Source organism: Monodon monoceros, unplaced genomic scaffold (assembly GCF_005190385.1).
Source record: "Monodon monoceros isolate NGI ecotype Baffin Bay Population unplaced genomic scaffold, NGI_Narwhal_1 Super_Scaffold_5, whole genome shotgun sequence".
Lineage (NCBI taxonomy): Eukaryota > Metazoa > Chordata > Mammalia > Artiodactyla > Monodontidae > Monodon > Monodon monoceros.
The window spans coordinates 13,464,241-13,608,419 of NW_021703782.1; the positions used below are offsets into that span (position 1 = coordinate 13,464,241).

Sequence of the window (144,179 nt, forward strand, 5' to 3'; positions counted from 1 at the left end):
CTGATGCGGGAGAAAAGGGGACTAGACTGAGATGCAAAGATGGGGAAAGGCAAGAAGTCCTTGCTCCTGGGAGGTCCTGAAGATCAGCCGGCCTCGGAGAGCCCCTCCCACCCTGCTCTGTGTCGCTGAGGCCGCTGGGATGAGCAAATCTGCTGTCTGTTCCCTGTCACCGGAACTTGGCTCCTTGTCCAAAGCCTTCCTGGAAGAGAGTCTCCTGCGGGGAAGTAAGCAGCTTTCCTGGAAACTTACAGGGAGGGTGTTGCAGATGGTTCTTAAGTGGGATTTTTAGGGATGAATAAGGATCAGAAATTCAGGACGAAAAGTTAATAGATAATAAAATGGAATCCCTCCCGTGGAAATAAAGAGGAGGAGGAAGGGCCCTGGGCAAAGTACATGAAGATGTACAGTCCTTTGGACTGGCGCTTGTCAGAAAAGCCACACCGTGGGAAGACGGCTCTCTTTTATGTTTCCTTTTTATGCTGCTATTTATTTCTTCCTATTATTAAGTCTATAGTAAAGTTAGTTTTTTCAAAAAGCACTTTAGTTAGATCTGCTAAGAGAAACAAGAAAGAAGTCATTATTTTTCATTATTTAAGATTGGCTTGTGTCGATAACAGTTGAGGAAGAGCTATATCAGGAATTTTCGTGGTGCATCAGCAGAAGGAAAATGAGTGAGCCCAGTCCAGGAGGACAGTCAGGGGCTCCAGAATATTGGAAGAGTTATACATGTTTTCTGTATGATGGATTAGATTCCTTGTAAGCAACCTCTATATAGCTGATCTCACTGTGTAGTTCTAATTTGATTCCACAGCACTGACCTTTCAAACCTTGATTCTCCCTCTCAGCTTCTTCCTGTCTGTCCACAGAAACATTATTACCTACTCTTGACCCTGATTTCTCACTGCTTTCTTGTATCCCATGGACCTTATTATACCTGAGAAAACAGCACTTCTCTTTTTACCCCTAAGATATGTAGGGGCACTCTCTCCCTCTTACAGGTTTACCTTTTCTTGATGATTGTCATTTGTCTATGAAGATGCCAAAAATCCCGATTAATTTGATTTCAGAAATTAAAAGCTCTGTCAATTTTGGGCTGTCCCTAGGTGGTGGTAGACTTGGGGATAGGCAAAGCTGAATAGCTGTGAATAACTATCTAACGTTCTGATGTATTGATATTTGATGGTCAAGATGAAGAATGATTTTTCCAGTCACCTGGTACCGAGTGGTAGCCACCTAGAAAGGGTATTTTCTAATATATCCATTGAGGAGAGTAGATTTCTTTTCCTTCTACTCCCTCTCTCTTACTTTTTCTCTTCTGGTGAGCTTCTTCTATTTTTTAAAAATTTATTTATTTGGCTGCGCCGGGTCTTAGTTGCGGTACGTGGGACCTTTATTGCGGCATGCAGGATATAGTTCCCTGACCAGGGATCGAACCCGGGCCCCTTGCATTGGGAGCGTGGGGTTTTAACCGCTGGACCACCCAGGAAGTCCCTGGTGAGCTTTTACTGATCCTCTGTTTCTATGCCTTCAGTTTTCTCTTAGAATTTGTTGACTACGTGATCACAAGGAAGACAGAGAAAGGCAATGTAAAAACTGATTCCAATATTTCAAGACTTCCTGAAACATGTATTTGAAAAGGAAGCTCTTTGGAGGAAACAGAAGTAACATCTGCAGTGTCTGTAGAAAGCAGATTACTGAGCACTATCTGTAGACATTAGGCCTTTGAGCTCAAATTAATTTTCCAACATCCTAGGCTCTCTTAGCATTTATGACACACTCTAAGGTTTAATATATAAATGCCATCTGAATGCTTTAAGATGTGAGGTTCATCCATTCCAGAGATAATCCCATCAGAAAGGAGGATAAAATGGTAAACATCTAAATTATTTGTAAGTGATCTGACATTGGGACTCAAGGCACTTGAGTTTGAGTTCTGTCAAACTTTCCTATAGAAGTCTAGATAAATCACTAAACAACCGCTTTGGCCACAGGTTATTTCCTCATGAAATAAAAATAATAATATTTTTCATGCATATCTCTTATTGATTTCATTAAGAATCAAACTAAGTAAAAGATATAAAAATACTTTGAAAAACTTACAGCGTCGAACAGATGTATGGTGGTGTTTTGGTTTTGCTTTGGTTGGAAACAAAATTATGCCTTTGAAAAGTAGTTTCTAAATGTTAAAAACACATCACGTTTAACTGTTGGACTGTCTGCATATTACCAAATGTCAAAAGCAAACTATCCAGATGTTTGGTCTACCAACATGCCAATCATCTGAAGGTTTCCAAAAACAGTATTTAAGTCTTTATCACAGCAATTTTTTCCCCAAATAGTTTGATGACTCCTGATAAATTCAATGGGAAAACTTTTATTTAAATTGCTTATTTGGTAATATGCCAATTATACCCAGCCTTTAAAAATTGTCCAGATCTCTAAGCCACTTTTCTGAAGATGCTATGTTTTCATGACAAATAGAAACGGAGCAGGACCCTATGGTCCTTGTCCCCCAAGTCCTCTGCCTGTCTTTCATCTGTGGAAAAACTTTAGCCAAAGAATAAGTTTAATCAGAGAAGTGAGAAAATGCAGAAACGAAGGAAAATGGTCAAAGGAGACCAAATAATAATAGTTTAGTCATTAAACATTAGTCAAGGACCCTTAGTTCCTACTCAAGGGCTATAGGTAATATTATGAGCCATATCCTGTGAGCTGTCTTATAGGTACTGAAACGCTCACCAGGTGGAAGAAGCTAACTACATGATGATCAGACTGTAGCCATGACATAAGCTGCCACAATTCCAAGAATTGGCCTCAAGGAAATGGGAACAAACCAACCCTAGAACTGAAGATTAACTGTTCTTAAAACAATCAAGATGGCAGTGGTCAGACTACCTCATGACCAATTTCAAGATGACGGTCAGAGCTGACTATGCTGTTTCTGCATGTAGTCTCCTCCTTCAGCCTATAAAAGCTCTGTCAGTGTCGGGGGGTCAGCCTTTGGACAGGTGTCCGCCCTGGTTGCTGGCATCCAAAATAAAGCAAACTTTCCTTTCCACCAACCTTGCCTCTTTATTGGCTTTTGAGCAGCAAGCGCTAGACCCCACTTTTGGTTACAAAATGAGGAGTTGTTTAGAAATTTAAAATTATGTAATAGGACATTTTAGCTGGGCAAGGGCTTGGGACTTACAGCCTGAAGCCACTTGGAGTTAGGTGTTGCCCCTCCCCCTCAATATACATCAGCTTTTGGAGCTTAGATGCTATTAAGTAGAATTGGAAGGGGTCCTCCCTATTTCAACTCTAGTCCATGTATTTATATACTGTCTCAATAACTGAGGGAGAATAATCTTTTAAGGTGGAAATAAAATCAAAATCCCGACTCTTGCCCTTGAGGTTTATAGATATAAACCCATGTTCAATAGACTGGAGCAGCCCTAACCAAGGCAAATTTCAGAAAAACACTAGGGATCTTTTAGGGGAAAAAAAAAACGACACTGAAAGGAAGAGGAAAGGACTAGACTATGTATATGGACTTAGTAAGTGAGAAGAGAGTGGAAAAGGGATGGAGATCATATTTCTGGGCTATTAGAATCCATTCCCATGACCTGGGCATTCTGATAACCCTGATATACCCTGGACAAAGTGATTTTAAGTCACATGAGTATGACTTAAAAATTTTAGATATAAAATGCTCTAATCAGTGGTACATTGGTAAATTTTTAACAACTGGCTCTCGGGGAAAAAAAGGCATGTTTGCACATAAGTACATGGGCTTATTATAAATTTTACTGATATAAAGGATGTGTGTCATATAATTTTTAAATAATAATAAAGCATACAATATTCTTTATTGTACATTTCATACAGCCTTTGGACTCTCACAGGATGCTTTCTTTGATTTCTGTTGAACAATTGTGTCTGTAGCCACGCTAGCTGCTGCAAATGGTGAGTGAGGGTAGTTCTGATATGGATATCAGAACTTGTATCTCTGTTTATGCAAATGGACAGAAATGCAACAACAAAAATATATATTGGAATTTCTCTCATTTGTCAAAGATGTGAGTGACTTTAAGTGGATAATAGTTTTCCAATACGGAAAGAATAGTCTCTCAATTTTTTTGTGTGCTATTCACATTGTAATTGCTATAAAGACTCTTTTTTTCTTTTTTCTTTTTGCGGTACGCGGGCCTCTCACTTCTGTGGCTTCTCCCGCCGCGGAGCACAGGCTCCGGACGCGCAGGCCCAGCGGCCATGGCCAATGGGCCCAGCCGCTCTGCGGCACGCGGGATCCCCCCCGGACTGGGGCACGAACCCGTGTCCCCTGCATCGGCAGGCGGACCCTCAACCACTGCGCCACCAGGGAAGCCCTAAAGACTCATTTTTAAGTTGAATCTGCATTATAAAAAACTTCTCCATCACTTTCTGAAATATAGACAATGCACAAAACAATCAGTGATTTATAGCACTTGCCTATTTCTGTAATAAAATTCTCCCACCAGGGTCCATTTCAAAGCTACTAATGTGACGTCACTGAACACAGAGTAGAGGTGTACACAGTACACAGAGTAGCACACGGGTATACAGACAGTCCCAGACTTATGATGGTTCAACTTACAATTTTTTGACTTTATGATGGTGCAAAAGCGATACCCATTCAGTAGAAACTGTCCTTCGAATTTTGAAATTTGATCTTTTCCCGGGCTAGTGATACGCGGTATGATCCTCTCTCAAGATGCTGGGCAGTGGCAGGGAAGCAAAGACCCCGGCCAGCCATGCAATCATGACGGGAAACAACCCATACACTTACAACCATTCTGTACCCAGACAGTCATTCTGTTTTTCACTTTCAGTACAGTATTCAATAAACTACTTGCAAGATTGAACACTTTGGTGTAAAACAGACTTTTTATTAGATGATTTTGCCCAACTGTGTGCTAATGGAAGTGTTCTGAGCACGTTTAAGGTAGGCGAGGCTAAGCTACGATGCTAGTTGTATTAACTGCTAAACGATGGCTTTGTTGGGACATAATCCCATCATAAATCAAGGAAGATCTGTATGAGATTTCCATCACATGATTATGGTAGACCTAGACAACAAGAAGAGCACAGGTTAGTAAAATGTAGTATAATAGGAAGTGATAAGTTTTCAGTGTGTCCTTTGCTTCTGTGACTGCTAATTTTATGGGTCAACTTGACTGCACCACGGGGTGTCGTAAGGCTCAGTGAAGCAGATTCCTCCTCAAGGTTGGTGGGCATCATCCAATCTGTTGAGGATCTGAACAGAACAAAAGGTGGAGAAAAAAGAATTGTCCTGTTTTTTCTTCCTGCCTGCCTGCTCGAGCTGGGACACCTCATCCCAACTTCTCCTGCCCTTGGACTGAATTACAGCACCAGCTCTCCTGGTTCTTCAGATGGTAGATCTGGGGACTTCTCAGCCTTCATAATTGTGTGAGCGAATTCCTCACCACAAAATTCAATTTCTCTCTCTCTTACATAGGTAGGTAGATAGATAGACATCTATAAATATAGATGTAGATATGTATTTATCATATGTATATGATATATATCTATTTATCATAAAGAGTGAATAAATGTAAATATAGTATGTATGGTGTTTCTCTGGGGAGCTCTAATATAGGTTTTAATATAATGTATTTAATTATACATTTTTTATGGGTTGCTTTTTTAGTAATGGCTGTGTTTTACAACCAATGCTAGCTGTCTCCAGCATGCCACTGGTTATAATCCTTGTAGGTCAAGCAGTTTTACTATAAGAAGCCTCTATCTGAGCATGAGGTAGGGGAGAAATAAACCTAAGGAAACCCTTTTTCCTTGGAAGATTTGGGTGGGAGTTTGTATCAGACCAGTGGACAGTTGGGGATATTGACAAGTCCTGGCTGCAGCAGGGCTACCAGCAACATCAGATGTGCAGCTTCATTGTAACACTTGTAGTTACAAACCCACCAATAATAGGGAAGCAAGGAAGGGGAAGACAGCCGACAGGAGCAAGCAGGGTTTTCTGGAAGGTTTGCTTGTTTCAAAACCTAATCTTTAGAAGTAGGTTTAAGTTCCTGTTCTCCCGGCCCAGGCATCAGTGGAAATGTGGGCAATTATTTTAATTGTTAAAAAGGGTTTAGAGAAACTTCAAAAAGAAGTCTAGTCTTGTGTGACTGGACTCAAGTCATTTCATTTTGGGCATTAAAATATGATGTGACCTTTTCCATCTCCATCACGATGCCCAGCTCTCTGTGGCAATGCTGTCAAATGACCAGAGGGAAAACTGTCTAATTATGTGAGGCTTTAACGTCTAACACAGACCTATGGCAAAGCTAGAAAATATTCATTTTTGAAAATGACCACACAGAAAACCCTCCAAAAGTTGCGCTTTTATTCATTGACATTGTGGTTCATTAAGCCAATAGATGAATGAAGCATTCCTTGGTGGCTAAATTCCAGTGTAAGCAATGCAGACTTCTTCAAATTAATATTAAATGTGATGGTGAAAGGATTACACATGACAAAATTAAAAATGCTTAATAAGGGGCTTCCCTGGTGGCGCAGTGGTTGAGAGTCCGCCTGCCGATGCAGGGGACACGGGTTCGTGCCCCGGTCCGGGGAAGATCCCACATGCTGCAGAGCGACTGGGCCCGTGAGCCATGGCCGCTGAGCCTGCGCGTCCAGAGCCTGTGCTCCGCAACGGGAGAGGCCACAACAGTGAGAGGCCCGCGTACCGCAAAAAAAAAAAAAAAAAGTGGGGTTAAAACACATGTCACTTAACATTTTACAATTCTGAATTGAGCCTGCATAATTCAGCAGAACATTTTGAGGTGTTTTAGTCAAAGGCTAATTTCTTTTGTTCTCCAAAGAACAGAGCTAAACAACAGCTTCATGGTCCTTAAAAATACACTAAAGATCAGGCTTAGAAAACATGCAGCTTCTCTAAATACATTTATTGACCTGTTGGCTGGAGTGGTAAAAATATAGGAAGCATAATGACAAGTGAAAAGCAAAATATATCTCAGGGCAACAGTGAGAATATGCAAGATTCCTGGCATGTTTAGATTTCTTGGTTCTTGTCCTGGCAAGTAGCATCTCAATGAAGTGGATTTTTGGATTCATTCTCTGATCAAAAGAAAAAAGTTTGGAAGCCATGGTTATTATAAATTATAAAATATTATGTAATAATAATAAATATTTATAGAATTTTAAAAATGCTAACAACCCTACTGAAAGGCAATATCATTAGCTTCATTTTACAGGTGAGAAAACTAATTAAATAACTTAGCTTAAAGTCCCTAGTTTGGGGAAGAACTAAGAAAAGAATTGAAGTTTCCTGAGTCCAAGTCCAATTTTCTTTCCATGATACTAAATTGCCAATCTTGCCCAGTAATAGGGCATGCCCACCTATCATTCCAAGCCCCTAAAGAGTTGAATGGATGTTTTCTGTGATGCTATGCTTCTGGTCTCTGTGACAGAGGAAGAAAATGGGCCTAATGTCTAGCATTCCCTGCAGAGTGGATCACACCAGGGGTTCAGCTGAGTGCAATGATGCTTGGTGAGAGAATGAATTATGTTCCTCATCTTATGACCCCTCTGATCCTTTCCTTGAGGAAGTTATAGTCAATGGTTTTTGAGTCGATTATTCACTTTATAATCTCTCTGCAGTTTCCGTCCCAGAAAAGATTCAGGAAATTCAGGAAAGGGTGGGGATTTGTAAGAACAACTCCTTTAATATAATTTATCCTGAACCTTTCCCCTATTTATAACTTTTTGTTCTTGTTGCCATTTTTAGATTTGGAGACTCTTTTTCACTGAAAGGAATATATTCAAAACAATTAGGTTTCCTAGTATAACTTATGTAGGAGTGTGTAAAACACAAAAATAATAAGTGAATTATGAATTATTGAGGCATTTTGAAAGGAATAAAATTGCTAAATCTTGTAGTGTGTTCTTAAATGTTATTTTCTGACTACGCTGCAAGTTTCAATGATCAACACTTAACAAAATTTGCTCTTCAATTGAGACCTTTTTAAATAAAATTTTCTGTTATATTACTTTATATTAAACTTATAACTATCTAATAGAAACTTATACAAATTTTAGCACAGATTACAGCAGTCCTGATCTAGTAGATGATAAAGTAGCCACTTTTCTCATTTCTATATTAGTATACACACAACTCTGAGTTATTTATGTTCATATTGATGGCTTTTTTCATTCCTGAAACTGAGTCATTTAAAAAATGTAAAATAAATTGTGTTTTACTGTATTGTAGAACTCAGTGTCACATCTTTCTTAAATCACATAGAAGTATGAAAATATTTGGAAACGAAGAAAAAAAAGTCTTACGTGTTATGGTTTACTGGTTTTTCCACAGTCAGCTTCAGGTTTTAACATACAGGTCATGGCGTCACAGCAAGGATTGGCACATTCCTTTAAAGCACACACACAATGCGAAAGTGGGTTCAAGTATTTTTTTTCCTGTAGACTATGTGCACATAATTCTGGTACAAGATGACAGTGAAATTTTACTTTCTAAACTAAATTACTCTGCTATACAAATTCCAATGGAAATGACCAAGGAAATTTAATAATAGAAAAAATGCTGAGTAGTGAAAACTACCTCCTAAAAGGACAAAAATAGAATTATCCAAGAATTATCCCAAATAAATTTGCCCACGTGGTATTACATGTAAGTTAATTTAAAAGCTCAAAGGACAATATTTCTATACTATTCAAACAGCTTGAAGATAGAGAAAAAAATTTTCTTAATCCTCAATTCATTTTACCAAGCCTGCATAATTTCGATCATGAGACTTGGTAATGAATATACACATACATACTATTCTCATTTATGAATATAAATGCAAAAACTTGAATAAAATATTAGTAAAACACTAGCTTATTAATATAACAACTCTCTATTACAAACTATGCAGGGTTTTTTTGTCACCAAAAATGCAAGAGTGACTCAGCTCTACAGAATAAAGTAATATAATCCATCATATTAAAAGGCTGAGGGGAGAAAACAACTAATATTAAGTGATAGATGGCAAAAATTAGTACAAATTAGGTAGCCATTATTTACTTATTTAAGCGTATATTAGTAAACTATGAACAGATTATGCATCATTATGATAAAATCTATCTGATGAATAGCAAAAATATATTCAATAATATAAACTATAAGACAAGAATTATTTATAAGCTATGTAAAGCAACTATACTCCAATAAAAAGTAATTTAAAACAATTACTCATAGCAAGAATGAGATAAACATAAGTCTAACTTATTGTAAGGTATCACGTCATTTGTAAAATTTCATATCTCATTATAATTAAGAGAATATTTGCAATATTCTTTACAAATGATTGTTGCACCATGTAAACTTTTAATATAATTCAATAGCTTAAAATTTCTGAATAAATAAACTCAGGCATAGAGAGATTACATGCCTTCCCCATTGTCATAGAGCCTCTTAAAGTAATGGATAAGTCTTGGGTTGCAGTAGGCTTCACCAATTACTAGCTTTGTATCCTTGGATCTAGTTACTTAAATTTTCTGCGTCTCACTTCTTTTCTAAATTGGGAAAATAACAAACCTATTTTGTAGATTTGTTGTGAGTAATAAGGAGATTGTGATTATAAAAGCATTTTGTAGATTGACACATAAAAATTCTCTTCAAATAGTAACTCATTTTCTCAATCTTAAAAGTAAAAGAAGATTGCTAAGAAAATAGAATGCTTTCTTTTAGAAACCTAATCTGGGATTGCTAGTAAACATTCTATCAGAGACATTCTTTAGAGTACACTGATGCCTTGAAGGGGTCAGATTTTTATGAAGATTAGCAGAAGTATAGTAATTATCTTAGACGTTCTATGTTAACCCATTTTCTACAGGTTTGTGTGATTTTTCTTTTTTCTCCTTCTGTTTTAATTTCTCCTCATTTACACACTGGTTTGATGAGAGAAGGCCAGCTCTTTTTCTATGGAGAGAACTTACTTCTAGACTTTTAATTGTTATTGCTCAACAAATGATCAGCTGTGACTTTATGTGATTTAGGAATTTCTGACTAATATATTTAGGAAAGATCATAAGTGACATGTTATAGTTAATGATTTACTTCTTTACACTGAACTTCATACAATCATGTCATAAGTGTATCCTGGCTTTGAAATGCTTTTCAAAAGATTACTAAAAGCAGTACTGAAAACAAGTGCAAGCCTACTTTTTACTAAGATGTCAAGTTTGTCTTTAAAAAGAATTTCCAAAAAAACATTTTAAAGGAAAAAAAAGAAAAAGAAAACAGTATAATTCTTATGCAACAATAACTCTTTAGTAAATTTTTTAAACCGTGGATATTTTCATACCTCAGGAGAGCCACAATCACAGACTTCTCCTACTTCCAGAAGTTGGTTCCCACACACTGGTTTTATCATCATATTTTTAGGAACCAGTGTTTTCAGCAAGCATCTTGGTTTTTGAGATAAAATATATTTTTTATAATGTGAGAGACTGACTGTACTGAAATCCTTTGGGAATTTTGAACTGTAACCAGAAGAAAAATGAGATATATCATGACACACAGTGATAAGTGAACATGAGAATCTGACTTGTCTAACGATATTACGTAGTTCAATGAAAATTCCAAATTTAGTATAAATGGACCATGTTATATGTGGAGCTTCATAGAGCAGGCATACTATGCTGGTTGAAAAATTCTTTTCCTAGACACCCAGTTGTAGAGTTGGAAGAATTTAAATTCCCATGTGGATTCACTTCTGTCCTAAAGGGCAGCAGTGATGAGCCTCGCCATTTGTTATCATTCACTCATCTCACCGAGGGCTAAGAGGTAGGCGATAATAACAATGAATAGTGAAAAGAAATAATTGTAGAATTAGAGGTTCTATGGACATATTTATCTTTCTATTTATGAACACTTCAAAAGCAAGGTATGTTTTTTCATTTTTCTATCCCAGGTCCTTGCAAAGTGCCTGGAATTAAAAGGCAACTATTAATAACATAAAAATGAATTGATTGGTGATGGGGATTTATAAGGATGTTGTCATCATCTTAATTAGATAAATATTTTTAGAAAATATATTATTTTAAGCTAAAATTATTTTAAGTTAAAATAACATGATCACTATACTTATAAGCTCTATCTTGGCATATTTGGAGATCTTAAATAATGAACTCTGCTAGCTGGTAAATCCTATACATCAAGAAGCTGGAGGGTGGGGATTTCCCTGGCAGTCCAGTGGTTAAGGCTCTGCACTTCCAATGCAGGGGGCACGGGTTTGATCCCTGGTTGGGGAGCTAAGATCCCACATGCTGTGCGGTGTGGCCAAAAAAAAAAAAAAGAAAGAAAAAGAAAAGAAAAAAGAAGCTGGAGGGTGAATTAGCAGGAAACAGCGCTACATAAAAAAAAAAAATTCCATCCAACTATATAGGCTGCATCTGAATTCTTTAAGATTTAAGAAATATTTTTTCTCTAGGGTGACAAGGGCTCACCTCAGATATTCATTCATCACACAACTCCCAGAGAGACACTTGGTGTTATATGGAACATCAGGCATACCGAGGACATGACCCAACTCATGTGCCATCACTCCTGCAAGAGAGACACTATTCTTTCTCTTACCCTGGAAAAAGAATAGAAATATCTATTACTTCTGATTTTATTCAGTTATTTGTTAATTTTTGCCAATGTTCAGTGTTACAAAAAAATAATTTGACAGATGAAAATTATTGAATCATTGAGCTTCTTGCCCTGTCATTGGTTATTGAAAATTGTTGCATAAACATTTGAAATGATTGCCTCCTGGGAATCTAACCATTGAGCCAGTGCTCAATCAATATTTGCTGAATTAATGATGAATTCTTGATAAACCATGGTTAAATTATGGTAATTCCATTCTTTATAAGAAGTACTAAAATACACCATAGTATGTACTCAAAGACCTCCAAAAACTATTGCCGTGATGCCTATGACATTGGTAGTGTTTGGCCATATGACACCAGCATGCACTTTGTCTGACCTTCCTGGCCATAGATACTAGGGATGATTAATTTGAAGTTGCCTTGGGCCCCAGAGGGCACCTGGATTCCCTTTATGTCCCAGTCTTCCTGTTCTCATTCCCTAACACAAACTAAAGAATGAAACCTCTGGGATAGTCAATGTAAAGAGATATTCTGTTTCATAATCCAAGGAATCTTCAGTGTAGTGATCTAGCAGGAGGTTCATTTCTACTTTTATTTACTGACTCAGCAAATGTACATTGTGCTAACTCTGAATAAGACATTGTGCTTGTCTTCCTGGAGGTTATAGAACCTCATGGAGCTATATTTTTACAAACCTCAATAACGGCAACAGACGATGGGGAACACAAGGAATTCAAGGCTGCCAGTGCTGTAATTCGATTTTTGAAGCCAACTCCACTGTGTGAAAGTTACAGGTACATTGTCACAATTTGAATCTTTGGAACCATCAGCTTTTTTCAACTATGTTTGAGATTTCCCTAGTTCCCCTATCCTTTTCATATTCATGAGGCCCCCGAAAAGCTTCTGCTGTTCTATAGCATTATAATGACCACAGCTGGCTATCCCACATCCAAGAGTCGATTTTAGTGTTCTGACATGGGTCTCCAATAATCTCACAGGTGAACTGCTATTAGTAGAACCTTAGGCTCTCTGACAACTGATCAGGGAGGTAGAATTGAACAGGAATGTCTGCCAAGAAATATTTGGGATAACTATCTTCTCTGCCAAAATAGGCCTGGCCCTGTCCAGCATGTGCTCACCTGAGTAGCTGAGCATGGTCATGGATCTTCACCTTCCCCAGGTTAGAACGATGCCAATTCAGAAAGTTTTTAAAGGTGACAGCTGTGTTGGGTACCACGTTTATCTTATCACCATCAGACCAGACTTCCATACCTATCAAGACCACTTGAACATCTATGGTATTATAAATCTGTGGAAAGAACATTTTTCTTCATGAAAATGTTTGAGATTTCTTTTTTTAAAAGTTTTGATTGAAGTATAGTTGATTTACAATATGTTAATTTCTGCTGTACAGCAAAGTGACTCAGTTATATATATATATATATTCTTTTTCATATTCTTTTCCATTATGGTTTATCCCAGGATATTGAATATAGTTTCCTGTGCTATATAGTAGGAGAGATTTATTTAGTATTTTAGATATTTTACTGACCACAAGTGATGCATAAATGTATCCGAATTTTGAAAATAGAAAACCTAGAAGTTGCCTTTGCTACAGTATAAGTGATTTTACCTTGATGTTGATCATTATCTGCTAAATTTCCCAAAACTGCTGGCCTTAAGCCATTGTGACTCTCCCAGCTCCTTATTTGGTGAACACATAGGGAAGCCCTAAGCTCCTGTGTGGAAATATATGTTTAGAGAACAAATATCTTACCACATTGACTAGGTTTATCACGTCAAACACAAAGCTTCTTATCAAAGTTACATTCCTATTATACATGTTATACTGTAAAACACAAAATGCAAAGAGTAATTAAAACCACAAATTAAAGTGAGAAAGCTGATGGGGTACAGGATTTTACATTCTAAGAAAAATTACACGTTTCAATGTAAATAAATGTCTATTCATTCCACGTCTATCTGATATAAGAATCTATTTCAACAAATTCTAATTCAAATGTAAGAAGTTTTTGGCAGGAGAACAATTTGGCATTCATATAAAATTTCAATTCAGACTAAGTTAAATAAATCAAATTAATTTCAATGTTTTTAAACCAATTTAATATTATTAAAATTTGGTTATAAAGCAGTATTTGAGAGTTAGAAGCACAGATTCTAGTATTTTTGAGCATATGAACATAATTTGTAAAGTACATATAGTTTTATGTCTATATTTATGTATTATAGTGAGAACTTTAAAAAGATATTAATAACCCATTCTTTTATGTTTCTAGTTATTTTGGTTGTTTTACTGTTGCTATCTGGCATTAAGTATATTTCCAATATCTGAATATTTTGGCAGAAGATTTTAAAGGGGGGGATGAATGAAAACTATTTTTGACAAAGCAGGTAGAACAGACAAGACAGTCAGGTGGACAGGCTTTGTATTTTCAGCTAGAATAGTTTATTGCTTGTGTCCACTTGATAAGAAAACTTAAAAGTTGACTTAACTGGCCAAAAAGTACTTATATTTCATACTCACAAAGGCATTATCCAGCACCAAAAAGAGATAGATGTATTTCTCAGCCTGAAGAAAGTCTTTCTTTACAAAGAGTGAAAGAACATTGTTAATATCTTCAACCTAAGACATTAAAAAGCTTACAAAGAGATTTAAATAAGTAAAGAAGGGTTGGGCTTTACTCATACGAGTCATTGCTGGGTGCACCAGTATTTCATACATCATTGCTGAAATGAATGTTGGTCAGAAAGCTTCACTCACCTCTGGCCTTTTGAGTGACCTTGAAGTTCGAATAAGGCCCTGTTTCCTGCCAACATTTCTTACACCACAGGTGTGATTAGCTGGGTCTAGCTCCTCCTGGTTGTATATGAGGACAGCATGTTCTTCTTGGTCTGTGCTTTTCAGAGGCTTTATCATGTATCTCTGATTGTGACGTGTGAAGTATCCCCTGCGAGATACAGAGGCTCATATTTCAAGATTGTCTTCCAGAGTCACATCCACTGACCAGAGTGGAGGGATACCTCTTCCTCAATCCCAAACTCACACATAGAGTTTTCATTTGTAGGCCTTGCAGCTAACTTTTGCTAACTTAAGTTGTACTCAGTATTTGTCAGTACTAAAATAGAGCCTATTTTAGTTACCTAGAGAATTCTGAACAAGAAGTACTAAGATGAAGCTATCCCAAAGAATTTGGAATTTACACCATAGTTTATTTTCACATTTAGCAAATATTTCTTGGCAGTTCCCAGACATATAATGGAAGATGCAGTAAAGGCATGTTTAGATACCAAGAACCCCAGAACAGAGAAAGAATGATGAGCAGATCAGCCAGAGGAACAGTTTATAATTAGTATTAACTTAAAGATTTTTCTCTTCTTAGAAGGAAAATTAGTTCAGAAATACAAAGTAAATCCATATGATGGAATATTAGAAAGCCAACACAGCTGTTAAAAATTACATCTATGAAGGTATTTTATGATCTGGGAAAAGGCTTATGATGTCATGTGGTATGTCCCAGGTTGGCAGAAGAATCATGTATATTTTATTTCATATTTCAGTCATGTAAAAGATATATTTGTCTATATGCATAAAAGGCAGCAACCATGACAAAATGTTAATAATAGCGATACACAGAGGTAAAATTTTATGGTGGATATTTTTGTATTTGTGCTTTCTCACACGTTAAAAATTTTCCCTAATTGGCAAGAATTATTTTAGTAAACAGAAATACCACACAGACAGACACACACACATACCCATGCACACAAACTTCTAAAAATTATGTTCAACCATGACAATTGCAGGGTAGAATCTTTAAGAAAATGAAACAGGTGGTTTTGGGGAGTGAGTGGTAGAGTGGGTGATAAACATGAAAATGGATCCAGATATCATCAAGCTGCAGAATGTAGTACTTGTTTAAAAATTGCTAACTTTAACTTTTACTAGAACCGCAGATAATGAGTGCAAGGATGATACATTATTCTTCACTTTAACCACATATATTCAACATTTTATCAATGGAGACAATTTTACCAAGATAGTAAGAAGATACGGTGTTCAGAAAGACTCAATCTTGTGTAACAAAATGGTGCTTGATGTTTAACATTTTTGCAAGTGGCACTCACCTCAGCCCATCACAAGTACAAATGCTGGCAACAGAATCCTTTTCATTTAGGACGTGTCCTTTATAGTAGCAGTGTTCCTAAGGTTGGAAAAAAATGTGTTTGTTTTTTTTAACTACAAAAATAAACATATCACAGTTGTGTTGAAAGCTCTTATCTTGAATATGTAGGAAAGTTCTTCAAGTAGTGGCTGTGGCCAGACCAGCTCCCAGAAACAAAAACATGGAGAACCTCAGTGGTTTCATGAACTACTCCATGGGGAATTTGAATCTAAATGGACTCATGGCAAGAGTGGATGCTGCATTTGAGAAGTAGCCAGTTCCCCCATGGGATCTATAGCACTCCCCAAGAGCTCTCAGGTTTGAGTGTCAACTTTTGAGAATATAGTTCCCTTATGCAAGCTCCACTGTGCATCACATGTCAATAAAATGAGGTATTCATTTTTCCAGATTCTAGAGTCCTCAGGGGGCCACATCACTACTCCTGAGCCCCTCAGACTAACTGGTCCAACTCATTATTTTAACTAGTGTGTTAGTGGCATCCCTTTACCAGCATCCGAAGCCCAGAGAATTTATCTACAACTAGAGATTCACACATGGTTGGCACTTCGTAGAAGCAAAGTAATGGGTCACTTATGTAGAATGATCCAAGAAAGCTAATGAATAAACTCTTGCTCAAAATAAACTGACTTGCCTCAGGGTCTGAAAATCCATCTGTGTCTTTCTTTCCTTTGTAAGAAACTTTATCATCATAAACATTTTCTTATAGACGACTTGGAAAAGGTACCACATTAAGATATCACTGGCCATTCACACTTGAGCATGAATAAATTTATCAGATATTTTCCCCAGAGGTCAATGTTAGCAACAATCCAGACATCCATGAAATGAGAGTCTTGACTTGAGAAGGGAATGGAGAGTCATTTTGTGGCATAAGTCTTGTCTGTTTTTTTATAGAAACATAGATATTTGGGGCACCATGGAGGGTGGCTCTGAGAAACTCACTTAGCTTGGTAATACTCTATGAATGAGTCTTTTTATATTCTCTTCCTGTTTTTCCCTTGGCCTTGATTCTCTATGTCTGATATCTATACCTTGGCATTATTCATATGATGGTAGTTTAACCAGATAAAAAATTATATTAATTAAATAATTGATATACCTTTTCTGATCTCAGGATAAATGCATATATCATTAGAAAACAGTAAACAGTGACATGACCTTTCAAGAACCTAGGGGACAATATTTCTAACCTATTGATAAGATGGTTTAAGGGAAAGCAGACTTTTGGTTGCTTCTAAAAATGCAACACTTGGAAGCCTCCTACTACTCCTTATCTTTTAAAAAAGATACAATTTTTTTCATCTGTTATCTCATTGGTCTTAGATGAGCATCCTGTTTTCAAGTCCTTTAATTTTTTTTAAGTTGCCCTTGAACTTATGAATCTTATGATGTAAGCAGCAGATCCAAGTAAGAGTCCCAGAAAGCATTCCGAACCTACCATGTTCTGAGGGCTTGTTGTGATTTTCTCTCCTCTGGGTGAGTAATATGTTTCAAGGTAGTCTGGCCCCAGGAGATGCCTGTAGAGAGCAGAAAGCTGCATGATACTCTCATGGTGGTAATAAAGGCTAATATTCCTGTAAGATCATCAGTGCTAAAGGAATGATAATGTCTACAGTGAGAAAGAGCTGGCATTCTGACCACTGGTCCTTTTCCAACATCAGAAGTCTGCTCCTGAAGCAAACCAAAGCATTAGTTATACCTCTTAGATCTGAGGAAAGAAATACCCTGAAATACTTTTCTGATAGAAAAATCACATAGGAATTTTTCTACCTTCAAATGGATTATTTTGGGATTCTTTGAACCAAGGATATAGCCTCCAAAGGATCTCTGTAGGGTGTTGGGTCGTAAATACACATGAAGGACCATTGCATTCAGGGAGAAGTTTACTGACTATTATAGAACTTGGTGGAGCCCCATACCCTGGGATCTATCTCAAACTTGTGTGCCCTGAATGAGCATTAGATATATGTTATTATAAAAGTAATGGAGAAGAGGACCTTCAAGATGGCAGAGGAGCAAGATGGGGAGATCACCTTCCTCCCCCAAAATACATCAAAAATACATCTACATGTGGAACAACTCCTACAGAACACCTACTGAATGCTGGCAGAAGACCACAGACTCCCCAAAAGGAAAGAAACTCCCCACGTACCTGGGTAGGGCTAAAGAAAAAACTGACACAAAAGAATAGGGACAGGACCTGCACTTCTGGGAGGGAGCTGTGAAGGAGGAAAAATTTCCACATACTAGGAAGTCCCTTTGCAGGCAGAGACTGTGGGTGGCAGAGGGGGGAAGCTTCAGAGCCACAGAGGAGAGTGCAGGAACAAGGGTGCAGAGGGCAAAGTGGAGAGATTCCCCCACAGAGGATCGGCGCCGACCAGCACTCACCAGCCTGAGAGGCTTCTCTGCTCACCCGCCGGGGTGGGTGAGGGCTGGGAGCTGAGGCTCCAGCTTCAGAGTTCAGACCCAAGGGAGAGGACTGGGGTTGGCTGCGTGAACACAGCCTGAAGGGGGCTAGTGTGCCACAGCTGTCCGGGAAAAAGTCTGGAGCTGCCTAAGAGTCAAGAGACCACTGTTTTGGGGTGCACGAGGAGAGGAAATTCAGAACACCGCCTAAATGACCTTCAGAGATGGGCGCAAGCCACAGCTATCAGCGCAGACCCCAGAGATGGGCATGAGATGCTAAGGCTGCTGCTGCTGCCACCAAGAAGCCTGTGTGCAAGTATAGGTCACTATCCACACCTCCCCTCCTCGGAGCCTGTGCAACCCGCCACTGCCAGGGTCCCGTGATCCAGAGACAATTTCCCCGAGAGAACATATGACTCACCTCAGGCTGGTACAAGGTCACACTGGACTCTGCCACTGCAAGCTTGCCCTGCATTCCATACCTCTCCCTCCCCCTGACCTAAGCGATCCAGAGCCCCCAAATCAGCTGCTCTTTAACCCCCTCCTGTCTGGACGAAGAAGAGTTGCCAGAGGGCGACCTACATGCAGAGGCGGAAACAAATCCAAAGCTGAACCCCAGGAGCTGTGCGAACAAAGAAGAGAAAGGGAAATTTCTCTGTGCAGCCTCAGGGACAGCGTATTAAGTCTCCGCAATCAACTTGATGTACCCTGCATCTGTGGAATACCTGAATACACAACTAATCATTCCAAAATTGAGGTGGTGGTCTTTAAGAGCAACTGTAGACTTGGGGTTTGCTGTATGCGACTGACTAGTTTCTGATTTTTATGTTTATCTTAGTATAGTTTTTAGTGCTTCTTATCATTGGTGGATTTGTTTATTGGTTTGGTTGCTCTCGTCTTTTTCTTTCTTAATTAGAAAAATTTTAAATTTAATACTATCTTTTTATTTTAATAACTTTATTTTACTTATTCTTTTCTTTCTTTCTTTCTTTTCTCCCTTTTCTTCTGAGCCATGTAGCTGAGAGGGTCTTGGTGCTCCAGCCAGGTCTCAGACCTGACGGGGGGGGGACATGAGTTCAAGACATTGGACCACCAGAGACCTCCTGGCCCCTCATAATATCAATTGGTGAGAGCTCCCCCAGAGATCTCCATCTCAACACTAAGACCCAGCTCCACTCAACGACCAACAAGGCCCAGCACTGGACACCCCATGCCAAACAACTGGCAAGTCAGGAACACAACACCACCCATTAGCAGAGAGGCTGCCTAAAATAATAATAAATTCACAGACACCCCAAAACACAACACTGGATGCGGTCCTGCCCACCAGAAAGATAAGATCCAGCCTTATCCACCAGAGCACAGGCACCAGTCCCCTCCACCAGGAGCCTACACAAACCACTGAAACAACCTTACCCACTGGGGACAGACACCAAAAACAACGGGAACTACGAACCTGAAGACTGTGAAAAGGAGACCCCAAACACAGTAAGTTAAGCAAAATGAGAAGACAGAGAAATACACAGCAGATGAAGGAGCAAGGTAAAAACCCACCAGACCTAACAAATGAAGAGGAAATAGGCAGTCTACCTGAAAAAGAATTCAGAGTAATGATAGTAAAGATGATCCAAAATATTGGAAATAGAATGGAGAAATACAAGAAACGTTTAACAAGGGCCTAAAAGAACTAAAGAGCAAACAAACAATGATGAACAACAGAATAAATGGAATTAAAAATTCTCTAGAGGGAATCAATAGCAGAATAACTAAAGCAGAAGAACGAATAAGTGAGCTGGAAGTAAAATAGTGGAAATAACTGCTACAGAGCAGAATAAAGAAAAAAGAATGAAAAGAATTGAGGACAGTCTCAGAGACCTCTGGGACAGCATTAAACACAACATTCAAATTATAGGGGTCCCAGAAGAAAAAGAGAAAAAGAAAGAGACTGAGAAAATATTTGAAGAGATTATAGTTGAAAATTTCCCTAATATGGGAAAGGAAATAGTTTATCAAGTCCAGGAAGTGCAGAGACTCATACAGGATAAATGCAAGGAGAAACACACCAAGACACATATTAATCAAACTATCAAAAATTAAATACAGGGCTTCACTGGTGGCGCAGTGGTTGAGAGTTCACCTGCCGATCCAGGGGACACGGGTTCGTGCCCTGGTCCAGGAAGATCCTACATGCCGCGGAGTGGCTGGGCCCATGAGCCATGGCCGCTGAGCCTATGCGTCTGCAGCCTGTGCTCTGCAACGGGAGAGGCCACAACAGTGAGAGGCCCGTGTACCGCAAAAAAAAAAAAAAATTAAATACAAAGAAAAAATGTTAAAAGCAGCAAGGGAGAAGCAACAAATAACATAGGCGAGAATACCCATAAGGTTAACAGCTGACCTTTCAACAGAAACTCTGCAAGCCAGAAGGGAATGGCAGGAGATATTTGAAGTGATGAAAGGGAAAAACCTATAACCAAGATTACTCTATCCAGAAAGGATCTCATTCAGATTCGATGGAGAAATTAAAATCTTTACAGGCAAGCAAAAGCTAAGAGAATTCAGCACCACCAAACCAGCTTTACAACAAATGCTAAAGGAATTCTCTAGGCAGGAAACACAAGCGAATGAAAAGACCTACAAAAACAAACCCAAAAACAATTAAGAAAATGGTAAATGGAATATACATATCTATAATTACCTTAAATGTAAATGGATTAAATGCTCCAACCAAAAGACATCGACTGGCTGAATGGATACAAAAACAAGATTTGTATATATGCTGTCTGCAGGAGACCCACTTCAGACCTAGGGACACATACTGACTGAAAGTGAAGGGATGGAAAAAGATATTCCATGTAAATGGAAATCAAAAGAAAGCTGGAGTAGCAATTCTCATATCAGACAAAATAGACTTTAAAATAAAGACTATTAGAAGAGACAAAGAAGGACACTACATAACAATCAAGAGATCAATCCAAGAAGGAAGACATAACAATTGTACATATTTTTGCACCCAACATAGGAGCATCTCAACATAAGGCAAATGCTAAGAGCCAGAAAAGAGGAAATCGACAGTAACACAATCATAGTAGGGGACTTTAACACCCCACTTTCACCAATGGACAGATCATCCAAAATGAAAATAAATAAGGAAACCAAGCTTTAAATGATACATTAAGCAAGATGGACTTAACTGATATTTATAGGACATTCCATCCAAAAACAACAGAATACACATTTTTCTCAAGTGCTCATGGAACATTCTCCAGGATAGATCATATCTTGGGCCACAAATCAAGCCTTGATAAATTTAAGAAAATTGAAATCGTATCAAGTATGTTTTCCAACCACATGCTATGAGACCAGATACCAATTACAGGAAAAAAACTGTAAAAAGTACAAACACATGGAGGCTAAGCAATGCACTACTAAATATCCAACAGATCACTGAAGAAATCAAAAGGAAATCAAAGAACACCTAGAAACAAATGACAATGAAGACACGACCACCCAAAACCTATGGGATGCAGCAAAAGCAGTTCTAAGAGGGAAATTTATAGCAATACAATCCTACTTCAAGAAATAAGAAAAATCTCAAACAACCTAACGTTACACCTAAAGCAATTAGAGAAAGAAGAACAAAATCCCCCCAAAGTTAGCAGAAGGAAAGAAATCATAAAGATCAGATGAGAAATAAATGAAAAAGAAAGAAGGAAACAACAGCAGACTTCAATAAAATTAAAAGCTGGTTCTTTGAAAAGATAAACAAAATTGATAAAACACTAGCCAGACTCATCAAGAAAAAAAGGGAGAAGACTCAAATCAGAATTAGAAATGAAAAAGGAGAAGTAACAACTGATCCTGCAGAAATACAATGAATCATGAAGGATTACTATAAGCAACTGTATGCCAGTAAAATGGACAACCTGGAAGAAATGGACAAATTCTTAGAAAAGCACAACCTTCTGAGACTGAACCAGGAAGAAATAGAAAATATAAACACCAATCACAAGCATAGAAATTGAAACTGTGATGAAAAATCTTCCAACAAACAAAAGCCCAGGACCAGATGGCTTCACAGGTGAATTCTATCAAACATTTAGAGAAGAGCTAACTCCCATCCTTCTCAAACTCTTCCAAAAAACTGCAGAGGAACTAACAATCCCAAACTCATTCTACGAGGCCACCATCACCCTGATACCCAAACCAGACAAAGATATCACAAAAAAAGAAAACTAGAGGCCAATATCACTGATGAACGTAGATGCAAAAATCCTCAACAAAATACTAGCAAACAGAATCCAACAGCACATTAAAAGGATCATACACCATGATCAAGTGTGGTTTATCCCAGGAATGCAAGGATTCAATATATGCAAATCAATCAATGTGATAAACCATATCAACAAATTGAAGGAGAAAAACCATATGATTTTCTTAATAGATGGAGAAACAGCTTTTGACAAAATTCAACACCTATTTGTGGTAACCCTCCAGAAAGTAGGCATAGAGGGAACTTACCTCAACAAAGTAAAGGCCATATATGACAAACCCACAGCCAACATCATTCTCTATGGTGAAAAACTGAAGCCATTTCCACTAAGATCAGGAACAAGACAAGGTTGCCCACTCCCACCGCTATTATTCAACATAGTTTTGGAAGTTTTAGCCACAGCAATCAGAGAAGAAAAAGAAATAAAAGGAATCCAAATCGGAAAAGAAGTAAAACTGTCACTGTTTGTAGATGACATGATACTATACAATGAGAATCGTAAAGATGCCACCAGAAAACTGCTAGAGCTAATCAATGAATTTGGTAAAGTTGCAGGATCCAAAATTAATGCACAGAAATCTCTTGCTTTCCTATACACTAGTTATGAAAAATCTGAAAGAGAAATTAAGGAAACACGCCCATTTACCATTGCAACAAAAAGAATAAAATACCTAGGAATAAAACTATCTAAGGAGACCTGTATGCAGAAAACTATAAGACACTGATAAAACATATTAAAGATGTTACAAACAGATGGAGAGATATACTATGTTCTTGGATTGGAAGAATCAACATTGTGAAAATGACTCTACTACCCAAAGCAATCTACAGATTCAGTGCAATCCCTATCAGATTACCAATGGCATTTTTCACAGAGCTAGACCAAAATATTTCACAATTAGTGTTGAAACACAAAAGTCCCTGAGTAGCCAAAGCAATCTTAAGAAAGAAAAATGGAGCTGGAGGAATCAGGCTCCCTAACTTCAGACTATACTACAAAGCTACAATAATCAAGGCAGTATGGGACTGGCACAAAAAAGAAATATAGATCAATGTAACAGGATAGAAAACCCAGAGGTAAACTCATGCACATATGGTCACCTTATCTTTGGTAAAGGAGGCAAGAATATACAATGGAGAAAAGACAGCCCCTTCAATAAGTGGTGCTGGGAAAACTGGACAGCTACATGTAAAAGAATGAAATTAGAACACTCCCTAACACCACACACAAAAATAAACTCAAATTGGATTAAAGACCTAAATGTAAGGCCAGACACCATCAAACTCTTAGAGGAAAACGTAGGCAGAACACTCTATGACATAAATCAGAGCAAGATCCTTTTGACCCACCTCCTAGAGAAACGGAAATAAAAACAAAAATAAACAAATGGGACCTAATGAAACTTAAAAGCTTTTGCACAGTGAGGGAAACCATAAACAAGATGAAAAGACAACGCTCAGAATGGGAGAAAATATTTAGAAACGAAGCAACTGACAAAGAGTTAATCTCCAAAATATACAAGCAGCTCATGCAACTCAATATCAAAAAAACAGACAACCCAATCCAAAAATGGGCAGAAGACCTAAATAGATATTTGTCCAATGAAGATATACAGATTTCCAACAACATATGAAAGGATGCTCAACATCACTAATGATTAGAGAAATGCAAATCAAAACTACAATGAGATATCACCTCACACTGGTCAGAATGGCCATCATAAAAAAATCTACAAACAATAAATTCTGGAGAGGGTGTGGAGAAAAGGGAACCCTCTTGCACTGTTGGTGGGAATGGAAATTGGTACAGCCACTATGGAGAGCAGTATGGAGTTTCCTTAAAAAACTAAAAGTAGTACTACTATACGACCCCACAATCCCACTACTGGGCATACACCCTAGAAAATCATAATTCAAAAGTGTCATGTACCACAATACTCATTGCAGCAGTATTTGTAATAACCAGGACACGGAAGCAACCTAAGTGTCCATCAACAGATGAATGGATAAAGAAGATGTGGCACATATATACAATGGAATATTACTCAGCCATGAAAAGAATTGAAATTGAGTTATTTGTAGTGAGGTGGATGGACATAGAGTCTGTCATACAGAGTGAAGTAAGTCAGAAAGAGAAAAACAAATACCATATGCTAACACACGTATATGGAATCTAAAAATAAATAAATAAATAATGGTTCTGAAGATCCTAGGGGCAGGACAAGAGTAAAGATGCAGACGTAGAGAATGGACTTGAGGACATGGGGAGGGGGAAGGGTAAGCTGGGACGAAGTGAGAGAGTGGTATGGACATATATACTCTACCAAATGTAAAATAGATAGCTAGTGGGAAGCAGCCGCATAGCACAGGGAGATCAGCTCGGTGCTTTTGACCACCTAGATGAATGGGATAGGGAGGTTGGGAGGCAGACACAAGAGGGAGGGTATATGGGGATATATGTATACATGTAGCTGATTCACTTTGTTATACAGCTGAAACTATCACACCATTGTAAGGCAATTATACTCCAATAAAGATGTTTAAAAAAATAAAAATGCTTTACAGAACAACAGCAACAAAAAGTAATGGAAAGTCACATCAAAGGTTTCAGTTTATCTGGGTGAAAAATATTTTCAGTAAATTCCAAAAGCAGCAGGGCATCAAGTCATTCGTGCAGCTCTCTTTGTTTTACTCTTTGCATATAATTTCCTAGGGAAACATCAAACTTCTTAGATAATATTAACACCAATATTAGCATCTAATGTTCAATATGCTTCATGTCTTCTATGTCAAATTACAGTATATAGAGTCTAAAGAAGATTTATTTTTCCACATTCTCTTAGGTATAATCCAGTGATTAGACTGTCAGGAAAAACAACTTACTTGGCTTTTTGTAGGCAAAGAATGACTTCTTCTCCGTTTAATATCATCTGATACTGAAGTTCAGGTTCATATCTTTCCTAAAAATATGTAATAATGATAATTTATGTTTATGAGTCTATCTAAAATAATTATAATGATATAGGTAGCTGTATAGAATAATAATTACAAATGTAATAGGAAGTTAATATCTATAATACATTTTTAAAATGTTAATGAGATAATATGATTTCTCTATTATAGAAAAAAGGCAATTCAGGGGGGTCAGGGGGTGAGGGTAGGGAGAAGACATGGGTTTGGTGGACTTGGCAAGGAATGTCTTCTCCTAGAAATACTGCCGTTCTGTCCTCTTTTTTTTTGTTGTTCCCCCCACAGACTTGGAGAAACACCCAAACTGTTTTATTTTTTCTGATCCAGTGTGGGAGTTAACTCCCTTCCTGCTGCTTAACTGTGAAAGCATTTAGGAAAATCCTATGCCCTCTCCTGGCAAAGGGGAGCATTCGTGTAAATGGGCTTCAAGACTGAACTACTAGATGTTGACTGTGACATCACTTCTACTAGTGAAAAGGTCCTTTACTGTCTCTTTAGATGACAGCAAAATCCCACGGTCATCCCATTGCTTACCTCTTTGCCATGCTTCTCTGTCTGGTTGTTCTGTATCTCTCTTTTGTGTAAAATGTGTAGTTTTTTAGGATGAACTACTTCATAGGGCTGTAGTTCAGGAGTCTGCTTTATGGCTATTGCTAGAAAAAGAGAGGTAATACTGACAAAATATTTAAAGGTTTTTGTTGGTTGGTTTCTTGAAACTGAGTGGAAGACAATTTCCATTGAGAAGGGAAACATTGAGAAGAACAAGTTACTCCTCCAGTTCAGCTTTGATAACAAAGAATTTTTCTTTAGTTTTCTCTCCCTATTCTGGAAAGATGTGACAATGATGAAACAATTCTTTGGAACTGTCAATATATTAGTACTTACCTTGAGCTTGAACGATGAGCCAGAGGGTGGAAAGCAGGACCAAAGACATGCTGGCTACTGTAGGTAGCTGAGACGTCCCACACAACATGAAGATTTGGTCTCCCCAGCTGTCCAGTTTTATCTTCCCCTACTTCTCTTTACAAATTGAAAAAAAATAATAAGGATAAAAACCTAAAACCTTCTTTGGGAGATTGAGTAATGTTTCCTAATGACACTGGGAAGTTGCTAAGAAATTGCAGTGTCAAGATTGTGAGAATGTTCCTCATTTAAGAGAAGTGTTTATGTCTGTGGTTACAGCTTAAGGAGTCACATCTGGACAGCTGCTTGGCCCTGATGCTCCTATAGTAGTGGGAAAGTACCAACTGAGGCTGAGATGTGTGTGCATATGTTTACATATTCATTAAATTCAGCCATTGGTCATGCCATGTGGTAATGTTATAGAAATTGATCCACACTTTTAGAAAATATTTCAGTAGTCTGTACATATTTTGAAAAATTGGCACAGAGAAAACAATCTGTAAAACAAGCACCAGGCAAAGTTTTATAAGCTAGGATATTATAATTTCTCTGACCCTCACTTTCCTTATCTGTGAAAAGGGGATGATGATAATGATACCTACTCTAAGTTTCTTATAAAATTCATACAAGGTAACACACACACATGCACGCACACACGTAAAACTATAAGGAAATGTGCAAATGTAAATTCTCTTGACAGTGCTAGCCTCAAATTATACTGCATATAAAGTATTTTTGAAATGCACTATGAGTTCTACTGAAGGAAAATAACTTTTTCTGATTACAAAAATAATACATTTTCATGGTCATAAGCATCAAATCAGTATACTGAGGGAAAGAAGTTGGTCACCCAGCAGCCCAACATCAAGAAGTGACTTCTGTTAACGTTTTGACAACTTATTTTCATCTCTCTTCCATGCACTGGTAAAAGAAAGGAAAGAAAAGAAAAGAAAATTAAACTTTATAAACTATAGTTCTTACTGTAGAAAAGGTTTGGGGAACCTGTTATTTTTTGCATAGCATTATAGCATAAACATTGTCATCCTATTGTATATTAATATGTTATTTTAATGACTTTAGAATATTGCCTTGCGTGTAATGTTTTATATGTCGTTATTTGTGTATATTTCTATGATTGATTTTCTGATTCTTTTGGATAACTTACTAGAAATGGTATTATTTAGTTAAAAAGGTAGAACAATTTGAGCTTCTTGGTATACATTGATCTGGTAATTCTCAGATAATTAGCTCCAAATTACACCCCCATTTGCAGAGTTTTCCCAATCTAAAAATCTATGCTCTTTAACTACTGAGTTTAGTTTTTACTGATATATTTGGGAGTTTGCTAGCATTGGACTGTAAGTTTTATAGTTACCTCTCCATGTTTATGCTTCTTTTTGTTCTTCTGCGTTCTGTTGTGTCATTTAAGCTTTCCCTATAACTTTATATATATATATATATATATATATATATTTTTTTTTTTTTGCTGGTGCAGAAGATCAACAATATATACTATAGTAGTTACCATTAAAATTTCACAAAATATAATCTTAACATCTCTACCATCAAATAGTACAAGACCTTGGAATGGTGTAACTCTTATCAACATCTCACCCCTTGCCATCTTACATGTTGTTGTCAGGCATTTTAGCTCTACCATGATTTTCACCCCTAAGTTAGTCATTATCATTAGTTTGTGTTTTATACAGATAATACTATTTGAAATTACTCACAATCATACCACCTTCTTTGCTTGTAGATCCTTTTAGCATTAGTATTTTTTTAAATGTCTTTATAAAACATATTCTCTGACAAATCATTTATTAGAGTAAACACTACTGTTTTTTAAAAATTTTTTTTCTGAGAGTATTTATTTCACCCTATTCTTTAATGGTGGTTTAGCTGGGAATACAGTTTTAGAATGACAATTAATATCTCAGCATTTGTTTTAAAAGCTATTTTACTGGGTTTTTTTTTTTTTTTTTGACAACTAGTGTTGCTGTTGAAAAGTCTGCTTTCAGACTATTAAACACCACATTAATATTTGGTTACTTATACAGCTAGTATTTCAAGATAAGTTAAATATTTATTGAGATCATGTTAAATTTGAGTTTATATTAAATTAATGCTACTATTCTGGGCATTTCAAGATAACCCTGATACCATCCTTAGTATTGTGATAGTCCCGTAACAAAGTCTATTAATAATAATTAATTTACAAATAGGTCAGTTTATACAAATGGTAAACATTATGATTGAGGCTTGTGCACTACATTCAGGTAGATTTTAGAATACATCATTTGGTGCGCAGAGAGAGTCAGATAATATTAGCTGGACAAGAAATAGGGGAATGAGCATTCTGTGAGAGAAAACTATGTGAGAAAAGCCATGGATATGTAGAAAATCATAGTATGTGTGTAGAACTACAATATGTTCTCCATGACTTGAACATAACATAAAAAGTAATAGGTATATGGCATAAAGCTTTTGAGATATTCAGGGGGCCAAGTTATGGAGAGACAAATGTTAAAGGGTTTAAAAAAAATGGTACCTATCTGAGAAATATTTAGCTCATAAAATTGTCACACTTGCTAATTGATTGGATGTAACAACTAAGGAAGATAGAAAAATCTGGAATGAGTTCTAAGGGGCAGCTTGAGCAACTGTGTGAATCTTATAGATGACATCTTCCCATTTGGTCAGTTGATCAGACTGTTTACTTATAACCATTAAAGGCAGGATATATATCTCCTGGTGTATCTTTCAAGAGCACAGCACCTTGAAGATAATAGATGTTCAAAAATATTCACATTCAATGAAAAGAAGTTTGTAAACTGAACTGTCTGCCTGAGATACTAATGCTGTTTGTTAAATAGTTGAATGTCAGTCTATAAATTAAAACTGTGGAAATAATAGTGAAGAGATTGTTTACTTGATGCATCTGGAGGGAATGAGGAATGACATATCATGTACCCTTATGAACACAATATCCAAGGATTTACTAAACATAGGACTTAATTTATGATCACAAAACTAAGAAATCATGACCAACGTCTTGACCACAGAGAATTTTGTTCCAATAAAAGTTAACAACATTCTGAAGTGTTTCATAATAAAGTATACTTGATGACTGGGGAAGATGTTTAAACAGTGTCTAACTAGAAATGAAAATAGAACAGCAACATGGATGAAAATTACAATAATCCCTTAAAATGTGAATATTTTACATACATTCTTTTATTTGGTAATCGTAATAGATCTAAGTAGTCAGTTCAAAGATTGTGATTCCCATTTTATAGATGACTCAAAGAGACTTACTTCAGATCATCCAGAAGGTCTGTAATATATGTCTCCTAAGTCACTGACATAGGAGAAGAGTTGCTTGATATGAGAACTAAAGTATTTCAAACATCTTATTGTGGGAGGGATCCATGATGGCTTCAATTGCTTCAAGGAAGAAGCCTATTCTAAGAATATGAGAGGATAGGAATTAGTGGGTTGGGTGAGAGGTTTGAGATGAGAAGAGAGGGTTTAGAATAATTAAATGTATATATATGTATAAAGGAATCACTTTGCTGTACAGCAGAAATTAACACAACATTGTAAATCAACTATACTTTAATAAGAATAAATAAATAAGTACTCAGAATAATTATTCAAAACAATGGAAGGGGAACTGACTAAGGAAAGGTAAAAAGATTGTTTAGTTAGTATTAATGAAACAACTAAGGTTATAAATCACAGAAAGAGTTAGATGTACAAGAGTTTCATATTAGACAATAGATTAGGTACCTAAGTTATCTGAAATGATAGTAAGGCTTGATACCACTAGAGTTAAAGTTTTGCCTTGCAGTAAGATCCAAGAACTATAATGTTAGTATGCTTATGGGTCTTTAAATATTAAAAGTTCTAAAGTTATAGCAGACTTTATTGATACAGAGAAGTACCACATGCACTACTAAAGGTCATTCTAAGGGTAGTAACATGTAAATCTTAAATCTCAGTGGCTATACACAACATATAGTTCACTTAAAATCCAATCAGCAGCAAGGGGCTCTGCTCCACACAGTCATTCGGAGACACTGGATGATGGAGGCCCTGCCATTTTCAACACGTAACTTTCAGTGTTACCATGGACATCAACATCCATCTGAAAGATGGAGGAAGAGAAAGAGTGGAGCATTTATGGAGCTAGGCTTGGAAATAACATCGCATCTTTGGAACTCCATTGGCCAGAACTTACAGGGTCACATTTAATTGTAAGGGAGGCTGGGACAATAGTCCAGCTACACGATTCCAGAGGAAAGGGAAATGGGTTTGGTGAACAGCTACATCACACAGCTTTAATGTGTATTTGTTAGCTATCACCAAGTTGTTAGATGTCAAAGATAAGTAAAAATAGAAGGTGACAGCTGAGCAACATGAAACTTAATGGAAGTAAAAGTGAAAGTGCAATCGTTTAAAAGCCATCTTTGGTGAACTAGCAGTTTTCCCAATTAATGTGGGAAATATGTTGGAAATATCCCTAAAATGCATGCAAGGTAACAAGGTCATTGAATGGAGAGTGGGATTTCAGTTATGACAGATAGTAAAGAGATTGAAGATAAGGGGTATGTATATTTTCAGGTGAATAAAGTAAAAGGAATGAGAGAGGGTTCAGTTGGGTTTGCTCATTCATTCAACAAATATTTAGAATTGCTTATGTTCCAGGCTTTGTATAAGGGTTTTGGGAGGTGAGATTCAACAGTATAATTGTGAGGAAAATTACACTGAACAGTAAGTGGAATGGTGCATGAGGGAAAAGAAAATACAGAATTGGGTAAGAGAAGAGTATTTTGGGTATCAACCAAAGAAAACTGCCAACTGTTGCAGACTAGGTTATATCAGATCAGTCCTCCACTAGTAATATGTTCATGAGCTAGAGAAAAAAATGTATAACACCTATTAAAACGAGTTTGAGAATAGCCAAATAATAAGTCTTGGAATTAGGTAAATTGATCTTTTCACTTCTTCCTTTTCAATATTGTTTTAGCTGTACTAATTTCTGTGCCTTTCCCTATAAATTTTAGAGTTATCTTGTCTGTATATAGAAAAAATCCTCATGATATTTTGATAGGAATTGTGTTGAACCCATGTATCAGTTTGCAAAGAATTGACATGTTACTATACTAAGCCTCCCTAACCATGAATATGGAAGGTCTCCCCATTTATTTAAATCTTCTTTGATGTACTTCATCAGCATATAAATCCTATATATGTTTGTTAGACTTACACACGTTTAATTTTTTAAGAAACTGCAAATGGATTGTAGTTTTAGTTTAAGCTTCCTTGTTTTCATTAGTAATATAGAGAAATAAAACTTATTTTTATCTGTTGTTTCCTGCAACCTCGTGGAACTTACTTATTCTAGGATTGTTTTGTAGATTCCTTGAGATTTTCTGTCTAGACCATCATGTCATCTGCAAATAAAGTTTTATTTTATCTTTTCTGATCTGATTCTTTCCCCCTTACTTGCCTTGTAGCACTGGCTAGCACTTCTATTACACTGATGAATAAGAGTGACAAGAGCAGATAGCCTCACCTTGTTCCCAGTTTTAGGAGAAAACACTGAGTTTTTCATCATTAAATATAATTAAATATAATATTATATAATTAAATATTAAAAATTGTTAGAAGTTCTTTAGCAAATTAAGGAAATTCCCTTCTATTCCTTTTTACTGAGGGTTTAATCATGCACTACAGTTGAATTTTGTTAAATTTTTCCTTCATTGATTGATATCATCATTTGATGTTTCTTATTTAGTCTATTAATGTGATTTTTAAATACTGGTTTTTGTTTCCAGCATGTTAATAGTTGCTCTTTCATGCATCTTTTTAATGACTGGTTTAAAATCTTTGTCAGATGATTCTATAATCTCTGTCATCTCAGTGTTTTCATCTATACTGGCTGATTTTTGTTTTTGTTTTTTAATCACTTAATTTGAGATACCCACTGTTCTTGGTATAATGAGTAATTTCTTATTAAAACTTGGGCTTTGGAGATATTATGCTTTGAAACTCTAAATATTACTTAAACTTTCTGTTTTAGCTGACTTCTTCTAACACCTCTCTGGCAGGAGAAGGGGGACCCTGCCTCATTACTACCTACTGCAGGTAGAAATCCACATTCTCCACTCTAACTCAACTGACACCTGAAGGTGGGAATGCTTCTTATCATTCCTGGGTAGGAGAGGGGGTTCTGGCTCCCCACTAGGTTTCCACTGACACTACCCTCTCTGGAGAGGTAGGAGCACCTTGTTACTGCTCCCCACATGGTCTCCATTGACACCTCGGTTAGGGAAGGTGGCCTTGTTACACCCGGGAGGTGATGAAAATCTTGACTCTCCATTAAGCTTCCTCTGACAACCCTGCAGCAGTGAGTGGGGAGGGAGCCCTTCATTTTCCCCAGGTAGGGGTAGAAATCAAGGCTCTCTACCTCATTTCCACTGAGACCAAGGGGAGTGGGCTGTCATGATCATTACCGCCTGGTGAGAATGAAAAAAGCGCAGGCCTCCACTTAGCCTTGTCTGACATCACCCCAGTATGGTGGTCAAAGGGTTCATTCAGCTTTTGCTGATGTAGTTGGAGTGTAGCCATAAATATTTGTGTAGTGTTTGGCCGGAGTAGAGCATTTAAAATTTTCTGTGTTGCTAACCTGTCTTATTCCTGGTTGTTTGACTAAAATGAACAGACTTCTGTTGAGGATTTTCTTGTCTGTGTCCATTGACATTTCCAAGTTGATGGCTTCTTCAGATACAGTCTGGGTGAAAGAAAACCCAGGGAACTCACCATTATGTCCTTACTTGCAGCCCAAGGTCCTAGGTGTTCTGTCTTCTCTCCACCTTTGAGTCTTATTATGTTTATTTTATATATATTCCACATACGGTTTTTAGTTGTACTTCATGTGAGAAATAGGGAAAAGTACACCTACTCTGTCTTCCAAATTAAATTGTTTTTAAAGGAATTTTTCCGTTTTATCTAAGCTGCTGAATTTTTACTGTAAAGTTTTCATACTACTTTGTTATTATCCTTTTAACATCTAAAGGGTCTGTTGTGATGGAATCACTCTGATTCTTGATATTAGTAATTTCTGCTTTCCCTTTATACTTGATATGTTTGGTAAAAGTTTATCAAACCTTTATCAAATTTCTCTTTTCAAATCAAATTATTCCTTTGTTCATTTCTTTATTATTTTTTGTGTGCCATTTCGTTTTTTCTTATTTTTTTAAAGATTTTTTTGATGTGGACTATTTTGAAAGTCTTTATTGAATTTGTTACAATATTGCTTCTGTTCTATGTTTTGATTTTTTGGCCATGAGGCATGTGGGATCTTAGCTCCCCGACCAGGGATTGAACCCACACTGCCTACATTGGAAGGCAAAGTCTTAACCATTGGACCACCAGGGAAGTCCCTCATTTTTTCTTAATTTATATAAGTTTAATTTTAATTAATTTATTTTCTTTTTAATTTTTTATTATTTGAATCATTGATTTTAAATTTCTAACATAAGCATTGGGAAGCTATACATTTCTCAGCACTATCCACTATTTCTTTTATTTGAAAGAGATAAAAATATCAGTTAAAAATATCTCCTAATTTTGTTTTTGTTATTAATTTATGAGATTTTGAAGCATGCTGCCTAATTGCAAAATATTTGGAGCTTTCCAATATATCTCATTTTAATGAAATTCTAATATATTACTGTTGTGTTCTGAGAAAATTTTTGTAACATTACAGTCTTTTGAAATATATGAGACATTCATCAACATATTAGTGAAAAATCCATGTTCTCTTAAAAATCATGTATTTTCTGTGGTTATGAATATAATACTATACTCATTATTAATTAGGTCATACTAGTTGTCTACTTGGTAGTGTTGTTCGAGTCTTCTATAACTGTACTGTTAAAATTTTCCAGGTTGTTCCATCAATGCCTGAAAGAGGTATTTTAAATCACCTACCATAATTGTGGATTTACCTATTTCTACCTTAATGCTCTTTAGTTTGTGTTTTGTGTATTTTTGTTTGTTTGTTTGTTTTGTGGTACGCGGGCCTCTCACTGTTGTGGCCTCTCCCGTTGCAGAGCACAGGCTCCGGACATGCAGGCTCGGCGGCCATGGCTCATGGGCCCAGCCGCTCCGCGGCATGTGCGATCTTCCCAGACCGGGGCATGAACCCATGTCCCCTGCATCGGCAGGCAGACTCTCAACCACTGTGCCACCAGGGAAGCCCCATGTTTCGTGTATTTTTAAGCTTTATTACTTGGTGCACAACATTTGAGATTATTATATGTTCATGATGAATGTCCCTTTTTATTTCCAGCTCTATTTCTTGTATAAAATCTATTTTTTCTGATATTTATATAGCCACACTGCCTTTCTTAAAGAGTGTTTACATGATATGTGTTTTTACAGTCAATTCTACTTTACAGTACTATTGAGTATATGTCTCTCTGGATGTAAATCAAATTTTAAACTTTTTCTGGAAATATTTTCTCTACTTCATTTCTTTAATTTACTGATTTGTTCTTCAATTCCATACATTCCACAATTTATTCTATTTTATTCTGTATTTCAAGTATGAAGTTTTTCATGCCTAATATTTCTCCTTATTTTTTTAAAATCTTTTCTTGTTTTATATTTGGAGTAACTTATGCCTATTAATATGTTTATTGTTATTTTTGGACCCTCTCTTCTAATATATCTGCTTAGGCTGCTTTATTTTAGGTGTTTTGCCCATTTTCATTTTAGGTATTGTTATTTTTGGGGGGAGAATATGCTATTTTCCTGTTTCCTTTCTCTTTTTTTTTAATTTTTTAATTTAATTTAATTTATTTTTTTATACAGCAGTTTATTAGTCATCAATTTTATACACATCAGTGTATCTATGTCAATCCTAATCACCCAGTTCATCACACCACTATCCCCATCCCCCCGCGGCTTTCCCCTCTTGGTGTCCATACGTTTGTTCTCTATGTCTGTGTCTCAACTTCTGCCCTGCAAAGCGGATCATCTGTACCATTTTTCTAGGTTCCACATACATGCGTTAATATATGATATTTGTTTTTCTCTTTCTGACATACTTCACTCTGTATGACAGTCTCTAGATCCATCCACATCTCAACATATGACCCAATTTCGTTCCTTTTTATGGCTGAGTAATATTCCATTGTATGTATGTACCACATCTTCTTTATCCATTCATCTGTCGATGGGCATTGAGGTTGCTACCAGGACCTGGCTATTGTAAATAGTGCTGCAATGAACATTGGGGTGCATGTGTCTTTTTGAATTATGGTTTTCTGTGTGTATATGCCTAGTAGTGGGATTGCTAGATCATATGGAAATTCTATTTTTCGTTTTTTAAAGAACCTCCATTCTGTTCTCCATAGTGGCTGTATCAATTTACACTCCCACCCACAGTGCAGGAGGGTTCCCTTTTCTCCACACCCTCTCCAGCATTTGTTGTTTGTACATTTTCTTATGATGCCCATTCTAACTGGTGTGAGGTGATACCTCCTTGTAGTTTTGATTTGCATTTCTCTAATAATTAGTGATGTTGAGCAGCTTTTCATGTGCTTCTTGGACATCTGTAAGTCTTCTTTGGAGAAATGTCTATTTAGGTCTTCTGCCCATCTTTGGATTGGATTGTTTGTTTCTTTAATATTGAGCTGCATGAGCTGTTTATATATTTTGGAGATTAATCTTTTGTCCATTGATTTATTTGCAAACATTTTCTCCCATTCTGAGGGTTGTCTTTTCATCTTGTTTATGCTTTCCTTTGCTGTGCAAAAGCTTTTAAGTTTCATTAGGTCCCATTTGCTTATTTTTGTTTTTATTTCCATTACTCTAGGAGGTGGATCAAAAAAGATCTTGCTGTGATTTATGTCAAATAATGTTCTTCCTATGTTTTCCTCTAAGAGTTTTATAGTGCCCAGTATAAAATTTAGGTCTCGAATCCATTTTGAGTTTATTTTTGTGTATGGGGTTAGGGAGGGTTCTAATTTCATTCTTTTATATGTAGCTGTCCAGTTTTCCCAGCACCACTTATTGAAGAGACTGTATTTTCTCCATTGTATATCCTTGACTCCTTTGTCACATTAGTTGACCATAGGTGCGTGGGTTTATCTCTGGGCTTTCTATCTTGTTCCATTGATCTATGTTTCTGTTTTTGTGCCAGTAGCATATTGTCTTGATTACTGTAGCTTTGTAGTATAGTCTGAAATCACGGAGTCTGATTCCTCCAGCTCCATTTTTTTCCCTCAAAACGGCTTTGGCTATTTGGGGTCTTTTATGTCTCCATACAAATTTTAAGAGTTTTTGTTCTAGTTCTGTAAAAAGTGCCATTGGTAACTTGATAGGGATTGCATTGAATCTGTAGATTGCTTTGGGTAGTATAATCATTTTTCACAATATTGATTCTTCCAATCCAAGAACATGGTATATCTCTCCATCTGTTGGTATCATCTTTTAATTTCTTTCATCAGTCTTATAGTTTTCTGCATACAGGTCTTTTGTCTCCCTAGGTAGGTTTATTCCTAGGTATTTTATTCTTTCTGTTGCTATGGTAAATGGGAGTGTTCCCTTAATTTCTCTTTCAGATTTTTCATCATTAGTATATAGGAATGCAAGAGATTTCTGTGCATTAATTTTGTATCCTGAAACTTTACCAGATTCATTGATTAGCTCTAGTAGTTTTCTGGTGGCATTTTTAGGATTCTCTATGTATAGTACCATGTCATCTGCAAACAGTGACAGTTTTACTTCTTCTTTTCCAATTTGTATTCCTTTTATTTCTTTTTCTTCTCTGATTGCCATGGCTAGGACTTCCAAAACTATTTTGAATAATAGTGGTGAGAGTGGACATCCTTTTCTTTTTCCTGATCTTAGAGGAAATGCTTTCAGTTTTTCACCATTGAGAATGATGTTTGCTGTTGGTTTGTCACATATGGCCTTTATTATGTTGAGGTAGGTTCCCTCTATGCCCACTTTCTGTAGAGTTTTTATCGTAAATGCGTGTTGAATTTTGTCGAAGCTTTTTCTGCATCTATTGAGGTCATCATATGGTATTTATTCTTCAATTTGTTAATATGGTGTATCACATCGATTGATTTGTGTATATTGAAGAATCCTTGCATCCCTGGGATAAATCCCACTTGATCATGGAGTATGATCCTTTTAATATGTTGCTGGATTCTGTTTGCTAGTATTTTGTTGAGGATTTTTGCATCTATATTCATCAGTGATATTGGTCTGTAATTTTCTGTTTTTGTAGTATCTTCGTCTGGTTTTGCATGTTGGTGGCCTCATAGAATGAGTTTGGGAGTGTTCCTTCCTCTGCAATTTTTTGGAAGAGTTTGAGAAGGATGGGTGTTAGCTCTTCTCTAAATGTTTGATAGAATTCAACTGTGAAGCCATCTGGTCCTGGACTTTTGTTTTTTGGAAGATTTTTAATCACAGTTTCAATTTCAGTGCTTGTGATTGGTCTGTTCATATTTTCTATTTCTTCCTGGTTCAGTCTTGGAGGGTTATAACTTTCTAAGAATTTGTCTGTTTCTTCCAGGTTGTCTATTTTATTGGCATAGAGTTGCTTGTAGTAGTCTCTTAGGATGCTTTGTATTTCTGTGGTGTCTGTTGTAACTTCTCCTTTTTCAATTCTAATTTTATTGATTTGAGTCCACTCCCTCTTTTTCCTGATGAGTCTAGCTAATGCTTTATCAACTTTGTTTATCTTCTCAAAGAACCAGCTTTTAGTTTTATTGATCTTTGCTATTGTTTTCTTTGTTTCTACTCCATTTATTTCTGCTCTGATCTTTATGATTTCTTTCCTTCTGGTAACATTGGGTTTTGTTTGTTTTTCTTTCTCTAGTTACTTTAAGTGTAAGGTTAGATTGTTTATTTGAGATTTTTCTTGTTTCTTTAGGTAGGCTTGTATTGCTATAAACTTCCCTCTTAGAACTGTTTTTGCTGCATCTCATAGGTTTTGGATCATTGTGTTTTCATTGTCATTTGTCTCTAGGTATTTTTTGATTTCCTCTTTGATTTCTTCAGTGATCTCTTGGTTATTTAGTAACGTATTGTTTAGCCTCCATGTGTTTGTGTTTTTTACGTTTTTTTCCCCTTTAATTCATTTCTGATCTCATAGTGTTGTTGTCAGAAAAGATGCTTGATATGATTTCAGTTTTCTTAAATTTACTGAGGCTAGATTTGTGAACCAAGGTGTGATCTCTCCTGGAGAATGTTCCATGCACACTTGAGAAGAAAGTGTAATCTGCTGTTTTTGGATGGAATGTCCTATAAATATCAGTTAAATCTGTCTATTGTGTCATTTAAAGCTTCTGTTTCCTTACTTATTTTCATTTTGGATGATCTGTCCATTGGTGTAAGTGAGGTGTTAAAGTCCCCTACTATTACTGTGTTACTGTCGATTTCCTCTTTTATAGCTGTTAGCAGTTGTCTCATGTATTGAGGGGCTCCTTGTTGGGTGCATATATTTTCAATTATTATATCTTCTTCTTGGACTGAACCCTTGATCATAATGTAGTGTCCTTCCTTGTCTCTTGTAACATTCTTTATTTTAAAGTCTATTTTATCTGATTTGAGTATTGCTACTCCAGCTTTCTTTTGATTTCCATTTGCATGGAATATCTTTTTCCATCCCCTCACTTTCAGTCTGTATGTGTCCCTAGGTCTGAAGTGGGTCTCTTGTAGACAACATATAGATGGGTCTTGTTTTTGTATCCATTCAGCAACCCTGTGTCTTTTGGTTGGAGCATTTAATCCATTCACGTTTAAGGTAATTATCTGTATGTTCCTATGACCATTTTCTTAATTGTTTTGGGTTTGTTTTCATAGGTCCTTTTCTTCTCTTGTGTTTCCCACTTAGAGAATTTCCTTTAGCATTTATTGTAGAGCTGGTTTGGTGGTGCTGAATTCTCTTAGCTTTTGCTGGTCTGTAAAGCTTTTGATTTCTCCATCGAATCTGAATGAGATCCTTGCCGGTAGAGTAATCTTGGTTGTAGGTTCTACCCTTTCATCCCTTTAAGTATATCATGCCACTCCCTTCTTGCTTGTAGAGTTTCTGCTGAGAAATCAGCTGTCAACCTTATGGGAGTTCCCTTGTATGTTATTTGTCTTTTTTCCCTTGCTGCTTTCAATAATTTTTCTTTGTGTTTAATTTTTGCTAATTTGATTACTATACGTCTCGGCATGTTTCTCCTTGGGTTTATCCTGTATGGGACTCGCTGCGCTTCCTGGACTTTGGTGGCTGTTTCCTTTCCCATGTTAGGGAAGTTTTCGACTATAATGTCTTCAAATATTTTCTCTGGTCCTTTCTCTCTCTCTTCTCCTTCTGGGACCCCTATAATGTGAATGTTGCTGCGTTTAATGTCCCAGAAATGAATGTTGTTTTCATTTCTATTCATTCTTTTTTCTTTATTCTGTCCCACAACAGTGAATTCCACCATTCTGTCTTCCAGTTCCCTTATCCGTTCTTCTGCCTCAGTTATTCTGCTATTGATTCCTTCTAGTGTATTTTTCATTTCCGTTATTGTATTGTTCATCTCTGTTTGTTTGTTCTTTAATTCTTCTATGTCTTTGTTAAACGTTTCTTGCATCTTCTCGATCTTTGCCTCCATTCTTTTTCTGAGGTCCTGGATCCTCTTCGCTATCATTTTTCTGAATTCTTTTTCTGGAAGGTTGCCTATCTCCACTTCATTTAGTTGTTCTTCTGGGGTTATATCTTGCTCACTCATCTGGTACATAGTCCTCTGCCTTTTCATCTTGTCTAACTTTCTGTGAATGTGGTTTTTGTTCCTCAGGCTGCAGGATTGTAGTTCTTGCTTCTGCTCTCTACCCTCTGGTGGATGAGGCTATCTAAGAGCCTTTTGCAAGTTTCCTGATGGGAGGGACTGGTGGTGGGTAGAGCTGTGTGTTGCTCTGGTGGGCAGAGCTCAGTAAAACTTTAATCCACTTGACTGCTGATGGGTGAGGCTGGGTTCCCTCCCTGTTGGTGGTTTGGCCTGAGGTAACCCAACACTGGATCCTACCTGGGCTCTTTGGTGGGGCTAATGACAGACTCTGGGAGGGCTCACGCCTAGAAGCCCTTCCCAGAACCTCCGCCGCCAGTGCCCCCATCCCCACGGCGAGCCACAGCCACCCCCCGCCTCCGCAGGAGACCCTCCAACACCAGCAGGTGGGTCTGGTACAGTCTCCCCTGGGGTCACTGCTCCTTCCCCTGGGTCCTGATGTGCACACTACTTTGTGTGCCCTCCAAGAGTGGAGTCTCTGTAAGTCTGATTCTCTAGGAATTCCTCCTCCCATTGCCGGACCCCCAAGTTGGGAAGCCTGACATGGGGCTCAGAACCTTCACTCCAGTGGGTGGACTTCTGTGGTATAAGTGTTCTCCAGTTTGTGAGTCACCCACCCAGCAGTTACGGGATTTGATTTTACTGTGATTGCGCCCCTCCTGCCATCTCATTGTGGCTTCTCCTTTGTCTTTGGATGTGGGGTATCTTTTTTGGTGAGTTCCAGTGTCTTCCTGTCGATGATTGTCCAGCAGCTAGTTGTGATTCTGGTGTTCTCACAGGAGGAAGTGAGAGCACGTCCTTCTACTCCGCCACCTTGGTTCCTCTTCTCTTTTGAGTTTTTATGTAAACAACTTTTGGCAGTAGCCTTTTAAAAGCCTGCTAGTGTTGGAGGGCCTCCTGCAGAGGCGGGGGTTGGCCCTGTCCCACCGTGAGGACAAGGACGCCGGCAGCAGAAGCCCCAGGAAGCACTCCCTGGCATGAGCCCCTCCAGAGTCTGCATGTATTTGCTTTTTATTCTCTTGTTTTTCCTTTCTTGCCTTCTTTTGAGTATTCAAATTTTTTTTAGTGTCACATTTTAGTCCCTGTATTTGGATTTTTGGCTATATCTCTTTGTAATAGTTTTTTAGATTTTTTTCTTGTTTGATGCAGACCTTTATATAATTACATTAGTCTTAGCTTGTTAATTATATTGTCTACATCACCTATATATTCTTCCTAATTCTTTGTCTGTTTGAACTATTCATAATCAAAAGGAAGATGTTGAGATCTCTTACAATGAAGGCAAGTTTATCACTTTCCCCTTGTGGTTTTAGAAATTTATTAGGTGTTCAGATGCATAAAATACTACATTTTACTTTGTACCTTTTAAAATTATACAATAACTCTCTTTGTTCCCTACCCTCTCCATCCCTAATAATGCTTTTTTGCCATAAAGTATATATTCTCTGATAATTAGATACCCCAGGTTTCTTTTTACTTATATTTGCCTGATATTTCTATTCCTATCTTTTCACTTTACATGAAATTATATTTTAGATGTGTCACTTGTAAACTATGCATATCTGCATTTTATTTTTATTCAGTTCATCAATCTTTGTCTCTTAACTTGTAAGTTTAGTTTAATTATATTTATTGTTACTATTGGTATTTTTTGTCCTTGTTTTCATCTTTTCAAATTATTTCTTACTTTTTAAATAGTTGATAACTATTTCTCCCCCCAAATAAGACAAGAATTCACCTCGCTTTCTTATTCCTTGCTCTTTCCCAAGTCTTACATTTTATTGATATCATCTAGACTTATACTGTCCAAAAAGTAGTCACTAGCCACATGTGTCTATTAAGATTAACATTAATTAAAATTAAATACAATTTAAACATTCAGTCCCTAAGTCATAGAAGCCATATCTCAAACATTCAATAGCCATGTGGCTAGTGGCTACCATTTACAGGGTGAAGATGTAGAATACTTCCATCATAACAGAAAGTTTTCTTGAATAGAATTGATCCAGACTTTCAAATCAGGGCAATTATGGATATACTTTGGGCGAGGGGGCTATAACTATTTTGTTTTAGGATACATACATTTTATCAAGATGTTTAATCATCTCTGCTTCATATATTTCTTGTGGTGTACTCTGGATTTTTTTCTTGTCTCATTTATTAATTTATCCAAAAGGCTTTTCAAGTGGGTCTTTGTGTAGTCAATTTCTGTAACCCCTGATGCTTGAGAATATTGTTGAATCAAATCCTTATAATTAAATAAGAGTTTGGTTGGGTTTAAAATCCTAGTTCTAAGTTTTTTCCTTCAAAACTTTAAAATTGCTATTGTATTTCCTTCATGAATCTATTACAGCTGTTAGAAAATGTGAGGTCAATGAAATCTTTTCTTTTTCCTGTGTGATATGCTATTTCTCTTGGAATCACTGGATTTTTTTCTTTGTTTTGATATTCCTAAATTTGTCATAAATTTGCTAAGGGCAAGATTTTTTTTTTTAATGTTTTGTTTCCTTTCCCCCTTTGATTCTCCATGGCAAGATTTTTTTTTTTTTAATGTTTTGTTTCCTTTCCCCCTTTGACTCTCCATGGCTTTTCTCATATGGTGCTCTTTTCTCTTTCTTAAGTCTGGAAAATTCATCTCCATTATTCAAATATTTACTTATCTCCCCTTTTTTGAGATACCATTTTTCTGGGATTTCTGTTATTTGGACTTTAGCATTTTTACTTCTACCCTCCATAATTTTTGGCTCTCCTTTTTTAAAAAAAATTCTTCGTAATTTTTTTGGTTATTTCTGGAAAAAACTTTTGGTCTCTGCAGTTTACTGATTTGTTCCTCAATTCTATATATTCTATTATTTATTCTATTTTATTCTGTATATTTCAACTATTAAGTTTTCTTATGTCTCATATTTTCCCTTGGTTCCTTTCTTTATGTTTTCTTGTTTTAGTTTCATATTTGAACTATCTTCCTTTACTCCTATTAGTATGTTTATTATTATTTTTGTCTCCTCTCTTCTAATATTTCTGCCTAGGTTGGAATCTGTAATCCAACATATTACTTGTCTTTGGAAATGTTTGTTTCCCTAATGTGTTATTTTTGGGTCAGCTACCTCATTTTTACACAACACTATTGCTTATTCTACTAAGACATGCATATAGAGAAGGACAGCCTCAGATATTGTTAGCTAAAAAAGCGAGAAAGTGGGAAGTTGATGCATCTCTCACAGAGTGGAAAACCTCAAATACAAGGAAACAAGTCAATTACTCCCCACCCACAGACAGCTCTCAGACCTTCACCGTTTGCCCCTAGAGAAATAGCATTAGTAAGATAAACTCTTTAGATGTTACTTCCTTTGTCAGTTTAGAGCGGGTGAGGTGAGAAAGCAACTGTTAAGGATTAGTCTCATTTCCTCTGGAATCATACTGCTCAGGGTTTCTCTATTGCCCTGATTTTATTCCGGAGTCCACCAGGACTAATCCCAGTTGGAGCAGATATAATACACAACACTGTATTCAAGGCAAATCTGGCAAACAGCCAGAGAAGCTCAATACCTTCTGTTCCTCTTTTACCCTCTCACAGATTTCCAAGCTGCCTCCTGTTCCAAGCCAAAGCAGCACACAGAAATCTAAAAACAAGTCCACCCCTACTCCCACATTATCTGGGGATGTCTTCCAGCTTCCTTAAGTTCTCCTGGGACTAAAAGCCAGATGTGCCACATCAGCTTATTTCCTTGAAATGACTGGATGATTTTTAAATGTAAACAAGATATGCATGTTTTCTTTCCTCACTAAATTTACCTAGAATTAGATCATTCAGCTGAATGGGTCCTTTAAAACCCCTTTCTAATTACAAAACCTATTTCTATCAGCCTAGCTTCCTTTTTCCCTCTTCTCCATTTTGTGTTTTAAGAAGAAAGCAGAAGTCTAAACCAAACAGCTCGTGTATCTTTAGTTGTGAGACCCACCTATTGCTAATGGAGGTATTATTTGATGTCATCTGAGTCACCGCATGGAAGATTTACCATCTCAAGAGATATTAGAAGGACTCAAATATAAGTTTTATTATGACATTATCTTCAGTTGCAACAAAATAAAAGGTTCCTGGATCAGTTCCAAAGGGTATGTTTGGCAAATAAGCATATGAAAACACTCAACATCATATATCATGAGGAATTGCAAATTAAGGCAACAATCAGATACCACTACACACCTACTAGAAAGGCCAAAATCCAGAGCACTGACAGTATCAAATGCTGGGGAGGATGCAGAGCAACAGGAACACTCATTCTTTGCTGGTGGGAAAGCAAAATGTTTCAGCCACTTTGGAAGACAATTTGGAGTAACCCTACAATCCAGCAATCTCTTTCCTTGGTATTTAGCCAAATGGATGAAACTTATGTTCACACAAATACCTGAATATGGATAATTATAGAAGCTTTTTCATAGTTGCCAGAAATTGGAAGCAACTAAGATATCCTTTAGCAAGTGAATGGATAAATAGACTGTAGTACATCCAGAAATGCAATTTTATTCAGCACTGAAAAGAAATGAACTATCAAGAATGAAAAGACATGGAAGAAACTTAAATGCGTATTGCCACATGACAAGCCAATCTGAAAAAAGTTACATACTCTATGATTCCAACTCTATGACATTCTGGAAAAGGGAAAACTTTGGAGACAATAAAAGGATCAGTGGTTGTCAGGGGCTTGGGGGTGGGCGGGGGAGGAATGAATGTGTAGAGTAAAGAAAATACTTTGTAGGGTACTATAATGGTGGATATATGACATTATATGTTTGTCCAACCCCTAGAATAGACAACACTAAAAGTGGACCCTAATGTAAACTATGTACTTTGAATAATAACGGTGTGTCGTTGTAGTTTCATCAAGTATGACAAATGTACCATCTGGTTGGGGATGTTGATGGTGGGGAGGCTGTGTGCCTGTGAAGGGGGCAGGGGTTCCATGGGAACTCTCTGTACCTTCCACTCAATTTTACTGTGAACCTAGAACTGCTCTAGAAAATAAAAGCTTTCTCTTTTCTCTTCAATCATGGGAATGAACCTCAAAAATTTAGTGAACCATGAATGTGTGCGGCAACTAATCAGATTATCCCAATTGCTTTGGGTTCTGCTACAGTTGCATATATTTTGTTGTTTACACTTGATATCCTTATACAACTTTCTTATTCAGCGACCACTGAGAGAGAAAATGATAGCTTCAAATATAAATATTGCTCGTTCTTAATTCTTTACAAGTTGAATTTTCAATATTGTCTGTAGCCTTTGTTTCAAATACTTAACTTTGGCTTCCTTTTACTTCAGTTAAAGCCCCAAAGTTTTTTATCAGTTGGAATGAAATATCAATACCAATAAAATATCCTATGTTTATAATTTAATTACAGTGTATTGGATAAGAGGTTGTGACTGCTGAAAAACATATATATATTAAAATATTTTTGTAATCTTAACTTTTCCTGTTCCTGATGCTAATTTCCATGAACAAACAAGACCAGTTAGGATATAGGTAGCAAATGATGGCCGAGATATTCCCATTAAATCTTTGGTTCTTAGTGAAGAGTACACATCGGGATCACCTCTAGAATTTATTAAAAATCTGATGTCTTGATTCCTTCCTCCTTTGTTCAGATTCTGTTGGTGTAAAGTGGGGTCCTTATTATTTTAAAGTAATATAGATGATTTCAATGTTCACCTTCGGTCAAGACTCATTATTGCAGGAGAGAGAATATTGTAGTACTCTCTCTAAATATTTATTTTAGTGACCAAAAAATATCAATCCAATGAGGCTAGAAATGATTTTATAGAAAAACAATAGATTCAGGTTTCCAAATAATCAATTGAGATAGGAACATTTGTAACTAATGATTGTAAAATGATATAAAATGTAACCAGTGTCACTTGGTGTAAAGCCATCCAGTTTTCAAATATTAAATTTTCTCAGTGGCAAATTTAAATATGCTATGAATGCACATTTAAAAAAGTTTCTTTGAGTACTCTTTTTAATTTTTCAAAAACTTTTATTGAAATATAGTTGATTTACAATGTTGTGGTAGTTTCAGGTGTACAACAAAGTAATGTAGTTTCATATGTGTATACATATATATATATTCTTTTCCATTATAGGTTATTGCAAGATATTGAGTATAGTTCCCTGTGCTACACAGTAGGACCTTGTTGGTTATCTATTTTATATGTAACAATATGTGTATATATATATATATATATAAAATATAATATGTATATTTTAATCCCGAACTAATTTATCCCTCTCCCTGCTTTTCCACTTTGGAAAACCCTTTGTTTTCTAGGTCTGTGAGTCTGTTTTTATTTTGTAAATAAATTCAGTTGTATCATTGTTTTAGATTCCACATATAAGTGATATCATATGATATTTGTCTTTGTCTGACTTACTTCACCTAATATGATAATCTCTAGGTCCATCCATATTGCCGCAAGTACTCTTAAAACAGGTTAAAATATCTATTTCACTTGTTCAGTGATATGAGATATTAGCATGAGAAAGATCAATTATCTGGTTTCTCAATTCATGGTTTACAGCTTAGTTAGAAATAATTACTCCATTACTGTGACAAGTAATGGATTAAAGTCACTGGTGAAAAGGTTGGGTCAATGAGCTGAATTAAGCCTACACATTCCTCCCTTTTGGGGTTCTTTTCCTACTGGGTGTGAGTATAGCGTGGGTTAGGGCAAGTAGTCGAGAATCTGTATCTGTGAAATACCTGGGGGATACCAGTGTGAGAGCCCAGGAAAAAGGCAAAGTCAGGTTCTCAAGTTTGATCCAATAACGATACCACCATGAAAACTCTCAGAAACAGGAAGAGCTGTGCTCCTTCTGACTTTTATGTATTTGTTTGGTTGGCTTTGCTCTGTTTATGTAGTTTTATTATCCTTGTTGATAGTATGTTTGTTTTTATTTTATGGGTGCTATCCATCTCCTATCAATCCTGTTTACTTCTCTTGTTTACTTTTTTGTCTTCAGATAGTTTGGAGTAAAACTTAGAGCTCATACTTATCAAACTTGTAGGGCTGTATGTTTTATATTTCACTGGTCTCATCTTACCCATGGCTTTATGGTTTCTGGAACTTTCTTGCTTTCTTGTTTTCTAATTCTCTTAACTGTTTCTCTTCCTTTTGTTATACTTTTTGAAACCTCCACAATTTGTGTGTGTGCACAGTGTGTGTGTATGTTTAATGAAGGGTGGTGTATGTAAATATATAAAGAGACTCCTTAAATAAAAATAAATAAAACGCTTTATTTCAGGCTAACCTCGATAAACCTGATGAACTATGACTTCATACATGCTACTGTTGAATCTCATTATCTCCCTAGAATGCCCCCTTCTTCTTGTTTCCTTTATAGGCCTGACAAACCTGCTATTTTAAGGTTTAAATGGCACCTCCCTGAGAAATTTCTCATGCCCTCCTTTGATAAATATTTCCCCCATGCTCCCTTGTGCCGTTATTTTAGCAATAAATTTATTTCTATATTTATTTACGTCAGTCTTTAGAACGAGGCTGTGTGTCCCAGGACAGCAGGGAAAGAAGTTAATCTTTCTATCCCAAAGGTCAACATAGTAAATTAACATTTTTGCAAATGTTTGCATTAAAGAACAAAAGAAAACAACCGGGTAAGTGTGTAAGTTGCATAATGCTAAATCCAGAGTCTTGACCAAAGACTTCTGTTAAGGACTTTTTGAGTACTTACCATTTTCCAGCCTCTGTGCTATCAATAGGGGGAAGAATGGGGAGAAAAATTAAAAGTTATTTTCAGAAGGAGTAGACAGCCAAGGGGCATAAAGTTTGACACCAACATCAGATAAATTTTCACTGGTAACACTGTAGAAAGGAAATTATAGCTGGAGATAAAGGGGAATTTCTCTACTTAGTACTATAATGTTAAATGTGCCTTTCTGTTCAAAATAGTTTTGCTGCAGACAGTGTGGTTGTGTAGAAGGAACTAAAAACTTGGAGTCAGAATAGTTGGGTTTGAGACCCTATTTCAACACATCCTAGCTGAATAATCTAGAGAAAAATAACCTACTCTCATTTTTATTTCTGTTTTCTCATCTGTAAAATGAGGACAATGTTGTAAGGATTAAGCGAAGACACACATGCACACACATACACACAGGCTTGCATAAATCATATTGTACTCTACAGTTGTAAACTTTTATCATTACCCTGTGATATTCTAACTTTTAAAAAAATCACCAAATTTACAATCAGGTGTGATTTCATTTTTTTCTAATAGTTTTGTGGATTCAGTGCTTGTTGATTTCCCTCAAATATCAATTCCAGGTCATTTTACATGGCAGCCCCAAATCTAGGATTGACCCAGAAGTTCTGTTTGATTTGACCCAGAAGTTCTGGCTGAGATTTAGACTTAACGGAAGAGGAGGAATAAAGGTATGGAGACAAATTCTAAAAGCACTTCATAGACGCAACAAAACACTAAGAAAAGTAGAGGCTCACCAATGAAATATCTACACATAATAAGTAACTTTGCCCTACTTCCTGCTCAAAGATGCATGAAACAGTAGCCTGTACAGAGAAGGGCTCCACCTTTGACAAATCCAAGAATGGAAGCATCTTATGGGTAGATCCATGACAGATGGACACTACCTGCCCTTCTAGACTATGGACATCTCTCTTCTTTTCTCTTTTTCTTTTTATGTTTTTCATACTACCTTTGCACATTTCTTAGAAAACTCTCTTTAGATACTGGCAATTCGTGAATTGTTAATTGCATTTCATAGGAAATTTAAAGATGCCCACAGAGTTCAAATTATTTACTAAGTCTAAAAGGCTAGTTAATGGAAGAGCTGGGGGAACTGTCTCTGCTTTTATCCCTGTGTATTGTATATTTCCCCCACATAACATATTTTTTAAAACTTTTCCTTATTCTTTTCTGAACATTTCCATTAAATTTGCTCTTGACTTTCTCCGGGTCCCCATCTGACACTTCAGCTTTTCACTGGGTCTGCTCAGCCTGCTACTGGCAAGTAGGACTAAAGGAGTCTGCCTAGAACTGGCTGCTGTAGACTCTATTCTAATTATAGTTATAACATGTCCCCAAAGACACGCAAACCTCAGTGGGCTACTTCACAGCAGTTGGAGTTTAGAAAGCCAAACAGGTGACACACATTGACTTAGAAGGGAAAACGTTATATACTGAGTCATTATGTACTTGGCCTCTGAATCGGGCTTTCTCTATGAAAAATGCAACAATTTTTGCAGTTAGAGGCTGCAGTCACCTTCATCAGAAGTTACTGGGACATCAGGAGGAGACCATTATCTATAGTCAGGTTGTTATCACCCTGGTTTTCACTTAGACAAACTTACCAGCTTCCTTTAGGTCCCCATCAGGGTTGTACACTAAGGATTTCAACACTCAGCTCATGGAGATGCTTGGTAAGGCTAGGAAAGCAACCTAAGACGTGGTTCTTGCTAAGAAGAGGCTAGCAAGACCCTTGCTTTAAAACAACGTTCTAAAATACTAAGAATAAAGTGAGTAACATGATCAATTCAAAAGTATGTTCACCAAGAAGCAACGTGTAAAAAGAATTAGTGGGTTAGGAAACGAGCAAGCCTGAAAACAGTGATAATGTGCATGAGGATGTGGAACCCCAGAAATTGCCTCCAGCTGTTTTAAGGAGAAAAATAAATATATTAAAATGATATTAGGCTCTTAAGCCTTTTAAAGGAATGACATTCTGATATATTCTACAACATGGATGAACCTTGAAAACATTGTGCTAAATGAAATAAACCAGTTACATGAAAGAAAAAAAATACTGTATAATCCCACTTATTAGGGTACCTAGAATTGGCAAATTCATATGGACAGAAGGTGAAGAAAGGTTATCAGGCCTGGGGGAAGTAGTAATGGGAAGTATTTAATGGGTACAGAATTTCTGTTTGGGATGATGAACAAGTTTTGAAAATGGATAATGGTGATGGGTACACAGCATTGTGAATGTACTTATGCCACTGAATTGTAAACTTAAAATTGGTTAAAATGGTAAAATTTTTATATATATTTTCAGAAAAACAGCCAGGCTTAAGAAAATGGGCAAAGGAGCCTAACAGACATTTATTCAAAGAAGACAGACAACAGGTATGTAAAAAAGTGCTCAACATCATTGATCATCAGGGAAATGCAAATCAAAACCACAGTGAAATATCACCTCACACTTGTTAGGATGGCTAGTATCAAAAAGGCCAGAGGTCAGAAGAGTTGGCGAGGGTGTGGAGAAAAGGGAAACTTTGTGCACTGTTCGTGGGGGTGTTAATTGGTACAGCTGCTATGGAAAACAGTATGAAGATTCCTCCAAAAAATTTAAAATGGAACCACCATATGATTCAACAATTCCACCTCTGGGTATTTATATGAAAAAATTAAAATCAGGGTCTCAGAGAGTTATCTGCAATCCCATGTTCATTGCAGCACTCTTCATAATACCCCAAATGTGGAAACAGTGTAACATCAATGAATGAATGAGTTTTTAAAATGTGGTATATTTGTAAATAGGAATATTATTTGGCCTTTAAAAAGGAAGGAAATCCTGTCAAATGCAACAACATGGGTGAACCTGTAGGACATTATGCTAAATGAAATAAGTGAATTATAGAAGGACAAATATTGCATGATTCCATTTATATGAGAGATGTCTGAAATAGGCAAACTCCTGGAAGCAAAGAACAGAATTGTGGTTGCCAGAGGCTGGGAGGGGAAAATGGGGAGTTGCCAATCAATGGGTATAAAATTTCAATTATGCAAGATGAATAAGAACTGGAGAGCTGCTGTCTAATATTGTACTTACAGGTAACAATACTTTGATGTACATTTAAGTATCTGTTAAGAGGACAGATGTCATGTCAAATGTTCTTACCACAAAACATTTTAAAAAATTTATTTTATAAAAAAGAGTATGGACTTCAACACCAGGTGTGAGAGAGAAAAGAGTTAAATTTTAACAAGGAGATACTTTCATAGTAAACAGCATACCATAATTTTCTTCTGCTTAGGAATTTAGTTTCCATAACAATGTTACTTATTTAGCAGATTAAGAATAGTAATATTGTATTAGTGTTGAGCAGAATAGCAGACTGTCCAGGGCTAATTGCTAAGCAATGTCTAAAGTTGTCATTGGCAAGGGAAGGTCTTTTTCTGGAAGCAATCTATAGCGGTGATGATGAAGGGGAAAGCATGTGCCCTAATAATAGGAGCAGCTACTTTATTAGTCAGGATGGCTTCTGTCACAAATAAGAGCACATTTAACTTGAAATGGCTTAAACAATAAGAAGATTTTATTGGTCATGCAACAGAAGTCCCAAGAAAGTACACGGTGATGCAGGCGGTTACTAATCTACCAGTTCATGACATCATTAAAAGACCAGGTTTTATTCTTTTCATTTTTCTGCTCTATCTTATTCAGTATATCAGCCATGCCCTCATAATCACAACATGGCTGCAACAATACCAGATAGATAGGATATCCAAATAGCCAGAAGGGACAAGGATATCTTTCCTAGAAATTCCCCAGCATATCTCCTGTCTTGCCCATTGGCAAAAAGGGGGGGGGGATGGGGGTAGGGTGGGTTAATAGACTTACCTCTAAATCAGTCAACCACTGGTAAAGGAAATGAGATTATTGATTGACTTAGAATGATGATAGAGATGTATCCAGGAGATGGCGTTAGGATTATCTTTTTTGTTTAATTTTTTATTTTATATTGGAGTATAGCTGATTTACAATGTTGTCTTAGTTTCAGGTGTACAGCAAAGTGATTTAGTTCTACATATTCATTTATCTATTCTTTTTCAGATTCTTTTCCCATATAGGTTATTACAGAGATGATCTCTTCATGCATGCGTGAAAATGGAAATGCATATGGAAAACTGAACAAAATTTGGCTTCTGAAAAGCAAGAAAGGAGTTTTTGGTAAGGCAACCTACAATGTTTGTTTGTTTGTTCCATCACCAGTCAGCTAAGCTGATGGTTGCTGTGGGCAATGTGATTCCAGTGTTGACAAACCATTTGATTACTTTTAAAATGCTGGAGATCTGGATGTTTATGCAGGATCTCCCAAGTTTTAAATATTGGCAATACATTCAAAACATTAAAAAATACTTTTTGGCCAAAATCATTGAGGCCAAATAAAATAAATCTGCAGTCCAGACACATCCTGCTGGTCAGCAGTTTACAACTTCTGGTTTACGTTATTAATTTATTTAACTAAAACTTAGTTAGAAAGTACTACTAAGTTTCTACTAAAACTACTTAGAAAGTAATGTTCACTTTAAGCTTACCAGTAACTGAATTATACAAATTTCTGTGAAAAAACAATTTAATTAATAAAGTCTTAATCAGTTGTAGTGAACTTCCAATGACACAGCTAATAAGAATTCCAGAAGATGATAATGTAGGGTAGGAAAAAGACATGATATAAACCAGAGCATGTTTGTATAATTTTCTTTGTAACTGAGGGTTCTAATTTGACAGTTTCAGGGTTAAAAGAGTTAAGCTATTGCTAGTCATCCAATGAGGAGTATACAATTTTCTCCCATCCTTCCCAGTTTCCTGTGATTTCTTGTTTTTTGTTTTCATTAGAGGGTGAATTAATTCCTACTGAATGAGAAAATCAAGGTGCTCAAAACCCTTTAACAAATATTAGTCAACATCACAGTAAAAAAGCAGGGGTGGGGGGTGGGAAAGGTTAGGAAATTCACCTAATTAGAGATTTCAGCTTTATAACTCTTTCTTTAGAGCCATCCTCTTTCCCCTGAGTATAGAGAACAGAAAATTTTAATTCATACAAAGATTATCAAGAGTATGTCTCTCTTGAAAGTTTTATGTCTTCAAAGTATAATCAAGAAATAGTAACGTCCTTGAGTGTCAAGAGCAATATTAGTACATTTCTTTTCCATCCAGATGGTCCGGTCTTCTAAGTTGATCATTTACCCACCAATCCTTGCTTAGCTGTTACTTCAGACTTTTGGATTGGAGCCCTAAAATAAGACAGAACTCTTAAATAATGAACTTTTCCTAAAAATTTAGATATTACATAACTTTGAACTATTAAGAAATTAAAATGATTTCTCTGTAGTCACTCTTCCTATTCTGTAGCTTGATACTTCACAGTGAAGGAGTGGAAACATAAGAGGGTAGAGAAAGGAGAGAAAAACATCACAACTGGGATTCAACTATCCACCCGGCCACTTATCAGTTGTAGAGGGCGGGGCATCAGGAGAACTATGCCATGCTGGGTAATTTTTCTGTGGAGAATTTCCTCCATCTCACTATCCCTGGGTAATTTTTCTGAGAAAACAAAGAATATTGGGGTCATCATCACTTTCTAGCAAAGACCCTTATGTCTTCTTTCTCTTGGTTTTTGTCCAAGCTCAGAAGGAAGACATATACTAGAACCCAAAATATACTCATATAGACACGGTCCTTAGTGAGCATCTTCTAGGAAGCCATGGTTAACACTTCTGTCATTGATTCTAGGAGGGCTACAAGATTAGAATAGTTTGGTTATAGATCTCTTTTAAGTGTAGATATTGGCTTATCCTTGAAAACAGCAGAGGAAAGTCCTTTTGTGTCTTTATGCTATATTAGGGACAAAAATAATGGGAGGGCGTTAGAAATGCTGTGCAGTTCCCATCTTTGCTATACTTATTTCCTTATTTAAATCCTTCCTACCTCCTTGTCACTTATTTTAAATTCTACCCAACCCTCAGGGTCCAGTACAAATTCCAACCACTTAGTCAATGGACCTTCCTCTTACTTCCCCATTCCTACCCCATTCATTCCCCTCACCATACTTCTCTCAGTAGTATTGCCTGCTTTGGCACACGTAATATATGAGGAGTTAAGTGCTCCATATGCATATGACTTGTTTTCCCACCAAAAATGTAAAAATTATTGAAGAAAATGACCTTAAGTTTTAATTCCTTCTCATGTACTCACAACAAAGTACCAAGTATGAGGGGAATATGTTCAGGATCCACTTGAGCGAATGACTACCTGTTACTTCATGAGTGCTTGGCTTTTATTCTGGGTTTGCCTTCATGTGCTCCGTTTTTCATACCCTTCCTCCTCTAGAAAACTGTGAATAATATAGACCTTATTCTGTCTAGAATAAACAAGTACAGTCTAATTTATAATACAATTTTGTATCCTCCAAAATGAGCGTCTAGAAACTAACCTGTGAAGGAGACAGTTCAACTTCTACAGCAGAACCATTTATCATTTCTTAACAATTATGTAACAGTAGAACTATTTTTAACAGTAAAAAATTAATAGCCATTCTAATTTGTAGACAATGAGTAGGCCTTCTTTCTCAGATATTCCCATGGGCTATGATATCTCAGGTTAGCTTAGCATATCCTGAAAGGGAACCCAGAGATCTGAAGACACCCTTCACATGGGGCACAAGAGACATTTAAAACACCGTCAGTGACCATCTGATACTTACAAGGAAAGAGAATGACACAGATGTAGGAATCAGCGGTGGAGAAAAATCTGGCTTCGTAATTAGCTAGTAAGAAGGTTAAAAAAAAAAAATTTAAAAATGGGGCCTCGAAAACAGGTGTGCTTAACGGAAAGGCTTAAATCACTTTCAGAAACGGAGAACTAGGCATCTTCTAAACCTGTACATTTAATTGCTTTCACTAAGGTGCGCACATGCAGTTCAGAAACAAGCTCAATGCCAACAGACATAGGATGAAGACGGCATTCTGTGAAGCAGATCGGTTCTCTTCTTTAATGAATTAGCTTTCAGACCCAGTAGCTCAGGTTGAAGGGTTAAATTTAGTAGTATAATGGAAAGGCAAGCTCGTATTTCGTCTTTTCAAAACGTTTTGCAGAAGAATCCATATTTTCTATGAATATTCACACAGATCTGAACATTCTCCTGAAGAAATAATTGGGCATTGCGGGTTATGTCTTTCACTAGTATTCCCCTGAGGTGAGATTGGAAGGGATTTTTAAGAGACGTTACCAACTCACAACAGAAGCTGGAGGCGCATCCTTCTCTGCCAGGAGCTCAGGTGTGTCAAGCTTCATCTAAAAAGAAAAAAATAAAATTTTAAAATGGGTTTATATGAAATCATGTGTGTGAAAACTTTGAAAATTGTAAAGTACTATAGAATTTAAAGAATGCTTCATTCAATAAAAATAAATTTTAAAAAATGATCGGTGTCTTAATTTCAGCTTCCAAATAAGCACCCCTTCCTGATGTGAGCTCAGAACTAAGATGACACTAAGAGATGGGATGGAAAATCACAGTGGCCCAGCTGCTGCATTCTGCTGTGTACAGAGCTATCAGAGATGGGTAAGTTTCCATCAAAAACATTATTACCAATGTCATTGTCATTAGGCAATTGCCACTTAAATTTTTAAACTTGCAGGACACAACTAGGGCATTAAGGATTATACATATTACAGGTGTTGTCATACAAGTATACATATTGTCATTATTGGGATATTGCAAAAGGAATAAGGAATCAACCTAGAATCCCACAGAGAGAAAGAGAGAGAGCTGGCATCTGCCCTCCCCCCCTTTCTCTTTATTCTCTTTGCATTTTGTGAACCCCAGCAAAGCAGCCCCTGAATTGTAGAGAGACTCTTTTGCATTGAACAAAAGGCAAAGGTGAACTTTCTGAATGTGTAGTTCAGAGCCCACAGTCCTTGCTACATACTAACTAGTGAGATGGATTTGTAAAACACTGCTGAGTAGAAATGACAGCTAGCTGGTCAGGACAAGACTGAGAGAATCACAAACTGGGACCCAGGGCAAACACAGTACAGACTATGGTTCACCTCTTGGGGTTGAACAGCCTTCGCCGTCTGTGGTTTCCTCTTCTGCTTGTATGGCCCGGTGTCAGTGGTAGACAGTGGCCTGTATGTGAAAACATATCATATAAACTGACTTAGAAATTCCTTCCATGTGAGAGGGAGATTCAAGAGATGTCTGCTAGTGTCCTCTGCCCATTGTTTCATACTTGGTAGTTGACTGGGTTTTCATCTGCTCCCTAGGGCATACTGCAGGTTTCCTTCTCTTGTAATTAATAATCATTACCACTAATTTTCTTTTCCATTCTCTACCAATCCCTGAAACCTAATAATGAAGATGCTGAATCCAACTTTTATCTAAATTATGCCATTTAATTAAAGATTTGTTTTATTCATTCAGTATTTATTAAAAGCCCATTCTGGGTGAATAAATCAATTTTTAAAAAATGCTAGAAAGAGACTGTAGTGTCAAGATTATCTTTGAAAGACTGACTGATCTATGTGCAAACCTAGACTCCATTACTTACTTTGTAAGACTTTGAACATGTTAGTTTATCTCCCTGAGCTTCTGTTTCCACATCAGTAAAAAAGTGAAGTGCCTGACCTTGCAGGATTGTTGTGAGGATCAATCTATAACACCTTTTCATCTATAAAATGGAAATAATAGTAACTATTATTTCCCTATGAAGATTAAATGACGTATGTGAAAGGGCTAAGCAGAGTGCTTGTCATAAAGCTATGATCGATACATTTTAGATACTGTATTTGGATAATGAGCATAAACATCTTTAATAATGAGAGTTGTTATTAATTATAAACGGTGATTAATAGAAGAGAAAAAGGAGATCTTACTGTGAAGAATTTCCCAATAAAAAGATAGCCTCTGGTCCAAGAAAAATATATCTGTACTTATTTCTGAGTATTTGAAGTAAACTAAAATTAAATTGGATAATTTGGGTCCTTACATTTAAAGTGAATTAGAGGCCAGAAACGTCCCCAAGGCAAGATAATGCCTACCTCTGGACTTCCTTCTGCTTTCTTCTGGTGCTTTGGTATCGGGTTACTATAGCAACCACCACAAATATGACGGCCACAGGGAACAGCACCCCAACCACAATGGAGAAATCTGCAGCCAGGAGAACGAGGGCCTCGTGAGAATATGGGAAATTCACAAGTATACATCACACTGGTCCTTATTTCTTTATTTTTTTTGCGGCATGCGGGCCTCTCACTGCTGTGGCCTCTCCCGCTGCGGAGCACAGGCTCTGGACACGCAGGCTCAGCGGCCATGGCTCACGGGCCCAGCCGCTCCGCGGCATGTGGGATCTTCCCAGACCGGGGCACGAACCCGTGTCCCCTGCATCGGCAGGCGGACTCTCAACCACTGCGCCACCAGGGAAGCCCCCTTATTTCTTTATTTATCACAAACTCCGCCTACCTTTTCCCCAAAGGACAGGCAGTCCCTGGAACATCTCTCATAGCCAGTAAAATGAAAATATATTTTGATAATGATTATTATAATATTATTTAGATAGGAGAAATTAAGAGGATGTCTAGGGAAAACATTTTGCATGAGATAGGTAAAGCATCATACTATGGGGAATTCTTAGAAGGGATGATGTTTGTAATAAATTGTAAACAAAGGGCTGAAAGAATATGAAGTAAGGAGGATGCGGAAGAGGAGGGAAACATTGTTAAAATTCAGCCTTGGAATAAAACCAGTGAAAAGAATCTGAAGACTTGAAATCATATTCCTCTTAGTAGCAAGTAAGAAGCTGAGACGTGAAAAAGAGAATTGATGGATAACTGATAAGTGATAGACAGACAGGACATAAGTGAGTGTCCTGCTGACGTTTGCTCTATAGTGGAATTATTATGGACAAAAAAATTATGTGACCTTGTGAACTGGGGAATGGTTCTAACAAAGTTTTTCAGTTTATAGGGTGTTTTTTTACCTACTAATCTAATTAATGAATGCAACTTCAATCTTTTGCTATCTCATGTATTCATTTCTCTTATAATAATCTGAAAGCACAAAGACCAGGAGGTACAAGTTTGAAGAGCAATGCAAACAGCTACTGCTCTCTTACTACAGAGATGACGGAGATCAGTAAATGAATAATGAGTTTTGCATAAATGCAAGAAAAGTTCACAAGTGTGAGCACACATGCGTGCAGAGAGATAGAGACCTCAGAAGTAGAATTCTAGGTAAGATAATAACAGTTCAAATACCTAATACTCTCTACCCTCCATAAAAATTCCTACCCAGAAAGTCAAAGGAAATAAAGTTCTGAGGCATCTGTGTTAGAAACAGTATAGATGCGTTCAGAATTTTAAAAGTGTACTTGCACTAACAACAGAATCGTAGCTATTTTCAAAAGAGTGACACGGTCCAGAGGAAATAAAGAGGAACTTGGCAGTACTTCACAGACATCCATAGTTTGAAAGGATGTGGTATAGAGGTAAACCCGGGGCATCAGGAAGATGGAGAGTATTATAAAAGGAAGCAGGTTTACAGTTGAAGATGTCAGTGATTGAACAAAAAATACAGCCCTTTCTGTTTCTGGAAATGGTGGTCTAGGAAATTTGGACTAGCTCTCTCACTAAAAACAACGAATGAATTTTTTAAAAATCTTCCTAAAAGCACAGAAGTGCTGAAGAAATAGGGGGAAAATATTTTGGAGTGAGAGAAAATTACTTTGGAGTGAGAAAGCAGGAACTCAGAAACACAGGAAGGAAAACGATCATAAAATGAAGATCCGAAATGCGGAAAGGAATGAAAAGTAAATAAACCAAGAATGAACCTTAATGTAAACTGTGGACTTTGGATGATAATCACATGTCAATGTAGGTTCATTAATTGTAACAAATGTTCCACTCTGGTTGGGGGATGTTAGCGGTGGGAGATTGTGCGTGTGTGGGGCAGGGATATAGGGGAAATCTCTGTACTTTCTGCTCAGTTTTACTGTGAACCTAAGACTGCTCTAAAAAGTAAAGTCTCTATTAAAAATAATAAAATGGAAATTTTTATGCTGGCCACGAAAAGAATATAAAATAAATGTATAATCTCCAAATTAATAAAAATAAAAATGAAGTGATTAAAATCCTCAGTAAGTCCATAAGAAAACAAGAAAGGAGAGAAAAAGGAACAGGAACCAGGCAGGACAAATAAAAAGCATATAATAAGATTGTAGATTACACCCAAATATATCAGTAATTACATTTAATTTGAATGGACTAAGTTTTTAAAAAACGATTGAGACTAAAATTTTAAAATATATCTGTATTTTTTAAAATGAGAGACAGATATAAAACATGAGGATTCAGAAAGGATGAAAGTAAAAGTATGAAGAAAAAGGTATACCAAAGCAAAAGAGACCAAGAGAAATATGGTACAGCTATATTTTTCTCCAGGAACTGTGGACTTTAAAAGGCAAGAAGACTAGGGATACACAAAAGCATTTCATAATAACAAAAGTGTTAATTCACTGGGAAAAGCATGGTCTCAAAATATATAGGTACTGATAGAACCAGAAGTAATAGCCAAATTCACAGTTACAGTGGGGATTTTAACACTCTTGACTCAGTAATTGGTACAACAAACAAACAAGATATCAGTAAGGGTTAATATATTAAACACAATTAACAAACATGGCATTAAAAACATATGGAAAACACTGCACATAAGTGCAGAACACATATTTTTGTGTTCATAGACAGAACACTTACAATATGGGCTTATGCTGGGTCATAGAGCAAGTGTCAACAAATTTCAGCATATTCTCAACACAGTAGGTTTTCTGATCCCTATGGAATTATGCTAAGTATTAATTTAACAGAAGCTAGAAAATCTCCATATGCATGTATGTTAAGAAATATATGTCTAAACAGTTCAAGGGCCAAAGAAGAAAGCAAATAGAAAATAATTTGAAACAAATGATAATGAAAATACCAATTACGATATGGTCTACAAACTGAAAATTAATGAGCCAAAGATTCCTTTCAAGATTTTTCTTTTAAAGATGAAATAAACTTAAGGAAATGGAATTGTATAAAGTAGAAATTGAAATAGCAAAAAAAATGTTAAAAAAGCAAATCATAAAGAATAATAAGTTTTAAAATTTTGTTAGGATAATATAAAAAAAGAAAAAACAATGCTACAGATACTATTGATATTGAAAAGATAAGTGAGTATTATGAGCAATCTTAAACCAAAACATTGACATTTAGGTGAAGTAGGTAAATGTCTAAGAAAAATATAACATAGTAAAACTTGCATAAGAAGAAATTAAATACCTGAAGGGTCTTATAGCTACTAAAGACACTGAATCTTTAACTAAAATATTGTCCAGAATTCTAGGCCTACATGGCTTACTGACAAGTTCTACCAGATATTTAAGGAAAGAGTCTTCCATTCTTATACAAACTCTTCCAGAGAATTTAAATGAATGAAAATGCTCCACTTCATTTAATATGTCTAGCATAACCATGATACTCAAATTTAGCAAGTACAGGCATCACTCATGAACATGAAATAATAGCAAACATCATCCATCAGTATCCATGAGAGCTATTTCCATGTTGGGTTTATCCAAAGTATGCACAGTTAGATAAATGTTCACATATCAATCAATTTATTTTGCAATACCAACAGAGTAAAGAGGTAAAAATCTTAACCAATAAATAAAAAGTATTTGGTAAAATTCTTAGCAAACTAGAAATAGAAGTGAATTTTCTTGATCTAATGAAGAGGATCCAATATGTACAGAATACCTTCAGATAACAGGGCAAAATACTGAAAGTCTTTCCTAAGATTGGGAAAGAAACAAAGAGGCTTGCTATCTCTATTTCTATTCAGCATTGCACAAGAGTACTACTCAGTGAAGGAAAACAAGTATGAGAAATTAAAATGGTGAAGATTAGAGAAGAAGCAAAACTGTCATTTTTCTGAAACAGAATGATTGAATATGTAGAAAATCTAATGGAATCTACAAATAAATTACTAAAATTATTAAGAGAGGTTAGCAGACGTGCTTGATATAAAAATAAATATACAAAAATTAGTTGACCTTCTATATTCTAGTAATAGTTGAAAAATATTTTTTCAAAAAATACCATTTAAAAATACAATAAAAATTAATTTCTTATAAAACAAATCAAAATATATGTAAAATTTCTGTGGTGAAAACCATTGACTATTATTGGGCAAAATTAAAGAAGACTAAGTAAATGGATAGATATTTCATGTCAATAGGTTTGGAATTCAATATTTTATATATGCTCATTTTCTGCAAGTAAATCTATAGCTGTAGTTTACACTAAATTAAAATCCCAACAGGAATTGTGTGTGTAACTTGAGAATCTGATTATAAAATACATGTGGAAATACAAAAGCTAATAGCCAAGACATTCTTGAAGAACAATGTTAAAGGACCTCCTATAAGATAACAAAATTATTTTAAAGATACAATAATAAAAGAGTGTTATACTGGCATAAGGATAGCCAAACAGGGCCACCAGCAAAGAACAGATATCCCAGAACAACACACGTGCATGGACACACGTGCTTTATTAGAAAGTCATTTATGATATGAATAATGGTGTGACAACTGGGCATCTATCTGAGATAAAAACGAAATTGAACACTTTGTTGACACTTGCTCTATGACCCAGCATAAGCCCATATTGTAAGTGTTCTGTCTATGAACACAAAAATATGTGTTCTGCACTTATGTGCGGTGTTTTCCATATGTTTTTAATGCCATGTTTGTTAACTGTGTGTAATATATTAACCCTTACTGATACCTTGTTTGTTTGTTGTACCAATTACTGAGTCAAGAGTGTTAAAATCCCCCACTGTAACTGTGAATTTGGCTATTACTTCTGGTTCTATCAATACCTATATATTTTGAGACCATGCTGTTATCTACAGTAAAGTTTAGAATTGTATGTCTTCCCAGTGAATTAACACTTTTGTTATTATGAAATTGCACACTTTGTGTGCATCACACACAAAATAATTCCAGATACGTTATAGACTTAAATTTGAAAAGGCAATACAAAAATCCTTTTTAGAATATATGGGTATACATTCATAACTTCAGGATAGGAAAATTGTCCTTAAAAAGGACACAAAAAGAAAAAAAACTAATCATCAAGGAAATGATTAACAAATTGACTACATTACAATTAAAAGCTTCTTTAGGGCTTCCCTGGTGGTGCAGTGGTTAAGAATCCTCCTGCCAATGCAGGGGACACGGGTTGAAGCCCTGGTCCGGGAAGATCCCACATGCCACGGAGCAACTAAGCCTGTGCACCACAACTACTGAGCCTGTGCTCCAGAGCCCGTGAGCCACAACTACTGAAGCCCGTGCGCCTAGAGCCCATGCTCCGCAACAAGAGAAGCCACCGCAATGAGAAGCCCACGCACAGCAACGAAGAGTAGCCCCTGCTCGCCGCAATTAGAGAAAGCCCGCGCAGCAACAAAGACCCAACGCAGCCAAAAATAGATTTTAAAAATAATAATAATTTTAAAAAGCTTCTTTAATCACATGACATCACGAAGAGAGTGAGAAAACACAGAATGAAGGGAGTTATTTGCAGCATATATAACTGAAAAAATAGCTTATATCAAGAATATATTAAAACTTACACAAGTTATTAAAGGGTCAGGGGAGACACCCAATAGAAGAATAAACAAAATGGCTTGAACAGATGCTTTGCAAAAAACAAAATCCAAATGGCCAAAAAATAAGAAAAGATTTTATTATTATTATTATTAGTTATAAAGAGCAAGTCAACCTAATCCCACATTGAAAGAAGGATCATACATACTGAAGAAAAACAGCCCAGGGAAATACAAGAGACAGGGTGAAAAAACAAAACAACTCGACTCAAAAGAAATAGAGATAATCTAGAGAACAAAGTGAACCTACAAAAATTATGTCATATTCTTAGAGTTTTATGAGGATATTATATCTAGTATACATTCAGTCAAGGCTGCTATGAAAATGGAACAATCATAAAGCAAGAAAATTTGGAAAATTAAAACAAAATGACAAATATAAAATTTCAAGAAATCTTTTTGTATGTAGCACAATAACATAAGAATGTGGAAAATATGATGAAAAAGTTGCTGTAGAAACTTTGGGGATTAATATTGTGGATTCAATATCTACAGAATAGGAATTCCAAGAGGAGTGGAAAAAAGACAATGAAATCTTACATAACAGGAAATAAAAGCTTGGAAGAGGAGAGTAATTTTCTCACATTCGATGTGCAATATTACTTACTGAAGACCATGGAAGAACCACCGCAATCAGGAGGGGCCCATCCTGCTTTACACTGACATTGGAGCTTGTGGTCACACACCTAGAGGAGCAACGATCCTGTTAGTTTTCTCACTGGACTAATCCCCAACCCGAGGGTTGATTCATCCATAATTAAGTCCACTCCAAAAAAAGAATAACCTCTGCTCTGTAGCCTTTCAACTGTCTACGTAATGTATGAATCAGTAATAGTAATTTCAGTACCAGGTTCTTTGAAGGAATTTTTCATTGAATAAAACTAGTGAGGAGTTAGATAATAATTTTAATCATTCAACGCTGAAACATTATTTTAACATCATCCAAACTGTCTGACCTAAAATGACACAAGATTCAGCAAGCTTGGGGAAACATTGTCAAGACTTACAGCATGTCCTTTGCATTTAGAGGAGCAATTGGCCGATCTGTAAGTTCTTTCGACATCCACACATTCTGCATTAATGCAAACCTGAAAGTGATATGAAAAACACAAAGTAGACATGAATGTCCAGTGGTTTCAGTTCTGCAAACTGTTGACTCTTTGGTATTTAGCCTTGTATTTTTAGTTACTATTATTGTTATCAAACTTGCCTTTTCATTAGGGAAATCACTGAATCCTTTTGAAAATAGGAATATGGAATCTAGATCATTTTTATAATAAAATATTTAGGAAGTCCTCTTTAAAGAAGATTTCCTTACTTCACGTCATATCTCATGGGTCATCTTTAATGCACCTCTTTAGTCCAACTCTGAAGACTGAGAGCACTGAGCTAAGCATCGCACATGGTACAAGGTACACATCCTAAACAAAAATACTATGGAAAACATGGTAATATCACATCATCTCCAATATTAAGATAATTATCATTTATGTAAAAATAAATAGTATTGTTACGATTTTTTTCATTATTATCATCAGAATGGCTATCATGTATTGAGACCATACCAATTCGGGGGAAATAAAATTTACCTAAATTCAACAACCTAGTGCTAAGCACATAATAGGTACTTATTAAATAATAACACTGAAGGCAAGAATGCAGTCATGTATACATGAATGGCATAAACGTTACTTTGAAAAACTGTGCTCCATGAAATACAAGGAGGCCTTGAGAAGCAAGCAAACAAAATGAACAAACAACCAGAACATTTTGAGTAAAAGCCACCATTAATCAATGTACCTTATTCTCTCCACACTTGGTTCCATTGGCTACTATGCTGATTTCTTGACTGCTGTCTTCAGGTTCAAATGTTTTACATGTCAGGAACGTTATTATATGTCCTTTCCGGAGCAGATAATCTGACCCACCATTACAGAACAACTTCCCACACAGGGCATCACTGAAGAAAAGCCGAAATTTGTTGCCTTTGAAATAGCAGGATCCAAAATGCAGTTTTATACAAATGTACATCAGCTCCCTATCGATATTTAACTAATGGTATTTCCCCCTAGGGCAGAGACTTCTAGTTCTCCTTTATACCAATTTCCCCCTTATTCTTCAGTAATAGAACCACTGAATATTAGCAAGGCACAACGTCGCTCAAAAGAAAAATCCCATGTCTCTCATATTCCCAAATTTTGGCCAGTTGCCTAAATTCTAGCCAATGGGAAGGAAGCAGAATCTTAACTGCAGATTCTTGAGGGTGGCCTTACGTGAGGGTATATGTCCTCTTCTCAATATTTTCTCCTTTTTGCTTATTGGAATATGACGGTTGGAGTTGGAGAAGCCATCACAGACTGAGAGAAACATTTGGGAAAGGAGGTCATACGTATGATGGAGCAAGAAGCTATAAGGAGGATGGATGTCTAACATCATGGAGGGCACCTAGGAAATCAGTTTCTGTCTTGTTTCAGCTAAGGTTATTTATTGCCATGAAGGGCAGCAGAATAATTCTCTCGACTGTAGTTGTATCGGTATAAGGCTGAGCCTTGGTTGTCACTCCAAGGCATCGTGTGTTACTGGAAGAACCCCTGCAAATTCAGATGAAACTGCTCAGCGCTCACTAAAGCCTTGCCTTCACTAGCAAGGGGAAGAAAGTCATCGCCAACAAAATTGGAATCAATTGCTTTATGCAGAATTTAGAGGAATGCTGTGAAAAACTCTTCAGAGAGTGGTAGAATCAGATTCTTCTGATGTCTCTGAGGCTTTTAGATAATACCATTGAGGAGTGGAGAAAGGCATGCATTCTCTCCAGACTTGAGAGGGTGTTTTTCTTGAATCATTTAAGTAGAGCTTTATGAGGAAGGCTCTAGGACACAGGGACTTTCAGGCTTACTTCCCACTACAGCCAAAGACTATCAAGAAGTGACCAGGAGGTCAGCCTGTGGGAAGAAATGAAATGCTTGTGCCTCTGGTTGCAGAAATTATCCAGTGTTCACACAAAGTTATACAGGACAAGGGTGTATACACTCTACAGAGGAAAGATGGAGTTACCCTAGTCTCTTTTCCCTGTCACAACCTCTCAGACTAAATATTGCCACACTCCCACCCCACTCTCCCACACATATTGCCTTTTACATAATTTTCCCTGATTTCCTGTAAAGAAGAACCCACAGGGTATGATTATCTTTGAGGCTTAGACTCCCCAAGAGATGACCTTCTGTCCAAAATATAGTTTGTTTGGTAATATCTATCATTGAGAAAAATCAATGTTATTTTAATAGAAAATCTTTGAGAAATGCTGATTTTTTTCATTTAATCTCTGGTTACACATTAGTTTGTATGTGTAAAATTTGGAGCAGGTATAAAGTTTAATCTATTATCATTTGAATTTTAAAAGTCACCTTAAAATTACAGAATCAAAGGAAAATATATAGAAAAATCTCAAGTTCATTGCTTATGGTGTTTTATCATTTTTTTCAGACTATCAATACAAAAAGGACAACAAATTCTTTAGGTAACTTGTCAATATTTCCCTTACTGTATTTTTTCTTTATAGAATGCCATGGCAAGTTTAAATAAAACTGTACCATCATCATATTGCTTATTTCTCTGAGTAGATACATATTTATACACTAGAATCAAAATGAAAGACACTAGATGGAAAAGCATCTAAAGTATACTGGAGAATCAGTGTGCAAATTTCCAACCAGGCCCATTTAACTATTGCATGCTCGGTCTCAAACATTCATTCTATTTAACAACAGCTGTACTTGGTGTCCTTTGAAGCATCCATTATGAGAGACAGGAAAAAGTGGATCATTCCCTATTTGTCTTTTTAACTCAGTGCCTAGCCTAAAATATAGCATATAATAGTCACTCAATGAATGTTTATCAAATTAATGATGTCCAAATTCACTTTCTCTTTAAATGGGATAAATCAGAATGTGTCAAAATGAGCAGGAAGGTTCAAATAACAAGGCCACTTACTTTGCTTTACAGGGAATGCGTGTGTCATCCACTTTTCGACAGTACCCGTAACTTGACCCACCTTCATTCCTGCTAAAACATGACTTATCTGCAACCTGGGTTCCTGGGACCAGGCATAGTCAGTAGGCACACAGTTGAAAAGAAAAGAGATAAATAGTTCAGTGCCATAAAGGATTCATGAAACAGAAAACCAGCATGAGGAATACGATTTTAAGCATCATCCCCTTGACCCTTCTTGGAAATATAGGTTGCACTAATTTGATATCAAGAGAGATGGCTGGAGTTAAAACAATCTTTTAGATAGCCTATTTTTGAATAATGGCTATCTCAATATTTGTAAACATCTGGATGATTGAAGACTTAGCTGGAAGAGCCGTAGTTATCGTAGTAGCAGCCCACAGGCAGATACTGGAATGTTATCCTGCTGGAGGGTGCAGCTGTGACAGGTACATGCTGTGCTTAGTCAAACTTCTACTCTGCCAGGCACAGAGATGAGCATCGCATGCTTAATTTCTCAGGTAATCTTCCTCAGATCCCCATCAACTGGGGCAACAGAACACAGTGGTTAAGAGCTCAGGCGTTAAGTAAGAGCTGTGTGATCTTTGGCAAGTGCCTTAATCTCTTGGTTTGCTCTGTGTAAATATGAGGATTCTATAATAATACCTCCCCCACAGCGTTATTATGAGAATTAAATGAGTTAATATATGTGAGCCACTGAGAAGAGTGCCTGGTCTGTAGTACATGGTTCAGAAAGAAAATGCTGGCTGAAAATCCTTTGTAAATAAATATACCTGGGTACCATTGCTAAGGAAAGGAGCACATTTTCTTTTTAGGTTGCACACACATTTTTCCAAATTCTCTGTGAAAAGATTGTACTAATTCATACTCTTACCAGAGCATATTAAACTAAGTGTTTTGTCACATCCTCACCAACACTAAGCATTAACTGTAACAAAGCTCTGCAATTTAACAAGTGTAGAAGATTAACTTGTCTTCATTTATATTTCTTACCATATATTGCATGTGCTGATGTATTAATAGTGTTTCATACTTCTTGCTAGTGAGTTAAAATGATTTTAATGTTTATTAAACACGTGTACTTCTTTATGATGAATTGCCTGTTTATTCCTTGGTCACATTTTCAATATTTGGAATTCCAAATGATAGGAGGTTAAAGACAGTGATTTTTCCCCCTTGTATGTGTTATAAGACTTTTCAAACTTTGAAGACTAATTTAAAATAAATGTGTGATCCTTGTGAATTGTAAAATTTGAAATTTTATTTAGGCAAATCTATTTTTCTGGTCTTTTATAAAGGCCACCTTTAAATATATGATTTAAAAGTTCTTCTCTATTCCAATATTGGATAAATATATTCAACATTAATTCAATAGATCACTTGGAACATTTACTAAAGTCAGGCACTGTGCTAGGATACACTGGGAATAACAACTATGAACAAAACAGTGTCTAGGTACTAGAAAATTTACAGATTTGTAAGGGAGGCGATATTGAAGGGTCAGGCAAAAAGAAGAAAGTAATAGTTTTTATCGCAGTGATTTACAGCCAAGTAACAAAGGAGATGTTCAGAGCTTCATCTCTGTGCTGAAGATTTCCTTTCCCCAGGTTTCTGCCATATACTGAAGTTAGCCAAGGAAGTACAAGGTCTTTAACCAGCAAAGCCATCTTTGCTTGCAGCTGTAACTTAGCACGTCCATCTGCATTACCTATAAACTGGAGAAGAGCCAGAACCGAATTCCAGACCATCAGAGCACTTCCTGATGCACCAATGGTATCAAGCTTTCTCCTCAAATTGTGTCTCAGCTCACCCTGGCCTGATACAGAGGCTTTCATTCAGGGGTTTTTCTAGGTTCCTGTCCATTTATTTCCCAGGTGTCTTTTTTTCTGGGTATATTGTCAATCAGTGATTTTTGTTGCTTTTGTTGCTTTCCTTCATCTCGTCTTATGTATATTTTCAGGAATTATGGAAAGTTTCCAGCATATGATAACCTTCCTCAAATATTTTTAGGAATATGTATTTTCCCTGTTAAAAATAGTCCTTCAGCCATTTAAGTAGGAATCTGGAAATGTAGCAGAAAATGGTATGAAAATTAAATGTATCTACACAATATACATCATATCCAGGAAGTCCAACGAATTGATATTTTAAAAATTGCTCTTCTAATCAAGTTATTTAGCATAATTTAAATATGGGTTTAAAGTTTTTGAAGATTCTTAAGTTATGCTTTTATTTTTAATTTCTTTTTTATGGTGTAATCAGAGAATATGACCTTTAAAATTCTGGTATTATGGACAAAATAAACATTTTAAAAACTTTCAATTTTCCTCACTGCTCCTTTGCATTCCACCCCTATACACACACACACACACACACACACACACACACACACACACACAAAATTCCAAGGGTCTGCTTAACTGGGAAGGATTTTGGTTAGAGCTGCCAGATAAAGTACAGGACATCCAGTTAAATTTAAATTCCAGATAAAGACTTTTTTTCAGCCTAAGTCTCACCCAAATATTGCATGAGACATACTGACACTTAAAAAAAAATTGTTAATCTGAAATTCAAATTTAACTGGACTGTCCTTATTTTTATTTGCTACATCTAGCAAAATTCTCCAGGATTTTGAGCAGTGGCACAGTCTCTAAGATGGAAGGGACAGAATGCTACTTTGGCCATGATTAAACACTGTCACTTGGAGTGATACGATTTTCCTTTGTATGTACAAAGGTAGTGCCAGCATCACTGGGGTTTGTCCTCCTACCTGGTCCCCATAGCTTGGTGCACTGCTCCTCCAGGGTGGGGCACATCCCCATCAAGCAGTAGCCCTTCCCATTTTGGCAAGGGAAGCCATTGACCTGGAATCGATCATCCGGGCAGAGACCAGATTTGCCATCACACGTTTCGGGCAGGTCACACTCATCTTTTGCTGGTCTGCACACCTCACCAGCCTTTTTAAACTATAGGGAAATAAAATTGGAGAGAAGGCTTTTTTTTTCCACCTGACTTAACCCTAATATCTCAAATTGATTCAAATAACATTTTCCCTGTGGCCTTTTTTTTGGCAACGTAGTTAGAGGCATCGTTCTGTTTTAGTTCACGTTTTCATTGTATAAGCTGAAGACATCTCCTATAATCTCTCTTCTGTTGACTTTGGCCAAGCCCTGAGTCTTTAAGCAATCAATATTTCTGAATTTGTAGAGCAAACGTTATAGAAATAACAATGAAAAAACACAGAAGAAAACTGAGCAATATCTTAGATGGAAAGAAGGAAGTTATTTCTCCCTTTGTTGAATGCATCTTTGACAAGCTTTTCAAGGAGATTTAAATCTGCAGCTTCAGAGATTTATTGGTGAAGTAAATCTTCCATAGTAAGCAAGATACGTTTATAAGCCCAGATCAGCGTGCTCTGAGACTTTCCCAGGCATAGAGTTTCCTAATTCTTAACTCCTTTTATTGTATGCTCAGATATTTCTTTTCAACTCACGTCTTTCTATGGAATGATTTATCAGAAGGAGGAAACAACCAAATATTCATTTCATGTGTTAATTCCATTGCAATCTATTACTGCGAGTCTTGCTCTTATGAGCTCAGAGAAACCTTAGGAAAAGAAATTCTGCCATTCATACAAATCTAAGAGGCCTGTGTGGATATTGGAAGCATACCCTTCTCTAGTTGAAGTGAGAAGGCATGCTCTCATATCATCAAAAGACTTTCCATATCTTGACGCTGGTGACAGAATGTGCCAAAACTAAGATCCGGCACAGCCAAATAAATAAATAAATATTTTTAAAAGAATCCAAATTTTCATCAGAGCGTATGAGACCCTCCAAATTCAAGCCCCCCCACTCCAGTCAGACTAGCTTTCTTACCAGATGTCACACAAACCATGCTTATATCTTCTTTTCTTTCTATTTCTCTAAAATCTCCTCTGACCTCTTCAATGCAAATCACTGTTCCTCTTTTCTACATGTGGTAGGAAAAGAGCCCTGAATTTGGATTTGAAAGATACAGGTTTGAATCTTGGCTCTGCCAGTGGCTAGATGTGTACCCTTAGCAAATGGGTTTAATCTCTCTGAAGATCCGTTTCCCGATCCAATATTAACTTTCTACGGTCATTATGAACATTAAGTGAAAATATATGTGGAAACTATTACCCATATAATGGCCATCTGTCATTATAATATCTATCTGAGCATTTAATCATGTACCATATTTTCGTCTGTTTTAGTTATGTATGTCATCACCCTAAAGAAATAGCAAGTTTTTTGAAGTCAAATACTAGTTTTCTTTATCACTCATAATCTCTAACAAGAGATTAATAAATATTATAACAAGACTTAATAAATACTTGTTGAATACTACTTAAGTTCTCAAATTTTCTTCATTTTGGCCTCCTTTATTTCTTTCCTCTCCCTCCAACATTAAAAAAAAAAAAGAAACAAACAAAAAAACCCTATCTCAAACACTGCCTATAACCTGGCATGCCATCTGCACATTCCTTTTACAGATGGTTGTTGGGCTTTTAAAATGAACGCAATTCTGTGTTAGGTGAGCATGAATCAGACTCCAGACATTAAGAATCAGTCTAACTAAGAAGACACATAAACAAATAATCATAATAGAGAATTCTCTGCAACAGTAGAATGTAACATGCTGAACTCTAACTGGAAGAGAAAGTCAAAAAAGCCCCACAGAGAAAATGACACGGCATCCTCATCTTATGTCTTTTTTCTAAGAATTTCACCCAGAAGTGACTTCAAAGGTTGACGATAGAGGAGCCCCTACATTATTAAAATTAAAAGCTTTTCCACTACACCATATTAAAGTGTGAAATAAAATTCATATTTTATGGCAAGACAAGGAAAATTTAAACATAAGAAATTGTCTCTCCCTCTGACCTCCTCTCTCCCCATACCGTGCACTGTGTATCTGCATTAGGCATTGACCAGACCTCCCCCATCAGCAGAAATACCTGCTCAACCATAAAGACCAACATACTCCCAGCACCAACAAGATAACTCCTTAAAAGATAACGTTCCTTCTTGATCTTGTAAGGGGCCATGGTGATGCTTAGATATGGACTGTGTAAACTATCAATAATATGCCATTTAACGTACAGCCCTCTGTCTCAAAAAACTTACACAACTGTGCTTTGACTTCTAACTGGCTCAACAGTTTTCAGAGCTTTCTGAGATGCTCTTCCGCGGTTACAATCCTCAATTTGGCTAGAATAAAATTTTCCATTTCTTTCTTAGATCGGCTGATTAATTTTTTGCCAACAAAAGGGATATGCAAGCAATTACTAGATTTGGTCCAAGAGGGTCACACGGCATCAGAAGAAATAGCAGGTGGGAATAACAAAGCATTGGTTTTGGAACTGATCATACTTGGATTTTGCCATTTAGTGGCTGTATTATTTTGTACATTATCTGCTCTGAGACTCTGCTCGAAAACAAAATTAAATAATAATATATACTTCAAAGGGCTATTGCAGGATTAAAGAGCCCATCTTTGCAAAGTACTCAGTGAGGACTTGATAGATGGTAGGTAACATTATTTTATAGACAGAAAAATATTACTTTGCCTATTTCATTGAACATAATCCCTAAGATTTTAATACAGAAAAAACAAAGAGTAATCATAATTATTAAGATAGAATAAAATAATAATCTTACCTGGCATTTTTCACAGCATTCCCCTACCACACATTGAAAATTTGCTTTGATTTTACATGTTTTTGCATCACAGCAAACGTTGGTACATTCCTAAGAAATACCAGAAACAAATGCAAATGCAAGATTACCTTTTGGTCTCATTTTGGCACAATTCATAATACAATTTATTCATCACACAGACCTTTCTTTGATACAGTTTGAAAATGATTTGGGGGAAAACTAAAAAAAAAAAAAAAGTTTAACATTAGAAATACTGAGTTTATCTGAATTCTACTTCAATAATTTTTTTATTTGAATATCTTTTCTAGTTCCCCCAATCTCCCATAGTAATACTGAACATGGTCTGTTTTTGGTGAAATAGGAGAGAAAATGAAAGAAAGGGACAGTTTTTGAAAATCAAATTCCTCTAAATTGTTACAGAACATAATTAGTTCAGCTCATCAATTTTGTATCTATCCAGCAGTAAACTTAATCTCTAGAGCATGTACTGAAAATCCAAAAATATAGTTCTTTATTCAAGTTTGACATTTAATTCAGCTCTCTATAAAGCAGTATACTTTGTCTTGTTCTCCCCACCTTGCTTCTGGGAAATTAGGCATCTGCACAAGGCTTTGGGGAAACTCCTACTTTGGGAACCTCAGAGTGAGATATTTACAGTTACCAATTTTTAGGGTTAAAACTCTTGCCCTGGGCTTCCCTGGTGGCGCAGTGGTTGAGAGTCCGCCTGCCGATGCAGGGGACGCGGGTTCGTGCCCGGGTCCGGGAAGATCCCACATGCCGCGGAGCGGCTGGGCCCGTGAGCCATGGCCGCTGAGCCTGCGTGTCCGGAGCCTGTGCTCCACAACGGGAGAGGCCACAACAGTGAGAGGCCCGCGTACCGCAAAAAAAAACCCCAAAAAACTCTTGCCCTTATTCAAACAAACATCATCTGGGAAAGATTCCTTTTTCTCACAGAAGGGATAAATGTGTAATCCTATTTTGAAGTACTGAAAGGCCAACCCCCTGAGAGCTTGGCCTGGTACTCGCATTAGGTATTAATAAGATGGGGGCAAAGGTCCCATTCAGAATCCTGGCTGCCCTGTCAAGAGGAGGGGACCAAGCCAGGCACTTCGAATGGTAAAAAGTCCTGAGTCCCAAAGTTGGCCTAACAAATGTCTACAAACAAACATTTTCAAAATTACAAGAAGTGTGATTTTTTTAGTGAACCGCACGTTGATAGTTTATCTCTCAGCAATTGAAAAACAAAGTAGATCATTTTAGAAAGAACTTGGTGGTACCTCGGGGGTCCCACAGTCACAGTCTTCTCCCATTTCTAACAACTGGTTCCCACAGATTGGGGTGGATATGATATCTGTAGGCAGCGGACCGTTAAAGAGGCAATTGGATAATTTATCTTCCAAGAATTTTTCATAGCTGACACGGCTGCAGGAACTGAAGTCCGTAGGTATATAGAAGCTGTAAAGGTAAGGAAAAAGAAAATGGAATACAGTCACGCTGAGCAGATAGGGGGAAATATCAGGCGTTGGGTGTGATACACTCAAAACGTGACCCAAAAGATCAAAGGGAAGACACTCACCAACTGCTAAATCATGAGCTCTTATTTTTGCGCCTGAAGTAGCCCACCCGGGCAGGTATAAACACCTCCAGCCTAATGAACAAGGCAAGTATGGTCACATCTTAAAATAGAACATCCAGGCTGCTGTTTAATAAACTAAAAATCCTTCTAATTTATCCAGATAATCTCATTCAGCCTTCGGTCGTTTTGGTTTTGAAGTCTTAAAGGCACTAAAATTATATTTATTTACATGTTTAAGAATTCATTTTCCTTCAGAGGGATTTCTATTGACAGCCTCTCTTCATTCCACAAATAACAATGAGGTTAAAAAAGCAGTAGCCGGGCTTCCCTGGTGGCGCATTGGTTGAGAGTCCGGCTGCCGATGCAAAGGACATGGGTTCGTGCCCCGGTCCAGGAAGATCCCACATGCCGTGGAGCGGCTGGGCCCTTGAGCCATGGCCGCTGAGCCTGAGCGTCCGGAGCCTGTACTCCTCAACGGGAGAGGCCACAACAGTGAGAGGCCCGCGTACCGCAAAAAAAAAAAAAAAAAAGCAGTAGCCAAGGGGGTTGCGGGGGAGGGAAGGAATGGGAGTCTGGGATTAGAAGAGGCAAACTATTATACATAAGATGGATAAACAACAAGGTCCTGCTGTATAGTATAGGGAACTATATTCAATACCCTGTGACAAACCATAATGGAAAAGAATATGAAAAAGAATATATATGCCTACTTATCTGAGTCACTTTGCTGTACAGAAGAAATTAACACATTGTAAATCAACTATACTTAAAATTTAAAAAAAATTTTAAACTACAGTAATATATGTGAGAGATAGCATAATATATGTAACTGGCATGCAGCCATATGCTATTTTGTGGAAGGGCATGGGAGACTAACCCTAGCTTGAATGAGCTGGGAGAGGGAAATACAAAAAGAGGAAATGAACACATAAAAGGGATTGTGGGGTTCTTAAAAATAAAATTCCAGGGCAGTTTTGCCTAAGGTGTGGCAGGAATGTGTAATCTCTTTTCAAAGACTCTCGTCATCTTCCTATGAGAACATTCTTCTTTTTAAAAAAAAAAAATTATTAGAGTATATTTGCTTTACAATGTTGTATTAGTTTCGCATATACAGCAAAGTGAATCAGTTATACATATACATAAATCCACTCTTTTTTAGATTATTTTCTCATATAGGCCATTACAGAGTATTTAATAGAGTTCCTTGTGCGATGCAGTAGGTCCTTATTATCTATTTTATATCTAGTAGTGTGTATATGTCAATCCCAGTCTCCCAATTTATCTGCCCCCCCCTTTACACCCTGGTAACCATTAGTTTGTTTTCTACATCTGTATCTATTTCTGTTTTGTAGCTAGCTAAGTTCATTTGTACCCTTTTTTTAGATTCCACATATAAGTGGTATCATATATTTGTCTTTGACAGTTCACTCTGTATGACAATCTCTAGGTCCATCCATGTTGCTGCAAATGGCATTATTTCATTCTTTCTTATGGCTGAGTAATATTCCTTTGTATATATGTACCACATCTTCTTTATCCATTCCTCTGTTGATGGACATTTAGGTTACTTCCATGTCCTGGCTATTGTAAATAATGCTGCAATAAACATTGGGGTTGCATGTACCTTTTCGAATTATGGTTTTCTCTGGATATATGCCCAGGAGTGGGATTATATGGTAACTCTATTTTTAGTTTTTTAAGGAACCTCCATACTGTTCTCCATTGTGGCTGCACCAATTTACATTCCCACCAACAGTATAGGTGGGTTCCCTTTTCTCCACACCCTCTCCAGCATTTATTGTTTGTAGATTTTTTGATGATGGCCATTCTGACCCATGCGAGTTGATACCTCATTGTAGTTTTGATTTACATTTCTCTAATAATTAATGATGTTGAGCATCTTTTCATGTGCTTTTTAGTCATCTGTATGTCTTCTTTGGAAAAATGTCTATTTAGATCTTCTCATTTTTTGATTGGTTTGTTTGTTTTTTTGATATTGAGCTGCATGAGCTGTTTGTATATTTTTGGAGATTAATCCCTTGTTGGTTGCTTTGTTTGCAAATATTTTCTCCCATTCTGAGGGTTGTCTTTTTGTTTTGTTTATGGTTTCCTTTGCTGTGCAAAACCTTTTAAGTTTAATTAGGTCCCATTTGTTTATTTTTGTTATTATTTTCATTACACTAGGAGGTGGATTGAAAAAGATCTTGCTGTGGTTTATGTCAAAGAGTGTTCTGCCTATGTTTTCCTCTAAGAGTTTTATAGTATCCAGCCTTACCTTTAGGTCTTTAATCCATTTTGAGTTTACTTTTGTGTATGGTGTTAGGAAGTGTTCTAATTTCATTCTTCTTCTTTTTTTTTTTTTTTTTTTTTTTGCGGTACGCGGGCCTCTCACTGTTGTGGCCTCTCCCGTTGCGGAGCACAGGCTCCGGATGCGCAGGCTCAGCGTCCATGGCTCACGGGCCCAGCCGCTCCGCGGCATGTGGGATCTTCCCAGACCGGGTCATGAACCCGTGTCCCCTGCATCGGCAGGTGGACTCTCAACCACTGCGCCACCAGGGAAGCCCCATTCTTCTTTAATTACATTTTTCTTCTAAAACTTCTCCATTACCACCACCCAATCTGAATTCACTGAAAATGTGATAAATGCTAATGATTTTATGAACCCAGATCTTGTGTAGCTAAGATGAGGATAAAGTGACACATCACCCCAACAGCAAAGAGATAGTATGTTTAAACTATGTCTCAGTTAATGAAAAACATTACACATAGATGAGGTACAAGGTAGTTTGGTATAGACACACATCCATGATTTTGTCCTGATACTGCTATTTAATAATTTGAAAGTTTGAACATGTCATTGAAGATAACATCCCAGCGTGAATCCAAAACACAGATAAATAGCATCTTCCCGGAAAGGCTCACCTTAGTGCTCTGTCCATCACACATACTGTAGAAGGGCACTTGCAAGCACAGGTGTCATGAAACATTCCGAAGTTATGGCCCATTTCATGGGCCATGGTCCCTGCAATGCTGAGCACGTTGTGACTGTGGTCCTGAGGATGAGAATAGGGAGACAGATACTCTGGTTTGCAAACTGAATTATCACTCAGGACATAATTAAGTATTTTCACTGTAGTCAAGTGGAGTAGAGAGTCTGATTTTAGCTTCAGTTTCCTCACCTTACCCATCTCTTCCCCTCTCTCCTTCTCTTCCCTTCTCTCCTGTCTCTCACCCTGACTTTCTCTGCCCTTTTGTCTCTCTGTCTCTGTATCTCTTGCTGTCTCTCCCCCCAACACACACACCCCTTTGGTACTGAATGCCCATCACAAGGCATAAGGCTACTCTCTGTTCTTGTCAATGGGTCCCTATAATGAAAATTTTTGTTATTTCCTGCCATGACGGATAATGACAACCTTTTTTTCAACAATAATAAGAAATCAGAATTTTTAAAAACTGATTTACCTCCCCCCTCACATTTGGATTGTTTTTCAAATTCTTTCCAATTTATCAATAATTGGAGGTCTTTAATGTATTTAGTTCATAGGGATCTAGACGTGCTCATGAACCTAGAACTTTAGAACCACTGGTACCTTTTTCAAATCTACTACTGCCAAGACTAGACATCAGTCAACTCCAGACTTCCGTTATTGCATGAAGTTCAGCAAGTAGCCAACTTCATTACCAGATTGTTTCTGATTAAAGGTGTTGGAGCAGGACATCCAAGTTATCCAGAAGCAATAAAACAACACTAAAGAATCATTGCTGGTTGTAATTTCCCAGTAGGGATACAGGAATATGCCAATAACACCCACCCACAGAAAACTGATTCCCTTATGTACTTCATTTCAAAGAACAAAACAGAGAAGTCCATCAGGCACAGTACAAGGCTGGCAAACAAGGAACACGTATGTGAGACAGGAAGTTAATACCTACCACTCACAATATTGTTGCATCCTGTTGAGGTGAACCTGGTAACCTTACTATCTATTAAGATGGAGAGTCTTCAGTGGGGACAAAAACAAACCAAACAATTTAAGAAAAAAAGAAATGTGTTTAAATAGACACTTTCCAGATTGCCTTATTTGAGGTTCCTTCAAATTTAGCGTACCTTCCTTTAAATAATTATTTTCATAACTAAAATGGTTTTTTCTATTGGAATTACCTCCATCCTCTCTTCCCCTTCAATCCAATCCAAGCTCTGAGGTTCATTTTAACGCAACTTTTCCTGACCACATTACTCTTCATCAACAATCCTCTCCTCTGGATTCCTACTGCAGTTTTAAGTCTATTGGGTTGGCCAAAAAGTTTGTTCAGGTTTTTTCCATAACATCTTATGGATGTTACTATCATATATTATTAACTATTGCTTTAAGTGGGCTAGTTTCTCTTCCAATTTTATGGTAGGCACTTTCAAGCTTTAAAATACATATTTTACGTCCTCCGTTTATGATAGGAAGCCTATCATAAACCTAGACTCATAAGATATATTGGGGAGATATATACATACTCACTGACGGGAGAAGTAGCAACAACCTATAGCAGAACTGCCGACCTGTTACAGATAGGGCATGAGTTTAACACACACACACACACACACACACACACACACACACACACACACAGCCCACACACAAAACTACAAAAACCTTTACTCCTGAGAGAGGGGCAGACAAAAATCCTGAGCCTAGGATCCTATATTGATATCAAGTGAGGTTTTCTGCCATTGCAGGAGGGCCAGGAAACTCTCTTCCAGGAATGATCTGCAAAAGTCAGAAAGCAGAGTTTTGCTGCCATTGAAAGGACGCAGGATCACTGAGAAAGCCTAGCTGCTGAGACCCAGGGCCTGATGAAAACTGAAATTAGACAAAGTCAGATGAGAATTCCCTGACCCCTGTTTCTCATCACCAGATAATAGAAAGCTGGACAGAGCATCCCACCCAAACTTATTGTAGTCAGATTCACAATTTTCTAGAACCAATCCTAGAGCTGAGGTCACAAGGCAACAAAGCTGAAATCTAAGGAAAGACAGGCTGGCACCTAGTGGGAGAGATGGACGTGAACTTCTGTTTACCTGGGGCAGACACTACCAGATGCCAGTAATAACTCATACAAAACATTAAAAACTGATGTGAAGTGAGAGTAGCATCGACATATATACACTACCAAATGTAAAACTGTCACCCAGTGGGAAGCAGCCGCATAGCACAGGGAGATCAGCTCGGTGCTTTGCGACCACCTAGAGGGGTGGGATAGGGAGGGTGGGAGGGAGGCTCAAGAGGGAGGGGATGAGGGGACATGGGGATGTATGTGTGCATGTGGCTGATTCACTTTGTTGTGTGACAGAGGCTACTGCAGTATTGTGAAGCAGTTATACTCCAATAAAGAGCTATTAAAAAAAAAAAGTGTGGTGGAAACACCAAAAAAAAACCCCAAAAAACTGATAAATGTTGATTGTGGAATAGCAAGAGAATATGCAAAATGTGAGGAATTCAGAAATTAGAGAAATTCCCACCTATTCACAGATTTTTCTCCACATGACGTCACTAAGTCAGAGTTCTGGGAAATCCTCCATCATGGTATTGACCTGGGGGAGCAGAACAGCAGTAGCAAAGGCATGAAACCCCTTCACAATCCTTCTCCCTTCTCCCTGTAATGGAGCAAACATGACCAGCACCAGGGTGAGCTAAGTGCCTCACTTGGCTTACTCTAGTCCTAGCCCTAACTAAGGTCTTAAACTTCTAAGAGAAGGGCAACAAATCTTGTCACCCTTAACGCACTGGTGAAGTCTCAGTGCAACTGTGAAAAATAAAAAGAAAGGGAAAAAAAAAAAAACCAAAAGCAAAAAACCTCTACCACTGGAGGGGAGGGGCAGAAGGGGCAGGAATGCCTGCTGGGTTTACGTCACTAGAGGTCTCTACCATCTGGCAGTGGATCAGAATCACTAGAAGGACCCATGCCAGAAACTAAGAGATGCAGGACTTGCCTAAGACTGAGCTTAATGAGAACAAAAGGAAATGCCCTCCTCCCACCAAAAGTCCAACAATCATCCAGTAACAAGTAACAACAACCTATTGATGGGAGATGGATAACAGCTTAAAGAGACTCCCTGTGAGGTGCAGTAAAGCCCTAAAGATGAGTGTGGAACACACAGTGACAAAAACTCTGGCAAACCATCCTTCATTCTAAACACAAAATAATGTGAAAGGAATTTAACATCTGTGATGCACTGAGGATGTCCATACCAATCAAAAAATCCCGAACCCAGCTCAACTCCTGCTAGATCGATTCAAATCTTCACACTGAAGTCCTAGAAGAAGGAAAGAAGTGATCATTTCCAGGCCAAAAATTATTTACCTCAGACTATTGCCTTTCATGAGATGCCTAACTTTCAACAAAAAGTAATAAGGCCTCACCCCCCAAAAAAACAAGAAAAAACAATACCTTGCCGATCAACAGAACCAGACTCAGATTATTAGTGCTATCGGAGAGGCACTTTAAAATAACTATGATTAATGTGTTAAAAGCTTCAGTGGAAAAGATGAATATCATATAAGACTGGATGGAAAATTTCAGAAGAGAGTTGGACACCATAAGAGAGAATCAAATGGAAACACTAGAATTGAAAAAGACAGTAACAGAGATGAATAATGCCTTCCATAGGCTTAACAGTAGATCCGGAATAGCTGAGGAAAGAATCAGTGGATTTAATGTTTCAACAGAAATTACCCAAATGGTAACACGAATTGAAAAAAATGATAAAAAGGAAAAACCAAACAAAATGAAACAAACATGGAGATACAAGTTTTGTGGGGTAATATAGAATGATCATACATATATGTTCAATTACTTATGTGTAATTGAAATCCCAGAAAGTAAAAAGGATGAGAATGGAAGAGAAGAAATATTTGAAGACATAATGGCCTAAGATTTTCCAAAATTAATCACAAATACCAAGCCCCAGGACAAAGGGACACTAAGTAGGATAAATTACCTCTCCCCACAAAAACCCCTTAGTTATAACATAATTATAATCAAATTGAAGAAATTAAGGACAAAGGAAAAATCTTAAAATCAGGAAAAAAAAAAACCACCCACACACATTAGAGAGGAACAAAGATAAAGTTTACAGCAGATTTCTCGTTAGGAGCTCCGGCAAACAGTGAGATCACTACAAGTGCTGAAAGGAAAACACTATCCACCCAGAACTGTCAGCCCAGTGAAATATATATACAAGAATGAAAGAGAGATAAGGTCATCTTCTTACAAAAATGGAAAGAATTCATGGACAGGAGACTTGTATTATAAGAAATATTTTTTAAAAATTCTTATGGAAGAAAAAATACATTATGCCAGATAGAAATTTTCTCTCTGCAAAGAAAGGAAGAATGTTGGGAATGTAACCAAAATAAGCACCAGTAAAGATAAGATAAATGGAAAACTAATTTTTTCTCATCTTAAATTGCACAGCAAGATGACTTTTAAAGAAAAATTAGCAACAGTGTATATTGTATTTATAGTATATGTGAAGTTAAACATTTGATAAAAATAGCACAAAGGATGGAAGGGAGTAATTAGAGGTGTTCCCTTGTAAAGTCCTTATACTATATGTGAACCAGTTAATACCATTTCAAGGTAAAACATACAAGCAGAGATGTACAATAAACCCCAGGGTAACCATTAAAAAGAAACAAATCAATAGAAAGCTAATAATGGAGATAAATGAAATTTTTTTTAATATACTCAATCCTAAAAAGGCAGAAAAAAATAGAAGAGATGGCATAGGAAACATCTAGCAAAATGAAAGATTTTAATCCAACAATATGAATAATGATATTACATATAAATTATTTAAACATACCAAATAAAAGACAGAGATTGTCAGATTAGATAAAAAATAAAATCCATGTATATACTATCTAGCAGAAACCTTCTTTAAATGTAAAGAAATACATATGCTAAAAATAAAAGTAAGGAAGAGGTTGTATCAAGTACACTATAGCCACAAAGTATTGGAGTGATTATACTGAATTTGGACAAAGTAGACTTCAGAATAGGAATATTTCAGGGAAATAGAGGGACATAATATGATAAATGGATCAGTTCTCCAACAAGACATGACAACTCTGTGTATTCACTTTACAATAGAGCTTCAAAATACATGAAGTGAAACTTATAGAACTGAAAGAAGAAACAGACACATCTACAGTTCTGCTTGGATACTTAAGCACTCTCTCCATAAACGATTCAAAAGAACTGAACACTATAAGTCAACCTGACATAACTGACAATTACAGAACACTCCAACAACAGTAGGACACATTCTTTTTGAAGTTCATATGGGGCAATGACCAAGAACAAACCTCAAAAAATTTTAAAATATCAAAATTCTACAAAGTATATTCCCAGACTATTATGAACTAAATTGTGTCCTGCCCCCTAATTCATATGTTGAAGCCCTAACTCCTAACATGACTGTATTTGGAGATAGAATCTTCAAAGGGATAATTAGGTTAGACGAGGTCATAAGGGTGGGGCCCTAATACAATAAGACTGATGTCCTTATGAGAAGAGGAAGAGACACCAGGGGTAAGTGTGCACAGAAAAACAGCCACATGAGGGCACAGCAAAAAGGTGGTCATCATCAAGCCAAGGAGACAGGCCTCAGATACCTTGTCACCTAAAGCTAATGACACCTTGATCTTGGATTTCCAGCCTCCAGAACTGTGAGAAAATAAATTTCTGTTGTTTAAACCACACAGACGATAGTATTTTGTTATGGCAGCCCCAACAAATGAATACACAGACCATGACAGAATAACAGAATTAAACTAAAAAGTCAATAATGAAAATTATTACAATACACATCTAAATAATACATGAGTCAAAAAGAAATTAAGGGGACTTCCCTGGTGGTGCAGTGGTTAAGAATCCGCCTGCCAATGCAGGGGACACGGGTTTGATCCCTGGTCCAGGAAGATCCCACATGCTGCGGAGCAACTAAGCCCGTGTGCCACAACTACTGAGCCTGAGTGTCACAACTACTGAAGCCTGTGCGCCTAGGGCCTGTGCTCCGCAACAAAGATAAGCCACTGCAATGAGAAGCCCGCGCACCACAATGAAGAGTAGCCCCTGCTCGCTGCAACTACAGAAAGGCTGCACGCAGCAACAAAGACCCAACGCAGCCAAAAATAAATAAATGAATAAATTTATTAAAAAGATTAGCAAATATTTTTAACTTAATTAAAATGAAACCACACGTATCCAAAAAACTTGGATGCAGCTAAAGCAGTGCATAGTGGGAAATTTATAGCATTAAATGATTATATGTGAAAAGAAGAAAACCCTCAAATTCACAATCTAAAATTCTTCCTTAAGTAACTAGAAAAAGAGTAACAAATTAAATGCAGAGAATGCAGAAAAAATCAATAATCAAGACAAGAGCGGAAATCAATGAAATTGAAACTACGAAAGCCTCAGTAAAGCAAAAACTGTTTCCTTGAGATCAATAAAATTGATATACCTTTGGCCAGACTGATCATGGGGAAAAAAAACCCCACAAATTACTAATATCATGAATGATAGAGGGAAAATCACTACAAATCCTACAGATATTAAAAGGATAGTAATGGAATATCATCGACAAATATATACCAACTTAAATGGACAACTTTCCTTGAAGACACAAACTACCAACGCTCACTCAAGAAGAGATAAATAACCTGAGAAGTCCAATATCTATTGAGGAAATTGAAAATGTAGTTTAAAAATTTTCCACAAAAACATGCCAGACCCATATGGTTTTACTAGTGAATTATACCAAACATTTCAGGAAGGAATAATACTAATTTTACTCAAATATTCCAGAAAATCGAAGAGTTGGGAGCACATCCTTTACCCTGATACTTGCTCTAATAACAAAACCTGAAAAACACATTACAGGATAAGATAACTACAGACTAATATCCCTCATGAATATAGATGCAAAAATCCTCAACATATGTTACCATGTTGACTCCAGCAATATATACAAATAATACATTAGACCATGTTGGGTTTATACTGGATATGCAAGATTGATTCAACATTTGAAATTCAGTCACTGTTTTTTACCATGCCAAAGGACCAAAGGAGAAAAACTACATGACCTTCTCAATAGATGCAGCAGAACAGCATTTGACAGGCTTGAGCTGTAGAACCAACAGTTTAAACAAACCTGAACAATGCCAACAGAATGATACGGAGAGCACATTGTAGACATGAAAGCAAGGCCCACAGTTGTTCCAGAAAATTCACTTGCCCTGCGAAAAAGAGAGAAATTGATAAAGCTTATGACTCTAAGTATATTTTCTATAGACAATTCATCCAGAACCGTAACTAATTAACAGAGAAACTCACATCGTGAATCATCACTCAAATATTTCCTTCAGCGAGTTTGCAAAAGGCATTTTTTTTAAATACAATGGTTTTCATACCACTTAAATCCAAGCATCTGGGAGTAATCACTTTAATATTTTATATCTCTTATTCATGATTCTTATATTTTTCATTGTGGAATTCATCTCTTGTCAGGAAATAAAGGGGGATTTATTTTCTAACAAATATTTTGTTTTATATATACATATGTATGTATAAATTTATATAAATATATAAATTAAGATGAAACATGTTTCACCTTAATTTATATTCTCCTCATGTATTTTTATATATGTTTACTTTTATTTTAGCACTGTTTTAGCTGTAGCTTGATTTAAGTTTGGGCTCATTCTATAAGTATTTGTGTTATTGAAGCATTTATGCATTGGCAATATTTGTCCTATTGGAGCGACATTTGAACCACTTGCATTTATTTACGTAGATGATATATTTGGTCTTTAGTAATTTTAATTTCTATTTTGGTTTTGTTTCATTTTTTCTTTCAACTTTTAATAATTCCATGTGCTTTTTTGTTATTATTATTCTGTTATTATTGTCTGTTAAGAATCTGACCCTGGTTTGCATCTAGAAATTTGCAAGTATGCATCATTTTTAAAATTCCCTTAGTAGGTGCATTTACATAAAAAGTTGAACCTATATTTTCCCACTTATCAACATAAAGAATGGCAAGTACACATTCTGCCATGAAAAATGAGGAAATGAGAGAACTTCCTGCCACTTTCCATTCCCTATGGAGATTTCAATATCTCTTATTCTGTAATGATATTTTGTATGATACATGATATTTTAAAGACTTATGGCATTTATATTCTCTTTTAAAATTATATTGTGAAATTATTTATACTTAAGTCTACATTTTTGTGGATTTAATTCTTACTACTAGCTCATTTATAAAAAATAAAATCTTCCTCCATTATGGGATTACCTATTTTGGTTTCTCTTTTCAGTGGATAGAGTATATTTGGACTCTAAGATTCATACCCGGTTATGCCCAGGTATAGGTATATTTTGTTAATTTGTCAGGTAAATGGTAAGGCTTTCAATTTACACATGAAAGGACAATTATTTCCTTCCATCCTTATCTTTTTAGTTCTTTTATCTTGTTTATTCTGGTCTATTCAGGAAATCTACTCTTGATATTGGATTACTATTTTTTATCTATACATCTGTCATCTTGTCTATAATTTATATTTCTCTACCCTATTACTTCACAATACTGGATTCAACTACCATTTTAGCTTTGTCCTGGGACCAGTTTGGTAAGAGTTGAATTCCCTTACTACTCACTACCTTCGAGACCCTGAAAAATCACCAAACCACTCCCCAAAATGAGCTATGTCTTGTGGTGGGCCCCTGAGTCTGGAACTCATCTTTCCAAATTCAGGAACTGTGGCAGCTAGCCTTCAAAGATAACCCAATGAGCCAGCCTTGTGGTATTCCTATCCTGTGTAGCACCTTCCCTAAAACTGGATAGGTCTATGACTTGTTCTTGACCAACAGAATACACCAGAAGTGATGTGTGATTTCTAAGACTGAGTCATAACAAGCCTTGAAGTTTTCTCCTGGGCCTGTTAGAATGCTTCTTCTGGGGAAAGCTAGTCACCTTGTTAAGATATCCAGAAACCTGAGACTGCCATATTGGAGGAAGTCCAAGTTAGCCACATGAAAAGCTGTATATGCAAAGAGATGACCAACCGGCACCCCAGGCAAGGCACTAGACATATAAATGAAGAAGACTTATTTTAAGTCTGTAAGTTGCGGGCTGATGCATGATGCAGTCATAGATAACCAGCACAGAATATTAATTAATTCTGACAGGACCTAGTCCACTTATTTCCCATGACACCCACTGTTTTCTTAGGTAGTGAAACTCAAGTAATTTTAAGTCACTCTTTGTTGCCATCTGATTCCAGCTGCAAACCATCCGGCAGAACTGTCTTGAGGCATATGCTTAGCAGTCTTGTGTCATTTATAGCTGTTGGATTTATTTCCCCCATTTTTTAAATTAGTCACTAATTAGTCATTTTGTCAGGATGGTAGAAGCATGGGATTAGAATATCATGTTCAATTTTCCTTCAGTCCTAGAAGTTTGTCCTGATTGGTGCGTACAGCTAATCCATTCTTTTAAAACATTGAATCTAAATCCCTCTTGCCATTATCTAAACCCGCCTTTCCTTTCTGTTATACACAATCAAAACAAACAAGCTTGTTATGAATCACTGCTCACTTACTAGCCTCTCTCTTAAAAAAAAAGAAAAAGAAATCGTTGGAACAAAAGTAAGAGCACATGCAACATAAGATCCAAATGAATACTTTTTAAACTTTTAATGCTCTATGTGTACACCTGTAACCTGAGATACCATTTGCTTTGCCAAGGCTTTGAAAAATGTCTATGGCAAATACCACAGAACATACAAAGGGGAAAATCTCTACATACGTGATTAACTGAGCAACATCATGACGCTTTCTTCTTAGGAGGACACCCCCCCTCCATTTAGCAAAATTTTCCAAGGTGAGGCTTGCATTGGGGGATATCTTTATCTTATCCTTGTCATTCCAGATTTCCATCCCAATTAAGGCAACATGAATATTGAGCTTTTTATAAAGCTGTTGAAAGAGAATAAATGGCAAAGTAACAACTCATAATGGTGTTATTATCTTTTAATATTTTCAGTGTACTTTAGATTTTGAAACTTATTTACAACAGCACTGTAAAAACCTTCTTTCCAAACATACTTGTGAAATGGAAGTTACCATCTCTTTTGGCAGACACTAGCATCCCCATTTGTAGGCAAGACAGGCACCCTTAGATATTTTAGGTCTATAAACTCCCTTTTTTGGAACAAAGGGTCTATTGAAACAAACTTTTCCTGTTTGCAACCTCAAAAAATATTATAATTTCCTGCTAGTAGTTCATGACTATGACTTTACTATAAATATATTTCCTCAAATGCTATGTAACTTCCTCAGAGTCATAATTTTTCAGAATTAGCAAGCTTGACTCGGTGCTGATTTGGACATCAGAAAAGGAACAGGCTACATGAAAAAGTCCTGCATATGTGAGTTACAATAAAGTAAGGGACCTCTAATACTTGAAACTGGACTGAACCAAATAATCTACAATGCATATAGAATAACCTTTAGAAATAACTAGTTAAGCTTATGAGACAATACACTTACTCTAAAGATGAAAACTTAAATTACTACTATAGTCCATAAAACTGCACAGTGTTGGTCAAAGAGTACAAGCTTCCAGTTATAAGATGAGTAAGTTCTGGGGATCTAATGTACAACATGGTGATTAAAGTTAATAATACTGTATTCTATGCTTCAAAATTGCTAAGAGAGTAGATCTTTAATGTTCTCATCACAGAAAAGAAATGGTGGAATCATGTGACGTGATGGAGGTGTTAGCCAACCTATTAGGTGAGCGAACCTAATCATTTTGCAATATATAAGTGTATCAGATCAACACAATGAACACCTTAAATTTGCCCAATGTAATATGCCAATTATATCTCAATAAAGCTGGGGAAAAAAACTACACAGTTACAGGCCTTCTCCTGGGGCAACTTTCTGCTGAGAAACCTGAGGAGATATTTTTTCAAAAAAAAACAAGAAAACAAGAAAAGTGTTGAGGAATGCAATTATCATCAAAAGCAAAGTAAAAATCTAATCAGATTAAAATCTTGCCTTTGATTTTTTTTCCAACTTCCTTATTCTTCTCTTCGTTATCTTACTCACCTGACAAAACTCCAATCCCGGTTAAAACAAACTCTCCCTTCTGTCTCTCCTCCATCAAGCCCCGAACACAGACAGGGGAAAACAAATGATGTTGGCTGCTTTCACTTAGAAGCCATGACCACTAACCTCAAGTGGTCTGAACCACCCTCCAGCAAACCTGCTGCATTTCCAAAACCCATTCACTCTCACAACCTTCTATACATTTTTTCATGCTTGCTCTTCTTTCTCAAAAATTCTGCCACTTTCTTTTAAATCCTCACTTTGAGCAGATGTCCCTGCTGCCAAATTCATCGAAGAGCATAGATGCAACCAGAAGAGAATCTCCACAAGCTCCCACCCCGTCCACCCACTGGTCTACACCTGTTCAAACAACATGTGCTTCCCCTTCCTCACTATATGAATGAACTGTGAGCCCAAGGCCAACTTCTCCATGCATGCACTGGACCTGCCATCTCTCCCCAGATCAAAGAGATTCCTCCAAAAATTATTCCATCTTTTTTTCACTGTCAGTGTTTAGCCTTTTGTGCAGTGGTTCTCATCAGCATATAAAGGATGCCTCTTCGTGGCGGGACCGGAATTTCTCTTTATGATTCTTCCTCCAATGACTTATGCCCCATTTCTCTGCTTCCATTTATAACAAAACTTCTGTATTTGCTGTCTCTAATTCCACTTCTTTCATTGTCTCCTGGACTCCCTGGAATCATGCTTTTACACTCCACAGGAACTTGCTTCATCCAGGAGACCAATAACTTCTACTTTGTTAAATCCAGTGGCCAGTTCCTGGTCCTCAGAACATTTCACATCATTGATCATGTCTTCCTTTGATAGATTTTTGTTTCAAGTAGCTTCTAGAATAACAACCTCTCCTGGATTTCCTCCTATCTCACTGTCTACTCCTTGGTCTCACCTCCACTCTCTCACCTCTTCCCCTCTTACTCCTCCTTAGAGAAGTACTTCAAGTATATATCTTTGTGTCCTCTTCCTACTTATCTACACCCATTCCCTTGGTGATGTTACAAACATTTTCTGCAAAGGTCCAGGTAGAAAATATTTTAGGCTTTGAGGCCATGTGGTCTTGGTTGCAATTACTCACCACCTTTGTTATTGTAGCAGGAAAGCAACCATAAACAAATGGGCATGACTGTGTTTGAATAAAACTTTATTTTATAAAAAGGCAACAGGCCAGAGTTGGTCCACAGGCTACAGTTTGCTAACCTGTGTCTTATGCCATCTATATGTGCTAAAGTCACAGATTTATATCTATGGACCTGGACCTGCCATCTCTTGCCCTGAACTTCAATCTTGTATCTCCAGCATTTCCACCTAGAAATTTTTATACAAAGAGATATCTCAAAGTTGCTGTGTCCAAAATGGAAAACCTAATCTTTCCTCTGATAGATTTCCATCATCCCCCACCATTGTTCCCCATTCTTGAAGTTGCTTAGGTCAAAACCCTTGGTGTCACCTGACTCCACTCTTTTTCTTATGCTTCTCATTTTCCACCCACCTCGTAAACCCAGTTGACTCTGTCCAGACATCAGATCTTCTCAATAGGTCTCCCATCACTGCCTTTTCTCAAGCCACCATCTTCTCTTGCCCTGAATTATGACACGATTCCCCTACCTGGTCTTGTTTCTGCCCTTGCTTTCCTTCAGTTTATTTTCAACAGAATGGCCAACGTAATCTTTTAAGAACACAGATCTGAACATGTCACACCTCAGCTCAGGCTTTCCAATGTCTTCCTCATTCTTTAAGAATAAGAAAGTGCTAAATACCATATGATATCACTTATATGTGGAATCTAAAATATGACATAAATGAACCTATCCACGAAACAGAAACCGACTCACACACATAGAGAACAGACTTGTGGTTGCCAAAGGAGAGGGGGGTGAGAGAGGGAAGGATTTGGAGTTTGAGATTAGCAGATGAAAACTATTATATATAGGATGGATAAACAACAAGGTCCTACTTATAGCACAGGGAACTACACTCAGTATCCTGTGATAAACCATAATGGAAAAGAATATGAAAAAGAATGTATATATATATGTGTGTGTGTGTGTGTGTGTATAACTGAATCACTTTGCTGTACAGCAGAGCAGAAATTAACATAACATTGTAAATCAACTATACTTCAATTAAAAAAAAGAATAGCAAAGTCCTTAAGCAGACCCACAGGGCCTTCAGGTTCTGCCCACTGCTACCTTTAGATGTCATCTCCCACCTTAGCCCTGGCTTATTACAACCAGCCACAATGGCCTTCCCCTTATTCCTCAAACAAGGCAATCTAGGTTCTGCCCTCAGGTCCTTTGCTCTGCCTAGGGTCAGACTTCTCTCCCTTCCTTAAAGTCTCTACTCAAATGTTACCCTATTAGAAATGACTTCCCTAACACAGCACCCAAGATATCTCAATCTTTCTCCTCTCTCTCTCTCTCTCCCTTTCTCTCTTTTTAAAAACTCTGCTTTATTTTTCTTTATAGCACTTATCACCATCTTACATACTCTTTATTTGACTTGTTTGTTTGCCTCCTTGAACAAGGATGCTAACTTCCTGAAGGGAAGGATAACTCCTTGAAAAAAAGGGTATTTGTCAGTTTTGTCCCGCGTTTTATTTCCGTAATCTAGAAAAGTACCGACACAAAGTAGGTGCTCAATAAATATGGCCAGTTCTTGGGGCTCATTAAGAGGAGTCAGCATACTCTTTGTGGTGAGAAGATGAGATGTGACCTTGGTCATTGTATCCACCTTCGTTTTATTTCTATCCTCAGAGGATTTGCAGGACCACAAGTGACTCAGCCATTTCAACTAAGTAGGTAACCATATGTTCAACTAATAGGAAACTAACATATAGTTTAGTTTAGAACATATAGTATAGTTTAGTTTAAACTAAACTAACATATAGTTTAGTTTAGTATAGAAGGTTGTGAGAGTGAATGGGTTTTGGAAATGCAGCAGATTTAAATAGAAATGATATAAAAATCATTTTTTAAAAGTTTTTAGAAATTAGATAATAAAATCATGTTTAAAGAACCAAATCAACAGTTGTACAATGGAAACAGGCGTGGAAATCTAACCAATCTAAGTTGAAATCTTCTCTCTACCATTTCCTAACTTTGTGATTTTAGGCAAGTTATTTTGCATCTTAGAAACTAATTCCTTAGCTATAAATTACGTTTAATAATATGTTAGCGTTGTTCAAGGATTAAATGAGATTAGGTATTGAAAGCTGCTATGTACCAGAGCTTGGCTTATTTTGTTTTTTGGTTGGTTGGTTGGTTGGTTTTCCATTTTCTTCCTTAGATTGGTTTTCTATTGGGATTTGTATGTCAGCATTTTCTTACTGGGTTTTAGAAAAATAAAAACCATGAAACAAAACCACCTCCTATATCTTCATGGACCTGAGAATAGTGTGGTGAGTATGTGAGATACTTCTCTATCATGTAATATTAATATTCAATTAAGTTGCCAAAGTTGTGGTCACCCTTCAAGAGCCAGTAAGCAGTATTAGTCTTAGGACTAATGGCTTTTCTTCCCTGCTTCATGAACATTCATAGAAACACCCAATGGCACCACCTAGCAAATTGTTAAAATTACACTTAATAAAATATATCATACCATGTTGATGTAATTGACCATCTCAAACACCCTCTTTCTTATTTCCTCTTGATCTTGATTGTACTTTTTAAACTACAGACAAAATATAGACATTGATAGAAATGAATATAATTGGAAGGTAAGAAAAAGCAATTTCACTTTATTTTACTTATTATAACTAATGATAAGTTATAAAAGTTAACACTTAAACATTAAAAACAAAGCACTTCCTTATTTCTCTACCTAAATTAAAGCAGTCTGGAAGAAGAGATCATGTTTCGTCCCCTGAAGTACTAGCTCAGTGTAAAGCTCTAAGGAGCTATTGCAGACATATTTTCAGTTAAATACCATGGTTTCCTAAGCTGAGGAGCACTAGTGCAAGGAATAGTCTACTTATTTCAAAAAATATGAGCAGTAAGTGAATTTAGTATAATAAGAGAGGTCAAAATTTTAGGGTCTGAACTAACTTACATTATCATAACACAAAAATTTTCCTTTTGAGAGCACACATGTGGACTTCAGGTTTAGAACAATCAATATATAAAATGCATTCTTATAAAAGAAGATTAAAAATGAATATTACCAAAAAATCATCTTTTTCAGAAAATTCTATCCATTAGTTTTTTTTTTATTTTATTTACCACTCCCTGATGAGCATAAATTTTAATTTACCAGTGATTTAACTACTTAACAGAAGACAAAGTGACAAAGGAATTTAATTCGAAAATAAGTTTGGGGCTCTTCAGACAATGAGAAAGGCACATTATAGTGCAAAAAAATCAGTTTATGCATATCATATTAGGTGTACATTCCTTAAAAGGTAAGATCATATCAGTCTAATTATATGTTATATTTCCTAGGTTCAAAACAATTTGTAAAAAAGAATAGCTCATACTCATTATTTTTAAAAACTTATCCATCCATTATTTAATATCTTACATAATAAATTTATGTAGTATAGCATTTTAAAAGACACATTTATCTGATATAATTACCTCACCATTATCCAGGACCAAAAAATATTCTATGTATTTATTTTGTTCCCAAGCCTTCTGGTCTTTGGATTTCTATAATAAACATAAAAAAGAAGATTACTAAGACAACATCTTTCTCTGCAAGAGTCATTCTTAAATTTTAAATGAGTAATTTTGTAAGAATTGGTTGGTCTGGGAATGAAGGAAGACAATATTACCATTTTGACTCTAACTAACCATCCAGAATCATCTATAGACAAGGCTCAGAATGTCAGAGGTAGAAGAGACATTGGTGATATTCTAGTCTGGCCCCTTCATTTTTACCAAAGAGTGTAAAGGATTACACAACTGAGTGCTAAAAATAAAACCAAAGTCTTCATATTTTTTGAACGGTGGACTTTCTCCACTAGCCTGCTGTGAAATAGAGGCACATTAACTTCAGCATCCTCCTAGGGTTTTGTTTTGTTTTGGTTGCCTTTTATTCCTATCCCAGTGAATACACCCTCCTTTACCAATGGTGCAAAGTCCAGAGCCACCGCGGCACCCAGTCTGTCCTTTTCTTCTCAGACAGTGCTTGATCTCCTTCCCACATTCCAAGCCTCCCTATTTTCAGTTTCTTTCTCTCCACAAAATGAAACAAAAATAAAAAACATGTTTCACAGTAGATTTTTTACTGATCTGGGTTCTTGAACTCTTTAATCAGTAGAAATTGGTAAAAGGCCAGATGAGAAATTCAGACAAGGGTTAGATGCAGGAAGTAGGTAGCTACTTGTAACCGTCTGGCCTCTAAAGGCAAAGGCTGGAGATATACATTTGATGGTAATTAGTGAAGTTCCTATTTAAATAAGACATAGCACTGGATGAGATTACCTAGGAAGAATGTGTAGATAAAGTAAAGAATGGGACCCAGTATTGAGTTACATGAGGCCTCTAATATTTAGTGGTCCATCAGAGGCGGGATAACAGTGAGAGGAACTGAGAAGAAGTAGCAAAACCAAACAATAAGATGTCATGAGAGCGAGGTTATTTGCACACAGTTACCAAGGAATTGAGACAGAAAGACTAGAGGCCTGTACCAAGCTAAACCAGGAGATCAACGTTCATAGGAACATATAGCTCAGAGTGATTCTCCTGGACTCTTAGATATCATACTGCTGGTAGAATTAAACCCATAGCAAATTGAATCCAACAGAGATTCTATTTTATTCAAACCTATTCTGTCCAGTGCTTATGCATTCTGAGAACATGTATCAGTAGAAGAGATGATTGGATGTGAAGCGTATCCTAAAGAAAATGAAGGTAATAATGACAAAGTTTTTGTGTATATATTTTATAGTTTCAAACACAAGCAATATTCATTTTCCTTCTGTGACCAGAAGCTGAATTCCAGGTATGAAAGAATATTCTAAGTTCCTGTGGGAAGATCTGATATTTATTTTGCCCACTGCTATATCCCCAGCACCTATGGCGGTACTTTAAGAAAGATTTATTGAATAAATTCATTCATGGAGAAGGCAGGGTATTTTATCTCAAAGCAGTAATAATACTTTACACCTTTGTTGTATGTTGTAGCATCACGAAAGCTGTCTGCTTCTAGGAGGCCAGCATTATATCGATGCATCTTTTTAACCCTTGCACACAACATGTTGTTAATAATAGTTGATCCTTACACACTCATTAAATAAATCGTCAATGTACAGTAAGGTTTTAATGTCTCTTTAACCTACTAGTTTCAACAATGACTGTAAAGTTTCAGTCAGTTGGAGCTACTAAGACTGGAAACCAGAGCAGCCAGGATGAGATACATGAGAGCACCGCAAATAAAAAATAAAAGTAGGCATACAAGAAGACTGGTGGCCGATGGGACTGCATTCTGATGAATTTCAGGTACCCATAACATGTCATCCATCCCACAGTTGCTGTTAGTCTTCTGTTCATCAGGATCGTGCTTGAAGAGTGCATGTTCCTGTTCATCCTGATTTGTGGGGCTTAAAGGTTCAATGAAGTACTTTTGATCTCCCTGACTGAAGTAACCCCTGAAAAACACAAGAATCTAAGCTTCCTAAAAATATTCCAGTTCTGAGCACTAAAGACTTGTCGACTTCAAAAAATGACCAATGCCAAAGCATTCCAAGCTCATGGCAGTAAAATATAGTATAACATTATAGCTGAAGAGACGCTTAGAGATTACCTAAACTTATTTTCTCTATGAGGAAATTGGACTAGTTGGGGAGAAGTAACTACTGCAGTCATATAGCTAACCTGTGTCAGAACTGGTGCTAGAATGGAAAATTCCCGACTCTCAGTCAAGAGTCCTTCCGATTCTCATGCCTGGTCTGCTCTAAAGATACACCGACAATAAAAGAGACTTTGAAGTCTTATAGACAGAGTTAAAATTCTGAGTCTATCACTTATTATCCGTGATACCATGGGAAAAAGACTTAAACTCACATAGCCTTAGTTCTCCACCTCTGAAATGGGAATAATAATATCTACCTAATAGTATAGTTGTAAAGATTGAAGGAGATAATACGTAAGGCACATAATCAATGAATATTATCAATTTCTTCTCGATTCTCTCTGCTAAAGCCCTGAGCTAAGATTCATTTAACCATGAATTAGGGAGCGAGCACCCATTATTCATTAGACACTGGAGCAAGGGCAGAAGGTAAAAGGAAAAGAGTCGTGGTCTCTCATCTCATGGAGCTTATATTCAAATAAGGAAGATGGATGTGGATCGAATAATCACATTTGATCCACAAATATATACAATTATATGATGTATATGTAATACATGCAATTATGGCAGATAATTGCTAGGAAGCAAAAGTCTGAGAATATATAGCAGGGAGACTGGACTAGGCATACATGGAAGTAGAAGAGTGGATTGGGGAAATAAGTTAGGTGATTTATTGCAACAGTCTGCCTAAAGGATCATGGCAGTTTAGACTAGGATGTGGCAGTAGAGAGAGAATGTAGTGAATAATCTCAGGGAATATTTAGAACATATAATCAATAGGGCTTGTTAAATGGATAGAAAATGCGTATTTGAAAGGCAAGAAGTCATCAAGGAATCTAGGTTTCTGCATTAGGTGGTTGGTTGACTATATCTTTTATTGAGATAGGAAGCACTGGAAAAACGCCACATGAGGGAGAATATCATTAGTTTGATTTGGAGTATATTAAGATTGAGATTTCCTTAAGATATCCAGATATGGAGAGATATGGAGATATGGAAGAGGAAGTGAGCTAATGAAGTCTGGGCATCAGAAGAGATATCTTACTGTAGACAAATACATGACAAGTCATTAACATCCCAAGAGAAATGGATGTCACAGGCATGGATTGGACACACTAGAGAGAGTTTAGAGTGAAGAGAGGTGTTCCCATTCCCTAAAGATTCTGACTCTAAAACTGGGACTCAAAAACCTATATTTTGAAAACAAGCAAACAAACAAAGACAACTCTGCAAGCAATTCAGAGGTGTAATTTAAAAACTACTACCAAGAAAAGCCATGTTTCCTTCAAATTTCACAATTTTTGAGTCCTTAGAATTCATACTCAACTATAGTATAATTTATTATATTTGAGATTCTTTAGGTAATTAACACACACACACACACACCCATCATCACAGGTACAAACAAACCATTATGAAGCCTTACCTTAGACCCCTACATGTGCTGATACTAGCATCAGAAACTTTTTCATTAATGATGTGTCCTTGGTAATAACAGTCATCCTAGAGAAAAGGGAAAAGGGGTTTGACAAAGGAAAAGTGTGCATGTACTTTAGACCTGCTACTAAATTTGAATTTGAAATCTTGAAACAAGATCTATAATGTTTTCAAATCATTTTATGCTGAACAACAAAAAAAATTTTTTTTAATTTATTTTCTTTTTTTTTTGGCTGCATCGGGTCTTAGTTGCAGCACGCAGGATCATCATTGAGGCATGAAGGATCTTTCGTTGTGGCGTGCTGGCTTCTCTCTAGTTGTGGTGTGTGGGCTCTCTAGTTGAGGCACGCGAGCTCAGTAGTTGTGGCATGCAGGCTTAGTTGGCAAACGGCATGTGGGATCTTAGTCCCCCAACCAGGGATCAAACCCTCATCCCCTGCATTGGAAGGTGGATTCTTTACCACTGAACCACCGGGGAAGTCTCCCTAAAAAAATTTTTTTTAAGCAGCCTTTTGTGGTTAAAATCTTTACTATTCAGCTAATGATCCCAAATGCTTAGGGGGCATTAACTAAACACTGTTGTAAATTTTGTTGTTGCAGAAGAAGGATAACAGGGATGAATACAGTCTGGGAAAAAAACAACTCACAGGTATAAGTTTAAAACCTGAGCCCCCAAAACACCAGACATTCATTCTTTTCCTTGGCTAATTGCTCAGTAAAATTTCCTAACACTGATGAGCTCTTTCCAATGAATGGATTATTCAGTTTGTGCTGTTATTTCTTGATTTTTCCAAAGAGCGCCACCAGACTAACTAGATTAGTTTAACATCCCTGTATCCACTCGAAGCCAAATGCTCAGTCTTAGCACTTTTTCACATGGATGTACTTCAGTCAAATTCACCTTTGTACTTTGGAACAGGTGAGGTATTGGCCCACATAAACCTCTGTGCATTGCTATGGAAGAAAATGCTCGAAAAACTTCCTCAGAATAGATGGCAAGGATAAAACACTCCTCATACCACTTCATCCTGTCTTCTTCTCTGAATAAGAGTCCAGAGTGGAAATTATTTAGGGAAAACACAGAATTCTACAACTCTACCATTGAGGAAATAGTCTTGAGTTTGAGAGACTACATGATCCTGAGAGGTGATTGGCACTGAATAAGAACACCAGATACATTTAATTCTCTACTTTTCAAATGAAAATAAGAAGCTCTTTCTGCCCACTCTCCTATAAGGAGTCCTTAAAGGCTGGAAAGGGTTACCATGGTGGTCAAGGAATACATTTGTTCTTGTCAAACTGTAAAAATGTTAGAGGATCTATTAAGAAATGACTACTGTTTCTGTTTTGTAAAAAAGTTCATTTGTATCATTTTTTTTTAGATTCCACATGTAAGCGGTATCCTATGGTATTTGTCTTTCTCTGTCTGACTTACTTCACTTAGTATGATAATCTCTAGATTCATCCATGTTGCTGCAAATGGGATTTTTCATTCTTTTTTATGACTGAGTAATATTCCATAGTATATAGGCACCACATCTTATATACACTACTATATATAAAATAGATAATCAACAAGGACCTACTGTATAGCACAGGGACCTCTACTCAGTATTCCATAATAAGCTATATGGGAAAAGAATCTGGAAAAGAACAGATATATATATATATACATGTATAACTGAATCACTTTGCTGTACACCTGAAACTGACACAATATTGTAAATCAACTATACTCCAATATAAAATAAAAATTAAAGAAAAGAAATTACTACTGTGAAAAAAACATCGTTGCCATAACACCATTTCACTTTCACTAATTGGCAATGACACTGCTTCTGAGTGTGTGGGTCACAAGCCAATTAGCAATGAATTTAGGATACTCTGTCTTACCATGATCTGTGGGCTGGTGGTGACCTCCTTTCCAGTGGAATTATAATATGTTTCCGTGTAGCCGGGTGCAAGGAGACCCCTGAGGGTGGGAGGAAAATGTCATGTTTACTCATGCTAATTGCAAAGTCCAGTGATCAAAGGGAGAGCTTTCCCTGGGTGTGGAGCAAAGTTTTACCTCTTAGCCCCTCAGGGCAAATCCAAGCGTGAAAGGGATGCTTAAACTGGAGAGAGTGGGAAGGGCAGGGACATTCCTGAGTAGTGTGGAACAATGTCTGTTTCCTCATCAGACTCTGCCTGTTTGTCTGAGGAGAGATTTGAGGAAGAAATAGAACTGAGTAGGGCAAAGTTGATGAAAATGACTGAAAAGAGCAATGTTCTTCCCCACAGCTAAGGATGGCTGCCTTTTTGACCCAGTCCTTGTCAGTTACCAGTAGCTGTTAACAGTTGCAGCAGTGGAAAGTGTCCTGAAAACTGACTTGCACTTGGTAGTGTGGGCTCTTTCAGCGCTCTCACTGAGCTTCCTCAAGTTCTTTCAATTATCCACCAGCAAACAGGAGTCTGAATATATTTTTAAAAGAGGCAGGGCGAGGAGAAAGGGAAGTAACTAATATGTATTCTATACCAGCTCTATCCTGGCTGCTGGGATAGACCTATTACACATATCATTTAATCATTTCAACAATCCTACCAGATAAATATTACTCTCCTTATTTTTCAGATGAGATTAAACAGTTCAAGTGGCAAAGAATCCTATCCAGATTTGCCTGAATTCAAAGCCTGTACTATTTCCATTGTACCACACTGTTTCCAAACTCTCGACAGTTGTGGCTTTTTGCAAAAGGTGATAGTCTATTTGAGGGGAAAAAAAAAAATCTCATTGCCCTATACTGAATAATTGAGGGATTAATAAAGCTTGAAAGCACAGAATTAGGAAGAAACTACTTTGGATACAGTCTAGATATAGGATGATCAAGATCTGGGTGAGAGCTGAGGTAGTGAAATTTGAAAAAGAATGTTGAATTTCAATGAACTGAATGAAGAGAATGAAGGAATACAGGAAAATGTAATGTATGAGAAAATGGAGGGTTAGTGGTTGGCTGGGTAGAAACAGCATTGGCGTTGCAATCAGGGGACCCTGATTCAGTTTTTACCACTGACTTGTTTTTTGGCCCTAGAGTTTATTTAACTTATGTATGTCTTGTTTTTCTGATGAAAATAGTTGCAATTTTTTTTAATATCTAATCTTTCAGTGTTAAAATAACAAAATGCAGTGATGCATGGGGGAGACTTAAAAATCTATGTGCTGTTTCATAGAAGCTGATAAAATATACGTCTGCCCGCACCTCGTTCATTGTGTTTTATGACTTCAACTGGCAGAACACTAGTAAACTGTTACCTTACTCAGTGTCTCTACTACTTCAGTACAAACAGATACTCGCGGAAGCCCTTGGGTCACTTGAGAGTAAAAGATGATTAGCCAAGGTTTGTGGGAGTCCTAAGTAGTAACAGACTCAGTTATCACACTTGCCACATGCTAACCGGCTGTTGGTGAGGACAGTATCAGAAGTAAAGACTCTTACTTGTTTTTCTTCAAGTAAAGCACTGCGATTTTTCCATTAACTGTCATTTCATACTTCAATTCAGTTTCAAATTTTTCCTGCAAAAATGCACAAACACTTACTGGTGATTAAAAACATACACACACAGATTAATTTGGCTATGTCCATCTGTCTCATCATTAGAAAGCAATGTATGCTTTTCTTTAACAGTGGTCTCTATAATTCCAAATGTCTGCTTCTGCCTCTTTTAACAAGTCAAACAGCTGCCAACTCAATAGACACATTATCTGAGGCCTTTATACAAACCCATCTATCCATCCAGGCAGCCTCACATTCTACAAAGAAGATGTGAGTGTGGGTTATATGCCAGGCACTGCTAAGTTCTGGAAACTGGCCTCTGAGCAGGAAAAATTGGTACCGACTGCCAGAAAGCTTATAATATTTTGGAAAGACAGACAATAGAAGTGAGTTATATGATAAGGGGTATGAATCTGGAAGCAGGGTAGGATGTCTAACGTCTTAAGGGCAGGGAAAGGCTTTCCTGAGGAAGGAACATGTCAGCTGAGATATGAATTAGCCAGGTGACACAGGGTGGGGAAGTTATTTGAGAAGAAGTACTACTATGCACACAGACCCAAAGACCCGCAAGCCTCTCAACTGATGATTTGGTCTAGAGGTCTTCTCAGTGCTATGTGGAGGGCAGAATATGGGCAAAATGACATGAATCTGTACCCTAAGGCAGGAAGAAGTCATCAGGAAGAAAACATAGTCTCGGGTGTTCACAAAGAAAATGTCACTTCTAGTAAACTGTGTGGAAAAGGAGAACTATTTTAAGTTTAGATTTATATATACAGGAGGAGATAGAGAGGTCTATACAGAAGAATTTTAAAGAAGATGCTATCAGGTGCTGAATTCTGACTTTGTCCTATAAAACAGGGTTATTAGCCACGGTGACACGTAATATCTACCAATTCACCGGGAAGTACCAGGACATTGTTCTATTAAAGAGATCCAATATGGCAGAGCAAACGTGATAAAGCACCAGTTATTATGGACTCAGTGATGCTTCCGCTGCTGTGTTACACCTAAGGTCAAGCTGTCTTGTCTCCTCCCTCTGCTGAAGGAGAGAAAAGGACCTGAGCTCATCCAGGGACAATAGAAAGTTAGAGCCAAATGAGAAGGAAATCCAAATAAGAGGGGATATATGTATACATATAGCTGATTCATTTCGCTGCGCAGTATAAACTAACACAATATTATAAAGCAACTATACTCCAATACAAATTTTTAAAAATAAAATTGTTGATAAAAAAGAAAGGGGCTTCCCTGGTGGCGCAGTGGTTGGGAGTCCGCCTGCCGATGCAGGGGACATGGGTTCGTGCCCCGGTCCGGGAAGATCCCACATGCCGCGGAGCGGCTGGGCCCGTGAGCCACGGCTGCTGAGCCTGCGCGTCCGGAGCCTGTGCTCCGCAACGGGAGGGGCCGTAACAGTGAGAGGCCCGTGTACAGCAAAAAAAAAACAAAAAAAAACAAAAAAAAAGTTAGAGCCATCTGGTCAGAGTGTTGTGCAGGGATTTGCCATCTCCGAGGTCAGTTATTTCAGCTAAAATTTCCTTTAAATTTTCAGTTATTGAAGTGTGTCTCTGGTGTCAAAAATCTCAGACTATAAATATCCTACACTGTGGGTCTAGAGGAGGGGAAGCTGCTCTAACTCAGTTCACTTTCATGAATAACAGGAGCTGGAAAAAAGCCTGAGGGTTGAAAACAAACGTCATGGAGAATTGTCACCACTTCTTGTTCAGGCTTAAGAAAGGCCAGATAAAATGAAAAAATTAGGAGGATACCAGATATGACCGTCCATACAGAAGAGCCTTCCAGATATCTGTTTTCTGTCAGCAATGGATTTTAGTAGATTTTCAGATAAAATATTATTTGGAGGTTGTTTCAGAAAAGATAATTGGGTAATGGGAGTTTTAGCCAATACTATCATAGAGGGTACAGATGAAAGAAAACAGCAAAGAAGAAAACCAGAGACTATACGAAAGAGGGTGCACTGGGTAATGTTATAACTGTACTTCTCAAGTAGAAGCTCATGGTGGAGAACAATGCCTGCTAATAAGAAGTGTGTCTTATTTGTATTATATCTAGGTTCTGAGCTATGGGTTGGGAGAGGAAATAGGCACCTTGATTTGGAGAGCTTCCACTAGAAGGAAATGATTTGGAGCCCACTGAGTAAGATTAACTGGGCACAGGGACTATATAAATAAAAATTTCCTCCAGGAAACACCATGGGTAAGGTCTAGTGGGTGGATTGGGACGGTTAGAGTCCTGTATGGTTCTGAGATGGAAACAGAACTGTAAAGTCAACATGACGCCTGTGAATACACAAAGGAAACCCTGTAGCCCAACTATTGTGATAACATACAGTAATCCGAGGCCTCTGAAAGCCTTGGTGGACCTAGCTAAGGCCTGACATTGTTCCCAATAGGGGAGGCATTGTGATGCCAGATTTTTTTTTTTTTTTTTTTTTTTTTTTGCGGTACGCGGGCCTCTCCCGTTGCGGAGCACAGGCTCCGGACGTGCAGGCTCAGCGGCCATGGCTCACAGGCCCAGCCGCTCTGCGGCATGTGGGATCTTCCCGGACTGGGGCACGAACCCGCGTCCCCTACATCAGCAGGCGGACTCTCAACCACTGTGCCACCAGGGAAGCCCCAGATATTTTGTTTTAAGGCATGGACCAACAGCAAGATATTTTTGGCCTCTAAGGAAGCATGTGATCTGAAGACTGCAAGAACAGTGACCACCTTCAGAATGTAAGTTTCAACATCAGGGACCTTGACTGAGAATGTGTTGACTATACATCTATGCAGGTTTATAGGAAACGTATTCCACTTACACTCATTCATTTGTCTATTTGTTTACTTACTCATTTACTCACTTATTCAACAAACGCTTATTCAGGTCTCCTTATGCCATGTATGTAAAATACAGTCAAGAATACAATCATGAATCAAATCTTTAAGATTCTGTCTTGGCTGTTAGTGCCTCCTCCAGAAAATGTTTCAGAGGATTACTTCATTCTAGCTCAAATCTTAAGTAATGTGGCCAGGTGTGAGGAAGTCAGAAAGATGGGCCATGCTCTTTGCATACCTGACAGGTAATGTTGGTGCCTTAATTCTCTGGTCCAGCAGAGGGCACAGTGGTATAATAATAAGTACAAGAGTCCTCCTCTTTACTGCCTTGAGAAGTGATCAATCCAGACTGAAATCTTTGTAGATACAGGGATCCCCTCTGTCCCATGCACTCTAAATTCTAAATGTTTCAAGTAATTGCTAATCAATTATTTGCACAAGGAAGACCAAGAGTCTCAACACAGAAACCACAAAGTTAATTTCTAGCAACTTGGCTTTCACCTCAAAATATTCAGTGGAAGATGTAGTTGGCATTTTTAAGAGACTGCCAGAAAGCATTTGAAGAAAGCCATATTGACAGGGAATCCAATGCATATGGGTCCTATATAAATTTAGCAGAAACATTTTGTTGAGAGACAATTATTTTGGGAAACAGAGTCTACTCTGGGTTCTGTTGCTATACATGTGTTTGCTTTAGAAAAAATAATTTGTGAGGAACTTTGTCCAGTTGGGGAATATGAGCTTCCAGTGAGTTTCATCTTACAATAGGTAGATGTAAAAGTTGTCATTTATGTCTCATTTATTTGTATTTTCCTGGCACCCAGCAGAAGACTTCCAGGTGTAGGTAATTAGAAAATTGCTGTGGAATGAATCATTATGTTTTAGCTTTCCTCTTTTGATTGAGAATGTGTGTCTTGTCAAGTGGTAAGAATTCTACAAACTTTAATAGCCGACTCTTTTGAAAAAAGAGGTAAATTTTATGTTCAATTACAGTAATTAATCCTAATTTACTACACATATATGCATTTATTCACCCACAATATTTTATTTTTTACTTCAATTTTAGTGTTCACGGTTTTGTTTGTATGTGTGTATGTATAGATGATAGATAGATAGAGATATATAAAGAGGTAGATAAAAGAAGTTGCATCAAATTCTTTAGAAGTAACAGAATAAATTATAAATTACCATAAATAAAGTTTACCTTCTGTGTGACCTTGGACAGTTAGTTTATTTCAACTGCCAGAACTTTAAAATCAAAATAAAGCTAATAATAGAATGTTGGGTTATTGTGAAGATTAATAAAGGTAAGACAGGTTAAAAAACACAAATGTGTGTATGTATATATACAAAAATATGTATATATATCTACATATTAAATATAGTTATATATATGCGTATGTGTGTGTATATGTGTGTGTGTGCATGTATTCAAAATTCTTTATTAAATCAAAAGCTGTACCTGTTGACCTGGATCCTTGACCTCTCTTTTATGCAGTGGATGAAGTCTTCTGGGATAAACCACTTCATAGTTTTTCACTCCAGGGAGTTCTTTTATAGAATTTACTGAGCAAAAAAAAAAAAAAAAAAAAGGTAGAGAAGATTCAGCTAAGCAGAACTAACATATGCTGTTCGGTAGTGGTCATGTTGATTGCGTTTCTGATGAATGATGCCACACGCAGGGGCTTTAACTGAGTTATGTGAGAGAGTTATAAAAGTGCAGACACCAGAAAAGATCAGCAAAATTAGAAGCCCACTCTTCCTCTCAGATCTTTAATCTATATCTTCAGATATTCTCCCACTGAAAGTTTACTGGTGCTTCTCAGCTTAGTGAAGATATTTCTTTGGAATTTTCCCGCTTCTCTTTACCACTTTGTGTCCCCTAGGGGAAGGGAGCAAAAGGTTCAGGCAAAAGCCAGGACAGGAGAACAGAAGCCAAAGTAATCCTCTAAGAACCTAATCAGTGTCAGAATAATCAAACTGAAGCACTCTGAAACTACACAGTGTCATAAAAATGAAATAACTAATGGATACCATTTCAGATTCTAATATATTTTTCTTGGGTTTTCCAACAGCAATATTTTACAGTAATGAAAGAAACGAAATCAGTAAGAAAAGGCTCCAATATCAGCTCCATAGAAGGGGCTGACTTTTGCAGTACAGACATACCTTCATTTTTGAATACAAAACGTGAAAAACATGAAACTTGGAGAAGCAGACAATTAGAACACTAGGACTGGCCTGGAAGGAAAACTTCTGAACCTGCAGTTATATTGAAAGAGAATTGGAAAGATTCAACCTACTATGGCATCTTGAATTCTCATTTCAATGTTGTTTCTAGAAGTTATTTTTTTCAGAGAAATTCAGTTTTCCCAAAGCTGATGCTGAATTTTCTATTTTCTTTTTTATTTGCCCACATGGTCCAGTCCCTGCTCTGTATAAAGAAGTGCCTGAGGAAATGTCAACAGACCAGCTCTTTAGAGGTTAAGGGGCTGCAGATCCACAGAGAATGTAGGTACAAGGGAACAGGGATCCACAGGATGGCCCCAACCCAGCAGTTTCCTAACTGGAACTGGAAAGGCTTTAAATGACTAGAGGGTAATTCTAGGTCATTAAAATAGGCAAACCTAAATTCTATGATAACATAAATTTATGTGATGGGGTTGATCTTTTAGCAAATAAAACAGTATTTTTCATTAGTCACTTTGCATGAATGTACACTTATCCCAGTGATGTTCCAGAGAATAAATGCTTATTTTTTCAAAGTTTGTTCAGAAACTAAAGTAGAAACTTTTCAAAATTCCTAGTGATATCAATTTTCTTTTATCATTTTAGGATGGCTTTCATTCTTCTGACCATTCAAGAGCCATTTGCATATCTAACTTTGAAGAATAGAAAAAGTGATTAAATTTGCTAAAAGCTCACTGGGTCAAAAACGGAGTGTTAAAGTGATGAAATGGCATTTCTTTCACTGGCTCAAGATTTACTGTTAAAAATAATTCAAAAACACTTAAAGCCGTGGCGTCAACACTAGACTACATTAACTTTGGGTTTAGTTTGGGTTTTTTAATTGTGAAAAGAGGGGGCAGATTAAATGATCTTGAAGAACAGTTCAAGTAGTCTACAACTTTATGCAAATAAATACAGAATCTCCAATGATCTCTTTGAATAGGTGACGGTCATTTCAATAATGTTCTATTCAGAACCTTGTGATAAAATGTCTCATTATATAGTCACACTTCAAGAATTACATCACAAGTTCCCTCAGTCACTTACTTCTTACTTCTAGAGCTAATCACTGGGCATCTTTTATTTCTATTTAATTAATTTTTGGTAGAGGAAAATAATAATGTTAGTTTTAAAACAATAAGCGAGGTTCAAAAGCCTAAAGGAACAGTAAATCAGTCATTTTCTTTCCATCGAGTGAAAATTTTCCTAATTATCATAATTATTTCAAAATAATAAGATGCCAAGAGTAAGAAAATTACTCTTGCCAGAAATTAACTGATGGTAGCAATTCCGTACAGTCTCCTGTTACTCTCTAAGTACACCATAAGGCACCCGTATGCTGTCTGGTGGACTGTGTTCAATCAATGCAATTAGTCCCATTAATATGGAGCTCATGAAGCCATATATTCACCAACATTGCAACCAGAGTAACTCTTCTAAAAATGCTGTATGAAACACACATTATTCTGATGGGAAATATTAGTCTAAGCTGCCCTCAGTTCATAAAATAATAACTACCCAACTAATTCTTTTTATAAAAGCAGAAAGGGATAACACTCACATGCTCCCCTTCAGAAGTGGTGAGAAGGGGACAGGCCAATCCAACCAACACAAGTTTTCTCTGATATACACATTGACCTCCATGCCTCTAGTTAGTATCTAAATGCTAATGTTTCCCAACTGACTATGAAATATGGAGTCTAAGCATGTAAATCAGTGGAGAAATTTCTTTCCAACTCTTTGTTTGATGGCCAAGCACTTCCAAATGGCAACCAAAACAAATCAATGAAGAAACTAAACCAGGATATTTTTTAAAACGCCTCCAGCAACCTCTCACTTTCTTCAGTGTGAAGTGAACAGATTTCCAGCTTTTCACATTCTTGCAGCAGGGTACATTCTCTAAAGATAACAGATAGAATTTCCCTTAGTGGCCCTTCTTTTTCTGAAACCGCGAAGGCCCTGAAAGAACGAGATTTGAGATACAACAAATTATACAGCAGTTAAAGAGAGGCAACAGACCTAAGTGTTGTTTGGCTCATCATCCTAAGGTGTGATGGTGCCGTCTCCTCCCAGCTGTGTAACAGCTCACTGTTATTCTGAGGCCTGTGGAACCAACACAACTATCATCCAGGGATTACACAAATCTGAGATGAAACACAATATGTTTCTACTAATTCACTTTAATGCTTGCTTTTCTCTCTCCCACAGAACTCACGGGATGGATTAGTTTTGACTAGCAAAACCGGATCAAGAAAAAGAAAACTCTTATTTGGCTTTGGGTTAGATCATTATTTTCACTGTTTATTAGTTTTAGAAAAGTGAAATCTTTGGGGGGGTACTTTGGGGGGGGTACTTTTTATTTGGCAATAATTTCAAATGTATACAAGAATTGCAAGAATAGGAATAGTACAAATAACGTCTTTATATCCTTCACCCGGATTTACCTAATTCACAGATCTACCCTATTGCCAACATGTTCATGAGTGACAAAGTATTCTTGTAAGCCACCAATACTTTGAGGTTGTTGTCACTGAGATTTTGAATATTCTCAGTCTCTCACATATATACATATGTGTATATACACATACATATGTATATAAATATACATACACATACACACAATTTTTTCTAACCATTTGAGGATGAGTTACACTACATACATCATGGTTCTTTACCCCTACAAACTTGAGTATTTCCTAAGTACAAGAATATTCTCTTACACAGCCATAGCACAGCTCTCAAATTTAAGAAATTTAACACTGAGCCAGTACTTTTACCTAATCTACCATCAGTATTCCAGTTTTGTCAATTGACCAAATAATATCCTTTATAGCATTTTCCCCATTCCAGTGCAGGATCCACTCTAGGGTCAGGTATTTTATCTAGTTTTCATGTTTGTGGCCTCTCCCGTTGCAGAGCACAGGCTCCGGATGCGCAGGCTCAGCGGCCACGGCTCACGGGCCCAGCCGCTCCGCGGCATGTGGGATCTTCCTGGACCGGGGCACGAACCCGCGTCCCCTGAATCGGCAGGCGGACTCTCAACCACTGCGCCACCAGGGAAGCCCTCTTTACTCTCTTTTAATCTGGAAACTTCTGACCTTCCTTCCACCCTCCTTTCATCCTTCCTTCCAACCGTTTTCTTTCTTTCTTTCTCTTTCTTCCTTCCTCTATCTCTCTTTCTCTCTCTGCCTCCCTCCCTCTGTCTTTAGAAAAGTTAAATCTTGTTGACAAGATTAATATACCAGACATTAGTCTGGATGGCTACTTTATCTTTTAATGTGTTTGGAGCCATTTTAGAGTTTAGCCCCTTTGTACATAATACTGATATTTCCATTTTTCTTCAAATCTGTTCAAAACTGTTGAAAGCAATGTCTTTTCAAACTAAACACATGATGTTAAGCCCTGAATCAGGGTTTATGCAATGACATGGACTTAAGTTCTGGGATTCTCTGTACCCCGTCAAGCTACCCCATCAAACTATCTGGTGATTTTAAACTTCATGCAGTAAAAGTGAGTACAAACACTAAAGGAAAAAACACATCCTAATTATGTCTATCACTTTGGCTCTAAAGATCAAATTACGTATACTCTTTGGGGTCTTCCAGTCGACTTATGGAGACAGGAAGAAATTGCAATTTGAAATAAAATAATTTCAAAAAGTACTGTACCCCCTGGATATTCTGCTGAAGTAAAGAAATTTCTCCTTACTTCTTCACCCCCAAGCACCTGTCACATTCTTTAAATTTTTTTCCCTTTCCTACAATGAAATCTTCTAAGTTATTTTTCTCAGGGGATTGTAAAGCTCATTACAAACAGTTGGCCTGATTTGACCTCATTTTTTAATTTCGCATATGTAAGAACTGGGCAGGAGTCATGGTTGGAGGGGCACATACTTATTCTCTGGATGATGGGGGCAGAGAAACAAAAAAAGGAAGAGATGGGAAAATGGAAATGGCTTTATGTCTTACATTTCAGTGGGTATTTCATTTCAGGGTTATTTCAGGGACCATGGAGACATTCCTTTTTTTTTTTTTTTTTTGGCTGCGTTGGGTCTTGGTTGCTGCACACAGGCTTTCTCTAGTTGTGGTGAGCAGGGGCTACTCTTCATTGTGGTGCATGGCCTTCTTATTGCCGTGGCTTCTCTTGTTGCGGGGCATGGGGTCTAGGCTCATGGGCTTCAGTAGCGGCACACCGGCTCAGTAGTTGTGGCACGTGGGCTCAGTAGTTGTGGCTCACAGGCTTAGTTGCTCTGCGGCACGTGGGATCTACCGGACCAGGGCTCGAACCTGTGTCCCCTGAATTGGCAGTCGGATTCATGGAGACATTCTTGAAAATACACAATGGAAAATAAAAAAGAGGGGGCAGCTTTCTGTTCCAGATGGAAGATAAGGGAAGGCAGCTTTCTGTTCATCCCCCCATCCTCACAAAAGCCACTTCAGAACCTCTGTCCCCTTCTCACCAAGTATTCAGAGATGTCACAGTTTGTGACATGACCTCTAAAAATGTTTTGTCTCTTGGGGCAAATGATGTGAATGCAAAGACAGGAGAACAGAATCAGTTAGTATGCCCAAATTCACCGAAAAGACTATAATGTGGGTGGACCACACTGGTAGCTATGTTATTCTGTTAACAGACCCAGCTTGATCTTTATGCTGTTGGGTAAGGCTAGTACACAAACAATTCTTATGTTTCAACCAAGCAAAGTGTCCCAGAGAGTGTTCAGTGATCCTACTTTTGGAGAATGTAGGGAAAGAAGATTTCTATTAACTTTGACTCAAAAAATAGGAATTTTAAGTCAATAATTTAAATTCCTAGCACAGTTCTATACCAAAAGATGTTAAGTTAAAACTCTCCCAAGTCTGAAAAACAAATCAGAAACCAGCGTAAAAGGAAAGATGCTTTTAGTGACAAAGTACTGAGTGGGCAAAAGGGGTAGGAGAATATTTCCCTACCTAACCCCATCCTTCTTGTTGATAATTTGTTCCCATTTCTAGGTCCCGGCAAACATTCTAAAGCCCAGGAAAAGGTTTACCAGGGAAGGAGTCTCACGCACTGAAGCTAACGTGCTGAATTTCAATAAGCTCTCGAAGTAGAAATAAACAAAGGAAATGTGTTAGCCAATGTAATTTAACCAAAATCTAATTGGAGAATTCATCAGAGATGGAGAGATATGCTAGATATAATTGATTATTAGGAAGTAATATTACTCTACTTTTGAATTCTTAAACTAAAAATTGCTGCTCACCATCTGGCACTACAAGAATGAAGTCACTTGGGGCTTCCCTGGTGGCGCAGTGATTGGGAGTCCGCCTGCCGATGCAGGGGACACAGGTTCGTGCCCCGGTCCGGGAAGATCCCACATGCTGCGGAGTGGCTGGGCCTGTGAGCTATGGCCACTGAGCCTGCACGTCCGGAGCCGCGTACGCCAAAAAAAAAAAAAAAAAAGAATGAAGTCACTAGCCACTGCAGTAGTTGACCTTCAAATACACAGCCTGAAACAGGAGTTCAGGGCCGGCAAAGATCAGAAATGAGGCACTCTGTACTCTGGGAAAAACTGGCAGAACAGACCTTCAGATAATTAGATACTTTTAGGAGAAGATGTTATGAACCCAATTTCTTGCATTTTCTCATATCTAGAAAAGCTCTAAAATTATTAATGGAGACATCCGCTCACCGTGACTAGCAGCAACCTCCTGCCAAAATGTATGCTTGATTCCATGGATCCCCCTTCAACAAAACACATAATACTGATCTCCCTGCCCTACTTCTTCTGAACAGTTCCTCACAGTTATCTGAGAAGTTGTCTCCCAGGCTATAGTCCTCATTTTGCCCCAAATAAAACTTCACTCACAACTCTCACATTGTGCTTTTTTTTTTTCAGTCGACAAATGTTTGATCTAACCAGCAAAATGTAACTGAATGATCAACATAAGTTCAACGGCAACATTGTTTTGATCAAGTAATATCACAGTGCTTTATAAACATGAAATGGGTCCACTACTTATTTCTAATTCGTCATATTTATCATCACCAATAATGAAAGGACTAAATATAAAAATGTGATTGAAAGGAATAGGACGAATCAAACTGGCCCCAATAATAATAATAGATACTTTCTGAAGCCTTCTGTACCGCAATAACCAGTCAAACCTGCCTCATCTTAACTGCTCTAAAAACTGACAAGGTTGATTTGGGTGCATTCCATTCTTTGATGCAAAGATCACATTCACTGTTTAAATGATGCTGAATTAAATTTCCCTTCTGATTTCTAAGTGTTCTCAGATCAGACGTGTAAATATTGATTCAAGAAGTCTGCTTGCCTCTCCTTTACACTGAGTGTTTAAATCAGTACAGGCCCCCCAAAACAACAAATTAAACCAGCTCAACTGGTTAGTAAAATTGGTTAAAAAAAAAATACTGGGAGAAGATGAAAAGCAAGCAGTTCCCTGGGTATTTAACAGAACCTGAAAAGGAGTTAAACACCTACCCGGAAGTGGAGAAAGGAGGAAAGTGGCTGTCAAAAGAAGCCCTCGCCACATGCTGGGTGATCCCAGGAGCCTGGTGTCTGTCCTTCTGTCTCAAGCAGACGTGCACTGGGTTTGTCCCTTCCTCTCAAGTGAGACAGAATGAAACCTCAGGGTTCATTCTTGTCTCTGCTTCAGGAAGTGTTTACTAAAGGTGTTGCACAACCTCAGAGCTATGGTCCTGTGACAATGGCACAGCAGGCGGAAGTTCTGGCCACAGTCTGGCTCTAAGATCCCTTGATCCTACGCTATTGTTTCTCTTTCTTTCTTCCCCATATTCCCCACTCAGAAGTAGTACATTTCCAGTAAAATACTATATTCCAATAAGCCACTGCAATAATGGCTTCAATGTAGCTTGATAAATGTGTGTATTTATTATGTGTATAATAAATATATGTGTATGTACACACTACTATATATAAAATAGATAACCAGCAAGGACCTCCTGTGTAGCACAGGGAACTATACTCAGTATTTTGTAATGACCTCTAAGAGAAAAGAATCTGAAAAAGTATATATATATTTGTAAATATATATATATACACACATATATACATGTATATATAAAAGTATATATATATATATATATATATGTAGCTGAATCACTTTGCGGATCCCTGAAACTAACACAACACTGTAAAGCAACTTTACTTCAATAAAAAAATGAATAAATAAAAATTTAAAAAATAAAAAGCAAAATAAATAAATACATGTATATATATTTGCTATGTTGGCAAAAATTTATTGAGAAGGTTATCCTCTCACATATATAAGTGGTTCAGTGAAGCAATTTCTGATCCAATCCCATTATTGTGTAAAACTCTCTTTTCCAGTTATTTTGTATCCTTAGCCTGTTCTTCCACAATGGCGATCTCAGGGAGCTTGAACTCTCATGAAATAAGAATGTAGGACTCTATAAGCTCAAGGTTTTTCAGCCCTCCAAGGGTATTCGTATCATCAATAACAACCAAGAGAAGGGGGTAGGGGGAAGCCTTTAAGACTCAAAAAATGTAATTTCCAGGATAATTTCAGGAGTTGTCACAGGTGGTAGTGAGTCTAAGCTGGCATGCCCAGATATCACACAGTATAGCTAATATTAATTAGAGCTGCTTACCAAGTTCCAGGTCCTTTATACTAATTATCATATTGATTCTTATGATACTCCTGTGTGATAAATATCATCTTACCCATATTTTGTATACGAAAAAAACTGGGGTTTAAAAAGATAAAAAATTCAGAAGATTAAGACTCAGTTTTCCTCATTTTATAGAATAAAAAGAGTACGCAGCTTGCCCACAGTTACCTAGCTAGCAAGTGGTAGGAGTGGAATTTGGACCTGGTGTTGTCTGATCTCCTACTCACAGACTCTAATGCCTCCTACTTATGCAGTTGATTTATACATCCAGTTATATTTCTGTTGAGAAAGAAATATACAATTCCTACTAAAAAACCCTGAAGTATTATTACAAAACCCATTCCTGGTCCACTAAAATTATGCATCATTTTATGGATTCTGAAGCACATTCTTATACTAGTGATTGCAATGAAAAGGGATATCTCTAAATGATAATACACATATTGGCCAACAAGCATAAGGGAATTTTTTAATCTAGTTATTAAACATTTCAGCCAACAGGACATCACAGGTGTCTTGTCTCTTCCATCCAAGTTCTACTGGTTTGTTTTTTTCAGGGAACAGAAAGAATACCTCTGCTTTTAAATGACTACATGGTTTTTCTCCATTAATTCTGTACACATTCATTAGTATCTTATGCGTAGGACGCTGAGGTCATGGCTGAAAACACAATCATTTCCTTTGAGATGCTTACAGTCTGGTGAGGCAGATAGGCAAGAACAGTTACCATGAAGTTGTGCAAAGTGAGTACTGTCCGTATATCACAGTACCTTGTGTTTAGTGCTATGATAGATTTAGGCATAGAGGTCAGAAGTCAGAGGTGACCTCTATGCCGAAATCCTATCAGGGCAAGGAAGGCTTCCTGGAGGCAAGAACAATGAGATCAATGAAGAACCAACTGTGAGAAGTAGTGAGGAGGATAAACACATTAGTTTATGGCTGGTAATTTTTTGGTGTTTTTGGAGCAAAGAGTGTCTGGGGGAATGGGAAGATGTTGTTGTGATATCAGCACAGGAACTTGAGTGGGAAAATACAGGTTCAAGTTCTTACTCTGCCACTTGCTTTATTACACTGGGAATATAACTTTCTCTTAAATCTTGATTATGGAGAAAGTTAAGTTCCAAAGTCATGTGGCAAATAACTTCCAGCATTCTACTTCACTGGACTTTATAAGGATCAAATGATAATATATATTTGAAAAGCGCTTGTAAAATGTTTACTTTATCCTCTATTCTACAAAAATTTCTCTTAGTTAAATGTCACCTAAAGAGAGGATTCTAACAAGATGATCCATTTTAATCATTTGATTAAAAATAGTGAGGAATGAAATCTGATCTGGTTACAGGTAAGAACATTACTACTTTGAACTGGCGTTCCAGATTGTGTAGTTCCTATGCATTGTAATGTATAAGACACTTGTAAAGCCCCTTCCCTTTAATATACGCCTGATGCCATATGAAGTTCATTGTATGTGGTGTCGCTAGTTCCTATTAAAATTTTTCGATGTTATGTATCAACAACTCCAAGTCACATATGCAGAAACTGAGGTCCAGATGTATTAAGGGAGTTTTTGCAGGGACTCCAGCAGTGTGTAGCTTATGAAGGATTGTTTTTTGGTAGCGTTGGAGTTACTCAGATCCTATTCCATCCTTCAGGGCCACAGTCCCCTGGGAGATGATTATCAGAAAAAGAAAATCCTTTAGGGATGCTGGCTGGGAAAGACTGATAGTGAAAGGACCCCACAGCACCAAGCAGGAGACAGGCAATGAGGATCAATGTAATGTATCAGGGAGGATCTGGTCTTGAGCTCTGCCTTTTCATTGATGCTTTGGGAAGTGTTTCTTGGAGCAGAGTGTCTGTACCACAATAGGACACCCTCTCTTCTTGTTTTCCTCCCTGCTGCACACCTCAAAAAAGAAACTTCTGGAGAAACAGACATAGATAAATGGGTAGGGGAGGTGTTCAAGGTTTAAAACACCTTATCTTTACCTCTTAGGAGTAGATGGACCTAAAACCAAGAGTGGGATCATGGGAAAAAAAGGACCCAATTATGGGTAGGTTACTAAGACTCATAGATTGTATCTGATTTAATAAATATAATCATTCTGCTGTGTTCTCTGTATGTTTATGTCATTCAAGGCTTTCAAAATTTCTTCAACAGTAATTATTTAGAATCATCAAATCATTTGAATGAGAGATCAGGTCTTGAACTCTGCCCAAGATGGGTTCTCATTGAAGCTCCAGGAAGATCTTACTGTCACTGTTTCACCTCCCAGGACCATTATAGCTCTGTCCCTATTCACTAAGGGCGAAGAGAAATAGCACACATGGAAGACTGTATTTTTCCTCAAAAGAACTTCACAAAAATCTCTTTTCACCCCAGAATTCTCACTATTCTTTCTGCTTTCCATTCTGATTAGTTCAAAGAACATCACGTAGAAAAAAGACCAAATGATGTTAGTATTGGAACTGGGAGAAAAGGATTATTCAGTCACCACCTACTTGACTCTACTCAGACCAAGGGGATGCAAAGTCTTCTTAGCAGGAAGAGAGAAAGGAGCAAATGTTTACTGTGTGATTAGAATGTGCTAGTTGCTTTGTATTAACATGAATCATCTTCACCACAACCTAGAACCTAGAGAAGGAAGTGTCATTGAATTATCAAAGACTTGATATTGATCTTTTCTTTTTTTTGGCCGCTCAGCTTGCGGGATCTTACTTCCCTGACCAGGGATCGAACCTGCACCCCCTGCAGCAGAAGTGCGGAGTCTTAACAACTGGACCCCCAGAGAAGTCCCAGTATTGATCTTTTCTGAGCATGTGTGACAAATCTTGGGACCACTGGGTGTAGGATCTTTCTTCAATATGTTTTTATTTAATTAAAACATTCCTACACTGCTATGCTCTTACAAATTGCTTCTGGAACAGACAGAGAGGTACCATTCCTTCAACCCAAAGACACACTACAGGGTCAGTGAATACTGAGGCACCACCTTTGTTTTCCCTGTGCCCAGAAATGAACTACACAGAGCTGGCACTGAGTAAATTAAATAGCTTCCAGAGACGCTATTAAAGGATATGTTGTAGAGCATAAGGAACTCAGGCGTTAACACGGCTGAATACATTCCTTCTGCCTGCTCTATACACATACTGTACACATGTTGAAAATTTACTGGATCACATCTCTATAACAGAACAAACAAAAATACAAACTTAGAGTTTAAAGGAAGACAGACTGGTCATCAAATTCAATATTTTAAAATATTTTCTATTTTAAACAAGTAATTCAACCACTGAGAATCACTCTAAGAAAATTGTCTGAAATATAAAATGGGTTTTATGCATCAAGATGTTAATTACATTATCTATAAGGAATAAAACTAAAACTAAATATCCAAAAATAAAAAGATGGGCATATAGTCAACTACATACCTATTCAATAAAATATTAAACCACTTACAATGAAATTTAATATTATGGGAAATTGTAACATTATAATATTGGAACAAAACTGAAGCCACAAATTTATATACAAAATAGTCACAACTACATAAAAATTTCAAAAACCTATTTGGAGTAAAAAAAAAAAAAAAGCAAAAAAATTCCCAAATATTTAGGGAGGTGTTTCTGTATGTGCTGGGAAGATGAATGTTTTTACCTCTTTTCTTCCTGTATTTCTTAATTTTTAAGTAGTGGTTACTATTATTTTTATAATTTAAAAATTACATAAAGTAAACACAAAAATCAAAATATTTTTTCAGAACTATAGACAGACCTATTCTCCCCTAAACTGAGCTCTCCTTGAGGATACATATTAGTCATCATTGCACCCTCAAGACCCCAACAGAGTGCTTAGAAAATAGGAGCTAATGAATATATGTTTGCACATTGATTTAGTGATTTGAAGGAGGATCACTCAAAAAACAAGCAGAGCCCCTGAACTACAAGCCATGAGCAGCTGAGTCTTAGAAGAAAAAAGAGAAAAGCGCTGTTAGTCTTTTAAAAACAGAACAAAGGTAAAGCCTTAAGGTTTCCTCTTCTAACTTATGTTCCCACCTGTGGTAAGTAGATAGTGTAACACAAAGAAAGCAAGCTATTGGCTTTTAAGCTCTGTAAATACATTTTTACCTACAAAAGCCAACAGGTTTTTGTTATCTCCTTTCAGGTACTATATTTACATAAGATTTTACCTTAAGTTTTACTGTTATAATCAGCCAATAACTCCTCTCACCCTGAACCACCCTGAATTACTAGCTATTATTTAAGACTTGCTACGTTGCATTAGGCTCTTTGTAACATGAAGTGACCTTTCCTCTCATCACACAGTATCTAAATTAAAAAGCAGTAGCTAATCACAGAGATTTATTGAGTCCAATCAAACTGATGCATCATTTGCATAATCTGATGTACTTAACAAGCAGATAGGGCTGTCAGAACACTCTGTCTTCCAGGTGGAATGAGAATAGACATTGTCCATCTTTATATCTGTGATTCTTCTAGTTTTTCTGTGCTCCATGGCTGACCTACACTCTCCCCTACCCTTCATCTGGTATAAAAACTGAAATTAAGATCCAATAATATGTGTGCTTTGATATGGCAAAAAAAAAAAAAAAAAAAAAAAAGAGAGCCTGGATTTGCCTAACTACAAATTTCCCTCCCTACTCTATTTTTATGGATAAGGTCCCCTAGTCAAATAGTAATCCTTTCCAAAGGGACCAGGGAGCCTGCTTATATCTGTTTTGATTCATTATGTGTTGATTTCACATGTAAACTCCCATAGGGAAATCTCATTCCTCTTATTTACAATCAAAGGTAGAGAAAGTTTTCTTATGGTCGTCCCCTCATGGTCTTCCTACACATGAAAATCCAGACTGACTGAAAAATCTTCACCATCCTAATTAAACTCAACTCCATCCATTACAATGACTTTCAAGGCTGTACAGGACCTGTACCCTGACACTCGGCACTCACCCCTCAGTCCCTTCTGGTCTGAGCTCATCTTCTTGCTCACTCTAATCAAGCCACACTGGATGACTCCATATTCCTTGAATAATCAGGCACAGGCTTGCTGCAGCGTTTGCTTTGACCCTTCTGCCTGAAATACTCTTCCCTCAGATATGTACCTGGATGATTAGTTCAAGTACTTGGTCAAAGATTGCGTTCTCGGGCTTCCTTGGTGGCGCAGTGGTTGAGAGTCCGCCTGCCGATGCAGGGGACACGGGTTCGTGCCCTGGTCTGGGAAGATCCCACATGCCGCGGAGCGGCTGGGCCCGCGAGCCATGGCTGCTGAGCCTGTGCGTCCGGAGCCTGTGCTCCACAACGGGAGAGGCCACAGCAGTGAGAGGCCCGCGTACCGCAAAAAAAAAAAAAAAAAAAAAAGATTGTCTTCTCAATGAGGTATAACTTAATCAGAAATTTCCATTTTTCTTTTCCGTAGCACAACTCATACCCTTTCTGTTTTATTTTTCTCCATTGCACTTATTACACACCAACATTCTACATTATGTATTTGTGTGTTTATTCATTTTTAAAGCCTTTCTCTCTTCCCCTTGAATGTAAATTCCATGAAACAAGTAATGGTTCAATAAGTTAGCTCTAACACTTAGAACTGTGCATGTTTTAGAAAATGTACCCAATAAATATTTGTTAATGTTTTTTTAAATGGATGAATTTAAATTAAAAATTTAAAAATTGGAGCAAAAATTCTTTTATCTATTAACATAAAATTCTTATGTATATTTTAACTTTAGAAAAGTTTTAGTAACCCACTTGAGCCCCCGTTACACACTTAACAGGAAACCCATTATATTTCTCTTATACACCCTTCCATTCCCCAAATCATTCAAAACTCTTACAGGTTTACATAGCTGAAAGTACATCATGCCTTTTCAAGATATTAAGCAGAGACTGAGAACTGGATTCTGATTGGTCTATTATTGCAACTGTTTCGTCACTGGATGGAAAAACTGGTCCATAATATAGAGGTATTTTTACAGGCTCTGAACCCTCCCTGGACAGTGATGGTGCTCCAAATAAGGCACTAAGGTTCTTAGTTCACATTGACTTGGTTAGCTATCGCTCACATTGCTTGTTCATGGAAGCATAGCTAGATTTAAAGGAAGTGGCAGCTTCATATTGCTTCAAATCAACTCTTCTCAATCAAACTTAAAACCTTGTCTAAAGCCCGTTCTCCAGCTTAAAGTCCCTTTTCCCACGTGCTATTTAATTCAGAGGTCTCTGTCTTTGGTCCTCATATCCTGAAGTATTCCCTGAGTTGCCCCACACAATTGTGGAGGCTGGCGAGTCCAAAATCTGCAGGGTATGCTAGCAGGCTGCAAACCCAGAAGAGTTAGGATTGCAGCTCAAGTCTGCAGGCCGGCTACTGGCAGAATGCTCTCTTTCTCAGGGGAGGTCATTCTTTTCTCTATTAAAGCCTTCAAGTAAATGGATAAGGCCTATACATATTAAGGTGGGTAATCTCCTTTGCTGAAGTCTACTGATTTACATGTTAATATCATCTGCAAAGATATCTTCACAGGAACAGGATATCGTTTGACCAAATATCTTAGTACTGTGGCCTAGCCAAGTTAACATAGAAAATTAATCATACACTAGGCATATAGATTGGGATTTGACTCTTTCCTTCCAGAAAGCCCAGGGCTTTTTACTTAAATTGTCACTCTCTCCACAGAGATGTACTCCACATTGCAGCTATTTCATCATTGAAAAAAGACAAAAAAGAACTGGTTATACACTAATTCTCTAATCCTAGAAAAATGTGTTCCTGCTAGCCCTACATTTGCATATCAGAGAGGGCCCTCCAAGAGATTCTTTGCCAGACAAAGAGGATCAACTCAGGATTACAAATCTTGGGCCCATTGTAGAAAGGAAGGGATAGCCACACAAGTAATAATGCCCAAAGCTGTGACAGGTTGATTAAAATGAACTTTAAACACCTAGAAGTGGAGGCTGAAGGCATTGTCCTTACTTTTATACAAACTGTATGGAAGAACATTGTTCCAGGAGTCATATTCAACAAATTTATTTATTTGTAACTTAGTCATTCTACAAACTCTACTTCTGTGTCACATGCTTCTGGGTTGAGAAGAAGTACTCCGTAAGCTTGATAGAATAAGAATATAGGACTGGGTGATCCTTTCTGATTTCCCTCTGGACTTAACCAAGCAAAGCTGCTAACCCATGCACTTATTAATGTGTAATCATTTATGCACTGTAAGTATGAATTAAAACCATCCAATTATTCATAAATTAAATTAATTTTGTGTTGAGCAGATCTTCTTAATAGGTCAAGAATAAAGCCATTTCTGAGAGTGGCTTAAGAAGAGAAAAGATAAATGCAAACGAATGCCAAGGAACTGAGAAGAGTTTGAAGAAATTAAGATTTAGAATTTAACTTATAAATATGTGATGGTTAATATTATGTGGCAACTTGGCTGAGCCATGATACCCAGATATTTGTTCAAATATTATTCTGGATGTTTCTATGAAGGTTTTTTTTGATGAGATTAACATTTAAATCAGCAGATTCTTTTTTAAACCACTTTATTGAGGTATAATTGACATGTAAAAGGCTGTACATATTCAAAGTATACAAGTTGATGTGTCTGGGGATAAGTATACACCTGTGAAGCTGTCACCACTATCAAGGCCATAGATATATCCAAGTCCTCCTAAAGTATCCTCCCACCTCCTTTGTAAATTATTGTTTATTACTAATATTATTATTATTTTGTGTGGTAAAAACACTTAACATAAGTATACAATATTGTTAGATCACTGCTCTGTACAGTAGATTTCTAGAACTTATTTACCACACAAAACTGAAACTTTGTACCCTTTAACCATAAACTCCCCATTTCCCTTCCCCCCCAGCCCCTGATAACCACCATTCTACTCTCTGCTTCTATGAAATTTTGTTTTGCGGTACGTGGGCCTCTCACCATTGTGGCCTCTCTCGTTGCAGAGCACAGGCTCCGGACGCGCAGGCTCTGCGGCCACGGCTCACGGGCCCAGCCGCTCCGTGACATGTGGGATCTTCCCGGACCGGGGCACGAACCCGTGTCCCCTGCATCGGCAGGCGGACTCTCAACCACTGCGCCACCAGGGAAGCCCTGCTTGTATGAATTTGATGATTTTAGATTCCACATATAAATGAGATCATTCTGTATTTGTCTTTCCATGTCTAGATTATTTCATTTAGCATAACCTTCTCCTGGTCCATCTATGTTATCATAAATGATAGGATTTTCTTCTTTTTTAAGCTTGAATAATATTCCATTATATGCATATATAAATTTTTTAATCCACTCATCCATCAATGGACATTACATTGTTTCCATATCTTGGCTATTGTGAATAATGCTGCACTGAACAGGGGAGTACAGACATCTCTTCGAGATCTTGATTTCAATTGTTTTTGATAAATACCTACAAGTGGGATTGCTGGATCATATGGTAGCTCTATTTTTAATATCTTGAGAGATCATCATACTGTTTTCTTTAGTTGTTGCACCAATTAACATTCTCACCAACAGCGCACAAGTGTTGCCTTTTCTCCACATTCTCACCAGCACTTTCTATCGATTGTTTTTTTGACGATGGCCATTCTAACAGGTGTGAGGTGATACCTCATTGTAGTTTTGTTCTGCATTTCCCTGATGATTAGTGATGTTGAACATCATTTCATGTACCTGTTGACTGTCTGTATGTCTTCTTCGGAAAAATGTTTTTTCAGGTCTTTGCCCATTTTTTAATTGGACTGTATGTTTTTTTGTTATTGAGTTGTATAAGTTCCTATATACTTTGGTTATTAACCCCTTACCAGATACATAATTTGCAAATATTTTCTCCATTCTGTAGGTTGCCTTTTCATTTTGTCAATTGTTTACCTGTTGTGCAGTTTTGTTTTATTAGTTTTTATTGTTTTAGTTTGATGTAGTCTTACTTGTTTATTTTTGTTTTTGTTGCTTTTGTTTTTGGCATCAAATCCAAACAATCATTGCCAGAACCATTGTCAAGAATACTTTTTCCTATGTTTTATTCTAGGAGTTTTGTGATTTCAGGTCTTATAGTTGTCTTTAATCCATTTTGAGTTATTTTTTGTGTACGGTATAAGATAGGGGTCCAACTGCATTCTTCTGTGTGTTATTATCCAGTTTTCTCAAAACCATTTATCGCAGAGGCTATCTTTTCTCCATTGAGTACTCTTGGCTCCTTTGTCAAATATTAATTGATCATTTATGTGAGGGTTTATAAATGGATTAAACTAAGGTTCTGGATTATAAATTGTTAAGATAAAGGAACATCTAAAAAATATTACTGAAGGTTGGTGAAGAAGTATACACACTATGAAAAGTACTTTCTCCATAAAATAAGAGCAGAGTCATGTGTTAAAAGTAAGGGGTAGGGGCTAGGTGAGGGACTGGGGGAGCATGTTGGACATTGGGATTCATAAATCTGTTGTTGCAATTCCATCAGCGTGTATATTAGGAAACACCAGAACTAGAATGATGTCTTTCCATTCAAATTGAATATAGATAAAATAACCAACTTGAAGTCTATAAAAATATATGCAGAAATGAGGCAATGAAGTATTGTTCTCAAGTTTCCACAAAAAAAAAGCATGCTTGTTAAAATAATTTTTTAAAAGATATATAAAACAATTTAGGAGTCATATGTTGCCCCCTGAAAAGTATATATACTTTAAATGTCTGTATAACAGGTGAAGAAAGCCATGAGAAGGAAAAACACTTACATGTGCAAAGAGAGCTACCTGTAATGAAAAAAACATGTAAAAGAACACCTGTGTCAGATGGCCATGTGAGCCTAGGGAGTTAATCTTTCTGCTCCAGACACTACAAGGCCCCTGGAGATACACAGAACATGATGGAACTTGGATGTCTTGCAGGATAGCTGCTGCACTGCTGTTGGTCACACTATTCATGATTATTCAAGAGCAATAGGCAGTTAAAGAGGTGTTCTGTTTAGACTGAGAGTCAATAAGGCTGAAACTGTGCGTTTCTTGCTCAGATCTGCTTGGATCTCAACATTACAACTTTGAGAATTCATCTACACAGCCATAGTTCCAGGGCACGTGTTTATGCCTAGCAGTTTGGGCCCGAATGAGTTTCAATTGCCACTTCATGCAGACATAGAAAAAGTGATGTATGTATACCTATATATTAGTATGTGTGTTTTAGTATGTGGCTGAGGGTTTTGAGAGGAAGAATTATAGGTAAATAGCTAGCTAGCTAGCTAGATAACATGCACATTATAGATAATAAATGGATGGATGGATGGATGGATAGATGGATAGATAGATCGATATAGAGGTAGATTGATATATAACTTACAAATTATCAATATCCTGGGCTTACTGGTGAGTTGTATGTTCTTTATATACTTAAATTCTCTTAAAATTTTTCTAAAGTGAACATTATTAATTTTATATAATAAATTAGAAATCAAAAACTTTTTTTAATGTTCCAAAACTGGAGAATTTTAGAGTGATGAACAGGTTGAGGATGAAGCTATTTCTGAGAATGACATAAGGGGAAGATAAATGCAACAGAATGTCAAGGAACTGAGCGATAAGCTCAGCTTTTTTTATCAGATTACATGAACATTGTACTCACTTGGATGGTGGTAGAAACTAGGGTTTGAAAGAGGAAAATCTGTGAAAAGTGTGCTAACTTGTAGATGAATATGCAGAAGTAGCTGGGAGGCTAAGCAAATATAGAGTGCTGCCCAGCTTCAGAGGAAAAACGATTTGCACACATATAGAAGAGGAAAGATACCAATAGCTGGGAAACTTAGGAAAACTGAACACTGCTTCCTGCATACTTAGGAGGTAACAGAATGAGGACTGTCTACTAAAAAGCTACAGATGTACATTATCCTCGCTAGAGATGAATGAAGTGAAGTGATGTCAAAAGTAACACAGGTTTTGTAAACAATGCCACAGTCATTCTGGAAGGCACAATGGAAAGCCTGAAAAGAGAGCAGTGGTGTAGTGACAAGGTGGCACAAGAAGCACAGAGAAATTTCGAGACAAGAATATAGAAAAAAATTGACCAAAGTCGTTTTCACCTGGAAGATGACCACGAATGGCAGGACTTGAAAGAAAAAGGAACAGTTCGATAGTCAACAAGGACCTAATATATAGCACAGGGAACTCTACTCAATACTCTGTAATAAGCTATATGGGAAAAGAATCTGAAAAGGAATGGATATATATATATATATATATATATAAAACTGAATCACTTTGCTGTATACCTAAAACTAACACAACATTGTAAATCAACTGTACTCCAATATAAAATAAAAATTAAATTAAAAAAAGATAAAGGTACAGCTCTAGGAGAACATACTTGGAAGAATAAGTAGAATACAGAATGGGAGATGAGAGCTTCATGTACAAATATTGTCTTGAACTATCTTCATAGATCACAGAGACTTGCAGAAGCAATCTCAGATGTCTCCAGTATGCAGTTCTCTAATGAATCACTGCCAGGGTTGCTTGACTTACCAGAGTTGTTAGGTGCAAACCTTAGCACGTGTCTTACTATATAGAGGAAAGGTATTTATCAGGAACAACCTTGTGAATGGGGTCAGGATGAATAGAATGAAACATGACCCACAGAACCCAAGGAGTTATCTGAAGTCTCTACATTGTTATTTCTTGTTCCTGGGAAAGAAGCTGGGTGGCAAGGAGTTAGAACATTTATAGTAGAAAAGCTGATTAGGAGAAATACTGATCTGCAGGTGAACACTGTCTACGTGTGCAGACAAGTGGTAATGATATCACTGACCGAGATACCTAGAAAAATACATCACACGTTTACCTGTCAAAATTTTGTAAGGGGTCCCCAAACAGTCCTGTTCATGCTTTTGAGTTCCTTGATTAATAATTCTCTATTCATTTTAGTAAACACCCCTTCATTAAAGTGAGGACAAGGAGGGGCAAATCTTCACCAGAGTTAAATCATGAAGCTACACTATTTAAAATTCTTGTCCAGGGCTTCCCTGGTGGCGCGGTGGTTGAGAGTCCGCCTGCTGATGCAGGGGACACGGGTTCGTGCCCCGGTCCGGGAAGATTCCACATGCCGCGGAGCGGCTGGGCCCGTGAGCCATGGCTGCTGAGCCTGCGCGTCCGGAGCCTGTGCTCCGCAACGGGAGAGGCCACAGCAGTGAGGGGCCCGCGTACCGCAGAAGAAAAAAATAAAAAAATAAATAAAAATAAAAGTCTTGTCCAGGCAGAGTAACAGACAGATAAATGAGATCGACTAGATAGTACAGAAATGGACCATAATATATCTATAAATTTAGTGTATAATAAGGTTAAATTTTCATACCAGTTTATGGTCCTCAATAAATGGTATTAATTAGTAGGTTTACTAATTAATAAGTCTAGCTAATTAACTATATAGAAAAGAAAAACATCGACTTAGAATTCCTGTCTGATATACTAATTCCACATTAATTAAAGATTAATATATAAAATATAAATATAAATAAACAGATTTTTCACCCATCAAATTAGCACAGATTTTTTAAATGATAGTGCTTAATATTGCCAAGGATATCACTGCTGAAGGAAGGGGAAATTAGTCCAATATTTTGGATACGTTGTATACATTCTAATCATTTTCTTGGGTCTTATTCCAAAGTGTAAAATTTTTCTTATGCTGAGGGGATGATGATTCTTGGGCTTTAACATATATGGCCAAATAGCCATCTTGAAAGTGTTTTTCCTTATTATCATATTAACTCATGTTGAGTATAGAAGAACAGAAAGTACCAACAAGCAAAAAAAGAAAAAAAGGCTTTTAAAGGGTCTAATTTCTCCACATCAGAGACAAGTTCTCACCAGGGTATATTCATTTAGAAAATTTTCAACACATCTATATGTGCGTTACTTTTTCCAAAATGAGACCATGATATTAAGTTCTATAGCTTTCTTTTACATTTGAAAATGTATCGTGAAAATCTCTTAAATGAATAGGTACAGTTCTGAAGCATCTGTATTGCTGCTCAGTGCTCCATTGGATGGATGCACAACAATTTAACTAATGCACTTCTGTTGGGATTGCTTCCAACATTTCATTGTCACAGCGTTACAGAAAATACTCATGCAGAAGCATGTGAACACTCTCACCATTTGGGGATAGACACACAATTTTATTAGAACACCTTTTGGTATTGTAGCCAATTTTACTGATACTGGCAAATTGGAATGCAGTCTTGGATAGCTGGGCTGTTTGCTGGGAGAGTGTATGCATATATAAATATACGTGTGTGTGTGTGTGTGTGTGTGTGTGTGTATAAACACAACAACAGCGTAAATCAGTGATTTATAAATTAGTTCCACTCTTGCCAAAATAGGCAACACCTTTCACTGGAAACAAAAATACACCTGTTGTTGGCAGATCTCACGCTATTGAGTGTAGTGTGCTCACAAAGTCCCTATCAACTGAGAATTAATAGTCATAGTCATCTGAAAATTGGAAATCAACTAATTCTTAGCATGGTGACATTTTCCTGAAAGCACGATTTATTTTACTTACATTTAAAAACCTTAAATACACCTTCTAAGAAGATGTGGGGTTTGGAAAATTCTGAAATAAATCTGAAAAGTGGGAGCTACAAAAAAAAAATCTCATTGAATTTTTCAGAACTTTGGCTTTTCTTACTTAAGTATAAATAAATTAGTAGGTGAATGTGTTTCTCTGTTCTAATTATTAATAGAAAATGACACCCCATTGATTTTCATATATTTTAACCAGTTTCATTCATTCACTCCATAAGTGATTACTCATTACCTTCTTTATATTCTCACATTCCCTCTCTCTCCCTCTCCCTCTCATACACACACACACACACACACACACACACACACACACACACACACAGCAGACACTAAAGAAACTACCTTCAAGAGGCTCACATAAGCTCCTAATCTGAGCATTTTTGAAAAAAAATAGAGCAAGGGAAGAAAGCAACTCATTTGCACCATGATGACACTCTGAGATCATGCGACAGGTACTAACATGAATCTGCATACGTCATACAGCAGTCCTTTGCCAAAGATCACAAAGCAAGTAACAAAATAAGCACGAGAATTTGGTTCACCCATGCCCACTGCTCAAGTAGAGAACGTTTTTCTTCTCTGAGAATTTATCATCAAGAACCAGCGACCTGAATATCATAAAATCAATGATTAAATAACACACTATGTATGGGAGAAGGTGCAGGAGAGAGGCAATATTTTCATTGGTCATGTTTTATTGATTCTTTCTGTCCAGGCAAGAAAACTTCTTATAAGAATAAACTAGGCTTAGGAACAAAATTGGGTCATTTGTAGAGAAGAGACATGAATGGACCTAGAGACTGTCATACAGGGTGAAGTAAGTCAGAAACAGCAAAACAAATATCATATATTAACACATACATGTGGAATCTGAAAAAGTTGGTATAGACGATCTTATTTACAAACAGAAATACAGACACAGATGTAGAGAACAAATATATGGATACAAAGGGGGAAAGGGGGGGTTGGGATGAATTGGGAGATTGGGATTGACATATATACACTATTGATACTATGTATAAAATAGATAACTAATGAGGACCTACTGTATAGCACAGGGAAACTCAATGCTCTGTGGTGACCTAAATGAAAAGGAAATGCAAAAAAGACGGGATAAATGTATATGTATAGCTGATTCACTTTGCTGTACAGTATAAACTAACCCAATATTGTAAAGCAACTATACCCCAATTTTAAAAAATGAATAAACAAGACTTAGAGAGGAAGAAGCAGGCTGAAGACATAAAGGGAACAGTTGTAATGATTGTTCATGACTTGGGTACAAGATTGAAGGCTGAAAGAGTTACCAGTGAGGAAATGAGGAGAGGACATTTAGAATTTAGAACTAATGAAAGGCAGAGGGGACAGGAAGGCCGGGGATGCTATGTGACGTAAAGTGAACTGATAATGTGCGTGGCGAGAAGATAATTTGGAGGAGAGGGAGAAGACAGAACCAAGCAAAGGGAAGACTGAGCTGTGAAAATCAAGCTTGCTTTGCACAATACACCATTATTAACCCCAACAGAAATGCTGCTGAATGTGTCAGGGATCTGAGTTACAGAATAACTAGTTAGGTGAGCCTGCTAGCCAAACCTACTTATTTGCCTGATAAGAAAGCTGGAGTCAACAAGGCTAAGTTATCTTTTTAAAAAGTCCCAGGAGGAAATAAACTCAGTTCTCTCTCTCAGTCAAAACAAATTTCTTTCTTTTTTTTTTTTTTGCTGCAAACCTTGGCTCCAATTATAGTATTTCTTATGAGTTCATTTAGGCAGAAATGGACCAGGGCCAGGGCAAGAGATTTATTCGCATGGACTGAGAGAATGTGCATTCCCTCCCCCAGCCCCCTACACACACAGTGAGAAAAAGTACAGGATTTGAGGGCCTTGTGTTTGGAGATAAGGGTCATGTAAAAAACACACTAGACCCTTTAGAAGTTCATCTTACAAAACAAGTTTTTCCAAAGCCATCTGTTCCCACCATTTCTGGATGGGAAAGAGGGACATGTTTGCACACCAGAGGGTGTGGTTTGTACCAGATGACAAAGTGAGTCATGATTACTGTCTGCTTCTCTTTATCACATCTCATTAATGCTTGATCCCAGCGTAAATGGTGTAGCACTCAGGTCTTCTCCAAAAGCCCTACGTGCATATTAACCATGGTTCTATGCTCTTACTGTCACTCTAGCTTCGTTTCGGCCTGTCAGTGTTTACTTCAGGGAAACTTCAGATGGCATTTTGAGCAAACATGATCTTGTAGATCAGAATGAGGCACTCAGGAGATATCAGGTAGGTAATTTGAGCTCAAGCTACCCAGAAACCTGAGTTTCATTCCATTGCAGCCTAATAAACTGGGGTGTCACCCCTGAGTTCTGTCTAGCACATCATTTTTAAAAATTTTATTGGAGTAGAGTTGATTTACAATGTTGTGTTAGGTTCAAGTGTCCAGCAAAGTGATTCAGTTATACATACACATATATCTATTCTTTTTCAGATTCTTCTCCCATATAGGTTATTACAGAGTATTGAATAGAGGTCCCTGTGCTCTACAGTAGGTCCTTGCTGTTTTCTATTTTATATGTAGTAGTGTGTGCATGTCCATCCCAACCTCCTAATTTATCCTTCCCCCACAACTTTCCCCTTTGGTTACCGTAAGTTTGTTTTCTAAGTCTGTGAATCTGTTTCTGTTCTGTAAATAAGTTCATTTATATCATTTTTTTACATTCCACATATAAGTGATATCATATGATAATTGTCTTTCCCTGTCTGACTTACTTCACTTAGTAGGGTAATCTCTAGGTCCATCCATGTCACTGCAAATGGCATTATTTCATTCTTTTTTACTGTCTAGCCCATTCTTGAAACGAAGATCTTTACTGGTCCAGAAAGGACATTGGATGGCTTGGAGCAAAAGCTTTTACTCAGTTGCACAGAATCTTTTTTTTGGCAAAATTAGAAAGGTAGCGATGCACCTAAAAGCATAAATTTAGCCACTAGTGAGATGTTTCAGCAACAGTCTAAAACATCAAGGTAGAAACAGAGAGCTTCTCTAGTTTTTTTTTCAATACTCTCTGTGATACACTGGAATTTTTTAGATATTAAGAATTGTTTCTACCAAAAAAGGGGGTAGGGGTGGTCCAGTTGTACCGGTTGGGTTGCTGCTTTATCCTCTGAGTCCCTTTTGCTAACCCAGAGCTTTGTACTTCCAGAAAAGAGTTCTGGATACAAGTTGTACAACTGATATAACTCCTCCTCCAGCCTAACCAAATGGTGGCCTAGCCTACTGTCCTGTGTCTTTGATTTGGGATAATGTATGTGCGAGCGTGCATGTGTGTATTTGTACCGAGAGATATCCCAACACCTGTCTGAGTCCCACCGCAAGACTTGAGCTCTGCTCTAGACCTAAGTCAGTATGAAGAATCTTGCCATCCAGGAAGAATTTTCACAAATAACAACTACTTCCTTACCTTCCCGCCAAAATCTGAAAACTAACCTTTGCCTAAATTCCCTACTATTTTGTTCTGAATACCTGATTCACTGGCCACCTGAATTCTTTACCAAATCGTATTCTGTCCCCTTTACCCATCTCTAGAGTCCCTCTTGCAGCCAAGTCACTTTCCTGAGCATCCTTTTTTTCCAAAAGTCCCCACAAAGAGACCATGTTCTGTACCTAAATCTGTAAAGATAACACTGTTCAAATTCACCATGGAATAGAAGACCCTACATAACTTATCTTCCCATAGGTGTTCAGCCTTACTTCCTATAATTCCCAAAGCAGATCCCTTCTCTTCAGGCTAGTCCAGCAGTCCTTTTCTCATGTATATGTGGAATCTTAAAAAAAGAAAAAGTCAAACGCAGAGTAGCAGAGAGTAGAATGATAGCAACCAGAGAATGGGGGTGTAAGAGAAAAGGGGAGATACTGATCAAAGGGGACAAACTGTCAGTTATAAAATGAATACATTCTGGAGCCCTCATGTTATACATGGTGACCAGAGTTAATAATGATGTATTGTACACTTTAGACTTGCCAAGATAGTAGATCTCTCTCTCTCTCTCACACACACAAAATGATAACTATGGGAGGTGATGGATATGTTAATTAGTATGATTGTGATAATCATTTCACGAAAAAAACTGCATGTTCTCTAGAACATGAAGTTGATAAACACAGGAAAAGAATTATATCCCATCTGGAATCATTAAAGTTGGTCTGAAAGAGAGGATGGCAAATAGCCAAGGAATGTGGAGGACATCCTCTCATGACCAAAGCGGGAAGTGGCTGGACGCCTTCAAACATCCAGCTCAACTAAACAGAAGAGAGTAGATGAATGACAGCTTTATGGGTCACATCCATCTCAGTGGGGAGGAAAGAGTTTTGAATATTTTTTTTCTTGAAGACAGGCTTTGAAGAGGGAGGAAAAGACCATCAGAAGAGTATTGAAATGGGAGGGAATGACTGGAACAGAATATTGTTAATGAAGACAAAATATTACAGAAAGGAGAGGCTGGAAATACTAAACATAAAAACATCAACTTTGCAGTTTTAGAGCAGGATTTACTTCCTTTGACAGTCTAGATCTGTGATTTTTATGTCTTCTTTGGTTCATAAAACCCTTAGATAATTTGAGGAAATCTTTGGACTTGGCCGATAAATGCAAAAAAAAAAAAATTAACAAAATTCTGCATAGATTTTCATGAGAAGTACTGAGCCTGTGAAGTCCATTTATTGATTTGTTTTCAAAACCAGTGTTCTAGAACGTACACTCATTCCTGATATCAAAGGTACGCTATAATAATGTTGGCAAGGAGGTTGTTCCCACTCTGTTGTAACTGCCAACATCACCCCCTCAAACTAAAGAGTGAGGTTTCACCTCTAAGAAGCCTCTTACATCTATTTTCTTTGTCAGGAAGACCCCACTAGGGAGGTGGTCCCGGAACATTTCACCCATTTCCTAGAACACTACCTCCCTAAATTGCATTTATTGGTCATCTTCAAAGCCTGAGAAATTCACTAGGGATGGTGAGGAAGTGGTGAAAGTGAAGTAGACTTGGACTTGAAGATCTGGGTTCTGGCCTCAGAACAACTGTGTGACTTTAGGCCACTCACATAACCTCTCGACAGCTCAATCCTCTCACCTGTGAAATACCAGCCAGATAAGATGATTTTTAATTTTCCTTTCTGCAGTGTGGATGCCTCCAGGAGAAGGTGAGACCTGGATTTGGAGGGTTTGGTAGGATTAATGAACAGGGGAGGAAGTCTATTCTGTATTTTTGGTGAACCTTTATTAAGTCTCCAAAGTGTGTTAACAACTGGCTTTAACATTTTCTATAGAGAAACAGACATATGAAGTTGAATTTATTTAACAGGTTTGGGTGTGTTATTTTGGGACAGGAATACCTCCCATTTACAATACTGCATTAGAGCATCTACTGAAAATAGATGAGTCAGCAAGATGTTTTCTTCATCCTATTATATTTGTAGGGCCATATTTTGAGATACGACACATCAATCCATAGACATTTCTGTTTTGTAGGGATATTTCTAGTGTGTCACACTGGAGAATCCTGGCCCATGCTTTCCCTTACTTTTCTGAATTTAACTCTTTATGTTTCCATAAAACAATAGAAACATATACCGGTGACTCTTAAGGTAATTAAAAAAAAAAACTTGTTAAGGTTGCACTAGTTCTTTGAAAATTTCATATATATATATAAGATTTATATATAATATATGCAAATTATGTTAATATATTTTATATATAAATATAAAATTATATATTAATACATTCACATCTATATCTTCACTTAAAATATACCGCTTTTCTGAATAGATACAAAGATGAAGCAGAACTTCTTTCCTGGCATTGAGGAGCTTACAATCTGTCATAAATTGAAATCTTTCCTAAACTGCTCCATATTGTCCAATAATAGCTTTAAATGATCTGCAATATAATAATGCCTTCCTTTTATTTAGCTATTTATCATTTTACAAAGTGCTGTTATTAACTTGTCTTCATTTAATTTGACTTACACTCATGAATAAGTGTTTGGCAGTAAATTCTGAACTTTGTTTTATCTGTGTAGGCTAAAAGAAAAAATAAAAGTCAAAGAACAGGTATTTGTGGGGTTTTTTTTTTTCCTTTCTTTTCCTTTTTTTCCCTTATTTCTTCCCTGGTAAATATTCCATACATCATGTGTGAGTCTAAGAAATCAAATATCAAACCATCAATTTAAAAACTTTCCAAGATTTAAATCATGTCTTCATATTCTAAGGTTTCTTAGAATATGTTTCTAACTTTACACGCTGCTGGTATAAGCGGTAGCCCACACCACCACATTCATTTACAGCAAATGACTCATTTGAAAATAATTCCTATTGCCACAAAGAATGGAGACTATTCCATTTACCCACTAAGTATTCTATGAGGGTATATATAACATGTCGGCAACGAAAACAAAAAACTGGATTTTGTTGACCTGCCCACAATTTTGGGCATGGTGCTTAGAACCAACACCAGCCAAACTAATAAAAAGGCAGTATGAGACCAACCAAAAGTCAGATAAGAACAGTGGCTTGATTCTGAGACAATCCAGTTCCAAAATAAAATGGAAAGTACTGGAATTTTGTAATTTTTTTTAAACAGGTAACTGTGAAACTTAAAGAGGAAATTTATACAGTTGGAAGTTAGTTTCCCTAAGGTTTATGTTTTCATGATTCTTGGCTCAGACTGCTTTTATAAACTGTCTAAATTTTGCTCACTGGCTCTTTAAGAACTGCCTCCAATTGGACTTCAGATGGTTCCATAGAGCTCTGTTGGTCTTGAGAATTGTTGAATCCATGTTTCTCTTTATTAACTCATTATCATTATTACAGGCAATAATCATGTAGTACAATTGCTCAAGTTTCATAAGTGAGCTAATCTCATGATATTTCTAGGAGGACACCCAGAATGAACATTAAGCTAAATATGTAGGGCTTGCCAATCACAAAGAAAAAGATGGGATATAAAAAACACAGAGTGCAGACCTACTAGAGAGTGGACTTGAGGACATGGGGAGGGGCAAGGGTAAGCTGGGGCAAAGTGAGAGAGTGGCATGGACATATATACACTACCAAATGTAAAACCGATAGCTAGTGGGAAGCAGCCACATAGCACAGGGAGATCAGCTCGGTGCTCTGTGACCACCTAGAGGGGTGGGATAGGGAGGGTGGGAGGGAGGGAGACGTAAGAGGGAAGAGATATGGGGATATATGTATACGCATAACTGATTCACTTTGTTATAAAGCAGAAACTAACACACCGTTGTAAAGCAATTACACTCCAATAAAGATGTTAAAATAAATAAATAATATAAAAATAAAAAACACAAAGTGTTAATATGGGTAGAAATGTATGCATTTCTTGTGTTAATGTCCTTGTTTCTTACTGAAGATGCCACAGTAATGTCTGAGCCTAGGAAAAAATACACAAATAAGTAAAGATTGCTCTTTGCAACCCTTCTACTCTGTTGTCAGCAATTGTTCCACTAGCCATTCCACATTTGGGGTGGCTTTTTGCATTATACCGCAAGAACTTTGTGAATGCCTTTGTAAATTTAGTGAATGTTTACCGATTACCTATTTTACAAGAGCAAGTTCTAGGGGCCACAGATAAAACAGAGATGAATGGAATACAATTTCTGCTATCACTTAACATTTCAACTTAAGATATAAAATAAGACAAATTTTAAAATACACTAAAGGCAGAATGCATTTGTTACTGTAAAAGACATTCATGCTACAATATGTATTTGATTTGGTTAGTTCCTGGACAATAGTCGCATGTCCAATTACTATAAATCCATTCCTTTCTTCCAATAAATACAATGCCATCAAATCAGATTATCCTTAGTAACCAATTTCATACTCATAATATTTACATGTTATTCACAAAAATAAATGATAAAGAGAAAAAAATGTGTGTGTGTATTTAGGAGGTTTCTTTCACTGCATGGGCTAGACTGATTACATGATTTTAAATATGAATCTAATATGTTTAGACATTTAGACTAAATATGATTGAGTTGGTGGTTGAGTGAGATTGAAACACCAATATTATACAGTTGATAATGTCATTAATAGAAATAAGAAGACTGGAGAAAATGTGCTTGAGGGAAATACAACGAATTCAATTTTAAATATGAGTTTGGTGGGGGTAACCATCAAACAATCGGAAATACAAGAATAAAACTCAAAAGCCTGGCATTGACCAAATTTGAGAGTTATGTACATATTAGAATTTGTGAGAATGGTTAATAATCTTAAGGGAGAAATTCTAAAATGAAAAGATGGCTGTGGAATGGATTTGGTGTAAAACTACTTGGAAGACAAGAAAGAAAAGGGAGTCAGTGAAAGAGTGTGAGATGTAAGACAAAAATGAGGAGAGCCGTTGTCACAGAGACCAAAGATGCTAGTGCCACAAAGATGGGAAGGACACCTGAAAAGTCACAGGAAATAGGGTGTGAGAAATAACGAGACGTTAAATATTGAAAGGGGGATGAGGAAAGACTACTCACTTAAGAGACTTGGGATCCAGGAAAGAGGGAGATGTCATGGTAATGTAAGGTAGAACCAGGGTGAAGGAGAGTTTATATGGAGGTGGTGAGACCTGAACATGTCTGAAGGCAACAAGTCAATGAGTAGGGAGTGAGGGAAGAGGCTGAGCAGAGAGAAGATAATGACTTAGGCTTCATAGGAGCAGGAGAAGATGGGCTTCAGTCAAGCTAATCTTTAGGACCTAGAGATTTTGGGCAGGAGCAAAGAGAGGTAGGAAAGATGACAATCCAGGAAAATACATCCAGATAAAATGCAAAAACATTAAAGGGACCTCCCATTGGATGGACCCAATCATTCTTGATAACAGAGCCAAGGCCATCTACTCACAGGAGCTGAAATGAGGCAGAAGTAGAGATTTGAGGCACGTGAAAAAAGTGTGAAACAACCATTTTAGATAATGCAACAGAGAGGCCACAAAAGTTAAAGAATTATAGGACGGCAGTGAGGTACAGACTGACATTGAATATGTCAATAGGATCAGCATATTTGCAATACTTCCCACATTGATCTTTGGCAGTAAAAAACAAAAAAAGCAAGCAACGTGAATTTTCCTAGGTTCAGCTTTGGTTAAGGTTGAGTAGCAAAAGTTTACAGTATACTTTCTCATACGTTAATCTAATTTTTGCTCTAATAAAAATCATAGGACGTCATATCATTTCCATTTTACACACTGAGGTTGACAAATGTCACATAAGTATTATGAGCCAGAATTTTAATGGGATCTCCAATAGGCACACTGCCAATGGCCAAGAGGGATTCAGATAGTACAGAAGGAAAGGATGTAAGCTTAGGTCGCAATAACAGAATCTGGGGAGTAAGGGACTGGGAAGTCCGCTCATGTTAATCTTTGAGGAAGAGAAATCTATGTGAAAACACTTGGATATAGGTTTCCAATATATTGGTGGAAAACGTTTCACCTCAACTCTGCTACCTAGTCAATGTTTCATTCTTGTCCAGCACTGACTTCCAACTAATCTCTGAAAGTATGTTAAATTACTAATATAATCTAATAAAAATAAATAATAAATGGTTATTAAAAAAGTATTTGCATGTTTCTAGCAGGGAGACCCTACTTCCTTCCTCATCATGCTGAATCCTGCCACTCTATTCCTACCTATCTCTTTCGTCTTCAATTGTGAAGCTTGTGGGCATATTCCCAGGGGTCTTTGACTACAGCCCAACTACTTTGAATTATAGCAGTTTCTCAGTGTGGAAGAAAATTTTGATGAGGATTGCACCCCCATCCGCATCCCTACTTTCACTCTCCACGTGTCATCACTTTCACCTCCAAGAGGGAATGAATAAAAGATCGCTGGACAGCCTCTTCCAAAGAATTTGTCAATTCATGTCTATACTACTAGAGTTAAGAGCTTTATTCAATGTTTGATCTTAGAGGCACAAACTGTGAAATTCTATTTTTATTAAAGACCAGTGATTATTACTGTGACAGGTATTGCCACTTGAAGATTTTGAGCTATAGCATTTAAAGACATGATAAAGTCTGTACCTCTTTGCTGCTCTGAAGATCTGAGCCAATCGGGTGTTTTCTTGTGCCTGTGTGTGTGTAATGTCTAACTACAACATTTCCTGAAACCTGAAGGAGTTAAAGATGATTAAGCTCCACAGGTAGAGTAGAAAAACCAACGAAACGCACTTCTGATTATATTACCTGTATATTTCATAGGGGCAGTAGAGACAGTTTCTAGACCAGTGGTTCTCAACCCTGGCTGTACATTAGAATCACCTGGAGAGCTATGAAGAAGCACCAATGCCCAGACATCACCAAAGCCAATTAAATCAGATACTCCAGGGGTGAGGCCCAGACTTTGGTGTTCGTTAAAAGCTCCCCAGGTGATTGTAATGCTCAGCCAGGCTTAAGAACCATTAATCTCAGCCTTTTGGTCCATAAATCTGCTTGGTTAAAATATCTGGGTAAAGAGGTTGGATGGTTGTCTTAGCTCATTACTTCCCTTTGTAAAAATTCCCTTCTCCATGAATAAATTGTTCTTATTTCCCTATTTTATTATTGTGACTCCTTTCCTAAGTATTGCTGAAGAGTTTTATAAAAGGAAGTGACTAAGTTTTGATGTATCTTGAAATAAAGTAAAAGTCTATTCTTTAAGTTTGTCTAAGAAACACATCCACTGGAAATTGAAAATCAAAATTTTAAAATGTCAGATTTAAAGTAGACAAAGAACAAGCTGTTGAAGACTTGTTAAGACCTGAGACCATAAAACTCCTAGAAGAAAACATAGGCAGTAAGCTCCCTGACATAGGTCTTGGCAATGAATTTTTTTAGATTTCACACCAAAACAAAGACAACAAAACAAAAATAAACAAGTGAGACCACATCAAACAAAAAAAGCATCAACACAACAAAGGAAACCACTAAAAAAAAAAAAGAAAAAGCAACCTACTGAACGGAAGAAATCAATTGCAAATCATAAGTTTATAAAGCGTTAATATTCAAAACATGTAAAAATTTATACAACTCAATAGTAAAACAAACAATCTTATTAAAAAATGGGCAGAGGATCTGAATAGGCATCTTCCCAAGGAAGACATACAGAGGGCCAACCAGTGCATGAAAATGTGCTCAACATCACTAATCACTAGGGAAATGCAAATCAGAATCACAATGATATATCAGAACCACAGTGATATGTATCATATATCAATGATATGCATTTCACAGCTTTTGGACTGGCCATAGCAAAAAGACAAGAAAAATACAGGTGTTGGTGAGGATATGGACAAAAGGAAATCTTTGTGCACTGTTGGAAGGAATGTAAATTGGTGCAGCCACTATGGAAACCAGTATGGAGGGGTCCTCAAAAAAAAAAAAAAAGAACTACCATATGATCCAGCAATTCCTGGGTATTTATCCAAAGGAAAAGAAAACACTAACTAAGATATCTGTACCTCCATGTTCATTGCAGCATTATTTACAATAGTCAAGACATGGAAACAGCCTAAGTGTCCATCCAAGGGTGACTAGATAAAGAAAATGTGATACACACACACACACAATGGAATATTATTCAGCCTTATAAAAAGAAGGAAGCCTTGACATTTGCTACAACTTGTATGGTGGTTCTTGTGGCATTATGCTAAGCGAAATAAGTCAGACAGAGAAAGACAAAAACCATATGATCTCACTTACATATAAACATGTATCAAGAAAAGCCAAACTCATAGGTAGAGAGAACAGATTGTTGGTTGCCAGAGGCTGGGATCAGGGGTGGGTGAAATGAGTGAAGGGGATCAAAAGGTATAAACTTTCAGTTAAAAAACAAATAATACCCAGCATGGCGACTATAATACTGTATTGTATATCTGAAAACTGCTAAGACAGTAGATCTTAAAATTTCTCATCACAAGAAAAAAAATTGTAACAGTGTGTGGTGACAGACGGTAACTAAACTTATTGTGATGATCACTTCCCAAGACACGCATATAGTGAATCATTTTGTTGTGTGTCTGAAACTACTATTATGCTATATGTCAATTATATTACAATAAAAGAAAAAAATAATAAGCTGTCTTACTAGCACATTGAGGAGAAAGATCTAGGAAGATTCAAGTATTGCTTTCTCTAACACTATCCAATCAACAACATATGTCTACAACATCAACAGCTAATACCACAGTTTAGTCTACTAGACAACAAGTATTTATTTGGCACCTATTGTGTATATTCCAAAGTCAACTTAGTCACTTTGAGAAAAAAATCTCAGGTAATCATAAAAGACATGGCTAAAGCTATTTCAGATTTATTTAGAGCCTTAAAGAGAATGAAGGGAAACAAAACTCAGTAGAGTCTTAAAAACCATTTTCTCATGTTCAAACCTAATCTATTTCACCTTGATTTCTGCTTTAAATGGTTTGTTTTCTTTGAAACCACTAAACCCACAAAACAGAGGATTGCCTATAAAAAAGAAGACGAGTTAGGAAGTAAAGGTAGTGACCAAGTGCCATCTCTGCCCCCATCTTTGAACTCTCACTGCAAATATATGGTTAGGTAAAAACCATGGAGCTTGACATGATTTTAATCCACTATGCTCCAGTAAGCTCACAGTATACTTGAAAGAGATTGTTGTATCTCTCAAGATCCTGTACTTACCAAGACACATTCCCTGACCATACCCAGCCCACACTGATTTCCTGCTCTAATGAACACCTATTGTATAATACTTACGGCCTCTAACACTCATTTGGCTGTTAGTGTAATTCTTTTTTTTTTTTAACATCAATGATCTTTCCATTGGAAATAGGAAATTAAACCTATTAAACCTATGAATAGGAAATTAAGCCATTTTTCAGGCACTTTGGTGAACATTTTCTAAACTCCAGTTTGTCACATATCGTCAATACTTAATTTAACAAAGTGTCTTCTTTGATTATTCCAATCCTTAAAGTTTAATTTACCATAGGCTTCCCTCATTGAGTTGATTAACCTATCCATCACCCCACATATTTACCTTATTATTATTATAATTATTATTTTTGGTGAGAACATTTAAATTCTACTGTTTGAGCAAATTTCAATTATACAATACAATTATACAATCAACTGTAGTCACCAGGTTATACATTAGACTCTCAGACCTTATTCATCTTATAACTGAAAGTTCGTAGCCTTCTACTAACCTCTCCCTATTTCCCCCGCCTTCAAGCCCTGACAACCACTTTTCTACTTTCTATTGCAATGAGTTTCACTTTTGGGGGGTTTAGATTCCACATGTAAGGGATGCCGTGTAGTATTTGTCTTTCTCAGTCTGGCTTATTTCACTAAGCATAATGTCCTCCAGCTTCTTCCATGTTGTCACAAATGACAAGATTTCCTTCCCTTTTTTTTTGCGGTACGCGGGCCTCTCACTGTTGTGGCCTCTCCCGTTGCGGAGCACAGGCTCCGGACGCGCAGGCTCAGCAGCCATGGCTCATGGGCCCAGCCACTCCGCGGCATGTGGGATCTTCCCGGACCGGAGCATGAACCCGTGTCCCCTGCATCGGAAGGTGGACTCCCAACCACTGCGCCACCAGGGAAGCCCCCTAGATTTCCTTCTTTTTTAAGGCTGAATAATATTCCATTGGAGATATATATAATACATATATATATTAAATTATATATATAATTTTCTTTTTCCATTTATCCATTGATAATCACTTAGCCTACATCCACAACTTGGCTATTATGGATAACACAGCAATGAACATGGGAGTACAGCTATCTCTTCAAGATAATTATTTCATTTACTTTGGATATATTCCCAGAAGTGAGATTGCTGGATAATATGGTAGTTTATTTTTAATTTTTTGAAGAACCTCCATACTGTCTTCCATAGTGGCTGCACCAGTTTACATCCCACCAACAGTGCACAAGGTTTCCATTTTTTTCATACCCTTGCTAGTACTTATCTCTTGGCTTTTTGGTAATATCCATCTCAACAGGAGTGAAGTGATATCTCACTGTGGTTTTGATTTTCATTTCCTTGATGCACCCATTGGCCATTTATGTCTTCTCTTGAAAAATGTCTATTCAGGTCATCTGCCCATTTTTTTGGTCATTGGTGATTAACCCTCTTTAATCATATGATCGTTTCTCCTGGCAACCAGCACCCCCATCCTGAGAGGCTTTCCAAAAGTCACTTTATTAACATAATAAAGGTTGAAATGGGCCTGTTATGAATAAGAAAAGATGCAAATTTCACATTTATAGCTCCAAAGCCATTTTCAGGAACTAGGGACAAAAAAGGAATGTAACTAAAGATGCTCCTTTTGCTCTTATTATTTAGGAAATTACAAGGGTTTTAGGAGGTCTGGCCAGGAGTCAAGGACCAGGATCAAGATATATATTTCTTATCATTGTAATAGGGAAGAACAAATCTGACTCCATATTGGGTCTGTTTCTTTTACTTTAACTTTTGTATTCTATGCCTTTTGTTAACCACAAGTTAATCACTGAAGGAATGTTGCCCATAGCATAAAGTATACATAATAATCCATCACTGACAATTCTTCCTCCCAAGCCTAAATGTTAAGCTAAAACACCTTTCTTCAAGCCCACAGGAAACATCCTGACCAGGCCCACCTGTGAAGGCTGGAGGAAAGAAGAAATGAACACATTCCCACAAAAGTCTGTCAGGAACCAGGAAATATTTGCTACAACTTATCCTCTTTTTACTTTACCTTCTCATCACCCCCTCTTTGTTCTATAAAAGAAACTAGCACCCAAATCTAGGCAGGATGGTTTTGGGGGACACTCATCCACCATCTTCTCAGTTTACTAAGTCGCTATCTTATTCCTTGCCCCAGCAACTCACAACATTATAACACAGTACCACTGTAAGATAGAGAGATACTGTTAGTTTTTCTCAACTCAGTTTTAACAGAAGTTGAAAAGAATTTTGTCATCGTTAAGCCATAAACTTATATCAGCCATCTAGCGTCTCGGCATGACAGGCGTCTCCAGTTGCCGGCATCAAACCTGACCTCCCACAAAGGTTATAATTTGATGAGTGTTTGTTGTCATTCATTCACTTTTTTTAGGTAGTACCATTCTTGATGATTTCAGTATAAAATGTCTCTTAGTGATCCTCTTTATTAGAGCTTCACTTCACAACCCCCCCATTTCTCTATTTTTCTCTCTCTCTCCCCCTTACTCCCTCCTAAGCTTGTGCGAGCGCACGCACACACACACGTTCCTGACCCCTTTCCTCCAAAACATAAAACAACTCAGAAATTTGTAGCTAATGAGAAATAGCCATTAACAGAGATTTTTTTACCCTACACCTAAAGTTAGAATGTTAAAAATAGCACTGTCTTGAGATTACAAGATAGACCTGAAACTAGAAAAAATTCTCCTAATGTGATAAAACGGATTTCTTGCTTTCTTTCTGTAAAGCTATGTTAGTAAATGACTGCACAAAATTTGCTGACATAAATAGTAACATGCACTAACAATTAGTCTTCCTTTTGTTAATGTCAGTGATTTCATCTATAAATAAATTTCGATCCTGTCCATTTCTGAAGGAAACCATTAATATCAGACTACTATTTGACACACAGCCGCCATCGTAGAGAACATACCTTCCAGGTACTCCAGAAATTCTAACATTTAGGGTATACTTCTTAGCATGCTTTTTGTCACCCAGAAGTTGCATTAAAATGTTTTTTCAGACCATGTGTCTTTTTATGGCTTATTACATGGGATCATTGTGTAGGGGAGGATTAGCTGCCCATGAAAGGACAGCTATTCAAAGAAAGGAGTTGAGCTGAGACATTAACAAATAGCCCTCAAGGAAACACATACATTGTGAAACGGAAGAAATGTTTGTAAATATTTAATCTTTGTTCATCAAGTTATCTGATAAAATATTACATCTTGAAATTAGGCCAGGCCTTTATGAGGGGGGAAAAAGCTCAAATAAGGAAAATTGTAGGATGAAAAATATAATCTCTACTGAAGTGTAGAGGAGGCAGAATATATTAGATTGGATAAGAAAGGGAATGAGAAAACAAGCTTGAGAAATTGTCCTGAATTCAGAAGAAAAGTGCTTGCACAGAAAAAATATAAAGAGGAACAAAGAACTCATCTGATACAATCCGAATATAATAGAAAATTGCAATGACTGAAACAAAAAATAGGCACAGATATTTACTGCAGAAGTATTTATAATAGTTACAAATGGAAGCATAAACATTCCTTACTAAAATATTAATTAAAATATAGAATAGGGAGATAATGGAATACTACAAAAATATTTAAATGACATTATAAAAGATAACTAATGTATAACATGGTATAACATGCACATTGTATTGTTAAATTTAAAAGAAAATTATAAAACAGTATTGTGTAATTCAGATTTTATTAAAAATATGTTATATATTCCAAGAAAAAACAGTAATACTACAAAATACTAATAGCGGGTCATGACAGATGGATGGAAATATGAGAAAATTTTTTCTTTTTTATCTTTGTTTATTGCTTCCAAATTATCTAGTATAAGTCTGTACTCTGTTTTTAATTAAAACCACATGGGTTTTTCTTTTTTTAAAGAGTTGAATTCTGAGAGTGAAACAAATAAATGCCAAATTACTCTCTGAAGTCTTGAATGGGAAAGTCAAGTCCCCTTACTTCTGTCTGGTCCTCTCAGGATATTTAGGTGAGTTATAATACAAGCAATTGGAAAATACCACCTCAGTTATTGTCAGGGCATTAAGTTAGCGATGTATCTAATTGTCTTACGGACATGATCAACTCTGAAGGCAGAATGAGTTAGGATGGTTGGCCCTAACACAGTGTGTTACTGAACAATCCTGGAAATGTGTAGCTTTTTATTTTCCAACTGAGTAATGGAATACTACAAAGCAAACATCTGTGTGCTGTGGGAAAGGAGCACACAATCATGGTAAGTGTAAAGAAATATAGACTAAATGACCACAATTACAGGCTCTGCTCATTCCCTCAGTCCCTTGATCCCAATCACATTCATCTAAAACTTTCAAATCCTTGAAAAACTTAGCAACAGATATATCCTGTGATTATTTAAACCCATCTTCTCACGTTCCATTAACTTGACAAACATATGTTCCTTTGAATTTTTGGCTCCAGGACAAACAAACTTAACTGTGCTATAACTTCTCCACAATTCTGGGAATGTTTATTGTGCTTTTAATAAGAAGCTCTAGGAAAAACATTGATTGTCTTCTTTTCAAATTTTAGTCCCAAATCAGAGCCATTCAATAAGAATTATTTTTAGCCAGAATTACCATTTAACATCTTTAAAAATTGTGCTTGAACATTTAAAATTAGGGACTGTTGAAAACAACTGGAAAAGAAACTCACATGTTATCCAAAGATAATATGAAAATAAAAAAATAAGTGACTGGAACGAATACTAACTTTTTTCATATATTAAAAAATACCTTACTGTTACAAACAGATATTCAACTGTGTAATACTTACTCTATATCTACTTCTGTTGGGTGTACTAAAAATTAAATACATATTTGAGTGTGGTATGAAAGGCACTATTTTATGCTATGAAAGATTACAAAGAAGAAACCTCCAACTTTCTATCCTTAGGGACTTTCAACATAACTGAGATAACAAGATACAAACATAGCTTTAAAGTTCACTGACAGTGCAGACAGCTTATGTTAAGGGCCAGAAGAATGAAATGGGCCTTCAATGATACAGAAATTCTGGGAAAGAACACTTTGGTCTTGGGAGGT

General features: G+C 37.0%; 2 protein-coding genes and 1 long non-coding RNA gene across 3 annotated transcripts; 1 reads left to right on the top strand and 2 right to left on the bottom strand.

Moving 5' to 3' along the window:
- Positions 1 to 6,374: 6,374 nt before the first annotated feature.
- On the bottom strand, positions 6,375 to 26,515 carry ADAMDEC1 (ADAM like decysin 1). Its single transcript, XM_029203262.1, has 14 exons — positions 26,401 to 26,515; positions 26,050 to 26,168; positions 25,429 to 25,505; positions 17,308 to 17,386; positions 15,811 to 15,887; positions 14,447 to 14,633; positions 14,210 to 14,269; positions 13,442 to 13,513; positions 12,804 to 12,973; positions 12,360 to 12,441; positions 11,515 to 11,645; positions 10,371 to 10,548; positions 8,350 to 8,433; positions 6,375 to 7,122 (listed from the first exon to the last, which is right to left on the bottom strand). Exons 1-13 carry the CDS (start codon positions 26,486 to 26,488, stop codon positions 8,353 to 8,355), a joined length of 1,401 nt encoding a protein of 466 aa, XP_029059095.1. The 5' UTR covers positions 26,489 to 26,515; the 3' UTR covers positions 6,375 to 7,122; positions 8,350 to 8,352.
- A 22,088-nt stretch (positions 26,516 to 48,603) lies between these two features.
- Positions 48,604 to 55,424, top strand: LOC114883630. Its single transcript, XR_003790631.1, has 4 exons — positions 48,604 to 48,711; positions 50,352 to 50,422; positions 52,134 to 52,250; positions 55,267 to 55,424. It is a non-coding gene; the product is annotated as an uncharacterized LOC114883630 (long non-coding RNA).
- ADAM28 (ADAM metallopeptidase domain 28) lies at positions 53,297 to 111,615 on the bottom strand. Its single transcript, XM_029201469.1, has 23 exons — positions 111,564 to 111,615; positions 104,310 to 104,413; positions 99,957 to 100,033; positions 98,377 to 98,455; positions 96,473 to 96,549; positions 94,651 to 94,843; positions 92,829 to 92,900; positions 91,855 to 91,926; positions 86,930 to 87,099; positions 84,272 to 84,356; positions 76,981 to 77,111; positions 73,760 to 73,937; positions 72,483 to 72,572; positions 69,569 to 69,764; positions 66,781 to 66,883; positions 64,591 to 64,750; positions 63,798 to 63,878; positions 63,398 to 63,476; positions 57,123 to 57,231; positions 56,133 to 56,211; positions 55,320 to 55,376; positions 54,787 to 54,849; positions 53,297 to 53,317 (listed from the first exon to the last, which is right to left on the bottom strand). Exons 1-23 carry the CDS (start codon positions 111,613 to 111,615, stop codon positions 53,297 to 53,299), a joined length of 2,328 nt encoding a protein of 775 aa, XP_029057302.1.
- Positions 111,616 to 144,179: the final 32,564 nt, after the last annotated feature.

Bases quoted from the DNA above. Each gene is read 5' to 3' on its own strand.
- ADAMDEC1 (XM_029203262.1), bottom strand. From the start codon at position 26,488: ATGTTGTGTGGGACGTCTCAGCTACCTACAGTAGCCAGCATGTCTTTG. The intron at 15,888-17,307 runs GTAGGTTCGGAA...TTCCAACCTTAG, and splicing joins CAACAAGCCCTCAGAACATG to GAACACTGCTACTATAAAGG. The intron at 14,634-15,810 runs GTGAGTGCCACT...TGTATCTCGCAG, and splicing joins TGTACTTGTGATGGGCTGAG to GGGATACTTCACACGTCACA.
- ADAM28 (XM_029201469.1), bottom strand. From the start codon at position 111,615: ATGTGGCGAGGGCTTCTTTTGACAGCCACTTTCCTCCTTTCTCCACTT. The intron at 94,844-96,472 runs GTAAGGCTTCAT...TGTGTTTTTCAG, and splicing joins AGCACATGTAGGGGTCTAAG to GGGTTACTTCAGTCAGGGAG. The intron at 63,879-64,590 runs GTACATTGATTA...TATCACTTTCAG, and splicing joins CCAAGTGTGGAGAGAATAAG to GTTTGCATTAATGCAGAATG.